General features: G+C 39.0%; 7 protein-coding genes, 1 long non-coding RNA gene and 2 pseudogenes across 8 annotated transcripts; 3 read left to right on the forward strand and 7 right to left on the reverse strand.

The window, feature by feature from the left end:
• Nucleotides 1-6368: 6368 nt before the first annotated feature.
• On the reverse strand, nt 6369-7310 carry LOC140699053 (olfactory receptor 5G9-like). Its single transcript, XM_072970830.1, has one exon. It carries the CDS (start codon nt 7308-7310, stop codon nt 6369-6371), a length of 942 nt encoding a protein of 313 aa, XP_072826931.1.
• A 10760-nt stretch (nt 7311-18070) lies between these two features.
• On the reverse strand, nt 18071-19015 carry LOC102530929 (olfactory receptor 5G9). The gene has a single exon (XM_006214153.3). It carries the CDS (start codon nt 19013-19015, stop codon nt 18071-18073), a length of 945 nt encoding a protein of 314 aa, XP_006214215.2.
• Nucleotides 19016-30489: 11474 nt separating this feature from the next.
• LOC102531175 (olfactory receptor 5G25-like) lies at nt 30490-31425 on the reverse strand (annotated as a pseudogene).
• Nucleotides 31426-34984: 3559 nt separating this feature from the next.
• LOC102531418 (olfactory receptor 5G3-like) lies at nt 34985-35926 on the reverse strand. The gene has a single exon (XM_031691087.2). The coding sequence runs from the start codon at nt 35924-35926 to the stop codon at nt 34985-34987; it is 942 nt and encodes a 313-aa protein (XP_031546947.1).
• A 5474-nt stretch (nt 35927-41400) lies between these two features.
• On the reverse strand, nt 41401-42333 carry LOC140698881 (olfactory receptor 5G3-like). Its single transcript, XM_072970724.1, has one exon. It carries the CDS (start codon nt 42331-42333, stop codon nt 41401-41403), a length of 933 nt encoding a protein of 310 aa, XP_072826825.1.
• A 4771-nt stretch (nt 42334-47104) lies between these two features.
• LOC102531661 (olfactory receptor 5G3-like) lies at nt 47105-48050 on the reverse strand (annotated as a pseudogene).
• A 12707-nt stretch (nt 48051-60757) lies between these two features.
• On the reverse strand, nt 60758-85180 carry LOC140699054 (uncharacterized). The gene is made up of 6 exons (XR_012077077.1): nt 84882-85180; nt 68004-68088; nt 67860-67914; nt 66077-66167; nt 65526-65677; nt 60758-61192 (listed from the first exon to the last, which is right to left on the reverse strand). It is a non-coding gene; the product is annotated as an uncharacterized lncRNA (long non-coding RNA).
• A 2307-nt stretch (nt 85181-87487) lies between these two features.
• On the forward strand, nt 87488-95956 carry LOC116277326 (putative olfactory receptor 5AK3). The gene is made up of 2 exons (XM_072970725.1): nt 87488-87510; nt 95014-95956. The coding sequence occupies exons 1-2, from the start codon at nt 87488-87490 to the stop codon at nt 95954-95956; spliced, it is 966 nt and encodes a 321-aa protein (XP_072826826.1).
• Nucleotides 95957-104817: 8861 nt separating this feature from the next.
• On the forward strand, nt 104818-105747 carry LOC102546114 (olfactory receptor 5AK2-like). Its single transcript, XM_006214050.2, has one exon. It carries the CDS (start codon nt 104818-104820, stop codon nt 105745-105747), a length of 930 nt encoding a protein of 309 aa, XP_006214112.1.
• A 12454-nt stretch (nt 105748-118201) lies between these two features.
• On the forward strand, nt 118202-119131 carry LOC102534085 (putative olfactory receptor 5AK3). The gene has a single exon (XM_072970831.1). The coding sequence runs from the start codon at nt 118202-118204 to the stop codon at nt 119129-119131; it is 930 nt and encodes a 309-aa protein (XP_072826932.1).
• The last annotated feature ends 8238 nt before the right edge of the window (nt 119132-127369 follow it).

The following is a 127369-nucleotide window of genomic DNA, read 5'->3' on the forward strand; positions in this document are numbered from 1 at the left end:
ACGCTGTACACACGCAGGTGGCAGGCTGGATTTGTCCCACCAGCCATAGTCCGCCAATCCCTGAATGGTTTTCAGCAGAGTTTTATATCTTGTCAAAGCAAAGAACATTAAACATGACAGGAGTACATTCCATCAAGATTTCAAAGAAGGCAGATCAGCTCATACACAGTGAATCAGTAAGGCCTTGGCGCCTGGGAAGGGAGTCTCATCATCGAAGGAGTACAGCACTGGCATCCCAGGATGGGAGGCATTTCATCTTTATGCTTAAAAACCAGGAGGTTTTTACTCCTGGTCACTGCACCCTTTTCTTTAATGTTTAACACAAATGTACAGCATATGTTTAACAGGCCACAAAGCAAGCTATTCTAATTAGCATAAAGTTTAAGTTAAATCACGTATGAGTCAGAACAAATTCTCCATACCTCAATATATGAGGATTTATTCCATCAGAATATAATCTATAAAAGTATGAAATTATTATGCTGTATATCTGGAACTAATATAATACTGTAAGTCAACTATACTCAATAAAAAATAATTTGAAAAAATTCCTTCCTCATGCCTTTCTCTTTTCTATTTCTAAGAAACATTAAAAAAACTAATAGACACAAGTGAAGAATATTGGCTAATCTTCTCTCTGTCACTCCTCAAAGTGCAATTAATTCTACCTCAAGGGGAAGGAAATATCTGTATCTCTACCACATCTTCCCTTTCCCTACGAGACAATGGTTTTCAAACTGTGACCTGGAACAGTATTTCCACTGAGTGCATGTTACTAAGAGTTCTTCACAAAAGCCTCTACTTCCAAACAAGTTTGTGAAACACTAACCTCATCAAATATAAACAAGTTTACTCAGTGTCAGATTTCTATAAACATTTTGTATGAGTCACCAAGGGGTGGGGTGGTGAAGCATATAAGATGCAGTCGTCCTCAATTTATTTCATTATGATCTTTTTCTATATCTATTAATTACTCACAGAATATGGGGGGCAGGCTACTTTGGGAAGATTCATTAGTCCACGTGGTATCTTCTGCTCCCTCCATCCCAGGCACACAAGAGGCCAAAGAATGAAGAAGACTAACATATGACAGGCATTCATTGATTATTGATTCTTGATTATCAGTGCCTATCATAGGCACTGACTACAGTGGAGACCTGCCTATGAATGAGGGTAGCCCCCACAGCTCACTGGTTTCCTTAGAAGACACAATCCCCATAACATTTAAGCAGTTACAAACTCACTTGGCAGGCTGAGTTTCATTAAAGTCTATTTGGAGTATGTGACAGTGTCTCAAGAAGCCATCTATGCCCTAAAATAAGTGAATAAATAAGAGGAACAGTAGACATGCAGATGTGGGTCTCTAGGTTGCAATGCCTGAGGGCAGCACGAGGCAGTAAGGAGATCAATATAAATCCATGTATTCAGTGATTCTTATGTTCCAGACGGTGTGTAAAGTGCTTAATAATGCATTGCCTTCTGCAGTGTTTCAGGGAATCTCATCCCAAATGTGGCTTTATCATGGTATGTTGTTCTTTGTTTCGAAAGAGTCTTTTATTGAACATCTTATTCTGAAACTCTGTCCCGTTATCCAAAAAGTAAATAAAATAAAATAAAAAATACTTCTCAGAAACACTACTATAGGATAAATATTGTCCTTGGTTTACATGCAGAAAAACCACTTAAAGTTAAAAGCACCAAGATGATTCATGAGGGGTCCCATATTCCTATTCTCATCCCCTCATCCAAGATACAGCTGAGAAGGGAGTTTCCATGCCTCTCTGGATCTCACTGCTTTCCCTACAAGCTGAGAGCACTATAAATTATAGGACACAAACAGTACTTAAAACCCAGAGCAGAGACAGAAAAGTATCATATTATATCTCTTACATTTGGAATCTAAAAAAAAGAAAAAAGACGAACTTGTTTACAAAATAGAAACAGACTCACAGACCCAGAAAATAAACTCATGTTACCAGAGGGGAAGGGGGTGGGAAGGGATAAATTAGGAGTTCGAGATTTGCAGATACTAACTAATATACAGAAAATAAACAAGAAGTTCATACTGTATAGCACAGGGGACCATATTCAATATCTTGTAGTAACTTATGGTGAAAAAGAATTTGAAAACGAATATACATATGTTCCTCTATGACTGAAATATCGTGCTGTGCACCAGAAATTGACACTACATGGTAAACTGACTCTACTTCAATAAAAATTTTAAAAAAAGAAACCCAGTGCAGAATTATGGGATAAATTAACTAAGCTATTATTTCTAACAGTTTCATTATTTATACAAAACAAACATAAAGATCTTTATTCTGAAACCATTACTACAGAAATACAAAAAATAACTCTCTGATTATGTACATTTTCTGTTAATGGAAATCTCACAGTATTGAAAAGTTGTAAGATATTCGTAAAGTACTGGTAATGAAGCATCAGGTAATAATACAGAAACCAATTTTTTTTTTTACATGCAGCAATGTTTAGGGACTGTCACAGGTGGGAAAAAAAATGCTTTAGTCAATGTCACCATGGTAAAATAGCCTCTATTTATTGAGAATTTATTATAACAAGACACAAAACTAGGTACCTGCTATTTATTACCTAATTTAAATTAAAACAGGATGCTCAGATGCTGTCTCGGAGTTTTTAGCAGAGGCCCCTGAATCATGGGCAAAATACTCTGTGGCTGAACTTGCTGAATTTTCACACAGAGCATGTGGACGCCCCTCCCTAAGGCTGTGGGAACGTCTCACCCTGGAGCCTCCAGGGTTGGCAGATCAGATCATTCACCTCTGATCTCTCTAACCCTGGGGAAGAGGAAGTTGTGGAGAGGACGCGAAGACAATTTGGGGAGGATTTCTTTGGAGAGAATTGTCAATAGGCTACTCTTTTCCCTTCACAAGTCAGGGGACAGAGCCTGCTCTTCCAGACTTTGGAAGGACCAGAAGTGCCTGCAGTCCCTGTGAGTCAGATACGGGCCTCATGGAAGAGGGAACATTCTGGGTCATCTTAAAAAGGGACTCCCTCAAGTCAACCTCCTGGAGGGATGGGATAATCACAGCCCAGAGTCGAGGTCAGAAGCCAGAGAGCTGCAGGACTGTCCAGCCAGAGGAGGACCTGATCTCACAAAGAACAAAAAGGCTGAATTCGGGGGTCACAGGCAGCTGGGGTGAGGGGAGCTCTGGCTCTGAGGAACCCACCAAAGCATCCTCCAAGAGAAAGAGCCAGTAATCGGGCATCCATCATTAAAGGATGCTGACACCAGACTCCAACTAGTCCGGTCAACTTCTCCTGCTCTCTGTCCCCTCTTCCTTCCACCCTGGCCTTTGATCCGGGACCGGCCACACACAGCAGTGAGCGTGGGAAAGGAGGTGCCGCGATGAAGTGAGAATTGGATTTGCCCCCTTTCACCACTCAGGCTCCAGAGCCCAGGATGAAGGAAGGAAGATGTTTTAATTTGGAAAGGGGTGTGTTGCTGGACATTACAGTGGACTTGACATTTTGATACTTGGAAAAGGAGAACATTTGTTTCTTCTGAGCGAAAGGAAAAACTCTTAGACCTGTCTGTGATGGCAGGGAGCGGCAGGAAAGGCTGGAATAACACAGCAGCATTTTGAAGGGGCAATAATGAAAGTGAGTAAGGCTGCCTCCTGCTTCTGTCCTGTGAACATCAGCTCCTTTACGAAACTGGTCACAAAGCTTCGGCAGGTTTGGCATTATTCTCCCTGGCTTATCGGTTGAGTTAAAAGACAGTCCTAAACAACCAGGGCCTACTGTCAGGCACAGGGAACTAGACCCAATTTCCTTTAAGAACCTGTAATGGAAAAGAACCTGAAATGTGTGTGTGTGTGTGTGCGTGTGTGTATGTGTGTGTGTGTCTGTGTGTGTGTGTGTGCATATATGTTAGTTTATATATAACTGAATCACTTTGCTGTACACTTGAAACTAACACTCTAAATCAACTACATGTCAATAAAAAATAAAATTAAAAAAACAGACAACCCTAAAATCACAAAACTCAAGTGAGCGATCTAGGATTCTTAATCCAGGATTAGAACGTGGGTGACTTCTCCACAACTCCAGCTCCTTCCTGCTCCATGCTGCCTCCACTCCCCTTCCCATTACCACATTGCAAAGTCCTGGAAAGGAAGAAATATTCGGGAATCTGAAACACTATACACTTACCCTGTAACACCTTGGTTTGAAAATGTTGCTGTCTCCACTAAGTGGTTTTTGCCTAAGTTGTTCTCTTTATTTTTATGTACCTGGTAGGTTGGTTACTTTTCCCAACTTTGGAGAAGTTGCCATTTGTAGGAGCTTGTCCCATGTGTGTGCCTGCAGAGCACACCCCTCTCATCCCCAGGGCTCTGTGCCCTAGGGGTACCCCCCACGAGGGCTGTGAGGGTCTGTCTGTTGTGGTGGGCTGACGGCCTGGGCAGCCTGGTGGGCTTGGTTGACCCCCAGTCCGGTTAGTTACCAAATCACTAGCAGATGGAACACGGTCAGGAGGTGGTTGACTGTGGAATCCTTGGGGGCCCCGGGGCTAGTGATGGGGTACTGGTGGGTGGAGTCAGGGTCCAGGAGACCCCAGGGCTGTTGCTCACCCACTGGTAGTCCTGGGCTCATGGCAGCCTACTGGGGGGCAGAGCTGGGTCTTGGGCTCTGGTTGCAGGGCCCAGAGGTCCCAGAGCTGGTTTTGGATCCCTGGCGGGTGGGGTCGGTTCCTTACACAGTTGTCTGCAGGGGTCCAAGTGTCTTGAAGCTTGTGTTAGCCTTCTAGTGGGTGGGATCAGGGCCCTGCTGGTCCCTGGGCAAGGTCTGGCTTGCTAATGGGTGGGCTGGGTCCAAAGGCTATGAAGCTACAGTTTTCTCACAGCTGATGTCTGCCCACTGGTGGGTGAAGCTGGGCCCTGGCTAGAGCAGGCTCACTGGTAAGTGGGGCCAGCCGAGCCAGTCCCAGGGTAGGGTCATTCACTGAACAGGTTTTATTAAGAGGCAGCAAGATACGTTTACAGTTTATGAAGTAATTCCACATGCCTTCTCTAGTTTAATCTTTACAGTGGTCTTATGATAAGGTAGCCACTATCACTGCTTCCATTTATCTTGTTATGGGCTTGACTGATACACCAAAAGGGTGGTGAACATTAGCACATCTTAGACCTGCTATCCTATAAACCCTGAGGGCATTTCTATTGCCATGACATTGTAATGCCATCTACAAATGCTGATCCATTTCCTCAGTGAAACACTCTTTTTTTTTTTTTTTTAGTCTCTTCATTCCAAAGGGAAAAGCCACAGCCAGACCAAGAGAGGTAAGATAGAAGTGGGCACCCTTCCTGGGTCTCTAAGAGGATGGGAAGACCCTGGCAGGGGTGACCGCTCTCCCCATTCAGTGGTGGTCCGTCACTGCACTCAGACCTGAAGGCTGCCCAGCACTCAACACGCACAGGAGTCAAAACCATCCAACTGAGCTGCATGGATGTACTTCCTCATGATGCTACAAATGTACTGACCTTACTAAAAACAGGTAGATCTAGACTGTGACCCACCTCCAACCACGGCATTTCCCTGTGCAGTCCTGACTGGGGAAGGACTTCATTGTCAGGGTTTAGAAGGCGCTGTCCTATGTACAACCAAGCCCCAAACCAGAGACGTTTAGTTAATCCTCTAAACGTCTACCAGAAAACTGAATCCTGAGAAAATATTGTCTTACCTCATTAGGTCAGAAGCTCTTTCAGGTGTGAAATGCATCAGAGATAAACCCTAGGACCTTTATTAGTGTAAACAGTGCCCATCTCTCAGAGTTGAACACAGGTCCATCACAGTCCCTGACACACACACAGTCCCTGTGTCAAGGCCATCCCCAGAACTGGTGTGCACAGCCAAGAGCTTCATTCCATTTAGGAGGTTAGACATAATCCCCACATCATTTTGTTGCCTATTGATGGGAGCTAGATGTGTGTGTAAAACCCAGCACAAAAATTTTTAACTTCCCATTTTTGGGAATTGGAATTTTTGCCAAGGAGTCAGCAGAAAAAGAAAATGTATTAGCAGAATGATTTAAACAATTAGTAACTGATATTAAATAATAACATCATTTGGAAAATAACTGGACTGTGAGGTGTCTGAGAGAAACAAAATTAAGTGGAGTGTGGGTTTGAACGGTAATAAAAGATCACATGCAGGGCTTAATGAATCCACATCGGTGACTAGATGAATGAGTAATTGGATGGATGAATGGTTAAAGGGGTGCCACCAAGCCCCCAAACACTCTCAGGTGGCCTGGAATCTTAGGAATCTACACAATTGGTCTGTTCTCTTTGATTCCTCCCCCAGTGTCCTTTGGAGATAGGAATCTAGGCCCTCCAGAACTTCCTCTTTGTGACCATCCTGTGGATGGCATCTTTGACCTCCTTGTTCCTCAAGCTGTAGATAAGTGGGTTCAACATGGGGATGACTGAGGTGTAAAACACCGACACCACTTTATTGAGATCCAGGGAGAAACTTGCACTAGGCCGCACATAAATGAAGAAGAGAGTACCATACAGGATGGAGACGGCCGTCAGGTGAGACGAGCAGGTGGAAAACGCTTTGTGTCTCCCCTCAGCAGAGCGGATCTTCAGGATGGCGATGAGGATGCAGATGTAGGAGACCAGGATGGTCAGGCCGCTGAAGACTCCCACAGCTCCCGCCACCACAAAGACGACTAACTTGTTGAGCCTGGTGTCAGTGCACACGAGGGAAAGCAGAGGGGACATATCACAGAAGAAATGGTTGATGACATTAGGGCCACAAAAAGGGAGGCGAAATGCATTTGTTGTGTGCGTCATGGTATTCACGAACCCGATGGCATAGGGACCAGCCACCAGCTGGATACAGAGTCTCCGGGACATGGCAACTGAATACAATAATGGGTTGCAGATGGCGACATAGCGGTCATAGGCCATGGATGCCAGGAGAAAACACTCTGCCGCCACAAAGAACCCAAAGAACCACTGCTGCAAAGCACAGCCCAGGAAGGAGATGGCTTTCCTCTTCGCAAAGAAGTCGGCGAGCATCTTGGGGCTCACGGCTGAGGAGAAGCAGATGTCCACAAAGGACAGGTGGCTGAGGAAAAAGTACATGGGAGTGTGAAGGCGGGCATCGATCTGTATCAGAGCAACCATCCCCAAGTTTCCGGTTAGGTTGATGACGTAGAAACTCAGAAGGAACAGGAAGAGAAGCACCTGCAGGCGAGGGTTGTAAGTCAAACCTCTGAAAATGAACTCAGTGACCCGCGTGTAGTTTTCACTGGCCATGTCCGATGCGGGTTTCCACCGCGGAGGGCAGAGGCATCACAACAGATTGGGTGGACGGATCTTCAAAAGGAGGACATAGGAGAGCATTGGAGAGGATATGACTTAGCTACACACTACGGCTAAGGAAATACAGGCAAGATAGAGGCAGCACAAAAGATCAGACCTGAAGCTACCATATTTTAAGACTCTACAGAACTCTGTCAATATATGGATGAGAAAACGTCAGCCTAGAAGCTCGAGTTCCTGTAACTAAACGATAGCAGAGGTGGTTCCAGAATAAACCCAGTAACTGCAGCTTCAGTGAGTTCACCAGGTGGACGCACACCTGGTGAAGGGACGCAGGAGAGTGGAAAGGAGGCAAGCTGGAGAAGAAGGAACAGCCACTCCGTTTCAGGCTGAATGCTGTGCGCTTGGTGATGGTACAACCCAAGGCTAAGTGTATGTTCTCCAGTGGCCCTGGAATCTACCCGTCTGGCCCTGGGACCCCTGACTTTTCTTCATCTGTGAGGCAGGATTAATAATAGTAACACCTATGTTGTAAATTGTTGTGAGGATTAAATGAGATAATGCACGCAAAGTAGCATCTTATTAAGAACCAAGATAAGTGCAGAATAATTGTTGGTATTTTTGCCTTATGTACTCCCTTTAATAAGCCTGAAAACTAAATATCTTTATTTCACCTTATTTTTTAATGCTATCTTTGATTTTTAATTATTATTTTTTATTTATTTTTCTTTGACAGGAGGGAGGTAGTTAAGTTAATTAATTAATTAATTAATTAACGAAGGTACTGAGGATTCAGCCCAGGACCTCGTGCATACTGAGCACACACTCTACCACTGAGCTTTACCCTCCCCCCATTATTTCACTTTACATAAGAGGAAGACTGAAGATCAAGGCGTGCTCATAATGCTAGCAAATGGCAGAAATGGGCTTAGAACATGTATCGGTCAAAACAGACTGTGCTCGTTCCTTCTTCACACTGTGGAAATGTTTCCTGTGTCTTCACAGTTCCTTTCACCTCAATGAACATCAAAATTCATTGCAATATGAGTACAGGATAATGCATTTTTGGCTTCCTACTCCTGGTGTTAGGTTCTAGCCACCGGTCATTGGTAGGAAGGCCACTGGATAATAGCGTGTCAAGCTTAATATCCCCTTTATGGAAACAGTATAGGGAAGAAGCTGGGAAAAGAGCCTAAATTATACCACTTCTGTACCATCCATATGTCCTTTTTCACCCACTATAAGGGTAACCTTGGTTACGTCAGCTGATCTCTTTGAACCTGAGTTGCTTCATTCATTCAGTGTGGCTAAAACCCTTGATCTCCCAGAATTCTCATCCACTTAGAATGAGAGGGTCGATGAGCGCTCAGAAAACTTCTTATACTTTACTTTTAACTTTTCTTTTTTACCAGACCATGAACACTGGAATTCAACAGCAGCCTTATGCTAGACAGTTTCCTTCACTTCTCTAACTTGAAATTGATCATTCGACTTTAGCAAGGCCTCCTCTGAGGGCAAATACTACAGCTAACGTGACACCCTTCACTACAGGGGAATTAAAGAAAAAGATGGATTAGCCAGTCAAGCTGTCCACCCATCACACGCACCTCTTGCTCAAGTCTCTTCAAGAGTCTAACAACTCCTCCAGGATCAGTCACTATTGTCAGTGCTAATTCTCAGTCTTCCACCTGACAATTGCCCAGAGGTCCTCAACGCTTCCTTGTCAGTCTCGGTTCCTAAGCCTGCCCAAGCCTTCTCTGCACATTTTAATGTCTCGGTTTTTCTTTGTGGCTTGGTGCTTAGGATAGAATGTAGTGCTCCATATGGGGTGGGGACACAACCAGACCTCAGGTTCAGAGCCCAAGGATAATATCAGCACAGCCCATGACAGCCTTGTCTGAGCAAGGACATCACCCCGGTGGTTTAGACCGGGTTGTGAGTTGAATTCAGTGCTACTTTTCCCCTGACCCTGCTGCTGCAGAGTGTCTGTCCCATTTTATACTTACTGATTATAGTTTGACCCAGTTGCAGAACCTAAACCTATCTCCCCATGTCACCCCTTCTGAGATCTTCCTCAGTCATCAAACAATGAGGAGGATCATGCTGATCTCGGCCAGGAACCACATATATCGCTTATTTTGACCCCACTTTCATTTATGTTCTCCTAACTTGCTAAAAGTCAGGTAGAAAGAAGAACAGATAATGATGCAGAAGGTCGCAACTTACGTTGTAAAGGGCTCCCTCTTCTTTAAAGATGACGTGAAGAACTAAAGCAAAACTGAGCCAAGTTTCCCAGGGTTCATCTCTTCCCTTAACGTGGCTACCTCCACAAACACAAAAACAGGTCAGAATTTTCAATCGTCATTTAATTTTATTCGGTATTTTCTTCCAAAAAGAAAACATGGAAGACTCCACTGTAACACATATTCAGCAGCTTCATCAATTAGCTAAAAGCTCCCTGGACCAATTGCATCATTTTGTCTTTCTTGTTGCTATGGAAGATGCTCGCTCCCCAAAGTGTACCATATCCTGGGAATGAGCTGCTAAGGGAAAGATCAATTGAAGTTTGCTTCATAGCATAAGGAAGCCCCATGAGATCTATCTTCTGGTGATTTTATGTTTGTTTCTAACTGAATATAGGCTGTCCATTTTCTCTAGTTCCAAGCTAAGCAAGGAGACTCTATGGAATCCTTTGTAAATGAAAGTAGCAGAGACGATGGTGCCACTGGAGGATGTAGCTTTCCCCGTCCTTCTTTCTTCTGCATTAATGTTTTGGGAACAAGGGCAAAGAATGTGGAAAATGGACTTTGCTCAAACACAGCATTCACCACACATTGCCAAAGAAGCTCATCCTCCTGAGACTTTGTCCAAAACACATAAAGAGTTTTAGATGCATCAGGTAGTCTGTCAATTTCATTTGCTTAAAGAAATGTCACCTGAAGCCCTCTGCTCTGTTTCCACATCTAGTGCACAGTTATCATCTTGGGATGTCCTTTAAACATAATTCTTCATGTGTGCATCATGGGTGAAAACACGCGTAAAAGAGATGGGTGTGCCTGTGCCTGAGCATGAGGAGTGCATGCTGTCAGTCAGCCTGAGCGCTTAGAGAACGTAAACCATCAGTAACCAATCACGAAATCGCCCCCTAAGCCAGGATATAAAAACAGGAAACACAAAGGATATAAAAACAGGAAACACAAAGGAGTGGCGCCATTTTTTTTCCCTCTCTTGGATTGGCCTGCTCCCAATTCTCAGGGTGTACTCTATTTCACCACCTTTTTACTTCACTAATAAAATCTTCTGTTTATATAACGCTATGTATCTCTTGTTAGAAATTCATTATTTTTTGGGGGGGGTGACTAAGAACCCAGGTAACTTTTATTCCCCTACTTTTACTAACAGAAGGTCCAGGGAAGGATTAAGTTAAATTCAAGGGAAACTCCGATGTTGCAGATCATTTAGAATGATTAACCACTTCGGTAGAAATGACACTTGGCAGCAGACAGTAGGGGAGTCATCTGTGGAAGGAAATCTGTTTAGTGAAGTTGATGCATTTAAACTGTTTAGTCTTTTATTATCTTAATACTGACCACTACTTCTCAAAATGTTTATCTGTATTTATGCAGGCACCATTCAGACGAAAATATAAGTATTTTTTTCTTGTACCATAGGAGAGAATTACAGTGGACACCCAGGGATTTATGGAAACATAGTTTAAGAAATAAGAACTTAACCAATAAAGTGCTATGAAGTATATTACTCAACTGGGAACTGTCAGAGTGAGGAATGTCAGGGAAAAGAAACCACAAATTGAATGAAGTGACTCCCGTTGGCAATTTATATAGAAAATTTCCATTGACAAATTACCAGATTCTTATAAGGATTTTTTTTCAAATTTACATTTCATTGAAAAAATAGATTATCAATGTATATAAAACATTTCATTAGTAAATATACCAAGAAAAATTCAAAAAGTGGTAAGCGGGACATAAAAGTCCAGGCGTACTGACCTACTAAGTAGAAGACACTGTAGAACAGTAAGAGTTAGAACCGGGTGATTCTGGGACCAAAGCAGAAGACTGAATAAAACAGATGTCAGTAAGACTTCATACATATGACAAGGGGTACAGTTGGATGAAGGGAAAAGAGAGCTTGAGAACAAAGAAGAATTTATCTGACATCTGCGTCTGCCATTTCCTGCGAGGCATCAGGAACGTCACTGCCCTCTTAGGACCCTCAGTTTTCCTTGTCTCTTGAATGAGGGCGATTCCTACCTTACACAGTTATCTTAAAATAATCTTTACAGGACTTACAACATCACTCGCTACTTAAGAATTTTACATCACCTCTTCTTAAAGAGTGTTTTAGTAGCTCAACAGACAGTAGCATTTTACAATTACCATTATTATTAATAGTCAAGTATTATTTCATGAAGAAAAAAATGATTACTCTTTAGGTATTTTTTAATTCCTGAATAATTAGATCAAAATACAAGTATACAAAACCATAAAACACAAAAACAAATATTTGCCAAACACTCCAATCTATGGTCAATATGTATCTAAAGATGAATATAGTAATAAAAAAGTTTTAAAAATACATAATTTTATTTTTTAAAGTTGCAAAGGATAGACTAGACAATATTTGCAGCTAACGTTAAAAAGTCTTTTATTATCATTATGGTGACGTAAGGAATTATAAGAATGTTGATGGAGTAAAAATCTCTGAACCATGTGTTTCCAGAACAAGAGTGCCATACTTCTGTTATGTATAATAAGAAAATCATTTTCCCCCTTTATGCTTTAGTTTCACAAAATAAGAAAATGAAAATAACAATGTTAGAAAAGATGAGAGATTTTAAATTTTTATGTGTCATGAACTTTAAAGAATCTGTAAGACATTTCTTTTCCTGTACGGAGGTCCAAAGACACAAAACTTGAATACAATTTCACAGCCTTTCAAAATTAGCTCTTAGACTTTCAAAAGCTTTTTCCAAGCCTACTATGTTCACAGTGCTTTTGATTATGAAAAGAAACGTTAGTGGACAATTTTATTGTGATTGACACGCTGATGCTGCCACCTAGTGGCCCAGTCTAACAGCATCTTAAAAAGGAACCACGTCAGTCATTGCACAAGAAATGGTGCCTACTCTTTATTTGAACAAGCCTATACTCACAGAGACCGTGTTAATAGGGGGTGAATAAAGAGCAGAAGGGAGGGGGGTTCATTAAGAATGTGAAATAGTGCATCTCATGGTGCTGAAAGTATAACAACTTTAACAAACTTTGATCCTTGTGTTCAAAAATAATACTAAATATTTAAAACTAAGTTTTTAAGAATTTAGAGAATAAGGTCATTTTGACGGTACCTTTATTAAAATGAAATCGGAGTAGGACTAATACCAGCCTTAAAAGTTAATGATTTTTTCATTCAAAAGTCTACAAACAATAAATGCTGGAGAGGTTGTAGAGAAAAAGGAACCCTCCTACACTGTTGGTGGGAATGTAAATTGGTGCAGCCACTACCGAGGACAGTATGGAGGTTCCTTGAAAAAATAAAAATAGACTTACTGTATGATCCAGCAATCCCACTCCTGGGCATATATGCAGAGAAAACTGTAATTCTACAAGACTCATGCGTCCCAATGTTCACAGCTATTTACAATAGTCAAGACATGGAAACAACCTATATGTCCATCGACAGATGAATGGATAAAGGTGTGGTATATATCTACAATGTAATATTACTCAGCCATAAAGAATAATGAAATAATGCATTTGCAGCAACATAGATGGCCTTAGAAATCACCATTCTAAGTGAAGTAAGTTAGACAGAGAAAGACAAATTTCATATGATGTCGCTTATATTTGGAAACTTAAAAAAAAAAGATACAAATCTTATTTACAAACCAAAAGAAGACTCATAGACATAGAAAATAAACTGGTTACTGGGGGGAAAAGCAAGGGGAGGGATAGATTAGGAGTTTGGGATTAACATATATACATTACTATATATGAAATAGATAAACAATAAGGACCTACTGTATTTATAGCACAGGGAACTATATTCAATTTCTCATAATAAGCCATAATAGAAAAGAAAATGAAAAAATATATATGTATGTATATATATATATATAAAACTGAATTGCTTTGCTGTATTCCTGAAACTAACATTGTAAACTGGCTACACTTTCATAAAATTAGAATAAAAAAAAAAGTGAGTGATGTTTTATCACATTCTCTCCAAAATGAACTCAGATAGATTTAACAAACTTCTAGTGAATAACCTCTTCAGTGTCACATATTGGCCCAGACTGCAAAGATAAAGAAGTAGTGTTTACCCGGGACATATGATAAGGGAGGATTCTTCTGTTTCTAGGCTACTAAAATTTTATCAAATTAATCAGGAGCAGACGATGTCTTATGTCTTCCTAAAATTTATAAAGATGATCATGTGGAATTTTTGTTAGCCTCAAGAATATCAGTAAGAAGAAGAATAGAAATATCAGTCACAATCTTCTGAGCATTCATCTACAAAATCTTATTTAATTTTATATTAATATAGTACCCTACATAATGTTGTCCCCATCTCATAAATGACTATAAGAAATTTTTTGTTTAAATTATCTGTAATATTAGATACTGATTATTTTGAATTTTGCAATACGTAGTCTTACTTGCATAACCTGAACATAATTGTGACATTTCCATTTAAATTAATTCTCCTTCTCTCTCTCTCCCTCTCTCTCACACACACCCCTAAGCATATTAAAAATAAATGTTTTCTTTTTCATGTAGGGTTTCTCACATTGGTAGAGGATAGGAAAGTATGAAAATGGTCTCTTTCTTGTTCAAAAACATCTTCTTTAAACTCTTCTCTCTATTTCCTCAAAGTTCCATTTCAATATGTTTATCTGTCTGACCAGATCTCCCATTTCCCTTCTTTGGCAACAGAACCACTCTTTATCATAGAAAACTTGTCCATCCCATACCCAGTGGGGCTATCAATCACGACACCCTGCCTCCCCCAAACCAGAGGTAAGCACTTGGTCTAGGAGAGGAAGTCAGTGACGGCCCCAACACTCTGGACACAGCCACCAGATCAGTAAGCAAGAACTGAGCCAAACTTACAGCATTGGTTTCTCTTGAAGGGTGTCAAATGGAGAGGGAGAAAATGAACAGAAACATTTTCTCCCCTATCTTTTGAATTTCATTATCTTTTAATGCACTAAACCTAACAATCAAGCCAAGAGTCAACCAAAGTGCAGTGAGGATGCTCCGTTCCCACCCTCTGTCTCCATTTGTGTCCGTTTGAGTTAGGATTTCCTATTTCTATGATAGTAAACTCAAAATAACAGTAACTGTCAAAAAACATTTAAAGGGATTTATCTTCTCTGTCATAAAATATATCTAGAGGTAGCCAACATAGGGCTGATACGGCTGATATACAACATCAGGAACACAAAAGTTCCCTCGTGGTCCAAGATGACTGCTTAAGGTCCAGCTATTAAAGCTGCATTCCAGGCCATGCAGTACAGCTTGTCCTAGTGGAGTCTCCAGACATTATGAGATGAATAAAATCTAAGACTCTGAGACCCACATTGTTGCTGTCATCAGTTCAGCTCCCCAGGGCTGCAAGAGTCAAGTATTATGCGAGGAGGATACTGGACTGTGCCTTGGATCAATTACGGAGCTGAGACTCAGAGTAGCCACTGGAAAACCATAAATGAATTCCCTAGCATTACCATTATGTAACTGTCCTTCTCCCAGATTACTTCAGAAGTGTCCAGAATCACTCACTCATCCCAGGGGTATATGGGGCTACAAAGCTCCCTGTGGGCCCCAGGCTCAACCAGATCTACCTGGATCCCAAAAACTCAGGTGTAGTAGGATTTTGGTCTTTTATTTTTAATGTCGCCTATTTTTCCTAGTCCAAAATCATAGATAAAAGAGATCAGAATTGTGACTGTATCTTATAGCATCAAAGTTAGATATTAGAAGTTCAACTGCCAAAAAAAATTCCCTGGGGGTTGAGGCAGGGAGAAACGAGGAAGTGCTCTAGAACTTCTCTTGGTGCAGAGATCCAATAACGAGGTTTTGAGGACATGTCTGGGGTTCAAAGTCAGGGTGAAGTGCAGTCTCCTGGAAGCAGAGTTTGACTTGCTGAGCATGAAGTTTGAACTTTGATTCTTTCCCTGGGAAAGGAGGGAACAAGCTGGCACCCAGATGACAGAAACAAATTCTGATCAGGCAGCCACGCCTCTGCCCAGCTACTGAGAAGCACAGCTAAGTGGCCTAGAAGCACACGAACATCCCCAATCCATTTCATTTGCATAGTTCTTTTTTTTTTCCATTTCCTGGATATGAATTTAGATCTTAGCAAAAAAAAAAACTTCTTTATAATTACTCCTTTTGGTGATAGGACTTCCGTTTTAGAGACCTCACTCTTTTAGAGAAAGCCAGGAAAAAGGGAAAGACTACGTCACAGATGTAGAAGTGATTCCCATGCGGCATAGAGATCATTTATGATAAAAACAAGAGTGGAGGGCTGTGCCCTCCAGCATCTCAGTGGAGTCTCACAACGGCAGCAAAGAAGTAGACAGAGACTATCCAGACGGTTAGACCACTGACGTATGTGAGGACTCCAGGACAATCAAAGAGCAACAATCTGGATGCTGGGAACCCTGGATGAATGGTTCATTGTACTACTTCATTATTCTATACGTGTAAAAATTCTATAATAAGAATGTTTTTAAGTAAAAATATGGTGCATGAGGTGTCAGAATATTTGATGGTGAATAGTCGGGAGGTGTTTCATAAATGACCATGGAGAGTAACTGGAAATCAACAGGGGTCATGACGTATGGTGGCGTTCACGAACGCAACAGCATAAACCCTGCCCACCACCCTGACACAGCATCTGTGTCACATGGCAAGGAAACAGAGCTCTGGCTCCTAGAAGATATGTATATACCACGGGTGATAAGAGGAACCCCTTACCAGCCACAAGAATCTAAAGAACCTCTGCTCTAAGGCACAGATCAAAACACTGATAATTAACCTTCCGGCAAGAGAAAGAGAAGTCACTTTATTTCACCACTAGCAGCAAACACATATACATGTGAAACTGTTCATCCTCCGTCTAATTAATTGCTTCCATGATAAATATTATAAATTAAATGGAGGAAAATTTTCAGTTAGCATCCGGATCCTTCTAATAGAATCCTATTGGCACTATTTCTGTCTCTCTGGTTATGTGGCAAGGGACTGATCCCTTCTGTCTGAGACAGTTGCTTCACTGAAACTGTGATTATCACAGCCTGGAAACCATTTCCACGTCTTGGTATCCAGTTCCCTGCATAGCCTGCTCACTTCCAGACTCAAGACACTCCATGCCCAGACCCTGTAGTGCACTTAGAATAACTGCAATATTCAAAGCAAGTTCAACTAACCCTGGAGTGAGGAAGACTGATTGTAATAGTCAACCCGTCAACACTGCCTAAGAGAGCACTTGCTTATCCAGAAACTCCATCAAGAAAATTATTTGAGCAGAAATCTACACCCTAGTTTTTCACTACTGTATCACTACTCAAGCTTTTCTCACTGTTTTTTTTTCCTACTCAGATGTAGCTCTTACTATTAAATAGTGATAAATTTTACATTTTTAGAACATGCACAGCTATCAAGGCAAAAATGCCTGCAGAATCTAGTTTGTACCAAAAAGATGCTTTTCAAGAATCACTTATCTTTCTTGAAAATTATAATAATTTCTCTTGAATTCTTCAAAATATCTTCAGAGTCAGGGCAGGGGAGAAACGTGTTAAACTTTTTTAACTTAATTCTATTGTACTGATTTTTTTTTTAATTTGGAAACAACAAAAAAGACTAACATGAAAATAAGATACACATTTTCTCCATTTTAGTTTACCTCTAACTTCTCAACACCTATTGTCTCTGATTTTTTAGGATTTTTCTCATTCACTTTTTTGCACCTTATTTCTAATTTCTATTGTAAGCTATCCCTGTTTGTTTTTATTTAAAAGAAGTAGGAAAACCTGAATATCAATTAGTGAAGTAATAATTCGAACAACTAAAGTCAAATACTCGGAGAGGCATCTGGAAATTATCACCAGGACTTGTCACTTGGTGGAACAATATGAGTTAAGATCTTTTTTTTGTTGTTGTTAATGTTGTTCTTCATTTGCTTGTCTACATTTTCTTTTTCTTTCCTGTAGTGTTCATGACATTGTATTTTTAGAAAGCAAGAATAAATCAAATAGGCATAAAAGATATGAAAAAGAATATGATATGGAGACTCACTTAGTTACAAAAATCATTTGTAAGCTAAGTAACTGCTCTGTTTACTCTTTTCAATTCTGTATTTAGGAATAGAGAACATATATGCTGTTCCAAAGACTCTCACCCAATGTGGACATTTACGCTGGTCCAACTAGAGCAACAATATTAGTAGCTAAGTGGTCCCAACATTTTTAGATTTTATCATAGTCCCAGTAATGAAGGTGTCTGAGGAAGCAGAAGTGCTCTGACTCCGTGGGTGACTGGGGAGTTTTATCATTGATGAAATGGAGCTTTTAAAAAGGTACCAAAATAAAAATCATACAGAAGAACGGAAGTATGACATCCCCCTAAATTCTTCAAATTCTTTGGCCTCTTTGGATGATGATAGGTAATCTAGCCATGCCTGAAAAGAAGCTTTTCTCTTTTTCTCTCTTCTGTATTTTAGATGGAACTCTATCTTCTGATGCAAAACTTCCTTCTGGTGATGGTCCTACACATGGCAGCTTTCACTTCTTTATTTCTCAAGCTGTAGATGAGAGGATTCAACATGGGGATGACTGCTGTGTAGAATATGGACACCACTTTATTGAGGTCCAGAGAGAAAACTGCCCCCGGCCTCACATAGATAAAGAAGAGAGTCCCGTACAAGATGGAAACGGCCGTGAGATGGGAAGAGCACGTGGAAAAGGCTTTGCGCCTCCCATCAGCAGAGCGGATCCTCAGGATGGCGAGGAGGATGTGAAAATAGGAGATGATAATGGTCAGGCTACTGACCACAAGGACAGCTCCAGCCACAACGAAAACTAACAACTTATTGACCCGGGTGTCCGCACACACGAGAGAAAGCAGCGGGGACATGTCACAGAAGAAATGATTGATTACGTTGGAGCGACAAAAGGGGAGTCGAAAAGCAGCTGTTGTGTGAGTCATGGTATTCAGAAACCCCGCAGTGTAGGGTCCGACCACCAGCTGGATGCAGAGCCTCTGGGACATGGCAACGGAATACAGCAGCGGGTTACAGATGGCCACGTAGCGGTCGTAGGCCATGGACACCAGGAGAAGGCACTTGATGGCCACAAAGAACCCAGAGAACCACTGTTGCAAGGCACAGCCCAGGAAGGAGATGGCTTTCCGCTCAGTGAAGAAGTCGGCGAGCATCTTGGGGCTCACCACTGACAAGAAGCAGATGTCCACAAAGGACAGGTGACTGAGAAAGAAGTACATCGGTGTGTGGAGGCGGGAATCGAGCCGGATGAGGATAATCATGCCCAAGTTTCCTGTCACAGTAACGAGGTAAAAAAGTAGGAAGAGCAAGAAAAGGAAGACTTGCAGCCGAGGATGGTACTTCAAGCCTAGGAAAATGAACTCTCTGATCTTCGTAGAGTTCTCATCAGCCATTGGTGGGTTTTGGTCTCTAGAGTGAGAAAAAGACAACTGGTAGCGCATACAACTTTAAATTTCTTGAAAGTATAACGTGATCCACAAGAAAAGAAATTACAGATTTTTGATTTAGGAACACTGGTGTTTAAAAAAAAAAAAGCCTAAATAAAGTGCTGGCAAGTCAAATACATGACAGTTCTAAACAGCAACATGGCTTAAATGATTTAAAGAGAAAGTTAAGGTTTAACTAAGAATTCAGTCTACATTAGAAAACCTATAAAACTATTCACCACATTTACATCTTAAAAAGAAAAGCACTAGTATTATTTCAATAGAACTTTTGTAAGAACTTGATTAAATGCGGCTGTCAAAAAAAAAAAACTTTTCAATGTGGACAAAAAAAGGGAACTATTTAACATAGTAAGAAAGAACCTTCCTGAAGCTTTCAGAAGAAGCATGTGTAGAGTAAAACATGAGAAACAGTCACATTATAACCAGAAACTATATAAAGATGCTCACAATTTATACTATTGAACAAATACTGGAGATTTCAGCCAAAACACTAAAATATAAATAAGAAAGATATAAGAATGTAGAAAAAAGATAAAATACAGTCACTGTTTGCAGGCAAAATAGTCATCCACGTAGAAAAGGACGAGTCAACTAATAAGATTTAAAAAAAAAATTGAAGAGTTCAACAAAGTAATAGTTTAGAAGATCAATGTAAAAAATTCAGCAACAATTGTTTATGAGTTATAATGAAAAAGTTCATCTTTATCAACTCAAATTGATCAAATAACCATAAAATAAGCGTAACAAGGAATCTTCAAGATTTGTATGAAGAGAAGTACAAACTGTGGAACTTTACTGAAGCAAAAGGAAGAAATGCCTAAGTCAGTGGAAAAATGCATTTTATGTATTTCTTATGTATAAAATGGAAACAGACTCAGTTATAAAGATTCATTTCCTCCTGAGAAAGTAAAAATTAACTCAGACTCGGGGAGTAAGGACTTCTGTGGCCATCCTTCGGGCGGGAATAGCAGACACAGGTAAGTCACTGTGAGAACAGGGAACGGTACTTCTCCCGCAGATAACCCCGCAGCTGTCAAGCGTCTAACAACCCTTTCTCTGAGTGACAACCGCCTTATCACTCCATGAGAAAATTTATTTTCTAAAAGTATAGGATAGCTAAAAACGTTCATTGTTAATTATACCAGCAAGATGAAACATGCCACTCTGACCAGGAAGCGCTAAGTCAGTCACTTTGACATGGCGAAGGAGCCTCAATTTCCCACACAGGCACAGAGCTCCACAGCAGGGACTTCCAGATACCACATTCCACATCCATCCTCACTTTGTAGTTTCCAGGGAAACAGGACCCTGTGTCTGCACTGTGGGCGTGTTGTGAGATTGCCCCCTTAACATACAGCCTGCTTTGTTTTGAGCTTATCAAAAGTTTTCTTGATTTAAATTTCATCTAAACTCCACCCTTTTAAAAAACCCCACAATAACTTTATTTCCTCTTTGCTCAGTGTGCTTCTGGTGTGTACTTCTGGTGTGTGATCGTCTCATTGGAATGGCTCAATAAAGCTTGCTTGCTCCAACTACAGACTTGTTCCTGATTGTTTTAGGCTGACCGAGCAAGGACACTCACCAAATTACGTGGCTAATTTAATGCAATTTCAACCAACATCTAAATATAAATTTTAATGAAACAATCTGCTTTAAAAATATGTGGAAGAAAAAATATGCAAAAATAGCCAACATAGTTTCAAAAAAGAAAAATACAGATATTCAATGCAGATTTAAAGCTATCATAATTAAAACAGTAAAGTGTTTTTACTAGAACAAAGAGATGAATACAAAAGGACAGGAAACCTTTAGAAAAACCACAGGCAGACCTAGGCACGTGTGTCAACTGACTATGAATAAATGTTTTATTCCAAGTCAGGAAAGCCAAGATTCAACAAGTCAACACTCGTAAAAAAAAGTGTTACAATAGTTGGATGGCAATTTGAGAAAATACTGTTAAAATTCTACCCCACATCACTTAAAATATAACAATCATAACTATAAATATATTACATGAAAATAGTGAAGAATAGTGTTATGCTCTATTTTAATGGTCTTCTTAAATAGAACATAAAAACCACATGAAGAACATGTTGTAGATTTTACTATATCACAATTTTAAATAAATATATGCCAACATGCATCCTAAGTAAAATTAAGACATAAAGATTGGGAAAAATATTGAAACATATATTACAAAGGATTAAAATAAGAACACACAAAGAACTACCACTAATCATCAATTAAAACAGCAAATACTCATTGTAATAATAGGCAAAAGATGTAATGCATGCCACAAGAGAGGACACCCAAAGTCCCAATAAGAATAAAAAAAATGCTTAATTTCACAAATAATCATGGAAGCCAAACTGAAAAAAATGACATACTATTTTCACCTGTCAAATTGACAAAATATTAAGAAAAGTAAGATTATAAAATACTGATGAGACAGAAGAAATGGCAATCACTCATACTGCAGGGTGGGGCCTCTGGATGGTAATTTTTCACTATTTTGACATTTTTTTGGAAAAGCAAATACCTAATGACTCACAAATTCCATTATGTAATATCTACCCCAAGGAAACACAGAATGGAAAAACAAGGATGTCTACTTCCTCATTGTTTGAAATGATGAAAAACTGGAATCTGCATAAATACTGTCCACAAGAGCAACAGCAAAATAAACCTTGGTACAGTCATTCTATGGAATACTGTGCAGAAGTTTAAAATTAGGTAATTCTGTATATACAAACATGGTTATTTTTCCAAGATATGTGAAGGAGAAGCAAGGTACAGAATGATCTCTGCAGTATGCTTTTAGGAACAAGTTTTAAACCTTAATATTTCCATTAATTATAATTATTTAAATGTGTGTAAGTAGAATAAAACAAAAAAAGTCTGTAAGGATATACACCAAATTTGCAATCATCATCTCTGAGAACAGAGGGGCTATGAACTGGTATGTGATGGGTAATCAAAGGTAACTCCATGTGCATGCAAATTTGATACAAGATTTTGGTACAAGGAGAAAGCATACACGCATTACCTTTATATTTTAAAATAATCTAAAACAAAACCAAAAAGTGTAGTAATCTAAAACAAGCCCACAAGGTATTCCATCAATTTTAAAGAGAGAGAGAAGAAAAGAAAACAGCTACAATCAATTTGGGATGAGAAATGTGTGAAGCCTAGGAGGTAGAAAGTGAGAAATAATTGCAAGTTATGCATCTGGAGTTCTTGATTTCTACAATTCTAACAAGCTGAGAGAACTCCAAATTCACCCTTTACAAATAAGAAAACTGAGTTCCCAAGATATCTGAGCCAAGACCACACAGACGGTGGCCAATACACCATCGCTTACCAGCGTGCTGTGCTAAAGCCCATGGCTGGCTTCATGCCACAACACAATTGAGGCTGCATGAGTATGCAACAAGGAACAAGCATTTATAGAATATTCATGTCTTACTAGACTCTGCCCCAAGTGCGTTGCCAACTTCAGCCCATTTGATTTCCACCCAAACCTGGATAAGAAACACTTTGTTATCCCCATTTTACAGAGCAGGCAGTAGAGGTTATAAGTGCAGAAGGTGGAGCCTAAAGTCTGAGAGCGAGGATCTGAGATTAAGACACTGCCCTGGCTGAATACAGAGTCTGTCCTTTCAACGTCACTCTCCCAAGAGGGAATCTTAGACCTCCCAACGTCCCAACCCAGTTCTGCATGTTCTTTGTGGGATACGGAATCATCAGTCACTGTCTAAGTGCAGATTTAATGCTGAAGGGTCTGTTGATTACAAAGAAAGCAATGATGTCTCAGAAAAATAGAGTCCAAGGTTACTCAAGCATAGGGGCTCTCAAACATCTGCAAACTGTGCTCTTGTTGATAGTTTTGCCATTAACCTTCCCATTCTGTGCTTTGAGCGTGATGCCCATAACCCAGTGCAATATTGCATCCAGATGGCACCACACCTCGGGGTTTGGGGGTGGGGGGAGCTGTGCCCAGCCTCTCTCTGATTCAGGGCACAGTCACTGGGTCCTTAAGAGGGATTTCACTTGACTATAACCTCATGTGCATTTTACAGGATTTCACATTACTTCTTCCTAGACTGGGTGCAACATTCTAACCAGATACATGTCTATGTACCAAATGAACATATTTTAAATGTCAGAAATTTTTATTTTCCCATCAATCTATTTAACTCATTTTGAACTTCTTGAAGATAAACAGAGAAGCAGAAACGATAATAATAATAAAAAAAACCGAAACTTACATTTCAACAAATTCTTTTCTTCTTTAGAATTAAAATTAAAATGGAGTACAAATTGCATTATTTTTCAGCGTGCATTTCATCTTTCCACCTCCCCTCGCCCCACCCCCCGCCCCACCCCGGTGCCTCTGCACAGAGAAGTCAGACTATCTAGGGTCACTTGGTTTTATTCTTAGTTTTCTTCCCAAGGAACTAGTATGATTCCACTCGGAAACAAATAATCTTCTTCTCGTGGTTTAAAGTTTCTAGAAGTAGTTACATCATTTTTTTGCCCTGGGAGAATTTGTGTCCCTAAAGTATGTCATACCTTGGGGATTTCATTGTTAAGAAGGATGTAAATTAAAATGTTCTTGCTTCCTTTAAACACTTTTAAAAATCCACTGGGATCACTGTCTTTGTTTAGATAAACGCTTTATTTCTTACCTCCTTCTTAAACTATTTAAAATGTAAACTTTAGTGCAATGATGTAATAATGTCTGCATTTCCCCCACAAGAAGTACCACAAAATTTCTGGAACTGCTCAACTAAAGCACATTATAATAGAGGATCCACCACAAGGATACCTTATTTAACATTATAATTGTTTATCTTTTTCCCAACACGGACAGGAAAATCACTGAGAATCAGAATGTGTGAAGAATTTCTATCGTATTCATACAGGTTTTTTTCCTGAGAAATTGAAAGAGGTTTCACTGACAAAGGCAAGCCTGATGCTACATTTTTAAGCTTCTACTGATGAATAACAGAGAGAAAAATGTACAAATCTTAAGTGTACTGCTCAGTGATTACTACAAAGTGAACACAAGCATGTAACCACCACCTACGTCAAGAAACGCACCATCTCCACCATCCACATCATGTCTGTGAAATTCACCCCTGGTTGAATAAATCTCTAGTTCGTATACTGCATTGCTATTAGTATTCTGATATGTTGATATTTCACAAATGATTTATCCATTCCTGTGTGGCTGGGCATTTGAGTTGCTCCCAGCTTTTACCTTTTGGGAATTTTTCTCCAAAGATCATCCAGTGAACATGTCCTTTGCTGTTCATGAGCACACATATCTCTTGGGAAGATACCTGATAGTAAAATTTCCTTGTTATAGGGCACATATATATTCATACTGACTGATAATTCAAGAAGTTTTCCAAAACCCATTATTTACACTCCCAGTAGTAGCGCATGAGAGTCAGTATTCGTCATTTTAGCCATCTCGGTGAGTGTGGAGTGGTATCTCATTGTGCCTTTAACCATCATTTCCCTGATTTCTAGGGAGACTGAGCAACCTACTGCAACATTTATACGACATTTACCTAACCACTTTTATGAACTGCCTGTTTAAGTGTCTTGCCCACATTTTTTGACTGGATTTGTCTGTCTTTTTTAAAAGTTCGTAGTTATTCATATATTCCAGGTATATCAACTATATGCATTGTAAATACATTTCCCTTGTGGTGGTTTACATGTTTATGCTCTTCAGGGTAAGCTTAAGTTCTCAATTTTAATGTGATTCAGAGAATCAATATTATCTTTCATGTTTAGTATTTTTGTAGCTTATTATTTTTTTAATTCTCAACCACATGTAACAGAGATATTCTCCAATATTATCTTCTGGATGCTTTAATTCCTTGCCTTTCACATCTTGATCTCCAAATCATCTGGAGATGATCTTAGTGTGTACTGTGAGATGGGGGTAAATTCCACTTGTTTTCCATGCAGACATCCAGTGGATCCAACATCATTTTTTAAAATCAAATACTGTCTTCCCAAAGTACACTGCACAGTAAAGCAGAAGTGATTATCTTTGACAGCTTTACACCAAACTCTTTTTTAATCACGTAATTTTACAAAATCTTATCTGAATTTTATTAAATAGTAACTTTCTAAAACATTTGTCCTCATTTTTGTTTGGAAGAATAAACATATGTGAATCCAGAGAAATTCTAGGGGAAGAAAAAGAATGATATCCTGTCACTGCTGAATGGCCTTATACTGGCTACATCAAAGGCCTGGGCTTTGGAGAACTCAGAGTGGGGTCACACACCACTTCTTCCATTATTAGATGCCTGATCTGAGGCATGGGGCTAAAGTTCCCTGAGTCCTCAGTCTCCCCAGCTACAAAATGGATCTAATGACTCATATCAGGTGGGAGCTAAAATATTAAATGAGCTTTTAATGAAACATTTAGTGCAGTATCTATGGTACAGTTGATCCTCAGCAAAGATATAATAGCATTTTATCAAAGAATAAATATTCTGTATTAATACGAGCTTTAAAAATTACATTAGCATGAAAGAAAACAGAAAAAAAAATCAAAACTACAGGTCCAGGAAAGAAAAACACACACACAAACACACACATCACACATTAGCAAGGATAAGCTCAAACGTCAACTCTTCCTCTTACTGATTACTTTTCTTTAAGAGAGTTACTTATTCTGCCTGTATCAGTGTGACTGGCAGAATTTCTAAAATGGTCCTGCAAGGATCCCTAATCTTTGTCTTTTTTTAATTGAAGTATAGTCAGTTTACAATGTTGTGCTAATTTCTGGTGCCTAATCTTTGTCTTAATCCCTGGAATCTGCGAATCTGATGAAATAGCACTCAATGTGATTCTGTTACAGTATATGGCACAGTTAACCTTAAAAGAGGAAGATTACCCTGGATTACCTGGGTGGGTCCAGAGCTTTCTCTAGCTGAGAGCCGAAGAGTCACAGAGGTTCAGAGAATGGGAGGCACTACATGTGTTACTGCTGTTCAGAGGACGGAGGGACCACATACGAACAAATGCAGGCAGCCAGCAAGGAACAGGCACAACAGTCTTACAACCACAAGGAACATAGTTTTGTCAAACACACAAATGAGCTTGGGAATGGGGTCTTCCTCAGAGCCCCTGGGAAGGAGCCAAGAACCACTGACATGTTGATTTCAGCCCTGTTAGATCCTGAGCAGAGAATCAGGCCATGCTGGACCCAGACTCCTGACCCATGGAAACTGCAAGCTATTAGTTTTGTGTGGTTTTAAGTTACTAGTTTCTATTTAATCTGTAATACAGCAATAGAAAATGACTACAAGAGTATATTCATCTTTAAAATGGAAATAGTAATATTTTACTTGTGTGCATGCATATAACAGTATAAAGGCTACAGATAATGAGACTGGAAAGCACATAACTTATGTCCTGTTACACCGTGGAAGTTCAATCAATGGCAGTTATTACCAGGATTATTCAACAAATGGAACTGTGCTGATTATCAAAACAGAATCACTTAAGAATGACTAAGATGCCCAACTAAATAGAAAGTTTTAAATAGAAGTAAAATCCCAGTCTAACCTAGTTCACTCTCCTGGGGTATGCTAAATAATCCATTTTCAGCTTAGTTTTATTAAAGAAAAAAACAATGAATATTGAATACTTTTGTAGGCAAAAAAAAAAATTGGACACTATATCCAAGTTCCTCATTTGCAAGCTACAGAAATAGGAAATTCGTCTGAAGTATATCAAGCAGCTCACAGCACCAATGGGAAGGTGAGAAAACAGACTGAAAACTAGACAAGAACCAGGACAGTTCTGGGTGTCTTTGTAGCACAGACGGCCTGTTGACTCAAGGGCCCTTGGCTAAGATGAATGTGATCCAATCACCTTTCTGTCCCTGTGTCATTCTCCTTACAACTTAACATTCAAGAAGAAATGGTTCACGCTTAGGTCATTTGACTGCACCTTGCAGTGGGAAAGCAAGGGAACTTGGTTAAAGTCCTTCTAAGACTGAAATCTGTAAGTGAGAAATAAATCTCCAAAAGGAAATCAGGGCACTATTGTAAACATAAGTAGAGTAAATCGGCCTCTGTAGCAAGAAACAACTGAATATCACAGGGGGAAAAAGTGCAAAATATGATGCTTTACCAAAAAAAAAAAAAGTCATATCACTAGAACTGCCTTATAGTGATAAATGGGATAAAATCATAAAGGAAAAAATCAATTCACTCCTTAAAAGTTATCGTTTTTTGTCATCTATTGCATACCAGACTCCATGTAAAGTCATACATATATTTATGTGTGTGTGTGTAGTTATTCATACTGTTCCTTTTTTTCCATTTTGTGCAGATAAGCCTTTCATCCAAGGAATCATAGCCACAGTTGATAACTGAACCTATGCCCATCAAACTAAAATGCCCATGAAATAAATAATATATTATTGAACACATATTTATTGTTCAATCAACAAATACACATTGAGCACCTATTATGTGCCAGACAGTGGAGTCAAGTACAAAGTAATGAACATGAAACAACCCTCTCTCATGACTCCAGTGGGGAGGAACACACAATAAGTAAGCAAGTAAATAAATAAAATTTGGGTGTTTTTAAGTACTCCAAAGTATAATAAATTTAAAAAGGTAAGTGGCTGAGAAATGGGAGGAGGAGAGAATTATTCCAGGTAAAGAGGTCCAGATGGCCTCTTGGATGATGTGATGTGAGGATTCGAGCAGAGACTTAGTGAGGTGAGATGTGAAATGAAGCACTGCTCCAGGTGGAGGAAACAGAAAATGCAAAGGCCAGGTAAGACCCCAAATACGACTGAAGAAATCCCACAGAGGAAGCCTCTAGATGGTGCACCAGCCATGTAGGGCAGTGTGTCCCAGCAGTGATTTACAAACAAATAAAGAAAAGGAATCAGACTGAATCAGAATGCACTGCTTAAGGCTACCAAGATAGCTGTCCAGCTTTTTGTTTTATTTTGTTCTCATGGTGCTTGAAGCTTGGAATGACTAGGAAATAATAGACCACAATTAATCCAGCACAATGTGCCTACAAAATCTTAATTTATGCAGCAAAGAGTCACCTGGTAAAAAAGGTAACAAGTATTTTAATCTCTTCTCAAAAGTAATTATTTTTATTAGCTTTCATATAGCTCATAGTAAATCCCCTCTACCAATGGACATAACATAATAACCTCCTACTTTCAAATTTCCATCCCCCAAACACCTGCCTCATAAAAAGGAATGAGAAAATTACTCTGAGGATAAGAATAAATCAGTTTCCCAACATTGCCCTCCATCCTAGAACACGCAGAGGTCCTGTTAATATTTTTCAGGGTACTTTCCCCTTTTATGATTCAAATAGTGGCATCGAACTCCAAGGAAAACCATATCATAAATAGAATTCCTTTATCCTTCCCAATCCATGCCTTCTTCAAAGAGGCTTTTCCTTACTACTCTTGCTAAAATATACTTCTTTACACTCTATCTTGGTTCCTCAATTATTTTTTGTCATAGAAATCAACATAGATGTGTAATCATTTTTTAAATCTCTTTGCTTGTTTACTTGACTTTCTACTCCACAAGCCTGTAATTTCCATGAGGACTTTTCTTCTTAATATGAGTAACACCCAAAAAAGTGTCAGGCACATGAGACATATGTAAAATCGGTTACATTACTCACTGACTGCAGCATTCTTTGATTCCCGTTTCTTCTTAACTGAATATCATTTGACCCAAGTCATCACCCAACAGAGACATCGAGACTGGCAGAAAGCATGGTGAAAAATAAGCAAAATGGGGGGCAGGGGTACAGCTCGGTGGTGAAGCACGTGCTTAGCATGCATAAGGTCCTGGGTGCAACCTCCAGTACCTCTATCAAAATTAAACAAACAAGCAAACAAACAGAAACAGAGAAAAGAAAAAGCAGAACAAGAAACGCGCGGGAGGATGGAGCTCAGTGGTAGAGTACTGCACTTAGCATTAGCATGCAGGAAGTCCCAGGCTCAATCCGCAGTCCCTCCATTAAAATAAATAAATAAACCTGATTATCCCCTCTTCCAAAAAAATAAATAAAAACAAAAGTAACTTTTAAAAAAAAACCAAGAGACTCTATGACATTACAGACTATTATAGCCTTCAAAGTTATTGAATTAAAATTAAATGTCTTTTAAAGGAAGCCTTCAGAGATGACAGTGTGAATCTCACTGAGTCTTAACTTACAATGGTACAAAAACATGGTTTATCCCCCTCATTTCTTGGATGTGTTACTATGTTCCAGGAAATAAAACACAGAATATGGTTGAAAGAATATTGTATGTCAAAAAAATTAAAATGTGAGACCAAACTATGAGGTCATGGGCAATCCATTGATTCTTCATGGCTGTTTGGCTCATTGTCTGTAAAAATAGAATTAATATCCTGCCTATGACATGAAAATCAATAAATAATAACAGTAAGTAACACTTTATTAAAGAACTGGAATGCATTCTACACTTCACATGCACAAATCATGGCAAAACCCCAGCAAGTTATTATTATGAGCAAACAGTTCAGGGGACGTATAATGCCTTGGTAAAACACCTACTTCAAGCATGCAAGTAGTAGTAGACAGTGCTATGGCTGCATAATTCCTGAATAATTCACTTTTTTTCAGTTTTATTGATATACAATTGACATACAATATTGTGTTAGCCCAAGGTGTATGACATGATGATTCAGTATTTTTATATATTGCAAAATGATTACCCTAATAAATTTATCAATTCCCTAACAGAGTTATAAATTTTATTTCTTGTGATGAGAACTATTAAGATCTACTCTCCCAGCAACTTGCAAATATACAATGCAGTATTGTTAACTATAGTCACCACTGTATGTTACAGCCCTAGATATATTTATCCTGTAAGTGGAAGTTTTTACCTTTTGACCATAGTATACTTTTTAACAGTTTGCATTTAATGAGTCAAGGCCAAGATCACAGACAATGAGTTCTCAACATATTATAAGCAAAACAGAAGTATTTTTAAGTCGCTGGTTATGATGATAACATTTATTCAGGATTTAACATAGAACCTCTCATATCCTAGTCATAAATTTTTTTGCGTATGTGAGTAACAACACTTTTTTAAAGTCTTGAGATTCAGTAATCTACTCATCTGAGTTTAAAGTTCTAAAATTCATTTCTGCTGAATAAGAAATGAGAAAAACAAAATGAGAAAATTGTAACCTAAAGACATTGTGTGACTTATCAATGACACAGAGTAATAAAGAGTGAATCTCAACAGAAAATTTGCAGTTTTTCCATTGTACATATATATTAGCTCTCAATCTCTAGTACAAGTGATGTTCTAATTTATTTACCTTCTTAATCTATAATACAAATGATGTCATTGTTCACTTACTCAAAAGAAATTTCTTCCTTTCAAATGTCCTTCTGAATGAATCCTTGATTTCTTTGTTTCTTAGGCTGTAGGTAAGTGGGTTTAACACGGGAATCACAGCTGTGTAGAACGCAGAAACCACTTTATCAATATTCAGGGAGAAACTAGAACTCCAACATACACAGATAAAGAAGAGTGTCCCCTAAAGGATGGAGACAGGTGTCAGGTGTGAAGAGCAGGTGGAAAAGGCTTTCCACCTCCCATTAGCAGAACAGATCCTCAGGATGGCGATGACAATGTAAACATAGGAGACCAAGATGATCACACCATTGAGTACTCCTAGAGCTCCAGCCAAGATGAAAAGTAAACATTTATTGACCTGTGTGTCTGCACATGCCAGGGAGAGAACAGGAAGGTCACAGAAGAAGTGACTGATGATATTTGGACCACAGCAAGGCAGGTGAAAGGTGAAAGTTATGTGGATCATGGTGCTTTTAAGACCTATGGCAGTATAAGGCCCTACCACCAGCTGCACACAGACACACATGAGTGTGCACAACAAGGGCTTACAGATGGCCATATACTGCTCATATGCCACGGAAGCCAGAAGGAAACACTCAGTCTCTACAAATGGACCAAAAAGCCAGATCTGGGCAACACAACGAAAGAAAGAGATGAATTTTTTCTCCACAAGGATGTCAGTCAACATTTTGGGACCAATGACAGCAGAGGAGCAGACATCTACAAAGGATAAGTGGTTGAGAAATAAGTACATCAGGGTGAGGAGTCGAGAATCCATCCAAATGAGAGTCATTATCCCCACACTTCCCAGAAGAGTGACAAGATAAACCAAGAGAAATATCACAAAAAGAAGAAGCTGGTGCTGGAAGCGATTTGTTAAGCCCACGAAAACAAACTCAGTCACCAAAGTGTGATTTCCATTATCCATTTCTCTGATCTAATCTTTAATGAGAAAGAGAAAGATTTTTCTTTTGAATCAATTCCTAATTGGGCTTCTTCTTTTTAAAAATGAATACAGCTTCTATATTTTTACATTTCGTACAGTAGACCGACAGATGACACACCTGCTTCCGACCTCTTGGTGGTCATCGTAACTGCCTACTATCTGTGTGATACTGAGCAAGTCGCTGAACCTCACTGGCTTTTCAATTTCTTCTTGATCAAAACAGAATTTTTGAAGGGAATCAGATTTTTTAGGTGTAGAATTTCCCTTTGGAGATTATCCAAGACAAGTCCTGTAACGGTGCCAGATTACATTTCTAAAAAGCCCTGCTTTTGAAAGGAGGATATTTTAAGACACATTTCATAGATAAGGTATTATGTGAATTTGATGAATTCAGGCTGATAGCTCTCACTCTCACTCTAGGTGACGGGTGTTAAGAATGTATCTTCCTTGCCAATTCCTTTAGATTCTAGAAAAATAGTGTTTTATCTAAAGGATAACTTCTGAAGTCTAAGAAGGCGTGCAAGCTCAGACAAAAGAAGCTGGGTTTTGAACAGAATTCAAAGTCCACAGCAGTGTCTACTCTGTGACATCTTCTCCAAAACACCTCCTGGTGTGTCCTTTTCATCCTTAAGATATTATTTTTCTTTCCCAGCTTCTGATAATACTCCACTGGTTGCAACACTGACTCCATATTTAAGAACCGGTCTCTTCTTATGGACTAAAAACTTCAATGGAGTTTGACGAGATTAATCAGTGTATATACTAACAATATGAGGAATGTAGGTGTTTTGGAGAATAATGATTGGGATTTCCTCAAATTAATGTTAGACACCAAACCATAGATCCAAGGAGGATAAATGCCAAAAACAAACAAACAACTATACCTAAGCATAAAATTTTCAAACTACATAAAATCAAAGATAAAGAAAAAATCCTGAAGGAAGACAGAAGCAAAAAAAAAAAAAAAAAAAAAACCACTCGAGAAACCATATCATTAAAATTGACGTCCTCCTCCGAGGCACCAATACTGTAAATTGGGATTTTAGTGTGTGGAGGCCTTAATTGACATAGAATTTCTCTGCTCCTCATATTGGGACCTACCCTTTCATTCCAAAATATGGAGAACCACCTACAGATCTATGAGATGAACAAAAAAAATGTACCTCCAAGTGAATTTCCATCATGCCTAATATGAAGAATCAGCTGGGAACATTTCTCACTAATAAAAACAAAGCAAAACCAAAAAAAAAAATCCTAATATGCACCATGTTACACTTATAAAGTCTGAAGGAAAAGAATATGATGCTGCAGTATTGACAGGGTAATTAATCCTCTGAATGGAACCACGCTTAAGCAGTATATGAAAAACAAGCAGAGTTATCCATGTAACCACAGTACAAAGAGTATTTTAGACAGAAAAAACATTAGGGCATCAGAACAGCAGTAACTAGAGCTTCAGAGGACAGTTGGTTTTGCATATATTTGCACATATTTGCATATATTTAGAGAAGGAACCCAGAGCCATTGAGGAAATTTATAACTACCTCTTGTTTCCTACTGTTCTTCTCCCAATCCCCTTTCAATGGATGTTAAATCATAAATGTTTAAGGAACAATTAAAAAGACAGAAAACACTTCGGGCATCATACCAGGAAATGACCATCTCAAAAGGTGACTTGTGGTTTGAGACATGTTGCACAGTGAAGACCCAGAATAGAGGCACTTTAAGGCAAAATTTGATGGGGAAAGAAACTGTTGCTCTTCTGCAGATGAAAATAGAAAAAAAATACATTTCCCTTTGTCACACTTTGGCCCAGGTTTTAACAATTCTTAGTAAAATGGTGTTAGAAAATTTTACAAGACTGACAGTTAGCAATGTTAGTATTATATGGATACATTTAAGGTAATATTTACTATACCTTTCAAGTTTCATCACACTTGCATTGTGTCATTTTTAGCATTCTGCTATCATTTCAGAGGTTTTAGCAGAGAGAAAGCATACCACTATGTATAGAAGTTATAGACTATGGGGGTGGAGGAAAATGCAGATCTTTGGCGGGAAAAAGTGAGAGACTGAAGCACAGAGTGGCTGAGAACCTCTCCATTTTACTTCGGTTTTGACCATTATTTCAGTCACCAATGTTCAGAAGAGTTTCATGAAGTCAGAGAATGTTAGAATGTAGCAGCAACCTTCAAAGAAGGCCTTGAACCCATCCTCCTCAACTTATTTATCTACTGATAAATTTATTCATTCAGTTTTGACACAGATTGCAGCTTTTCAAAAGTGAACCTTCATTAAAAAGGTAAATGTATTTGTTATAAAACAAGTTCAACAACCCGGATGAGGATGGACCACCACCCCACCCTCCTGCTTCCAATGGGCCATGCCACTGAAGTAACCGGTGTTCACAGTTCGGTCTGTAGCCTTCCACACTTCTCTCCATCATCTTGTATAATGCGCATACCAATATATTCTACACAGTAGGTAGACTCTGCCCCCACATTATGTTTACTAAGTGTAATCATTTCGGCAGATTTTACTTTGATTTGGGATTTTTTTTTCCATTCACCTACGATAGTATCAGGGAGTTTCTTTCAAACAAAAGCAAAAATACCTAAATCATTCTTTTTATAATTAGCTGCACAATGATTCATAGGAAGAAGATTTCCTTCTCCTAATGATACAAAATCAGACTGTTTCCTTTTATCCCCCCTACAAATGATGCTGCGACATTTGTGTCTGGTATTTATATGTCTACAGCATGAATTTCGAACGTAAGACAGCTAGGTCAAAGATCAAGTGCATTTTAATAGAAATCATCAAATTACTTTCTGAAAATGTACCCACTACAACTAAGTGTAGAATACCCAAATGGTGACCTTCCCAGAATTGCACTTAATCAGTTGACTGTTCCCCAATCTGACAGATGAAAAAAAAGAACAAGATTGCATTTTCATTTCATTTACTTAAGCAACTGAAAAGTTGAGTAAGTTTTATATATATTTATGCGTTGGGCCATTTGCATTTAGTTACATCATTGTCCATGCATTTGGTGGTTATTTCTCTACTGTGTTTCATACATACGTATACATATGTTCCAACGCTTTCCTGTTGGGACACTAACTCATTGTGAGTCACTTGCTCTACAGCTGTTCTCTCACTTTCCATAGTTCGGCTTTTATCAAGGCTTACGAAACCTTTATGGATGAACTATGTTGATCTTCTTCTTACAATGTTTGCTCTTCCAGGCTGGAACAAAACGTCTTCTCACATGTAAGAAGATATAAATGTTCTCCTAGACCCTCTTCTGGCAGCTCTTACATTTCTACTTGCAACCGGTATGTAAAATGTTTTATATTCCCCATCATTTTGCCAAGGAGAAGACTGAAGAACAAGAATATAAACAACATGTCTAGTACATGAACGACCTTGAGACTAGCAGAGCCAGGAACTAAGGGGAATGTCCCATTCTCAGAACTGTCTTCCCTTGAACACACGTAACTGAATTGACATGAGTGGTGTAACACAATTAGGATTCTTTTTATCTATGTAAATTTTTTTTCCTTTCAAACTTCCTACTGAATGCATCTTTCACCTCCTTGTTCCTCAAGCTGTAGATCAGGGGGTTCACCATGCGGGTTACCACAGCATAGAACAGAGAAATCACTTTGTTCCTATCTAGGGAGGAACTTGAGCTAGGTCGGACATAAGTGAAGAAAAGAGTCACACATAGGATGGAGACAACTGCCAGGTGAGAAGAACAAGTGGAGAAGGCTTTCCTCCTCCCATCAGCAGTCTGGATCCTCAGCACAGACACCAGGATGCAAACATAGGAGACCATGATGATCAGGCCACTGAGAACTCCCGTGGCTCCCGCTAAGATGAAAAGCACCAACTTATTGATCCAGGTGTCTGCACACGCTAGGGAAAGCAGTGGTGAAATATCACAGAAAAAGTGATTGATGATATTTGGACCACAGAAGGGTAAGCAAAAAGTGAAAACTGTATGAGTCATGGTGCTTAGAAGACCCACAGCATAAGGGCCCAGAACCAGTTGCACACAGACCCTCCGGGACATAATGAGGGTGTACAGCAAAGGCTTGCAGATGGCCACATACCAATCATATGCCATGGAAGCCAAGAGGAAACACTCAGTTGCCATAGAAAGACCAAAGAACCATATCTGTGCAGCACAACCCATGAAAGTGATGCCTTTTCTCTCTGTGAATATATCACACAGCATCTTGGGGGCAACGGAAGAAGAGGAAGATGTGTCTACAAAGGACAAGTGGCTGAGAAAACAGTACATAGGCGTGTGGAGTCTGGGATCGATCCATATGAGAGTGATCATGCCCAAGTTGCCCCCCAGGGTGACAAGATAGACAAAGAGAAAAATGACAAAGAAGACAATCTGCAGGTGGAGATGATCTGTGAGGCGCAAGAAAAGGAATTCAGCCACTGCTGTCTGATTCTTATCTTCCATTGATTATCTGTAATCTAAGAAAAACATTTATTTTGAAAAAACTATTTTTAAGAGTTACAAATATTATTTTAATCCAGTAACTGAGCATCTCATACAGGTCTGTAATAGACAATTACTGAAATAATGTTGAAATGGAAGATAATATTCCTAGATACTAGGTCAGGGCAATTTGTGAAAAGATCCTATGTTACCTGGATATTCACCCTTGACGTTTGCTCTCTCCCATCAAGAGTCTAACTCTTTTACCTAAAACTCCTTCAAGTTATAAGTTTGTGCATGAACTACTCCCCAGGTTCATCTTAACTGTATGGTATGTTTAAAAAAACCACACACACACACACACACACAGCTGGAGGACTTACTGGGAATACTGTAAAACCAATGAGATATTCAGATCCTAACATATGACATCTGGGAAAGACTAACCAGGGGAGTTCTTGATCTCACCAAATGACCAATACCACTGTAATATTATTAAGACACAATTCACAGGTGTGTTTTTCAGTCCATTCCCTACTCCCATCTGTAAAAAGCTGTGGAAAGGACAATATACACAAATGACAAACAGGTTACTCATGTAAAATGGTGTGATGCCACAGAGGGGATGGGGGGGCTGTGCCTGTAAGATCAAGTGACCTGGCAAATGCTGGACAGCAACCTGTCATGGAAATTGTGTACAAAGCTAAGCATCCTGTGCACCAAATAACATGAAATGACTTTATGTGATTGCCCATATTTCATATAAACCACTTTTTAGGGCACTTATCCTGAAATCTGTGAGGCATTATTGATTATAGTAATCGTATATGTAAAATGCATAATGCTTTACCCAGAGAACACATTCAAAATATGTTACTTTCTGATTCAGTCAAGGAAGAAAAAAAAATCAAGCTGTTTCAAATTCCTAAGAGAAGATCACTAGGTAGATAATTTATATACAAAAAAAATCTGATTTAAAAAATGCTTAATATCACTACAATAATGTCCTTTTTAAGTAAAACAGAAGCAATGACTACTTTGAATCATCTAGTAATTACACATGGAGCTCAATAAATGAATAAAATGGTGACTGCATCTGTTTGATTTATGATTATTTATCAGTATCATGATTACTTAATGCTTAATGCTATGTGGAGTATGTTTTCAGCAGTCACAAAGACAATTCTAGGCTTAGATTAGGAGCTATAATGCATGAGTGTTTTTGTCCATCCAAATATGCCAGTAAAAGTGTGTGAAAGTAGGGGGCTGAACAGACTGCTTCTGGTTTTGATCCAACTTCAATTAATTAAGTAAGTAATTAAGTAATTAATTAGAATGTGAGTCATTTAAGTCTTCCATAAAACAAAGAGGATGCCACTTTCATAGCTAACATCTATAACCCTAGAATTCCATACAGGCATTGCAATATCTCAATGTCAAAAAGAAATAAACAAGAAAATCAGTTCAGAGAAAGTCACAAAAAGCAGTTGCTTAGTCTCATAAGGATGTGAACAAAATGCCAGTCTGCTCGCTTTAGAGAACCAGGACTGGGGGATGGCTTGTATTCCCAAAATTCAAATTCATCCTAATGTTTCTCCACCATATTCCAAAAACTTCACAGTATCCAAAATGCAATGTACTCACTTCTTTAAGGATACCCTTCATGGAGCTCCTTGAAGTGCTTCAGGGGAAATAATCATTATCTAGAAATAAAGACAGAACTTTCAACTTCCCTCATGACGGCAGCCTTTTCTAAGAGGCATGGTTTTCTAGGTATTTGGTGAAGAAGACAAATCCCTCATCCTGAACATCCTGGAGTAAAGAGATACTCTTTGATCTGCACAGTGATTCACATGCTGCACAGAGTAAGGGACTTTTTCTTTGGAGTTTTCAATATTTAGATTCAGGTCCCCAAGGAACTAAAACCTCAAGAGCTTTCACCTACAGGGACAAAATTAACAAATTTACATGATCTCGGTGGCATTTGGACCATGTCTTATTTCCAAACTGTATATTTTTCAAAGAGAAGATTCTTAAGAAAACAATGTGGGTTTTTCCCCACATTGGAATCCTATTTGCCAGAAGAGAGCTCTCTTTTCTGTAAGTGGAGGGTGATGCATCGAGCACTCAGCACCAGCTGGGATGAAGTAGATTCCTGCCTGGATTCTGGAGCCACATTGCCTGGGTGTAAATCTAAATTTTATCACTTACTGGCTGTGTCACTTTGAGCAAGTTTTTAAATTCTCTGTGCCTCACTCTCTTAATCCCTTAAATCAAGAAAAATGCTTTCTAGCTCACAAAGATTTTACAAGGAATTAATGATGTAATAAATTTAAAGTATTAAAAAAAAAAGTGCCCAGCACAGAATCAGTGCTCATTAGTCACTTAGGATAAGAGATCTATTTACCACAGTTGAGGAGACAATGTCTAGAGATATATATATATTTAAAAAATCAGTTCAAAGTAGCATTTTCTTATCTCTAGGCAAAAATTTAAAAAGTCACTGAATTCATAAGGTATGAAAGATCACTGTCATCTTGAATATTTGGGGAAATTGTCCAACAAGAAATTGTTCTGATAAGATAAGTTTAATTTAGAGAAACTGAGGTTAAGGGGAAAGGCATTCCGAGCAGTGCCAAGGGGATGAACAGAAGCAAGGAAGCAGAAACTAAGTGAAGGCGGTTGTTTGGGAGAGAAGGGTCACATGAGAAAGAAGAAATGCAGAGTCTGATGACAGAGGGTGAACTATCTCAGTCCCCAGCTTCTGTGAGAACCTGTTTATCCCACCAAGAAGAGCTGATAACTCATTCTGTCAATCCCCAAAACACTTCATGGCCAGCCCATTTTTAACCTCTATTGAGCATCTCTCTCAAGTCTGTCCAGTACTTGGTGCCGTGCATGAATTTGCTGAATCAGTGGAAAACAAACACATAGGACTAGATATTAATATTGGTTTATGTTTAGCAGGTAAAATTATTCTCTGTGCATTTTGGATCAAGATGTCAGGGGAAAAGCATTTTCACCTGTTATTCTTCTTAAAAACTACTTAAAAGCAAAGAGAAAACAACATAAACAGATTGAAACAAACAAACAAACAAACAAATGACACTTCGTTAAATCTACCTAAAAGGAATATAAAAACTAACAGGGCAAAGTATTCTATTAACAAAAATAATTATGGGAAAATAATTCTTTATTACATTTTTAAAAATCAAAGCAGGCATTCTGTGAAAGAGCATGGTTGACAAAAGAAACAGCAAAATCACATCTGGGGATAGGAAATAAGCCGGCTGAGCCCAGGAAAGGCAACAATGTCGAAATTGTGAGTCACATGTAACAAAACACAGGAGTACAGACACTACTTTCAATTACGGAAGACATTAGAAAATTTTAAAAATAAAACTTAAACTGCAACTTCCAAATATTTAGAGAGAAAATGATTAATAAAGCAGAAGGGAAGATCTAACACACAATTGGTATCTCTGAAGAAGAGAGAAGTAATATTCATTTGCAGTTTTGCCAAAATTCTATGTTAACTCTCCTGCCCTTTTTAACATAGTCTGTGGATATCTGGTCCCCTATCCACTTACACTCAGAGGATACAATACTTAGCATCCACCACACTGACAGCATCATACTAACAGAGCAGGTTACACAAGCAGTTGCTTCAACATTGGAGGCCTTGATAAAACACATGTGCTCCAGAGAGTGGGAGAGAAACCCTACTGAGATTCAGGAACTGGACACATTGGGGAAGTTTTTACAGGCCCAGGAGTTAAGGACATGCTAACACCTCCTCCAAAGTAAAATTCATTAAGAAAGAACCAGAGTGTTCTGGGAGCCTTCCTGCGGTTTGGGGGGCTGCTGGGACTAGTTCTCCAGCCTGTATACCGAGTGGCAGAGAAGGCTGCCGGTGGTGCGTGGGATGCAGGGCAGCCACAGCTCTGCGGCAGGACCCAGATGCACCACAAGCAGTCTTGCCACGTGGGCCACAGGATCCAACAGACTTTGTGGTCAAAGCTGTATACTGGGAAAAGAAGCAGGTTGGAGCTTTACTGCATACAAGCTTCCAGGGGAGAAAAATGCAGGTCCTGGGGCCTTAAGAGCAATTCTATGCCATTTACAACAGAGAAAGTTATGGCTCTTGAGGAAGTGCTCCTGTCCTGGTCTGTTTCTGGGCCCTGAAGAAGAGGGAACATTTGCACAAGGGGCATCATGGGAGGATGCTTCCAGCCAGCCATCAGAAGCTGTGTCCTGCCAGATCCTCCAGTAATAAAGTCAGACAGGCAGAGCAGCACGCTATCGTACGATGAAAATGGTACATCTTGATCGAGCCCAAGCAGGACCAGCCACAATTCAAATATGTTTGAATAAAAGCTCTCTTTTCCTACTTCCAATGCAATTTCCACTGAAATAACCATTGTCGGCAGTCATTATATACCATTTACAGCTTTCCCAGTGCTCACTTACACCTGCAGATACACGTACATTTTAATCATTATACAGGTTTTGATCTTTTTCTTAACGATCAGAGCTACACCTCGATCTTCAACCTGATTTTTTTTCTTCAACTAACAGTAGACTGGATATACTAGTTCTCTCACCTCAGTCGATCCTAATTCAGGCTTCATTTGCTGCAGAATTTTTCACTGAAAAGAAGTGTACTTTTCTTCAATGACGGATATTCAAGTTAATTCTTCTATTTTTCTTTGCTACTACACATAAAACTGAAATACATGGAATCTGAGACATTGGCATTTATATTTCTGTAGTCCAGTTTCTCATGGAGGGATTTGTGGGTCAAATGCCATAGACTTATTTCAAATGGAAACTATCAAATTGCTCTGTGGAAATAGAGTGATTCTTCCTATCAGCAAGAAAAAAAAATGAGTGTGCATAGTCAACTAAGAACGTCACCATCAATGAAACCATTCAGGCACTGCACTGGCATTTTAATATTGTTTCATTTAACTGACCAATCATGGTATTGAACATTTTCTCCATTTGGCAATTTGCATTCCCACTTTTGTGAATTGCCTCTTCTTTGTTTGTTTATCTGTTGTTTTCCTTTTGATTATGAATTTTAGACTGTTCTTTGAATATTAGGAATATTATCTCATTGTTTGGCACATTTTCCCTTGTCTTATTACTGTCTTTTAATACTGATTGTGTTACTTTAAGTTTTCTATTAAAACTTTTAGTTTTCATGTCCAGATTAAAAGCTATTCATTCATTCACAATTGTACAAATATTCAGTGAAGTTTTCTTTTTATTATCATCTCATTTCTAAATTACTTAGAAATCTCCCTCATGTCACAGAGAACAAGATTGGAGCATAAAAATACTTGAGAACCACTCTATTCTTCAAGTCATCTTGGATAGGCAGAGTCAGGACTCACATACAGCTTCTAATTCCCCCCTAGTGTTCTTCTTACTATACATTCTGCACGAACAACTATAGTACTGCACAAATAGAGTTCTACTTTACCTACCTATTAGAGAACTTTCCTTTCAAACTTCCTACTGAATGCATCTTTCACCTCCTTGTTCCTCAAGCTGTAGATCAGGGGGTTCACCATGCGGGTTACCACAGCATAGAACAGAGAAATCACTTTGTTCCTATCTAGGGAGGAACTTGAGCTAGGTCGGACATAAGTGAAGAAAAGAGTCCCACAGAGGATGGAGACAACTGCCAGGTGAGAAGAACAAGTGGAGAAGGCTTTCCTCCTCCCATCAGCAGTCTGGATCCTCAGCACGGCCACCAGGATGCAAACATAGGAGACCGTGATGATCAGGCCACTGAGAACTCCCATGGCTCCCGCTAAGATGAAAAGCACCAACTTATTGATCCAGGTGTCTGCACACGCTAGGGAAAGCAGTGGTGAAATATCACAGAAAAAGTGATTGATGATATTTGGACCACAGAAGGGTAAGCAAAAAGTGAAAACTGTATGAGTCATGGTGCTTAGAAGACCCACAGCATAAGGGCCCAGTACCAGCTGCACACAGACCCTCCGGGACATAATGAGGGTGTACAGCAAGGGCTTGCAGATGGCCACATACCGATCATATGCCATGGAAGCCAAGAGCAAACACTCAGTTGCCACAAAAAGACCAAAGAACCACATCTGTGCAGCACAACCCATGAATGAGATGCCTTTTCTCTCTGTGAAGATATCACACAGCATCTTGGGGGCAACGGAAGAAGAGGAAAATGTGTCTACAAAGGACAAGTGGCTGAGAAAAAAGTACATAGGCGTGTGGAGTCTGGGATCGATCCATATGAGAGTGATCATGCCCAAGTTGCCCCCCAGGGTGACAAGATAGACAAAGAGAAAAATGACAAAGAGGACAATTTGCAAGTGGAGATGATCTGTGAGGCCCAAGAAAAGGAATTCAGTCACTGCTGTCTGATTCTGATTTTCCATTGATCATTTGCAATCTGTTACAAGAAGAAAAAAATTTATTTTGAAAAAACTATCATTAAGAGTTAAAAATATTATTTTCAGCCAATAAAAGATTGTCTTAAACACTCTCATAAGAGACAATTATTGAAGTACTGTGGGCTGTACTAAGTAATATTCCTAGAAACTAAGTCAGGCAGTTTGTGCAAAGATTCTGTGTAACTTGGGCAATTCACCCCTGATCTCTGCTCTTTCCCATAAACAGTCCAATTCTATTATCGAAAATTCCTTCAGGTTGTAAGTTTCTACGTAAACTGCTCCCCAAGTTTCATCTTACCGTATGATGAGATTTAAAAAAAAAACACAGCTGGAAGACCTTACTGGGAATACTGTAAAACCAATGAGATATTCAGATCCTAACATATGACATCTGGGAAAGACTAACCAGGGGAGTTCTTGATCTTACAGAATGATCTGTACCTTTCTAATGTTATTAGGACACAATTCAGATATGTGTTTTTCAGTCTGTTCCCTACTCCCAATTGTAAAAAGATGAGGAAAGGACAATATATACAAATGACAAAGAGGTTACTCATGTAAAATAATGTGATGCCACAGAGGGAACAGGGAGGCCATGCCTGTAAGATCTAGTGACCTGGCAAATGCTGGACAGCAACCCGTCATGGAAATTGTGTACAAAACTAAGCATCTTTTGCCCCCAAATCACGTGAAATTACTTTATGTGATTGCCCATATTTCATATAAACTACTTTTAGGGCACTTGTCCTGAAACCTGTCAGGCAATATCAATTGTAGTAATAATATGTAAAATACCAAATGCATAAAACTTTACCCAGGGAACACATTCAAAATACGTTATTTCTGATTCAGTCAAGGAAGAAAAGAAACAAGCTGTTTTAAATTCCTAAGAGAAGATCACTAGGTAGATAATTTATATGAAAAAAATCTGATTTAAATAACATTTATTATCACTACAATTAATGTCTTTTTAAGTACAACAAAAGCAATGTACTACTTTGAATCATCTAGTTATTATATGTGGAGCTCAAATCACAAAAATGGTGACTATATTTTTGATTTATGATTATTTATCAGTATCATGATTATTTTCTTAATGCTCTGTGGAGTACATTTTTATCAGTCAGCAGTCACAAAAACAATTCTAGGCTTAGGTTAGGAGCATTCTCCATTGCATGCATGTTTTTATGTTCATCCAAATATGTCAGTATACGTGTGTGGAGGTAGGGGGTTGAACAGACTCCTCATGTTGGTCCAACCACTATTTATTTATTGTCTATCAATTTATTTCTCTATCTACTTATTTACTTATGAATTTTTTTAGAATGTATGTCTTTTTGAGTCTTCTATACAGCAAGGTGGATGGTCCCTATGCCACTTTACAGCTAACATTCTGTGACCTTAGAATTCCATATGGGCATTGCATTATCTGTGTCATAAAAAAGTAAACAAATCAGTTCGGAAAAGACACAAAAAACAGTTGCTTAGTCTCATAAGGATGTGGACAAAATGCCAGGCTGCTCTCTTTAGAGAACCTGGGCTGTGGAGGACGATGTTCTATTCCCAAAGTTCAAACTCATCCTGATGTTTCTCCACCATATTTCAAAAACTTCACAGTATCCAAAATGCAACGTACTCACTACTGTAAGGATATCCTTCATGGAGCTCCTTGAAGTGCTTCAGGGGAAATAATCATCAGAATTATCTAGAATTAACGATGGAAATTTCAACTCCCCTCATGACGGCAGCCTTTTCTAAGGGGCATAGTTTTTTAGGCACTCGGTGAAGAAGACAAATTCCTCATCCTGAACATCCGGGAGTAAAGAGATACTCTTTGACCTGCACATTGATTCACATGCTGCACAGAATAAGGGACCTTTTCTTTGGCGTTTTCAATAATTTAGAGCCCAGTCCCCAAAGAACTAAAACCTCAAGGGTTTACACTTGAACGGGCAAAATTAACATGACCTCAGTGGCATCTGTACCAAGTGTTACTTCTTAACTGTATCTTTCCTAATGAGAAGATTCCTAAAAAACAACGTGGGTTTTCCCCACTTTGAGGTTCTCCGTTGCCAAAAGTGAGCTCTCTATCAGTGGAGAGTAATGTTTTGAACAGCCAGCACCAGCTGGGATGTACATTCTTGCCCAAATTCTGGAGCCTCATTTCCTGGGTGTAAATCTGAATTTCATCACTCACTGGCTATGTCACTTTGAGCAAGTTTTTAAATCCTCTATACCTCACTCTCCTAATCTCTTAAATCAAGAAAAATGATTACTAACTCACAAGTATGTCAGAAGGATCAAATGATGTAATGCATTTAAACTATTTTTTAAAAAGAGAGTGTCCAGCACAGAATCATTGTTCTTTAGTCACTTAGTATTATAAGGGACTATAGCACAGTTGCTGAGAAAGTATTATGATGTAAGAATAAAACATCAGTTCAAGGTAGCATTTTCTTATCTCTAGGCAAAAATAAAAAACAGTCACTTCCAAAGAATTCCAAAGGAAAGACAGGTCACTATAAGCTGAAACAGATGACAATGTCAAAGAAAGGATTGTTCTGAAAAGAGAAGTATATTTAGATAAACTACAGTTAAGTGGAAAGGCATTCCAGGCAGTGCTAATGAGATGAACAGAAGCAAGGAAGCAGAAACTAAGTCAGGCAGTTTTTTGGGAGAGAAGGGTCACAAGAGAGAGAAGAAAGTGTAGAGTCTTATGACAGAGGGTGAACTGTCTCAGTCACCGGCTTCTCTGGGAACCTAATTGTTTATCCCACCAAGAAGATCTGATAACTCATTCTGTCAACCCCCATAACACTTCATTGCTAGCTCATTTTTAACTCCTATTAAGTATCTACCTCAAAAGTCTATCAATAATTGGTGTTGTGTACGTATTTGCTGAATTAGTGGGAAACTAACCTATAAAACCTATAGATAGATAGATAGATATAATTCATAATGGTTCACACTCAGCAGTTAAAATTGTTCTGTATACATTCGGACTAAAGGTGTCAGGAAAAACTGTTTATACTTGTTATTCTCCTTAATCACTTAAAAGCAATTATACAACAATAAAAATAGATTTAAACAATAGAAAATTACACATCATTAAATATACCAAGAAAAAAGAATATTAAAAACAACAGGAAGAACTATTCTATTAATCAAAAAAGTTATCCAAAAATTTTTCTTTATTACATTTTCAAAAATTAAAACATGCGTTCTGTGAAATGGAAATGTTGAAAAAAGTAATAGCAGCGCTATACCAGGTGACAGGAAGTAAGCAACTGAGTCCAGTAAAGGAAACAATATCAGAATTCTCAGTTACATGGAACAGAACAAAAAAGAAGTAAATATGCCACTTAAAACGATCATGGAACACATCTGAGATATTAAAATATAAAATTTAAATATAAACTACAAGTTCTAAATGTTTAGAAAGAGAATAATTAATACACAAAAAGGAAGATCTAACATAGAAATAATTGGTATCTCTGAGGAAGAGAAATGCAATATTCATTTACAGTTTCATCAACAGTCTATGTTAACTCTCCTACCCTCCATAATATATTCTGTAGATGAATAAAAGCTCTCCTTTCCTACCCCCAGTGCCATTCCCAGTGAAATAATCACTGTCACAGCCGCTGTATATACTTTGCAGTTCTCCCGATGATTGTTTACACCTATATGAACATATGTACATCTTATTCACGATGTAGCTTTTGCCCTTTTTCATTACGATCAGTGCTACACACTGAACTTCAATCTGATTTTTTTTCCTCACCTAACACTAGAGTGGATACAATAGTTCTCTTCAATTCAATCCATAAATATTTATTCAGCCTTTATTTTCTGCAGAACATGTCACTGAAAAAAAAAGTATACTTTTCTCCAATGACGGTTATTCAAGTTACTTCTTTTATTTTTCTTTGCCACTGAAATATAGGAAATCTTAGGCTTAGGCATTTGTATTTCTGTAGTTTAGATTTCTAATGGAGGGATTTTCAGGTCAAATGCCATACAAATTTATCATTTTAAATGGAAACTACCAAATTGCTCTGTGGAAATAGAGCAGTTCTTCCCATCAGCAGGAAATAATGAGTGTGTATAGCCAAATAAGAACCTCACCATCATTGAAACTATAGATGTTTCATCTGCATTGAAAGGCACTGCAATTGCATTTTAATTTTATTTCATTAACCTGATCAGTCATGATGTCGAACTTTTACTGCACATCCGTTTGGCAATTTCCATTCCCATTTTTGTGAACTGCCTCTTCCTTTGTTTGCTTCTTTATTGACTGTTTCCCTTTTTGATTGTGAATTTTAGACTGATTGTTGAATATTAGGGATATTATCTCATTGTTTGGCACATATGCATACATATTTCCTTTTGTTTTATTACTTGCCTTTAATATTGTCTGTGGTACTTTAAATTTTCTATTATAACTTTTAGTTTTCATGTCTGATTAAACAGTATTTACACATCCATGACTGGACAAATATTCAGCTAAGTTTTCTTCTAGTCTATTTTCACTTTTATATTCTCAATCCATCACTACATTATTTGGAAACCCCTTTCATTCACAGAGAACAAGACTGGAGCAGAAAAATATTTAAAAACTACTCCATTTTTCAAGTCATTGTGAATTGGGAGAGCCAGGACTCACATGCAGCCTCTAATCCTGTCTAGTGTTTTTTTTTTACCTACACATTCAGTACCAACAGGTATGGTAAAGCACAAATAGAGTTCTACTTTACCTACCTATTAGAGAACTCTTCCTCTCAAACTTCCTACTGAATGCATTTTTCACCTCCTTGTTCCTCAAGCTGTAGATCAGGGGGTTCAACATGGGGGTTACCACAGTATAAAACAGAGAAATCACTTTGTTCATATCTAGGGAGGAACTTGAGCTAGGTCGGACATAAGTGAAGAAAAGAGTCACACATAGGATGGAGACAACTGCCAGGTGAGAAGAACAAGTAAAGAAGGCTTTCCTCCTCCCATCAGCAATCTGGATCCTCAGCACGGCCACCAGGGTGCAAACATAGGAGACCATGATGATCAGGCCACTAAGAACTCCTATGGCTCCCGCTAAGATGAAAAGCACCAACTTATTGATCCAGGTGTCTGCACACGCTAGGGAAAGCAGTGGTGAAATATCACAGAAAAAAGTGATTGATGATATTTGGACCACAGAAGGGTAAGCAAAAAGTGAAAACTGTATGAGTCATGGTGCTTAGAAGACCCACAGCATAAGGGCCCAGTACCAGTTGCACACAGAACCTCCCGGACATAATGAGGGTGTACAACAAGGGCTTGCAGATGGCCACATACCGATCATATGCCATGGAAGCCAAGAGCAAACACTCAGTTGCCACAAAAAGACCAAAGAACCACATCTGTGCAGCACAAACCATGAAAGAGATGACTTTTTTTTCTACAAAGATATCACATAGCATCTTGGGGGCAATGGAAGAAGAGGAAAACGTGTCTACAAAGGACAAGTGGCTGAGAAAAAAGTACATAGGCGTGTGGAGTCTGGGATCGATCCATATGAGAGTGATCATCCCCAAATTACTCCCCAGGGTGACAAGATAGACAAAGAGAAAAATGACAAAGAGGACAATCTGCAGGTGGAGATGATCTGTGAGGCCCAAGAAAAGGAATTCAGTCACTGCTGTCTGATTCTGATTTTCCATTGATCATCTGTAATTTGTTAATAAGAAAGAGAAACATTTTATTATTTAAAAATATATCACTAAGAGTAATAAATAACATTTTAATTCAATAACAATATTTTAAACAGGCTTGTTATAGAAAAGTAGTGAAATAATGTCAAGCTCGAAGATAATATTCCTAGATACTAGGTCAGGACAGTTGATGCAAAGATCCTGTGTCAACTTGGATATTCACCCTTGACGTTTGCTCTCTCCCATCAAGAGTCCAGCTCTATTATCTAAAACTTTTTCAAGTGATGAGTTTGTACATGAACTACTCCCCAAGTTTCATCTTACTGTATGATGGGATTAAAAAAAAAAAAAGAAACAGCTGGAAGACCTTACTGGGAATACTGTAAAACCAACGAGATATTCAGATCCTAACATATGACATCTGGGAAAGACTAACCAGGGGAGTTCTTGATCTTACAGAATGACCAATACCATTGTAATATTATTAAGACACAATTCACATGTGTGTTTTTCAGTCTGTTCCCTACTCTCAGTTGTAAAAAGATGTGGAAATGATAACACACACAAATGACAGACGTTACTCATATAAAATGATAGGATGCCACAGAGGGAATGAGGAGGCCATGCCTGTAAGATGAACTGATCTGGTAAATGTTGGACAGCAACACGTCATGGAAATTGTGTACAAAATTGTGCACCAAAATAACGTGGAATTACTTTATGTGATTGCCCATATTTCACATAAACTACTTTCAGGGCACTTATCCTGAAATCTGTCAGGCAATATCAATTATAGTAATAATATATGTAAAATGTCAAATGCATAACATTTTATGCAGAGAACATATTCAAGAATATGTTATTTCTGATTCACTAGCAAGGAGGAAAAAAGTCAACTGTTTTAAATTCCTAAGGGAAGATCACTATGTAGGATATTTTTTGTGAAAAAATACTTTCAAGCAACATTTATTATCACTGAATGTCTTCTTTCAGTAAAATGGAAGCAATATATTACTCTTAAGTCAGACAAAGACAAATATCTTATGGTATCCCTTATATCTGGAGTCTGAAAAAATGATACAAGTTAACTTATTTATAAAACAGAAATAAACTCACAGATACAGAAAACAAACTGATAGTTACCAAAGGGGGAAATGGGAGGAGGAATTAAATTAGGAATTTGGGATCAACAGATACACACTACTATATATAAAAGAGACAAAACACAAGGATCTGCTGTACAGCACAGGGCACTATATTCAATACTTGTAATTACCTATAATAGAAAGGATCTATAAAAGGAGGTCATATATGTAACTGAATCACATTGCTGTACACCTGAAACACTGTAAATAACTATACTTCAATTTAAAAAATTTGAAAGCAATATACCACTCTTGAATTATATAGTAATTACGTGTGGAGCTTAATCTATAAAAAATAGTGAATATATCCATTTTATTTATGATATTTATCATTATCATGATCATTTGCTTAATGCTACATGGAGTATATTTTCAGCACAAAGAAAATTCTAGGCTTAGATATGAAGCCTTATCCATTGCATGAATATTTTCATTTTTGTCCATCCAAATATGCCAGTATAGTTGTGTGGAGGTAGGGGGTTGTACAGACTGCTTCTGGTCTTTGGTCAAGCCACTATTAATTTATTTAAATGAAAGTCACTTTCAGCAGGATTATCTCTATGCCACTTTCATAGCTAACATTCTATGACTTTAGAATTCCTTAAGGACATCACAGTATCTCTATGTCAAAAAGAAATAAATAAGAAAATCAGTTCAGAAAAAATCACCAAAAAGACCAGTTACTTACTCTCATAAGGATGTGAACAAAATGCCAGTCTGCTCTCTTTAGAGAACCTGGGCTGAGGAGGGGGATGTTACCTTCCCAAAGTGCAAACTCATCCTGCTGCTTCTCCACCATATTTCAAAAACTTCATAGTATCCAAAATGCAATGTCCTCACTTCTCTAAGGATATCCTTTGTGTATCTCCATTAACTGCTTCAAGGGAAATAACCATTTTCTAGGAACAAGGATGGAATTTTCAACTTCCCTCATGGTGGCAAATATTTTTATGGAGATTTCTTGGATTTTCTAGGTAATTGGTGAAGAAGGCAAATCCTTCATCTTGAACATCTTGGGAGTAAAGAGATACTCTTTTACCTGCACATTGATTCACATGTTGCACAGAATAAGGGACTTTTTCTTTTGGGGTTTTTAATGATTTAGAGCCAGGTCCCTAAAGAACTAAAACCTCAAGAGCTTACACCTGGAGGGACAAAGTTAACATGATCTCAGTTGCATTTGGACCAAGTGTTATTTATCAACTGTATCTTTTCTCAAAGAGAAGACTGCTAAAAAACAGTGGTTTTTCCCACTTTAGGACCCTCCATCATCAAAAGAGGGCTCTCTTTTCTATGAGTGGGGAGTGATGCGTTGAGAACCCAGCACCAACTGGGAGGATGTCGTCTGCTGCCTAGTTTCTGGATCCACGTTGCCTACAAACCTTAACTTCATCACTTACTGGCTGTGTCACTTTGAGAGAATTTTTAAATCTCTCTGTGCCTCATTCTCTTAATCTCCAAAATTAGACAGTATCTGACAAAAAAAAAAGAAAACATCAATTCAAAGCAGCATTTTCTTATCTCGAGGCAAAAATGAAAAAACTGTCACCGGACACCTGAAGTACGACAGATGATTGTCAGCTTGAATATATGAGGAAATGTTAAAAGAAGAAAAGGTCTGAAAAGATAAGCTTAATTTAGATAAACTGAAATTAAGGGGAAAGGCATTCTAGGCAGTGCTAATAAGATGAACAGAAGCAAGGAAGCTAAGTCAACGCAGTTGTCTGGGAGAGAAGGGTCACAAGAGAGAGAAGAAATGCAGAGTCTGATGACAGAAGGTGAACCGTCTCAGTCACCGGCTTCTCTGAGAACCTAATTGTTTATCCCATCATTCTATCAACCCCCATAACATTTCACTGCTAGCTCGTTTTTAACCCCTATTAAGTATCTGTCTCAAAAGTTCATCAATAATTGGCGTTGTGTCCATATTTGTTGAATTAGTGGAAAACAAGTCCATAAAACCCACATAATTCATAATGGTTCATATTTAGCAGATAAAATTACGTTATCTACTTTTGATTAAAGATGCCAGGAAAAAAGTGTTTATACCTGTTATTTGTCTTAAAACCACTTAAAAGCAATGAGAAAACAACAAAAGCAGATTCTTAAAAATGGCACATCATTAAACCTACAAGAAAAGAAATGGAAAACAACAGGAAGAAGCATTCCATTAACAAAACTACGTGCAGGTGACGTGTTACTACGCACAGAAAACACGAAAGACTCCGCATGAAAAATAAATACTTAGGAATAAACCTGACCAGGGAGGCAAAAGACATACGCAGAGAACTATAAAATATTAAGAAAATTAAAGATGATTTAAAGAAATGGGAAGATATCCCATGCTCTTGACTGGAAGAATTAATATTGTTAAAATGGCCATACTACCCAAGGCAATATGCAGATTCAGTGCAATCCCTGTAAAATTACCATTGACATTTTTCACAGAACAGGAAGAAAAAAAATTAAAATTTGTATGGAAACACAAAAGACCCCAAAACAATCTTGAGAAAGAAGACCAGAGCTGGAGGAATCACACTCCTTGACTTCAAACTATACCACAAATCTACAGTAATCAAAACCGTATCTAACTGGCACAAAAACAGACAATATAGCTCGATGGAACAGAAGTCCAGTAATAAAACTACACACTTACAGTCAACTTATCCACAACAAAGGAAACAAGAATATACGATGGAGAAAAGACAGTCTCTTCAATAAGTGGTGCTGGGAAAACTGGACAGCTACACGTAAAAGAACAAAATTAGAACATTCCCTAACACCATATACAAAAACTCAGAATGGATTAAAGACCGAAATGTAAGAAAGACCAGATACTATAAAACTGCTAAGGGAAAACATAGCAGAACAGCTACACGTAAATCAATAAAACTAGAACACTCTCTCACACCATACACAAAAAACTAAACTCAAAATGGGTTAATGACTAAACAAGACACAAGACTATAAATTTATAAGATTTGCACAGCAAAGGAGACCATAAACAAAATGAAAATACAACTTACAGAATGGAAGAAAATGTTTACGAATGATGTGACTGGCAAGGCCTTAATTTCCAGAATATACAAAGAGCTCATACAACTCAATAACGAAAAGACAAACAACCCAATCAGAATTCGGCAGGAGCTCTAAATAGACGTTTCTGCAATGGAGACACACAAATGGTCAACAGGCACATGAGAAAAAGGCTCAATATCACTAATTATCAGAGAAATGCAAATCAAATCTACCGTGAGGTATCACCTCACACAGGTCAGAGTGGTCATCATTAACAAAATCCACAAATCATAAATGCTGGAGAGGGTGTGGAGAAAGGGGGACCCTCCTACCCTGTTGGTGGGAATGTAGTTTGATGCAGCTGTTATGGAAAACAGTATGGAGATTCCTTAAAAAACTGAAAATAGATTTATCCTATGTCCAGCAATCCCACTCCTGGGCATATATCTCAGGGAACTCTAATTTGAAAAGATACATGCACCCCAATGTTCATAGCAGCACTATTTACAATAGCCAAGACATGGAGGCAACCTAAATGTCCATCAACCGATAACTAGATAAAAAGTTGTGTGTATATGTACACACACACACACACACACACACATCAGAATCCAATCAGTCGTTAAAAAAGAAAAAATAATGGCATTTGCACCAATAGGAATGGAACTAGAGATCGTCATACTAAGTGAAGTAAGCTAGAAAGAGAAAGAAAAATACCATATGATACCATTTTTATTTGGAATCTTCTTTAAAAGTACACCAAATGAAGTTATTTACAAGACAGAGGCAGACTCACAGACATAGAAAACAAATTTATGGTCCCCAGGGTGGAAAAAATGGGGGAGGATGGAGAGATAAATGGGGAGTTCAGGGTTTGCAGAGACCACTATTATACAAATTAGATCAGCAACAAGGTCCTACTGTATAGCACAGGAAACTCTACACAACATCTTATAACAGCCCATAATGAAAACGACTATGAAAAGGAATATATATATATTTATATATATATATATGCGTAACTGGATCACTATTGTACACAAGAAATGAACACACATTATAAACTGTACTTCAATTTATAAGATGTTTTAAATATCTTCATTAAGAATCTGTTTGGAGTAGATGGGAAACTTAACATTTATTTACATTTGGTGTTATACAATTTAAATTTTGTGCTACGTGCAATTATTCTTTATAAGTGGAGAAAAACACTGAAAATTATGTTGAAAGGAATATATTTAATCAGATGAAGAGATAGATATTCATATATTTATTAATTGAAAAAACAGAATAAAAAATAATATGCATAGTATTATGATCTAAGAAATTACTTCCAAATCTAATACTTACTCATGTCTTCACCTCTAAACCTCAAAATTTTACTTTCTTCCTATAGTTTTATCAAAAATAAATGGAACATGTAAGCCACCAGACACTAAGCAAGACATTTACTTTTCTGGAAAATGCAGATGCATTTCAACACGTATACTGCAGGTGTCAGTAGACTCAGAGGTGCTAGCTTGCAGACCTTCTAATTCTTGATGTCCCATGTCACATCACCATCTTTAATTCTTTACTATGTAATCCCTTTTGTGTCCAGTATCTACTCCCTGGTATGCAGCCAAGTAGCAGTTATAAAGCTGGTGCCACCAACATGATAAATGAAACTAGACTATATCCTAATATTCCCAGCTGTTTATTTGAGACATATTTGTAGTTTCTCCTAAACTGGGACAAAATTTAAAATGGGCCTTTATGACTTACTGGGCGCTCCTGCCACACTTTGAGAATGCTTCTCCACTTTTTAGCCAGCAAGAAGGTTTTAAAGTCGCATCTGAGATAAATTTCAGGCACTACAGAAAGTGTAGGACACGCCCTGCTTCCCACGCTCACGCTGGTCAGCACGGCTGACTCCGTTTGAGCCTCACCCTTATCATTTCCGTACACACCAGCCAAATTTCACTGCCACCACCTGCATTTATTTCAGGATTTGTCTTTCCTCTACTTCTCCACCACCACCAAGCCAGATGTGCCCCCAAAAATGAACATTCCCCGGGGGCAGATTTCAACCAAAGACTGATGCAAGGAAATAAGGAAAATGAGGCAAAAATTAACAAGGAACAGACAAAAAGGAAACAAAAAGCAAGATAAGAGATTTAAGCCCAAGCATACCAGTTATCACTCTAATATATAAATGCTCTAAATAGCCAATTAAAAGGTAAAATTTTTGTTGTTGTGAATAAAGCAAGATCAACAATATGACTCCCAAGAGAATCCTACTTTAAATATGAATGTAATAAGCCAAACAGAGAAAGACAAATACTGCAAGATTTCACTTACATACTGAACCTAAAAACAAACAAACAACCATAACATACCAAAACAGGAACAGACTCACAGATACAGAGCACAAACTAATGATTACCAGAAAAGAGGAGGGTGGTCGGTTGGGTGAAATAGGTGAAGGGTATTAAGAGGAACATGCTTCTGGTTATAAAATAAGTAAATGATGGGGCTGAATGCACAGCATTGGGAATACAGTCACTATAATATTGTAACTAGGTATGGTAACTTGACTTAGTGTGGTCATCACCTAATAATGTATTTAAGTGTCAAATCACTATGTCGTCTCCCTGAAACTCGTGTAGTATTGTAGGTTAATTATCCTTCAACAACGACAAAAAAGAATCCAGAGTCAGCCTTCAAAACCTGGTCAATGTCAAGAGATGACCAACAGGTGGCAGTACATCCACATACAAAGAGGTCAGCAGAACAGATTTCCAGTCTCTTCAAACGTTTATCCTCTCCCCGTTCAAAAACACAACAGAACATCCAAACTCGACCATCAGTACCCTGACCACACCACAGTGTCTCCTGTGCCTGTGTAAGCTTCAGAGATCCCTAGTTAGGAACTCTGCTACCAACTCAAAACAGAATTTCTCAAAATAGTTTGTTCCTGAAATCCTTACTGTTAATTGATTTGCCAAAAGCAAAAACCACTTTTTAAGAAATTAAGGAGCATCACTGCATCTGAGATTTAGCTATTACTAATTTAATAATTCTTATTCAGTTAATGGAGTAATTAAATTAAGAATTTAATCCTAGTATTTATCAAGTGAAAAAAATATTACCTTATGTCCACAGCTCTTCCTCTCCAAAAATTATTTTTTTTAATAAAAAGAATTGTCCATTATGAGAGTAAAACTGTGAATGGAAAATAATTGAGAACAATAACCAAAAAAAAAATCCAAAGTCACTTTTGAAAGATCTATCCTGTTTCATTGGAAAAAAATAAGATTAAATTATTGCCTTTCTAAAGACAGAGTACATCCATTAGAAGAGGAATTTGCCAGTAATGTAACCACCAAAAAAAAAAAAAAAAAAAAGAAAGAAAGAAAGAGAGACTAAGGGTGAAAGTTCCTATCCACATGTATTATATGGGGTAAGAAACTGGAATATCATTCTTATGACAGCTTAACCAGATGTCACTAAATATTCAAATTTTAGCCACAACTCCCTTACTCATTTCCATACCCACCAAGCAAGTTTCAAAGTGGCATATGGCACCCCACACACACATATGTAGATATTCTCCAGGGAATCTGAATGAATGAAGCCGTGTGAGCTCTGCTGTTCGTGGAAACCACACACCGAGTGCTACAATCATAAGAATTCTGCTTTAGTCTTGTAGAGGCTTTCAGGTATCATTCGTTGGTTCAAGAACCCATCAATCCAATTACCCTTGAAATCAAGATTCTGAACTTGAGAACCTAACTAGATCCTGGACTAGAATTGTCCAAAGGAAATAGTTTTGTAAGATCTTTGGACAATCGCGCAGCTTCCTCTCATGACACTTCACATCCATCGACAACACTCAAACACGCACGAATCCACTTTGGTGAATGTTCAGCTTACTTACACACGCACACTCACATTTGTCCTGCAGAGATGGAAAGAAATGGTCACCTGACTTCATCCTAGACTTAATGATGGCCAATAACCTGCCATGCAGTCTCTTTCCCAGTCGTATAGGCAATCAGACAATTGGATGATATCAACCAGTGAAGCTGATTCGAACGAGAAGCAAATCTGGTGTAATATGGTTTTAGGCCAAACAAACTGACCACCAAAAATCTGTTAAACCACACTTTTTCTCCAGTTCAAAGGTGACTTGTTAATCCTCCATGCCACACCTTCTTTCTTTCATTTGTCAAGACAGTGAAAGGTGATTACTTCACTGATTTCACACAAAGCGCTTGCCCTTCTAGTCAAGTGTGTTTGGGTAATTGATTTATCCATGGCCACATGAAATATTTAGCTGAAGGGCACTCCAGAGATTATTTCTTACTTTACAAATAAGGAAATGCAGGTCTCACACAAGCAATGTGGCTCGTGATCATGTAACCATTGGGTGGCAAGGTTCCAGGCTGACCATAAGGGACACTGGTGTCATGTTAAATGACCTCAATAAAAATAATATTGATATTTTATTGGGGGTAGAATTGACCCCAGCTTAAAATAGATGAACGTTCACTGACCTTTCCAGGTTCCAAAGTGGATCCATCATCACAATAATCTACATGGCATCATTTTAAGTCTCTGTGAAAGTCCCGGGTGTCCCCACTTAGGAATATATACAAACACCTGTTCACCTGACTCACCTACCGTCAGGCAATGTCTGATATGCATGATTTCAACAGCATTACTTTGTAAGCTAAAGGCTTTGTCACCTGTAAGATTTGGAATGCAAACACACCTGGGAGATACGTTACCAGCCAGTCAACACTCAGTAACTCTTCAAAATGAAAGAACTCTTTTCTTCTAAAGAGCTATTTCTTAATTCATCGATTTCTCTGATCATGCATTTAATGAGTACCTATTTCTGTAAGAGACTTGCCAGGAGTTGGTGGAATTCATGCAAATGAAAAAGAAAGGACTGTTATCTTCACAGATTTCACAGTCTAGCCGGGGAAAGGGGGATTTAATAGTATGTGATGTGTCATAGAATCTAGGTTTATAACCTTCTCTCCTCAGCTCCACAGCCCAGGCAAAGCATTTAACCATAGCCTATTTGCAAATATATAATTAAGGTCAGAAGTGGTATGAATATAACCTTGGAGGGTAAAAAACATAGTGGAGGATGAACTCCCCTTTCCAGGGAGCTGGGCCCAGAGATTAGATGTCCTGTGAGCAGCTCATCACGAAGAAGGCAGAGACCAGACAGAAGAAGCACAGGGGAAAGAGGTCAGTGATGGGATGGGAGAAATGAAACGGAAAATTCTTCTAAAGTAGAAAACTGAGTGGCTCCTGGAAGTTGTAAGTGCTAGAAAATGAGAGGACAGAGGAGAATATGCACTTTGAATTTGAATTTGATAGGCTGTCACTAAATGTGAAAAAGCCAGCTCCTTTCTTTGAAGAACCGGAAAAAATTTTTTCAAAAGCAAGATGTTCACAAAAGATGTACGAATGCCTATTAACATATGAGAAAGATGTTAAAAACAAAACTGCATTAAAATAAAAAGGTACCATTGATCTATTAAAGTGCCAAACGTAGCAGGAGACGCATAAAGGAGCCACCGCCCCCACCCCAGTTCCAGCCCTAAGAGGTTCATTACTCCAACTAAAATCTTCTGCTGCATGAATTTGTGGTTAACCTGCAGCCTCCACCGTCCCAGTTAAAAATGACCTGCCAGGGATGCTCCTGGTACAAGTATAGACCCCAAGCGCTTAACATGAAGTTCACCTTTACATCATCAGTACGACAATGATGGAGGTTTATAGAACTAAAAGACCCGTTGCGATTTGGGGGTTTGTGAGGATGAACGCAGCATATTTTAAGGTTTGTGGCCTGCAGACAAATTCTCCCCCCACCAGAGGTGTCGAGATCCTCAGGAAATCGTGTCAGCCTCACCGCACACAGCCCACCTGCTACAGTCTTACATCATGCCGCCTGCATGAGGGTCCTCTTGAGAGAGCCTAGCCATCTGCTCGTAATTGGCAGCTTTGTTGTTTTGTGTTCATTGTGAACACTGTAACTCATGTAAAGGGATGAACCTTATTTTGGGGGGAGGTCAGTGTGATTTTTGTTAAATGTCCCTATTACAGCCATTATGGAAAACAGTGTGGACAGTCCTTAAAGAAACTAAAAATAGACTTAACATATGATCCAGCCATCCCACTCTTGGGTGTATATCTGGAGGAGACTATTTTAAAAAGATGTATTCACCCCAACGTTCATAGGAGCACTATTTACAATAGCCAAGACATGGAAGCAACATAAGTGTCCATTGACAAATGATTGGATAAAGAAGATGTGGTATATAGATACAATGGAATACTACTCAGCCATAAAAAATAATAAATAATGCCATTTGCAGCAACATAGATGGACCTGGAGATTGTCATACTAAATGGAGTAAGCCAGGAAGAGAAAAATATCACATCACTTATATGTGGAATCTAAAAAGATGACACAAATGAACTTATTTACAAAACAGAACTAGACTCACATACATAGAAAACAAACTTATGGTTACTGGTGGGGGCTGGAAGGATAAATCGGGAGTTCAGGATTTGTAGATATAAACTACTATATATAAAATAGACAAACAACAAGGTCCTACTCTATAGCATAAGGAATTCTATTCAATACCTTGTAATAGCTTATAATGAAAAATAATATGAAAATGAATATATATGTAGAACTGAACCACTCTGCTGTACACCAGAAACTAACACAACATTATAAAATGACTATACTTCAATTTTTAAAAATTTAAAAATTAAAAGATAAATGAAGAATTTGAAATGTCCCTATAAAGAAAGCCAACTTCTAATATTGGAGATAGAAGTAAAGACTCCGAGAAAGTAATAGTTCCCAGACTGAAAGCAAAAGGTTTGCTTGAACGTGGAAGTGGACTATCAAGTTTGGTAATAGCTTACGTCTCCAAGGTGAACAAGTCCAAGTACGCCCTACACAGAAATAGAAGAATTTAACCGAACTATTTAGTACGTGTTCTCACTCGTGAAAAACATTACTCACCAAGTGAGAGAGACAACGGTAGTGAAAGCTGAGCCGGTGGCTGACTTGTCATGAGAAGATAAACACGGAAACAAAAGCCTCTTGGTAGGAATGCACTTCAGGGCAAAGCCAGGAACGGCGAATACACATTCTTAAATTGTAAGCGGTAAAGCTGCTGTGCACCTGGCCAAACGAGGCTTACCATCAAATAAAGGCTGGTGGAAGAATTTTAAGAATTGTTTTTCCCTTGTTTAATGTAAATTTACTTGAAGAAAGAACATTGATTTTGAGGTTTTTCTGTTTTGTTTTTTTTTTTCTTAAATTGAAAAGCTGAAAAGGCTGTGGAGAAGGGATGGACCAGGATAAATGCTCAACACACAAAACATACCTGTATTAGATGAAAATGCTTTGGCACACGAAGATATCCAAGTTAAAATGAGCTTTTGGGTTTAGCAGGTTAACGCTGACTGACTGACTCATTTTTTGGGGTGGAGGGGATGATGCTGCAGGCTTTATTACTAAGCTGGATTTGTTCCACCATCAAGAAAACCCCTGGCACTGAGAGAGAACAATGAGAACTTACCACAGGCTTGTTGGCTGTACCAAAAAAAAAGAAAAAAAAAAGAAAAAGCAGCTTGGATAATGCCATGTAGAATAATTTTTAGAAATATATTTTTAGTAACTTTATAGATTATTTTAGTCACATAATGTCCAAAGGAACCAAACCCCAAATGAAAAAGGAAGAACACCACTGTTCTCAGAAAATGAAATATAAATGCAGCCCTAACACATATGAAAGGTACTTATCCCTTTCATAAAAGGAAAAATGCAGATTAAGACTGTACAGAAATATTTCTCACTTATGTGACTGGCAAAAATTCAGAAGTCTAACACTATGCCAGCTGCTGGGGATGCTGCAGAGAAGCAGGTACTGACTTACATTGCTGGCGAGTATACAGGATGTTTGAGGATCTAGGGAGTGCAACTTTGTAATAGCTACCCAATTTATAAATGCATTTACTCTTTGACTCTGGTTCTCTACTTCTGGAACTTTATCTGATAGATACTCCTGCATGTGCATAAAATTACTTTGGTCGGTTATTTGCCAAAGTACTGTTTGTGATAGAAAATATTAGAAACTACCCAAGTGTCCATCAGTGTGGGACTAATGGAATATATTGCAATAAAAAATGAATGAAGAAGCTCTCTGTGTATTGATCTGGAAAGATGCCCAGTATGTATCAATTAAAGCGAAATGAAGATCTAATGGCAAACTATGTTACCTTTATATAAGAAAGATGGGTCAGGGACCAGCAAATACATTCATGGTTATTTTCATATTAAAGAGACTCTGCGTAGAGACTCAAGAAAGTAACAGAAGTTGTTACAAACATGAGGCATTAGCAGATTCAAGAAGGAGTAGATAGGACTAGAGGTAGGAATGAGGTCTGGACTAAGGTGCATGGTGTTGATTTATGACCTATATGAATATATATCCTATAAAATAAATAAAACAAAGTCTAAGAGTCCCATAAATTTTTCAGTAAGCATTTATTCCACTTTATAAGGAAACATGTGAGGGACATAATGCAGAAACTCTTCTGTCGAGATCTTTGATCTTTAAGTGGTAATGGTCCCTGGATGGATTTTAAGGTGCCCATGAAACCTTGAAATGAACATAAAATGTTGGCTCTCTTTGCCTATGTGCATATTTCCAGGGAAACTGTTCATAGCTTGTATCATATTATTCAAAGGACCCCAGGACCCAAGACATTGTGGTAAGTCATGAATTTGAAGATCCATAAAAGTCTGGACATTCTTCCTGAATATTAGGATATTGTGTGACTTGATGGTTATGAATATAAGTTCTGGATTCAAGAGAGCTAGGCTCTCCATCAAACGTCCCCACCTGCTTGCTGTGTATCCTTGGACACTTTATCCAAACTTTCAACCCTCAATTTTCTTATCTGCAATAGAAAGAAAACAGCATAGATACTCCAGATGATATGGTGAGGATTAAATTAAATAATGCACGTGAAGGACTCAGCAAAATGCCAGACACATAAAAAGAGCTCGAGAACATCGCCTTTTAAAAATCACTGAACTAAATGCTAGCACTGTGATTCCTTAGGAAGCTCTGGAAGGGCTCAGAATATGCGTGGAGTTTTGGACACATTGAGCCTGAGGTGCCTGCAGGATACTGGGTGGAGACACCAGCAGAAAGTTGGATTGAAAGGTTTGGGGTGCTGGGGAAGGGCTCTGCTGTGTTACCGAGTTTTTGTTTCTGTCCACACTCACTCCCGTGGTGCTCTCATCTCGTCTCACCATTGTATGTGGGTGACTCCCAAATGTGTATGTCCAGGGGACCTCCTCCCTAACACAGACTCCAAATACCTACTCAACAAACATTCTAGGATATTGTATAGGCATCTCAAAATTAACATGTCCCAAAACAGACCCTTGATCCTCCCCTCTTAACCCAATCCACCTACAGCCTTTGACACATTAATTAACAGTATTTCCATTTTTCTGGTTACTCAAGTCAAAACTTTTGAAGTCAACCCCATTTTCCTTCTTCTCTTCCACCCCACCTCAAATCCATTCATCAGCACTACTGGTTCTTCTCCAAAAGACTACATCCACATTCAGTTATTTCTTACTCTTTCCTTTGCCACCACTCTGGTCCAAGCTGCTAATAACTCTCTCACTGGGATTATTGTGACCAGTCCTAACTGGTTTTTCCTGCTGCCACCTCTCCCCCTAGAGCAGTGGGGCAGAATCTCGGCACAGCGACCCAGTGATTCTCTAAGGAATCAGACCACGTCACTCTCCTCAAGATCCCAGCGGCTTCCATCTCACCTGACATACAACCAGAAGCCCTTTCCACGTTCACGGCCCTAACCCTTCATCTCTCTAACCTCATTTTCCATTTGTATTCTCCTGACTCATTACTTTCCAGCTCCACGGACCTCCTCCTGTCCCTCCACTGTATACCTGAAACAGCCCTACCTTCTACCTGAAATTCTCTTCCAGATGTCCGTGAGGCTCCCTTTTCCACCTCCTTCAAGTTTTCACTCAAACGTCGTCTCCTCAGTGGGATGTCTTCCGACCAAACCAACTTAAATCGCAACTCCCCGACATCCTCCTTTACTGCTTTATTTTTTCCAGTTGGCATAGTTATTTCATTTCACTTAGTTATTTTATTATCTGACACCCATAATGAATATAAGTGTCATGAAGTTGGATATTTTTATTTTTTTTCCCTCCTAACTCCCAATTCCCACCCCACTGATTTTTTCCCAGTGCCTAGAATAGTGTCAGCACATCAGAGACACTCAATATATATTCACTTTTATTTAAATTACTCTAGCTCCTCATAGTGCATTCACTCTACCTCTGAATTTGCAAAGCATTTCCCTCGGGTAGGTCAAGAGACATTGAGATTTGTGTAACTCTGGGTCAAAACCAGATGCTCCTTCCCAGTCAATGTCCAGCCACTACCCAGGAGCCAAAGGCCCTCACTGCTTGCCTAACTCAGAGACATCCCCTCACCGATACAGGGGACGTTCTGAGAAGCTGTGTGGTGGGCAGAGAGGTCTTACAATCCTTTTTGCAGAAGTTTGAGTCCACTGACCCTGAGGCCTCCTTCAGACGACGTCTTAGGATGCTAATCGAATTCTCCTTCAAGGAGAACTGGCTGCTCCCCCTGAATCCCCTGACTAAGCAGAAGAACTTTCATCATTTCTCCTTCGGCGCAAGCTAGTCTGGGAAGAGACATGATACGGTGGGATGGTGAGTAGAGGGTGTGCTCTTAGGCCTGACACTCAAAACAGTCTGAGGTCCATTTTGCTTTGAACATTTAGGGATACGGACCCTATCTATGGACTGAATCGGTCAGTACCAAGTGCCTTACAGGCTCTCTGCACTTCTCCTCATAACTCAGGCCATCATCAACAACGAGACCAGATTTAAGCCCTGAAAGCAGAGATCACAGCACCCTGCCTGGGCTGAGAGAGAATGAGCCAGGAGATCGCCAGCTGAGGAAGGTGGCAGGGTGAGAAACAGCGAGGTTAGGAAGGTTCCCATGGAGACCAGGGAAGCCAGAAGACCGTACAACTTCCCAGACATGAAGCCGAGAGACTCCTCCCATTTCATTCTCCAGAAAGTCTTCTAAAGCTTCTCCCCCATCCCTCCAGAGGCTGACCTGGAAAGGAGCAGGGAGAAGAGGCACCTGAAAGACAGGACTCCTACAGGTGATCATTCAACTGCATTCAACAGTTGGAACTCAGCACCATGGCTCCTGCTACTGAGCAGCATGTGGACCCATAAGGGGAAATGACTTATAGAAAAAAATGTTGCAATACAGATAATTTGCACATCTGAGCGCAATATAAGTGGGTTTCCCCCTGCTACATTTGTCATGGGCAATCCAACCCCACAGCCTGGATTTGCCAAGGGCATCCTGATGAATCCTCTGTCTGGGCCTTCTTGCCAGGCTAGCCTCTTCAGTCCCGTGCACAGCACATTACTCCAGCCATCATTCATTCATTCATTCACTTGTATTTCTTTTGAACACCACAAAAAATGAGGGCAGGTGAGGCAGAGCAAGAAGAGTCAGTTGAGACAGAAGAGCTGGTACCAGCGGATACCTGCTCTGTGACTTGGAGCGATCTTTTCACTTCTCTGAGTACAGGTTCCCAATCTATAAAATAAGCATCATAGGCCCAACCTTGAACTACTGTCATTTGTATTAAATGAAATAATAAAAACAAAAGACATTGGTGCATTTCAAAGTGTTCTGTAAACCGAAGGCGTTGGTATTTATGGATACTGAAAAATAACCATCAGTTGATTGCCCACTCTATGCTACTAGAGGGTGCAGTTTTGAACAAGACACATTCCCTGTCTTGAGCTTTTACCAACATAAGGCAGTAAAGCTGCAGGTTCGCCTGGTTTACGCTCTGGATCCTGCTCTAACTTATCAGACATCAGTTTACTTCACGCTGGGAAAGAAGGTTCACACTGAGGAAAATCACAAGGTTTGATTCCAGTCTCTGACCTTGAAATGAGTCACTTGATCATCTACAATTCCCTGAGCCAGGGAAGCAGCACCTGCACAAAACTCTTATTTCCTCGCACCCCAGGTAGACAAGAAATGTAACAGACACTCACGCACACTCACGCGGGGGGACTGAAATGGATCTCACAGAAAGTGTGTGCCTCTCCAAACTCACATCATGCACATCTCTGTTAAGCTCTTCCATGCAAAGCAAATCTTTCAAGATTCCTTTGCATAATGTTTGTAATTTTATATATGACTCTCCCAGCTTGCGCACCTCATTAATTCAGTCTCTATACATGTAGTGGGAAATTGAAGTCATCGACCAAATAATGAACACCCGAAAATTTGCTACTGAAGGGCCTGGAATTAGTCAGATAAGCTGGTGACATTAGGCAAAGTGATTGGAAAATAACGCATCTCTCCACCTCAGTTTGCTAAAACTATACACCCACAGGTATATATGTGCGTATAATATTATAGAAGATGACATTATAACTGACATTTTAAATTAAGCATGAAGGTACCTCTCACAGGTCCCACTGCACTTGGACGTGGGGAAAGGGAGTCCAGAGGAAGAAGCACGTGGATTGGAGAGAACTTAATTTATACCACTGCACACGTGCTGTGTTTAGGGCCTTACTCCCTGACGCCACTCTGAATATTTCTCTAGAAAACCAGAAAACCAGGGTTTTAAAAAAAAAAAACTATTTGCATGAAGAAAATAAAAATATATATAATTTTTTCCTCTTCTGCTTCCCCAAGGTGAAATCAAGTTCAAAGATATTACTTTTCCGAAGGAGAAGAAAAAAAAAGGAAGAAAACAGACACTGAACTTTGTCTCCAGAGACTTTGCAGCGGGAGAAGATAATTAGGCTCCATCTCTGATAAGATATGCAAACGAATTACGAGCAATTATCTGACACCAAGGTACACGCAGCTGCAGGGCGGCCTCCACTCTGAGCTTGGTCTTTGGTTTCCGTCTGCAGTGGAGCAAAACCGGGGGAGATTGTAACGAGGCTGGAAGGGCGTCAGAAGTCTAATTAAATGTGAAAGGTCGACCTAGGGAGCAGAAGAGTGGCTTGTGTTTTCTAAAGGCTTTTCATTTTATTTAATTCTTACTCCAAATCCTACCTCCGTGAGGTAAGTCTCCCCGTTAAGGTTAAACAAATACATACGTGCTTCTGGACTAGAATTCGGGTCATTAACGTGAGGAGATAATGCCCATGATAAATACATACCCCATGATAAAAGAGCTAAAACCAGCTGAGCCTCTTCTATGCATCTCTCCTCGGGTACACTCATTCATTCGAAAACTGTGTCGCAGATGTGAGGCACGGTCCCTGGGTCCTTGAGATTCAGCTGTGATAGAAGCAGGCAATGCCCTCTTCCCCTGGTGTTTATAATGAAGGGGACACAAAATGCCACATAAACAAGGAAGTTTTAAAAAGAATTAGAGAAAGTTCAGCTAATGATAAGAAGTTATAAGGGAAACAAATAGAGAAGTAGGCTTGATATGTTATAAAGCAATCTTTCTTCAATTTCTGACCCCTCCTCTATGGGCTGGCTCAAAATTGGAGGAGCAGTACACAACACAGTGATCTGACACTTCTGTACATTTCGAAATGATCACCATGGTACGTCTAGTTACCTTCTGTCGCCACCCAAAGAATCACATTATTATTGACTCTATTTCCCACACTGTGCAAGTCATGTCACAGCTCATTTGTTTTGTAACTGGAAGTCTGTACCTCAGTCTCCCTCCCCCACCCTCCTCCCCTCGGGCAATGACCTGTCTGTGTCCTGTATCCATGACTCTGTGTCTGTTTAGTTGTTTGTTCATCTGCTTTGTTCTTTAGGTTACTATCTATTCTGAATCTCACCTGCAAAATGAGGCAAAAGGTCAAGTTAAGACTGCTTGAGAAATTGCAATGAACATTCTGGAAGCCAGTAGTTCTGCAGTAAAAAGTAAAAACAGCGACAAGAATCAGAAAATCACCTGCCGTGCTGAACGCACAGGCACGAGATTGCCTCTTGCGGCAGCAAACACTTCTTAGAAAACCAGGGTTTGGGTCTTTCTCTTGTCACCTGAAGAGTTTGTTAGGCCTTCAGAAAGCACCTTTTGCCCTTCACAAGAATGTTTTTTTAGCAGACTCTGCAATTATCATCAGCTTTAAAGATGATGCAAATGATACAAGAATGTAAACAGCACATCAAAAAAAAAAAGCGTACCTGGAATTAAAGACCTAAGGACATTTCTAATTAGGGTGAGAAAGAACAATCAGGGATGATGCTGAAGTGAGTCACAAGGCCTGGCGCTGTTAAGATGAGACGGGAGCTGGGGGGTTATTGTAAGGGGGCCTTGCACCCACCCACCACCCTGCCCCTCCGTCACAGAGAACCTATGACAGAGCAGACACTGAACATCTCGGGGTCTTAGTTATCCACTGAGCCATTCGTTCACTCTGTAATCAAACACTGAGCACTAGTCGGTGCCTGGTTGAAAACTGCCTCAGTGAAAAAAGGAATGATCCCTGGCTCCAAACAACTGATGGTCTAGTGGAAGAAAGAGACAACAATGGTGACAACAGCACAAACACGATGTGACAAGAGCCACAGTCACACCGTGCCTGAGGGACGGTGGGAACACGAAGAAGGAGTTTCAGCTTTATCAAGGCGAAGCATGATGAAATCAAAGTGCTGCTTAAAAAACTGAGTTTTGAAGAATGAACAGGAGCCCCCTCGAAAGACAGGGTGGTGTGTACAAGCGAAGGCACAGAGTCCTCTCTGTGACTCCACACACAGTCTGGTGCAGGAGTGTGGAACATGCAAAAGGGGAGGAGATGGTAAACCATGATAAGCAGCAATCACACACTCTCCCTTTCCTGTGTCTTGTTTAAGAATGCCTAGTAGGATGTTTGGCACATGTGTGCTCAGGTTTATTATGAAACCTCATGTTATCTGTAGACTTAATCTCCACAAGTGATGGAGCAGAATGAAGTCCACTTTGTCTATGGTCAGGGAAGAAGACTGAAAATTTCTCAGAGCAAGGAAATCAGACATGGCTTCTTTTTATCCAAGAGCTGGAAGGAACCTCAGATACTATCCAATGCAGTGATTCTTAACTAAGCTATGAAAAATTCTGTTCATATTCAAATGTTTTCAATATTATTATATATACATAAGGATGACCACCTTATTGTCTAGTTCTACCACGCAATTGTGGCACTCAAGTTTTGTACTTGTGGTTTTGAACACCTTGACTCCAAACGATTGGGCAAAGCCATAACTTCTGACTTCTAATTCATACTCTGTGGGATTCTAGAGGCCTCGAGTTTGAGGACAACTTTGATGCCATCTCTCAGTGGGACATGAGGATTACCCAGAAGAGGGAAATGGCTTTGCAATGCGTCCAGCTAGTCAGTAATGGGGACTAGAACCCCAAACGCCTGGATCAACGCTTTGCTTTATGACCGTTTAGCCACCATCCCTCTGAACAGGCAGCCACTGGTCCCACGACTTCCAGCATCTCTAAGCACAGACCCAAATTCATAATTCACAGTGATGCAGTTTACCTCTAAGGTCAGAGTTTCAGCTTCCTGTTTGCCTCGAACTAAGTCCGTGCCCTATCTGACTGAAAAGCAAGCAGAAAGGGTTAGGGCAAATGACTCCAACTTGGGATGTTAAAAATAGCTTTTCATGAACCCACATTCTCTGACCTTGTATATTACAGATTCGTGACTTCACACGTAGTGGAGGGACTTGTCTTACATTCTGATGAGATGGTATCATGAAACTTCTGACCTGAAAGTTAAGTGTCACTTTTTTGTTCCTTGAAGGGAGGTGGTAACTGCTTTCCTACTAGGAAATGTTAAAAGCAGAGCAAGCAGTTGTTCTATGCTTTATATACATTTGATACTTAATCACCGAATGGCAAATTGATGCTACCTAAAACACACAATTAATGCAATAAAAAGTCTAACTAGAACTGGGAGACGAGTGAACCACAAGGTATGGGAATTCACGAATTCCTAAAAACCTGGTTGTTCAGCAAAATCGCCTGGGGAATTTTTGGAAAATGCACAATCTAGAACCCCAACTCAGACTAACTGACTCATAATTTCCACAGGCTGATACCCGGAACTCAATGTTTACAAAAGCTCTCCAGATAACTCACGATTACCTAATCCACCCAAATGAACTTCTGCAATATTTTTCAAAGCAAAAGGTTCTAAGTCAAAATGATGCAGTCGGCTATGGCAGTCAATTACAACACTACATGAGATACAAGAACTTCCAGGATCAAGGTAATTGGGACCTGCTGTCCTTTCTCTGCCTCGAGGTGTTCCACCTTCTCAGCACCCTGCTTATTTATTCATTGAACAAATAATAATTAAAAGCCCACTCTGCTAGACCTGAAGATGTAACAGTGAACACAATATAAATGGCCATTTTCTCATGGAATCATTGATCTCAGTCACTCTGGTACTACTACAAGAGTTCCATCCAGGAAATCTTCCTGAATTTGACTCTTTTTTTCCTGGTATGTCCTTACTTTTTCCACTGGCTACAGACAAGCCTTTGGGCTTCCCAGTCCAAATGGCAGAAAGCTACCATTGTCAACAGCTCTTAAATTTACGTGTCCTCTATTCAAGATAATAGCCAATTCCAAAAGAAGTCCACTGGCTCAGCTAGGGCTGAGTAGCTGTCCTGAATCAGCCACTGTGGCTTAGAGGCGAGGGATCACGTTACAGAGACACGGGTGCTCCAGTGGGACTGCATCATCAGAGGTTGGGGCCATTAGAAAGAGATGATGGACAGATAATTTGATACACTTCAACAACACTTCTCTGAGGGCACTGCATACACTTGAGCTCATGAGTGCTGAGCCATTCATTTGGGCTGCTTACTGCTTGAATTCTGGCTCTGTTCAGATAATTAAGTTATTATAGTCATTCTTTCATTATTCACTCATAAAACATTTATTAGGCATTGACCTAGTCCTGGTCCCAAAGAAAAGAAGAAGAAAAAAGCATAGTGTTGTTCCTCTTGGAGCTCACAATTTAATAATGGGAGGCAAACATTTAGACACATAATAATAACTTAGTGTGATAGCAAAATGTACCAAGTCCCAAGAAAACACAAAAAAGTTAGAGAAATCATCCCATATTTCCTTAAATGGGTCTTAATGCATACCCGGGAATTTTCCAGGCTAGGTAAAGTGAGGAGGCTCTCAAACAAAGCATATGACAAAAACAAAGTTAAGATCTGAGCAGGAGAAGTAAGTTCATGGTAGTGCAGTGAAGTGTAGCTACGGCTAGAAGATTAGTCACGGTGTAAGTGATTTTCTCAGCCCTACTACTTATGAGCTGTGCAAATACGGGCAAGTTAGGAAAGCGCTCAGTACTTGTCTCATAGGATTGTTGTGAGGATTAACTTTTCTAATGCATGAGAAGTGTCTGGAAGAGGGCTGGCACATCTTGGGTAATTAATAAATGTTTTATTATTGTTACCATCATTATCATCACCATTATCATTCATACTTCAAACAAATGTGCTGCTCCTGGGTGTGTTTATTTCACTTGTCAGAGGAGAGCCCATTTTGTTTATTGTCACACTACAGAGGTCGTGATTTGGACTTGGGCCAGGGTGCGAAGGATTAAGTTCAAAGATCACATGCATTAGGTCGCTGACAAGGTCATGGTGGCTCTCCCGGGATCAGCAGAGGAAATCCCACCCACCACAAAGCCACATGCTGCTTCTGCAGAGCTGTATACTCCCATCCTGAGGTTCTAAGCCTACTCTGTTTCATAAAAGACTTTCACTGGCTATCCCTGTCATTCAACTAGACTTCAACCCCATTCTTTCAGAATAAGATTCTAAAGCATAAGCCAATCTTGGAGACCACAGCGCCACACCACAGGGTCAGCTAAATTTCAACTTTAGAAGTAAAAAAGTAAAAAATTCGAAGGACTTTAGCTAAAGGGACGAGACCAATGTCCCCTTAGGTTTGGGTAAGAATTATAGAATTCTCTCTATTCTTCCCACTTCTCTCTGTGTCTGCAATCATTTACCAACCATAAGGATAGTGAGATTTTGAACCAGAAAATCCATCCAAGAGTCACTATCTTTGCTGATTCTATTCACATTTTCTCCTGACTTGGCCAAGGACTCCAACCTTTTCAGGTTTGCTTCTTCTGTACAGATAATCTCTTCTTGCTGAAATCTGCCAGTCACTGTACAGGTGATTGGAAATGCAGATATACAAGTTGTGGTCTCTGCCTTTTAGTAACTGTCCTTGTATGACAGCAAAGACAGATGATTAAAATAGACACAATACAACATAGTAGGAACCAGCACAAGGCTGGCACAAAACAGACGTCAAAAAAGCATGTGTTCAACTGAATTAAGTTTATTTATCCTAAGCCATATGAAACTTATGATATTTGACAGACTTGACATCCAAAAAAATGGCAATTATATATGATTCAACTTAATGTGGGTTCTGATGAGATTAAGCATTGGGTACTGTAGGAGTACAGGGAAATGGTTACAAGGACCAAGGACATGCCTTTTTAAAATTGAACTTTTTTGTAGATCAAAGAAGAATCTTGAAGAATAAATTCAGTTGCACAATCTCTCCATTTCCACTGCCACTTCTGTAACACTAACCATCATCACCTCTTACCTGGATTACTAGAAGAGCTTCTAACTGGTTTCTCTTCTTTCATTCTTCTCTAATTTCTTTCTACATGGTCTCCAGATGAATAATCTCTGAAAATCTCAAATCAGATCATGTTCCTCAGCTACTTAAACTTTTCATTGGTGACCAGTTGTACCCTAAATAAAATCCAAATTCCATCAAGGTAGCATGATCTTGTGTGGGTTCATCACCAGTTGTGGCTTCTGGCCAGCGGAAGTCCCACTGAGACAGAATGAATTACTCAAGACCTTGGAAAAAGTCAAGAGAGCAAGAGAGAGTCGGGAGCCAACTCCATGAACCTCTCAAATGTTCCCATATTTATTGAATACAGTCAAAGGAGGAATGCAGGAATTTAGGGAAGGGCAGGGTGGGATCACAATGAGTACAAAGGCTTTGTTTATTGTTGGCGTTTGGCTCAAGGTCAGAAGACCCTTTTTGGTGAATCATGTTCGTGTTGAGCCTTTCAGCTTATCAGGGCGGAACATATGGGAATCAGCTGCTTGACAACTTGGACTAGGCAGCTGTGCCTGTCTTAGGTGGCCCCCCTCAGGGGATCTTACCCGTCATTGGCTAACCAGCCTTCTCACCTCGGAGTCTGCAGCTTTTTCTAACTTGTTTTCCATTCTAGCCCAAGGCTGTTTTGGGGATAGAAGACTATCTAACAGCAGGCACATCCAGCGTTTATAGCCGGGGGCCTGGGTCGTTGCTAAAACCTCAACTATGCAAGCAAGGCGTTACTAAGCACATCTTCTTTAAGGAGATAAGCTGCTGGGGTCTGTTACAATTTCTTAACCCAATCATTGGCTCCCACAGTCTTGTATCTGTTATCTCTTTTACTCTGTGACTCTCTGACCACTATCTGACCCTCACTCAAAGACTAGGCACATTAGCCTTCATTTTCAGTTCCTCTAAAAAGCTTACTATTATATCTAGTGGCTCTGTCCACAGAAGATTTTTCATTTAAAGAATAATGAAAAGTTATATAAGAGAGCAGAACAACATGGCAGAGTAGGAAGATCCTGGCCTCACCTTCTGCCACGGACACACCAAAGGTACAACTGCACATGGAGAAACTATCCTGAGAATGACTTGAAGACTAGAAGAAAAGGTTTTCCACAACTAAAGGTAAAAAGAAAAGGCCACACTGAGATGGGTAGGGGTGGAGATGCAGTCTGGCTGGGACCCACAGTCCTGGGGCTGTGGCCCACAGGCAGGAGTGATGTCAGAGCCTCAGAGTTCCTCTGTGGGGAGCAAGGGTGCCAAACCCCACACCGGGCACTCCAGCCTGGGAAACCTGCACCAGGAAGATAAGCCTTCATAATGCCTGGCTTTGAAAACCAGTGGGGCTTACATCTGGGGAAAATGGAGGACTGAAGGGAACCGAGAATCTGCTTTTAAAGGGTGCACGCAAAAACTCACTCACTTCAAGTCCCAGTGCAGAGGCAGCAATTTGAAAAGCAACCGGGTCATATGTAAAAAAACTAATTTTAGGGCATGTGTCTGAAGAGCAGAGATCTGTTGGAACTTCTTCTGTGTACAGAGTAACTGCCAGGCACAAGTTTGGGTTTTGGTTGTTCGTTTTTGGCTCACCCTCTACCTAACTGGCCTCGTGCTGGCAGCACCATTTCTCACTCTTCCCATCTAACTTACTAGCGTGCTTGCCCCACCCTGGGTTCACCTAAGGACCCAACCCAGATGGCACTCATACAAAGCAGCCCTCCCACCCCACAAAGCTTGGTGGGCACCCTTGGCTGACACTGGAGCCCCCCAAAGCAGCCCCTTCTGTCCCACCAGTCCTGGTGGATGCCCTTAACCAGCACTGGAACCCCTCTAAAGCAGGCTCCTGAGCCCCACCAGTGCTGGCAGGCACCCTTGGCTGGCACCAGTGCACCCCTAAAGTGGCACTAGCATTGGGGGCTGGCCACACACACAAAACCAGTCAAGAGTTACTGCCAGGCCTTACAATCAGCCACACACCAGTGTGCCTATAGCTCCAACAAAAAGACACAGTGGAGCTGAATAGATAAAAAATAAGACCCAAGTATATGCTACCTTCAAGAGACTCGTTTTAGGTCTAAAGACACACATAGACTGAAAGTGAGGGGTGGGAAAAGACATTACATGCAAATGCAAATGAAATCCAGGGTAGAACTACTTATACCAGACAAATACCTTTAAAATAAAGCCTGTAGCAGGAGATAATAAAGAGCACTACATAATGAAAAGGGGATCAATCCAACAAAAAATATAACACTTGTAAATATGTATGCACCCAACATTGGAGCAGCTAAACACATAAAGCAAACATTAACAGACATAAAGGGAGAAATTGACTGTAATACAGCGATAATAGGGGATTTTAACACCCCACTTACATCAATGAACAGATCATGCAGACAGGAAATCAATTTAAAAAAAATCACTGGCCTTAAATGACACATTAGATCAGATGGACTATACAGATATATAAAGATATAGCTGTATATATAAAGACTATTATATTCAAAAACAGCAAAATACATGTACTTTTCAAGCACGTATGGAACATTCTCCAGGATAGATCACATGTTAGGCCACAAAATAAGCTTCAGTGAATTTAAGAAAACCAAAATCATATCAAGCATCTTTTCTGACCAAAATCATATCAAGCATCTTTTCTGACCAAGCATCTTCTCTGATCCTATGAGACTAGAAATCAACTACAAGGGAAAAAAAAACCTGCAAAAAAACACAAACACATGGAGGCTAAACAATATGCTACTAAACAACCAATTACTAAAGAAATCAAAGAAAAGCTCAAAAAATACCTTGAGACAAATAAAAATGGAAACAAAAAGTTCCAAAATCTATGGCTGCCGCAAAGGCAGTTCCAAAAGGGAAGTTTATAGCAATACAAGCCTACCTAAGGGAACAGGAGAAATCTTCAGTGAACAACCTAACCTTACACCTAAAGACCGAACAAAACCAAAGTCAGTAGAAGGAGGGAAATAATAAAGATCAGAGTGGAAATAAATGAAACAGACATTTAAGAAGTAGAAAAGATCAAGGAAACTAATAGCTGGATATTTGAAAAATAAGCAAAATTGACAAACCTTTAGCAAGACTCATCAAGGAAAGAAAAAGAGAGAGAGAGAGAGAGGAGCCAAATGAATAAAATCAGAAAGGAAAGAGGAAAAGTTACAACCGACACCACAGAAATATAAAGGATCAGAAGAGATTAATACAAACAATTTTACAATGATAAATGGATGACCTAGAAGAAACTGATAAGTTCCTAGAAACATACAATCTTCCAAGAGTGAATCAGGAAGAAACAGAAAATCTGAACAGACTGTTTACCAGTAATTAAATTGAGTTAGTAATCAAAAAACTCCCCAAAAACAAAAGTACAGGACCAGATGACTTCACAGATAAATTCTACCAAACATTTAAAGAAGAGTTAATACCTATCTTTAAAATATTCCAAAAAATTCTACCGACTGACACTTACCACTGTACTAGATGATGAAGAGCAGAGACCACAACTTATTACATGAGAATAAGAACATATGGATTCTGCCAGAAATGACAACTAGCAACTGGCAGGCAGCTGGGCCCTTGATAAATCCTTGTTGAATGAAGCACAGATCTCCGAAGGTGGCCTTCTATGAACATAACACTGTGTTGTGGACATGAAGGGAAATGCACCTAGTCCCTGCCCTTGGGAGATAGGTCATCTTGTGAGGGAGATGGTCATTCAAATATCTAAACATACTACAGATAGAAAGGAAAGAAACAAGCATGTGCAGTTGGAGCAGAAAGAGGCATTTAACTCTAACAACTGGGGAAGGTTTTATCGAGAATTAACGTCAACGTTAATTCCAAGATTTTATACGTTCTTTTCTTTATTCTCTTGAAAAGCCAACGTGCTCTATTCCTTGAAAATTGACTTTTGGAAACAAGAAAGGAGACAAATATTTGTTTGGTTGCTTAGCATAAGCAGGAATTTCACATGTATTTCAGTTGTACAACAGCCCAGTGAGCAAGGTATTATAATCCTTATCAGATGAAGAACTGGGGTTCAGAGCTATTGAGTAACTTGCCAAGAGTCATGCAACTCATAAGTGGTGAAGAACGTTTTAGAACCCAAATCTGCCTTACTCCAAAGGCATCCTCTCTCTACTCCACACTGGAAGATGTTGACAGTGACAAGAAGAGCATCCTAAACTGAGAGAAGCACCATCCCAAAGTCACGGAGGTGGGAAAGAACATGTGTGGGAAATGGAACATCAACTGGCCTTGAGGTCAGACAAGGTCACCCACTGTTCCCTCAAATGGGCTCCTGAATCTACCTGCAGGTTCATTTATTAATTTCTTCTTCATTTTTTTGGTCATTTTTTTAAACTGAAATATAGTCAGTTACAATGTGTCAATTTCTGGTGTACAGCACAATGCCCCAGTCATGTATATGTGTATATATGTATATGTATATATATATATATATATATATATATATATACACACACACACACACATTCATTTTCATTAAACATTATTACAAGATATTGAATATAGTTCCTTGTGCTATACTGAAGAAATTTGTTTTTTTATCTATTTTTATATATAGTGGTTAACATTTGGGAGCTTGAGATTTGCAAAGATTAATTTCTTCTTTTGTGTGTGTGTGTGTATTTCTTAATTTTATTTATTTTTTTTCTTTTGTATATTTGTAAAATTTTTTTTAACATTTTTTATTGATTTATAATCATTTTACAATGTTGTGTCAAATTCCAGTGTTCAGCACAATTTTTCAGTCATTCATGGACATATACACACTCATTGTCACATTTTTTTCTCTGTGAGTTATCATAACATTTTGTGTATATTTCCCTGTGCTATACAGTGTAATCTTGTTTATCTATTCTACAATTTTAAAATCCCAGTCTATCCCTTCCCACCCTCCACCCCTCTGGTAACGACAAGTCTGTATTCTCTGTCTGTGAGTCTATTTCTGTCCTGTATTTATGCTTTGTTTTTGTTTGTTTGTTTGTTTTTGTTTTTGTTTTTTAGATTCCACATATGAGCGATCTCATATGGTATTTTTCTTTCTCTTTCTGGCTTCCTTCACTTAGAATGACATTCTCCAGGAGCATCCATGTTGCTGCAAATGGCATTATGTTGTCGGTTTTTATGGCTGAATAGAATTCCATTGTATAAATACACCACATCTTTATCCAGTCACCTGTTGATGGACATTTAGGCTGTTTCCATGTTTTGGCTATTGTAAATAGTGCTGCTATGAACATTGGGGTGTAGGTGTCATCCTGAAGTAGATTTCCTTCTGGATTAAAGACTTAAACATAAGACAAGATACAATAAACCTCCTAGAGGAAAACATAGGCAAAACATTATCTGACATACATTTCAAAAATTTTCTCCTAGAAGAAATAAAAGCAAGAATAAACAAATGGGACCTAATGAAACTTACAAGCTTCTGCACAGCAAAGGAAACCAGAAATAAAACAAGAAGAAAACCTACGGAATGGGAGAAAATTTTTGCAAGTGAAACCGACAAAGGCTTGATCTCCAGAATATATAAGCAGCTCATACAACTCAATAAGAAAAAAATAAACAACCCAATCCAAAAATGGGCAGAAGACCTAAACCAGCAATTCTCCAAGGAAGACATACAAATGATCAAAAAGCACATGAAAAAATGCTCAATATCACTAATTATCAGAGAAATGCAAATCAAAACTACAATGAGGTATCACCTCACACCAGTCAGAATGGCCGTCATTCAATAATTTCTTCTTGACTTGCCAACTTTTCTAAAAACAACTCTGTCTCTTCCAGGCTCAGAGTTCACTTCTGCAGCATGACATGGGACACCTTTCCATATTCAAGAAGTCCAAGTGGAACTGCCTGCTACACAGATTCATGATATATCATCTCAAGGTACAGAATGTAACAGGGGGTATGATGGGATTCTGGAAAGTCATGTCATTAAGCGGTGGTTTCCAAGTGTGTCTGATTGTGTAAAATAATGTTTGTTCACACCCCACAAACAAATATAAATATACTAACAATACAGATACTAGTTACATACACACTAATATGTAATATAACATTATATTATATATATGCTAAAATTAGAATTTTAAATTTTTAAGAGGAAAAGGTTTATTTTTATTTAAGAAGCTCTAATTTTTTTTCTTACCCAATAAACTATTTAGCGCAATCCCTGGTACCCCATTAAGGAATCACGTCTCAGGAGATGTACCCTGTAAAGTTGTGAGTAGGAATATTCTTAGGAGGGCTCTGGACATTTATTGCTGGGAAGCTACGGGAATTCAGCAGGCCTGATTAGTCCTAGAAGGGTGGGGCTATGATGAAATAAAGGAAAGGAGGCAGAAGAATACATAAAAGTAAAGAGGAAGAGAAAGAGTGGGCAAGGAAGGTCAAATGGCTCTGTTTAAGAGTTGAGAGTTCCTATACTGTTGGTGGGAAAGTAGTTTGGTATAGCCATCATAGAAAACAGTATGGAGATTCCTTAAAAAATTGAAAATAGACTTATCCTATGATCCAGCAATCCAACTCCCATGTATATATCTGGAGGAAAAAAAGAAACATGCACCCCAATGTTCATAGCTGTATTGTTGGTAATAGCCAAGACATAGAAGCAACCTAAGTGTCCATCATTAGATGACTGGATAAAGAAGTTGTGAGATACACACACACACACACACACACACACACACACAAAATGGAATACTACTCAGCCATAAAAACAAATGAAATAATGCTATTTGCAGCAACATGGATGGACCTAGAGATCATCATACTAAGTGAAGTAAGCCAGAAAGAGAAAGAAAAATACCATATGATATCACTTATATGTGGAATCTCAAAAAAAAAAAAGGGATACAAATGAACTTATAACAGAAACAGACTCAAAGACATAGAAAACAAGCTATGGTTACCGGGGCTGGGGGGGGATAAATTGGGAGTTTAGGATTTGCAGATACTAACTACTACATATAAAATAGATAAACAATAAGGTCTTACTGTATAGCAAGGGAACTATATTCAATACCTTGTAATAGCCTATAATGATAAAGAATATGGAAATGAATATATAACTGAATCACTCTGCTGTACACCAGAAATTAACACATGTAAATCAACTATGCTTCAATAAAAAATAGTAAAAAGAAATTAAAGTTAAAATTAAAAATAGTTAAAAAATAAAATTAAAAATAAAGCAGGCTAGACTAAGCAATCCAGGTGTATTAAATGTATTTTCTACTTAACTGATATTTTCAATTAAAGATGGTTTGATCAGGATGTAACCCCATCATAAGTCAGGGAAGAGCTGTACAATGCTGTGTCTCATAAAGAGTTCTGCTACAAAGCTTTAGAACCATTTGAAGAGTTTCTCATGTTGGCTGTTGATTGATGGCTTAGAAATTTTGGAGTCTTAATGTCATCTTTGTTTGCCAGTTGAACATTTTTCAACTTTGATTCAGAGATTATGTGATAAATACTTATTTTTCACCCTTTATATGGGCTTTATATTCATGTGTACGTGTATCTATGCAAATAAAATTATATTTCCTTAAAACTGATCTATCATCAATGTTTCCATCTTTCAGCGTAAATTGCTCTTGTGGTTTTCACGTGATTACTGAGTCAAATATTCATTAACTAAAAGTGTGTAAAAAGGAGGAAAAAAAGAGAGTTGAGGGTTGCAAAACCCAGACTGCTGCAAAAAGCAGGTGGCGATGACGCCAGCTTGTCCCATCCCCCGGGACGTGTGCTCGAGGAGGGCAGGCACACTGTCCTGGGCATACTGCAGTGCGATGCCTCACAGAGAGCCCAGCACACAGCAGACCTTCAGTAAGCATATGCTGAATGGATGAATGAATGAATGAGTGAATGAACCAACAAACACACCCAGGTAACAGTGCAGGACTGCTGAGAGTAGCTGTTAGCCCGAGCTCTGGTGATGCTCACTGGGTGAGTAGGTCACATTCCATCTCCGGCTCTCAGTGTTCTCATCTCTAATATTAGGAGTCAGACCAGATCTCTGCTCTTCTATGACAGGCTAGGCTTGGGTGACTATGTACCCTGGCCCGGAAGCGGGGAAAATGCCTCTGAGCCTTGCACTAAGCCAAATCCCTGCATTCAAGCCAGGTCATTTTAGAAAAACTCATAAGCCCTGACTCAGAGCCGCTTTCCCTTAACAAAGTGGCTTTATATTGAATTGGAAGATACTTAAATCACTGGCTTATCTACCCTATTTCCAGTTGAGCAAATGAGGTTTAAATAGATTAAGTCATACAGAACTGGATCTGGATTCATAGTTAGAATGAATAACACACTAACATTTTACGTGACATGGGTCATTTAACCCGAAAATACATATATATATAACATATATATAATACATATATATATATTCCTGGTTATCTGGTCCCCCAGCCTACAGTGACTTGGAAGTGGCCAAAAAATAAGAGAGCAAGGGGTACGCTGCAGCCAGGCCCGCAGAGAGCAGTGAGCAGAAACCCCGGGCAGCAGAGGATGACGGAGGCAGATAGGAACGCTCACTAGATGAGAGCCTGTGAGTGCCAGGCTCAGGAGTGACCCCGTTAGGCAACTGTCTCATGTAATTCTCACACGGTGGGGATGACAGAACCTCTATTTTCCAGCCAAGACGGCTGATCCAAGGGGTTAATTAACTCTTCAAACCAATGTCCAGAAGCCAGTAAGTGAGAGAAATCACAGCACAGTATTAAATGGTGTGGGCTCCATTATGACTGTCATTTAGAGTCATCTGAGGGCTTTTAGAAAACACTGCCCACTCAGACTTTTCTGATTTAGGTCATTTATGGCAGAGGTCTGGGCGTCAGTATGGTTTTCAAGGCCCCCCCAGGCAAGTCTAACCTGGAGCCGGGATTAACAACAGCCACCCTAACGACAGCCCTTCCTTCTGCGCGAGCTCAGCCACTCGTCAGCTGAGTCACTTTGAAGAAGTTACTGTCTATGAACCTCAATTTCTTCAGCTGTAAAATGGAGACTGATGATGGCTTCAACCTGTGCTTAGCATTACAGGTACTACTTAGCGCTCAACACAGTGCCAGCCGTAAGGAAAATGCTCAGTGATCATTACCTGTTACTAATATTAGGAACAGTCTTTCCATAATCAAAATGAGCACCCAGCATCATTAAGAAAAATGTTTAACTGTGATGTTATTAAGAAGCTGGGGAAGGAGGCCATGAGTCACTGCATCATTAAACTGGAAGATACTTGGAATCACCAAGTCTTCTCATCTACTCTCTTTCCAGTTGGAAAAAAAAAAAACAACTAAGGCTTAAATAGATTAAAACAAAAAAAAAACAGAATTGGGTCTGGATTCACATTAGAGTTATGTCTTTTACTCAAAATGGTTAAAATGAATAAGATTTTGCCATTTTATGTGACGTGTTTCGTTTAACCGGAAAATTCTTTTAGACACACTGCTCTGCCCTCTACCCACCAGTGTTCGATGGGTGAAACACTAGCGTTTCTGGGTTCACGCAGAAATCTTTACCATGGAAGAAAAGCAGAGACGGTTTCTCACGTCGTTGTGAGATTCAGGCAGTGGACTCTCCTGGCCTCCCTCCCCTGCTCCGAGGGACCAGAGGGGAGGTGAGACTTCTCTCCCCTGGACGGAACTAGCAGCTCATCTGATGCCAGTGGATGCAGTATTTCCAATCAGTTCCACCTTTGCTGGTGTGCTTTTTTTCAAACAAGTCACTGCTTTCCCACTGGTTCAAATGTGTGCACAGAGCTCTATAAACCGTGTCTCCACAAATGTGCACTAGTTGAGATGAATATAACCTTGATGACTCACGAACAGAGTCAGTCAGTGAGAAATGGCTCTAAAAGCAAATCAAGCGTACCCTACCTTTTTGCAAGCAAGCCCAGTGATTTATGGGCAAAAAAATGAACATAGGCTTCAACTTTGCACGGGAGAGAAAATTACCTGTGGGCAGGAGGGAGGTAACAAAGAAAATCATAACATAAACAACAACATCCTTGCTTCCTACATGTATCACAGTTTCAAATTTCAAACTTGACTTACATCAACGTACCCTCCCCCTGGAAAACACACAGATATGAGATTCTTTGGAATTTTCATTCACTAGCTGTGCAAAAATATATATGTTCTGGTCTTTGCAGTGTTTGCAGAATTAAAGAGGCTTTCTGAAAATAAACCACGAAATGTCAGCATACATTTTGGATTTTTGTGCAATGCTGAAATCAAAACCAACTCCCTGTTAGCATATTTTTCAACCCTCCCCCAGTATGCATATTTTGAAAACTATGAGTAAGTTATTATTATAGGGATAAAGAGGCAGAATATTTGACGTTAAGACCTTCCTTGAAAACCTGGTCCTATACTGTTTCCATGACTAAGTCCTAAAATATTTTTCAGAGAGAGAAGTGTCAAGCATGTTATTTCCCACAATCCTTTCAGCGACCTTGTCCATTTCACAGATGAAAAAAGTGTCCAAGGCCACACACCTAGTAGCAGGAATTTAAATTCAGGATGGTTTCTTTATACTGCACCAAGAAAAGACATAGCTTGGACATGAGGAATGCTTTAGGATGGTACCTGTATGAAACATGGTGCAGCGGAAGCCTATTTTGCAGGCAGCTGATAATCCTCACTTCCCCCTCGATCACCCTCTCTCTCGTCTTCAATAATTGTGACTTCCAGACAGACGGGGCCAGCATGGAGCCAGTGGCTTTAGATCACAACCATCATGACCCTCACCACTGTTCTAAGCCCCAGGACCTTGCACTGTCAAGCTCTGCTCCCTGATTTATCATGAATCAAAACCTGTCTCTCCTATGACAAATTTCCAAAGAGTTGTTGATGAAAAGCATACAGTTAGCTAGTGGGGGAGGCCAAAATGTTGGCTCTTGGAGGATTTAACTGCAAAAGAGTATCATTGCTGATCACAGTGTCCCTGTGTAAATGTCTACTGCTCCCATTAGACTGTATGTTTCATCAGTGTGGGAACGAACCCCATTTTATCATATGTATCTTTCTATTCCAAACGCCTAGCTCAGTATCAGACACATGGGACATACTTTAAAATAAATAATGAATGGGTGAATAAATGAGCGAATAACCGATTGGAAGCATGAGTGGGTGGTATGCGATCTGATGAGACGTATGGAGAGAGCAGTGCAGCCCCAGAACATGGTGGTGGGTTCACGAGGAACCTGAGGCTGCCCTTTCAAGTGTGAGAGTCAAGAGAGAGATGTGGGGTGGAGAGAGCGATTCCACTGCAAGGGTGTTAACGAGTATTAGAGGTAAGAATATCGTTATGATGGATGGGGTCAGAGGGGTTTGCTAAGAGAGGACGCTGCAACAAAGACTATGGAGAGGCACTGCTGACATCCACAGATTTTCAAACATACTCATCCCCCTCTACCAGAGATGTACAGTATCTCGACCAACGTAGTCCAACCAAAATAAAATACAAGCCATGTTAAAATGACCTGAATCATTTTAAATTTTCTAATAGCCACATTTTAAAAAGCCACTTTATTATCAACTTCTATATTCAAAATACTATCATTTCAACATGTAATAAACATAAAAATTATTAATATGATGTTTTACAGCCCTTTTTTTATTCTGAAGCTTCAAATCCAGTATGTATTATACACTTACACATCTTAATATGACTGTCACATTTCAAGTGCTCAATAGTCACTTGTGGCTAAAGGCTACTGTATTGGACAGTGCAGACCTAAAACACGTACAGACCCGTTATTGAGAGACATTAAATATGCAAAACTACTTACTCTTCTATAAATGATTAATGTAACAAGGAAGGGGAGAGAAAATAAATATCTCAACATTCTACGTACAGCATTTCATGTCCCCTTGAACAATCCACAAAGGTCAATGTCATTATATTATATTTACTGAAGACGGAATTGAGCCTCAAAGAGATTGAGTAATTTGCCCAAACTACACAGCAACATTTATACATCTAGTACATGAAACTAGCTTGATGTGCTTTCAAATCCTTTGCTCTACCAAAACCTTCAGATTTTTACTGAGGGAGGAAAAAATCCCAAACAACCTAATCAGAGATGATATGAGCTTGGCATCAACTAAAATATCTTTATTCTCATTTATCTTTAATGAGAGCATTGAAATTTGAACATGCAATCATCTGAGCCAAGCTCCCCCTAGGAGATTACTTCAGATCCACAACTCTTTAAAATATTCATTGAATGGAACAGAATAGAGAGCCCAGAAATAAACTCACACAGCTACCATCAATTAATCTTCAACAAAGGAGGCAAGGATATGCAATGGAGAAAAGACATCCTCTTCGGCAAATGATGTTGGAAAAGCTGGACAGACGCATATAAATCAATAAAATTAGAACACTCCCTCACACCATGCACAAAAATAAACTCAAAATGGCTTAAAGACTTAAACATAAGACAAGCCACAATAAATCTCCTAGAAGAAAACATCGGCAAAATATTATCTCACATACATCTCAGCAATGTTCTCCTAGAGCAGTCTAGTACAAGCACAGTTTTCCCTGGGAAATCTTCCCAGATTTAACAGACCAGATTAATCCCCCCTTTACAAGCTCTTGTGCCCTTGTGTACAACTTATTTCTGCCTTTATACCCACTTAACTGACAATGCCATGAGGATAGTGACCCTGCGTGCTCCTACTCACTACTTTGTCACCAGCCCCAGTCCACTGTTTGGCATTGCCTGGGTGTTCAATAAATGTTTTAATAAATAATTAACTAGATTAACTAGTTACTCTTTCTTCTCATGACAAGTATTCCAAAAATTCCTGGTAATTGCTGCCTAGAATCCAGCTGTCATTCTGACGCTCTCTGTTCCATATGGATGGAGATAAAAAACATAATCAAATAAAACTCACCTAAGTGGATGGAACTGTTAAAGCCCGTAAGTAGGAGCCCGTTGCTCAGTCCATTGGAAAAGGTTACGCAAGAGTGACTTGGGTCTCCCTCTCATTGGGACAAACCCAAACATTAACCCACACCAAAAGAATGTGCATTCCGACAGAAGATTTTTTGGAGAGGACTAGGCAGCGCTGAAGAGATGAGACAGCGAGGCTGCCCTAAACCACAATGGGGAGTTTCCAGCCATGGGGGTGCAGTGCCCAGAGCCCTAAATTTGGGTTGTCTTAATAGTTAACACATCTACTCCTAACTCTCTGATTATGAGCTTGCTCTTTCCTTTTAGAAATTACCTCCTTTGTTCATAGATAAGGAATGAAATACAAGGAATTATTGGGGGTTTTAAACATGCAACGTATGTTAAAGTGTCACCACCTTGTCTGGCACTGGTCTGCTGTCGTGGGCACTGCATTAGCTTCCTAAACTGTTCTCATTACTTCTCCTCTTCATCCCTCATCAGCAACTTTGAACTCAATGTCCTAGCTACCTGGACTCTCCCAGACACTTGCAATGAGTGGTACCTATTTATTACGCTAATCACCTACAACCCGTCCAATGTAGGCACAGAATCCCTGTGCCCTCTTCTCCCCACCACGATTGCCTATCATTCCCTAAGCATTAACCTGTTTTACTTTCTTCACAATTTTTTAACACTGTTCAAAATTATCGTGTTTATAGTTATCTAACCTCACCTCACCAGAATATAAGTTTTAACACAGAAATGCGGAAGCATGCCTGGCAAATGAATGAATGAACGTTATGACACACTTGTCGTTTATAAAGCGTATGGAGAATGGGCACATTACATCAGCTCGATTAGAGCAGAGGTTTGGGGCTGGTTTGTTTATGATTTCTCCAGCACCAAAGCTGCCCAGAGTGCGTGTTCAGTGAATACCTGCTTTCCGAGGATTGCTTTTTTCCTTCAATCCAGCAAACATCCCAGAGTGGTCCTGCAGAGGGTGCACGGTGCAGGCCTGGCTGGGACTTCCGAGGGCAAAGCCGGCAGCACAGCCCAGCGGCGGAAGACTGGGAGGGCGGCCGAGGCCCGGCTTCAGAGATCCTCGTATTGCGGCTAAGATGCTCTGCCGGCACGTGGATTATGGACACGCCTCAGGTCCGCCCTCAAGGAGCTGACAAGTTTATTAGAAGACAAGACAAATAAATATTTTAAAGAAAGGTAAGACGGCCGGGGCTGTCTCCGAAAGACCCCGGGGTGGGCGGGCGGGCCGGCCGCTGCGCGCCTGCGCAGTAGCTGCGGGCTTCCCGCGCGCGGGAAAGCAGCGCCACAGGAAGCTTCCCGCTGCCGGGCTGCTTCCCGCTGGCCCCGGAGAGGCCGATGGCGAGCCACGCCCCGGCCCGCTGCGCGCGGTGCGCCCGGATAAGGAAACGGGGAAGGGAAAGCGGGAGAAAGGCCAGGCCGCGGCAGCCAGCACCGTGGCCGTCTCGGCCTCCCTCGGGCCGCCCGTCTGGGACGAGGCCTTCTGGATGACGGCGAGTCTTTCCACCTGGAGTGCGCGGACCCGGCCGGCTTCCTGGCGGAGGAGGCATCCCCGCCGGCCCCACCCACTGGCCCAGACCCTGCCGCTGTCCGTGGCCCACCTACAAGGGACGGAGTCGTCTTGCAAGGCGTCCCCGCTGCTGCTCCTCCGTCGCCGTCTTCAGCCCTCGGAGCCCGCGTCCAGCCCAGGTTGGTGCGCGGCCTGTGGGCAGGTCCACCTGCCCCATCCGAGGAAGTCCACTGCCCGCCGAGGGCTGCCGGTGGCCACACTCCCAGAGAGCTCCGTCTCCCGGGGAGGTCCTGGTGGGCCCGCAGTGGGGACAAACCCTCAGCACAGCACCCCCACCCCCGAGACGTCAGCCCGTGCCACAGCAGCAGCAGTCGGAGCCTCTGTGCCGGTGGCTGTGCTGCAGGTGGTCAGGACAGTGGAGTGAGCCCTTACAGCCTGGGGCTGTGCAGGATAGAAACCCACTCTGCAGTTCCTCAGTGCTGCTTTTTACCCCAGTGTGCACTTTGCCACAGATCATTGGGAAACTCAGGTGATAATAATAATAATACCACCAGCCAACATTTATTTAGCGTTACTCTGTGCCAGACATGAAGACATAATTCTCGCCAAAAAGTTGGTAATCTTATCCCTGTTTTATAGGTGAGAGCACTGAGGGACAGAGAAGTTAAGTCACTTGCCCAAGGTCACACAGCTGGTAGGTAATGGAGGCACCACTGGAACCAGGATTTCCATCTCCGTAGCCAAGTACTGCTGAGACACTGGTAGGAAGAAGGCATTCTCACTGCCCACCATAGACAAACTTCATCTTTGGGATTCCTCCTTCATCCACTGGTCCTTTTTTATGTTTTACCTCTGAGGGTTTGTTTATTTGTTTTTATGCCTCTGGACGTGAACCCACCAGAGGAGGCATGGCCTTTTTTTCAGGGAGGTCCGCAAAGCCTTCTGCTGGCAGGCTCAGAGGCATACAGGCTGATGGCTCCTGGGAGGGACCCCAGGAGCTGGAATAGAACCCGAGGAACCTGCACACAAGGAATTCTCATGCTCTATTTTTTAAATTGTTATTACGGAAAATTTACCTAATGCAAAACTAAGAGGCTACTATAATGAACCTCCATGTAGCCATCACTCAGCTTCCATAATTCTTAACTCATAACCAATCTTGTTTTCAGTAACCTCTTCCATTCCCCTCACCTGATTATTTGCAGTCAATTCCTAGATGTTATATCATTTCATCCACAAATACTTCAATCTGTATGTAAAATATAAAGGTTCTTTTTAAAAACATAGCAAAATACCAATTTTACATCTGAAATTGACAATAAATCCATCAGCATTCAAATTAAAAAAAATACTCGTAGCAACCATTAAGACTTTATGAAAGAGTCAATGTGGTATTCCAGAATAAAAAAACATTGGCAACAATGCCTTCTGGGCTTTGGCGTCTGGGCCTTGGATTTCTCATATCCTAAATAGACAAGGGAGTTAAACAAGATGATAGTTAAGTTTTCATCTACCTCTGATATTCTAGCAGTTTTTATAGCTAGATGGGTTATCGTGTAACTATAGGTCTGGGTACCGTTTAACATGCTGTCAAAATTTTTATTAGTAATTTCAATAATATTTCATCTATCTCTCCTACCAGAATGTAAACTTCTTGACAGTTGAGAACTTATCTGTCATTCACTGCCAGATTCTTAGTGCCTAGAATTGTGACAGGTTCATAGCAGGTCCTCAGTGAGTATCGGTTAAATGATTGGATGATTGAGCCTCTTCCATCTTCAATAACAAAATTCCTTGACCTTGTAGAAATTGTGAGGCATCAGTCATTTGGACTATAAAGAAAAAATCCAGTAAAATGGTATCACTGTAAATTTCACCTTTCCCTATTCATAGACCTTCTTAAATTGTCTTGGTGATATTATTAGCTTAGGAAATGCCCCCCTCGAAAGATATCTTAGGAATTTTGAGCCCAAGCCCAAAGAGGGTGACCAAAATGCACCAGAGCCAGGTGTTCAGGTAGAGTCTCTGTGTGGAGGATGGAGCGGTACCAGTCAGGTGAAAAGGATCAATACGCCTTATAACAGACGATAGACCGTCAGAAAGGGAGGGACTCGGAGACCACCTACGCCTGCTCTTGCAAAGCTGTTGGACTCGTTGTGGTACCTGTTCCTGTCTGTGGGAGACTGGTGAGGGCTCAGCTGACCTGCCCTCCGAAAGTCTGAGCAGCTAAGGGGCTGGCTGCAGTGGGAGCTCTGGTTGCTTGGTTTCTATTTGCCTTCGCAGTAAGCTGCCTGGCTCCCCACCTGCCCCAAGCTGCTGAGGGGGGCTCCACAGGATGGCTTCCTCTGCAGCCCAGCTACTAGGAAATTCTGTAAAGGGGCCAAGGAAAGTCTTTGTCTCCTTGGACCGTCTGGACCCTTCTGGACCCCTGTTAGCAGCTTTTCATCATTTTCAGTTTGGACAAAGTCTCTTACAATGCCTCCATTTTACTTGGTCAATATTCAGGCAACAGATTCAAATCTGTTGAGTGCTCCAGTAAACATGGATTAAGTAATTAATTGTATGATACAGTTCTTAAACCCATGGAACCTAAAGTCTGAAGTCTCCAAGAGGTCCAGTAACTTGCCCGTATTCACTAGGCTAACGGGCGATAGCGCCAGGCTTTGGACACAGGCAGGATGACTCTGAGAGTTGGTGCTTTAAAAACCCCTGTGCCATGCAGCCTGCCACCTTGCCCATCCTCCTAGGAAAAAGATCAAGGAGACAGCCACTCAATACTTCATGATAACCACTGGGAGGTCACCATATATATGAGGAGGAGGCAATAAAAACATGAATTTATAACAGCCTTTTGTTGTCCAGCCAGAGTCCCTACCAGGGCATCTACTGCCTAGAGGAGAAGGGATTTGAATTCTGTAGAATCACTCAGCGATTCAACTCAGGGAGGACACATGAAGAGCTCTCTAAAATGATGGTCTAGACCTATAGGGAAATAACCTGGGAACTTTCTTCTACTGATCACCCCAGGGTTAACAAGTGAGGCATGGAGTTCATCGTGTTGATAAAATGAGACATGGGAATGCCTTTGCTGATGCCAGACAGAGCTTCAGTGGAGGATGCTGGCTGTGTAAGGCCCCAAGAGTCCGTTAGGTATATGGCAGTGAGGACAGCTGCGGCAGTGAAAGAAGAAAGAGAGCCACTCAGATTTGGAGATGCCTTCTGACAGTAATGATCCTGATGATCCCTTCCGTGGCAGTGCGCTTCACAGGCGTACAGGATCGGGAGGTGCAGGCACGTGCATTCCCCACGTGTGGTTCCAGCACCACGAAGGCAGCCATGTCTGGTGTCATTAAGCTTTTTTTTTTTTTTAATAAAGGAGAAACTGAGACTTAGAAAATTTGAGGTAGAAAATTCAGGATACAAAATCAGATTTTCAAGATCTAAAATCAGCTTCAGGTTGAAACAGATGATCCCCAAACTCATGAAAATAAACAAGAGGCCAAGTCCCTACAGGACAGAAGCTTGAAAAAAAAATTTTTTTTAATTGTCTCAACTGGGAAACTCAGTACGGTGCACTGAGCTCAGCCCCAGTGTCTGAGATTCTCACGGGGCTAGGTCTTAATCCCACAGCCCTCAAAAATAAACCCCTCATTGGTAGCAAAAGCAAAATATCACCTTGTCAGCAAATACAGAAAGGGATAGTCTAACATAAATGGGAGTTTATTAAAAAGTAACTCTTGTGCTTTTCTAAGCAGACACTTGCTATAGTGTCTGGAAGGAAAATCTAAGCCTAGAAGTCAGAAATACACCAGGAATTTTATCTCTGGTTCTTTGCAGGCTCCAGGAAATCTTCCTCCAGAAAATCCGAAGTAGAGACAGAGCAGAGAATCTACTGATGGGGTGAGTCGGGAGCACTTCGGACATTGAGTATTTTTTTTTAAATGCCTCAAATATTGTCAATGCTCAGTAAAAGTTTGGGGACTGAATTGATTCATCCTAGTTACCAGTTCACACTTTGGGAAGGGGAGAAGTCAGGTCTAGACTCAAAATTAACTTTACTTAAGAATTTCTTTGAGTTGAACAGTGGTTGCCCGGGGCCAGAAGGTAGGGAAAATGAAATGTTGGTCCAAGGGCACAAACTTCCAGTTATGAGAAGAATGTGTTTGGGGGACCTAATGTACAGCACGGTGACTACAGTTAACAGTTCTGTATTGTATACTTGAAAGTTGCTGTAGGAGTAGATTTTAAACGTTCTCATCATAACAACATCAACAACATGGTAGTTATGTGACATGAAGGATGTGCTAACTGATGTTACTGCGGCAACATTTAGCAATATGTGTATCAAATCATGACATTATGCACCTTAAACTTACACAACATTGTATTTCCATTTTACCTCAATAAAGCTAGCAGGGGTGGGGAAGAATGTCACTGAAAGAGATACAGGAAAAGTCTGCTGTGATTTAATGTAGAAACTGATGCTAATCAGAGCAGCATTCCTGGAATCGTGTCCACTGTGAGTCCCTCTTGCCACTTGTGCCCTTAGCTTGTGAGGCAGTATCACTGCGCTTTGGTCAAAGAACTTCCTCTGCTTGGAGTTTCCTTCCTGGTTGCACAAATCTCCACCTGAAATAATCCCAAACATATTTCTAGTACACTTTTAAAGCTGCTTATCTCAGAAAAGTCTTCTAGATCCTGTGACAAGAGGGCACCATTCCCTGAACTAAGGTCAAATAGTATGTGGTTTGTATCTCCTCTTGGGCACTGTTATCTCTGACTTTTGTCACAGAGAATCACTGTGACAGTTGAACTTGAGGACTGTGGACGTGACTGATTCACCATTTTTGACCCTAAGTCTCAGAACATTGTTTTCAGCAACTGAGCTGCTCTGTTTTTCCTTTGGATTGAATTCACCTCTTTTAACTTTTAACATGGTAAGTCCCATGTTTCTCTATTGCGTATTGCATATTGCATAATATCGCACTATTGCATAATATTCTATTCTTTATACCATGTTTACTTAATTATTAGTTATTTAGTTTGTTTTTCATTTTTTGTCTACTATATCACATGGCTTGATTTATATTTTGAAAATCCAATTTGATAATCTTTGAATTTTAATGCTGAGTTTAGTCCACTTATATTTATTTTCCTTACTAATTCATTTGGATTTATTTATTGCCTCCTCAGATGATTTGCTTATCTTGATTTTTCCTATTATCCTTTTTGTCTCCTTTGTTATCTTTATTTAGATTGATTGATTTTAAAATTCCATTTGTTCCCCTAAACTTCAAAAAAAAAAAACTTCCTTTTTGTCTTTTGTAATTATTGAAAATATATACATCTAAGTAAAATTCTAAAGCACAAGAATTTTAGAGTACCCCAAATGTAATGAATTCTCCAATCTATTAATGTAAACTGATATTTTTAATTTATCACCTCCCCGTAGACAATATCATTAATATTTAATACTGCCTCTTTTTATTCCAGTATGTTCTTTCCCACATGTTTACCGGTTTCTAAGCTTAGCATTTCTTCTTGCTCCTGAGACTTTTTTCAGAGATCACATTCTTCAGACAACAATCTTCAGTAGCATCTTTAGTGCACAGCTGTTGATGGCAAACTCTCTCCATTTGATCCTGCATGAAAGTGTTTTATTTTATCCATATTTTTCATTAGCTTCTTATTTTTAAATGTAAGACTATTATAACAAGATAAATAATAGACTGACATTTAAAATGATAGTACAAGAAACACTGATACACATTTCACTTAGATTAACCGGTTCTTTTTCTTTCCATCTAGTTTCGTCGGTGCATAGACAAATAGGTAAGAAATACTCAACATCTATCTCCTACAAAGGAAGTCTGTTATAACCAAGCTTTCACTCCAAAGGAATTTAACATTGATAAAATAACATTTTCTATTATTTATTTAAATTCTACTTGTCCCAACAATATTCTTTATAGACATTTTGTTTTCAGATTTAGGATCCAATCAAGGATCGTGCTTTAAATTTAGTTGTAATGTCTTTCTAGTGTTTTCTTTCTAATATTTTTTTGTGGGGTGAAGTAATTAGGTTTTTTTTAATAAAGGTACTGGGGATTGAACCCAGGACCTCGTGCAGGCTAAGCACGTGCTCTACCACTGAGCTATACCCTCCCCTCTCTAGTCTTTTCAAATCTTAAACAGTTCTCAGTTTTGTTTTTTGTTTCTCTGTCTCTTATGAAATTGACATTTATTTAGGTGTCCAAGCCAGTTGTTGTGTAGAATTTCCCATCAGCTGGATTTTTTCAGGTAGCTTCGTCTTAGTTAGATTCAGGATAAACATTTCTGGCATTAAAACAACGGGAGGTGCTGCTTTTGACCCTCCCACTGCACCCACCTTGTGTAACTGGGATGTGGGTGCACAGTTCTAGGCTGTGACTGTTTTCTCTCCGCGCTCTGAGGATCTCATTCTGCTCTATTCTGGCTTATTGTCATATTGGGAAGTCTGTTTTTTTCAGACTCTGTCATTCCCTTTTCTCAGACTACTTTTATGATCTTCTGTTTCCTTTCGTTGTTCAACCTTTTTTCACAGTGGTATTTCTAGGTGTGGACAGTTGTTATTTATTCAGCTTGAAAGGCTTCGTACTCTCCAAATTTTGTTAACTTTTGGCAGTTCTCAGCCATCATTTCCTAAAACATTCTCTTTCCTTCTAATTTTGTGCATTCTATTCTAACTTCCACATTTCTTAACCTGTCTTTCGCGGTTTCCATCTCCTTGTCACTGTGTACCATTTCTAGGAAATTTCTTCATATGTGTCTTCCTGCTCACCAATTCTCTTTGCAGATTTAACTCACCAACTGAGTCTTTTCAGTGATTTTTTAAGGAAATCTAATACTCTTTTATAAATCCTTTTGGTAGTCTTTTTTTTCCTTGCTTTTATTTTCATTTTTAATTTCTTTAAATAATAAAGGTCTATTACTCTGTATTTTATACTTGGTAACTAGAATATCCTAAATCCTGTGTTATTCAATCCCGCTATTTGTTGTTTCTGCAAAGTTTTCTTCAAGATGGCTTTTTTCTTTGTATTTTTTAAGTTTATTGAGTTATAATATCACTGTTACTGATTTTACCTGCAGGAATCTTAAAGTGATCTGGATTATTGGTATATTCCCCTTCAGGATTTTACTTTGTTTCTGCCAGGTAGCTAAGGTATTCACAGCCCAGCACAGTTTTCTGTTAATTTCTTACCTAGTATTGCAAATTTAAACCCCAAACCCATGTGAATTCAAGGTGATAGTTATAAATATTCAGGTGGGACTTCTCCTTCTCCTGCTTCTTTTTTTGCCAAAGCAGAAGCTCTTTCTCCATCAAAGTGATTTTGTTCTAAGCCATTATTTACCGAAATTGTGTATTTGGCTCCATCTACACTCTGCAAGTCTGAGACATAGTTTCCCATCCCCCACTCACATCTCTAAACCAAAAAGCTTTGTTTCATGTAACAACAGAAATCCTTGTGGCAGCCTGAGCATCATCTCATCTGATTTGCAGGTTCCTTCTAGATCTTCAGGGCTGGGCACTCTTCTTACCTGCTTCTGAGCTCAGTGTGACTTTGCAGTGATCTTTGTTATGTGTTGTCCAGCATTTTCAGGTGTTGGGTACAATCCGGTTTTCTCACTATCTTTAATATTATGTGGCTTGGAGCAGAAGAATGAACGGGATTTTCAAAAATAATTCTCCCCACCTTCTCACTTGTTTTGAATCACCCCTCAAGGAACAAACATTTCCACTATTGATTTATATTCAGGAAGATGGATTTCAGATTCTGAAAGCAATTATCAGAGGAGAATTTTCAAAACCTATTTTGTTACAGGCATTATCACTGGTATTAAATATTCAGTGTCTGAAGCACATTGAATATGACAATAGTCATTGAAATGTGAGAGTTTGGTAAAATGTTAATCTTAATATTTTGCTGGGTGATTGCATATAAATTAGTCCTGTGATTTTTGCCACACTCCCACATGCAGTTGTCATTTGATATTCATAATGGTTAGGTTTAGAGAATTTTGAACACTTAATATCTTTTAATGCCCAAAAGACAAAGTACAGAGAACAAAAAAAAATGACATTGAAATGTATCAATTATGCTTTCTTTTTTGGAAAATAATGCATTCTAAACCATACAGACTCTCACAACTCACAAGACTCAGTCTTACCGTAGCAGTACTCCAAATTACTGTGCACCAGACGATTAAAGGTCACTCATGAATACTCAGAAGCATGACTGCAGTTAGAGCTGATTAGAATAACACTAGCTGTGAGAATAAACAGATCTCAAAATCTCAGTGACTTCTCACAACCGAAGTTCTCAATCACATACAGTCCAGTGGAGGAAACAGGTTGCTGGCAGAGGGTCTCTGCTCCACATAGTCATTCAAGATCAGAGACTGAACGAGGCTGCAATAGTGACATAGGTGGGGTTGCCAGACTTAGCAAATAAAAATGCAAATCTCAGTTAACTGTGAATTTCCAATGAACAGTAATTTTTCATAGATTTTCCATGCAATATTTAAATTATACTTATACTAATAAATTATGTGGTTTATCTGCATCTCTGATTTAACTGAGTGTCCTGTATTTTATCTTAACACGTGGCTTTGAAAGTTTCCCTGAATGTCACTATCCAGTCAAAAGATGAGGGATAATGGGAGTAGAAAGTCATATGGTTTCAGTTGGAGGGGAGCAGGGAAAAGCTGGTTCAGACCTAGAAGCAGCATTCTTTCCTTTTTCCCATGTTCCATTGGCCAAACAGTGTGTCCTGGTCAAGCTTAAGAAAGTTTGGTTGGAAGTGATGTCTAACTGTGTGCTTAGAAGAGAAGGCAGATCTACTGATGAGGCCATTTCTGCCTCAGCAAAGGCCCAAGACATATTACTCCACACTGAGTAAGTGTGTGTGTGTGTATAAATATATCTATACATATATATATATGTATATATATATATACACACACACATACAGTTGCATGCTAAGGGTACTACTATAAAGATGCTCTGAAGTTTCCCATACATATGTGGATCATAAACAGATCTTAGAAAATTACCCTAGTGGATGCTGCTAACTTCAGGAACTAGACCAGGATTCAAATGGTACAGGGCTGAGAAAAGCTGTAAGTTGTTGAAAGATACAAAATCGTATTTGAATATTGGTTTAAGCAAATATGAATACCTATTTAATATAATGGAAACGTGTTAATCTATGTTTCCTAGATTAACACACATTAGAAATCAGTCTTCTTCTATGAAATCGTACTTATTTTGGGAATGAATCCATGGCTCACATATCACTGTTTTTGTGGTGGGTTCTTACCAAGAAAATAGAAAAAAAAATTGGTAAGAAATAAACCCTGTTGTGAGTGTTTGCCATGAAAATCTAAGTCAAAAAAAGGTGACTGGAATATTTCCCTTTCTGTTTAAGAAGCCACAAAGATTTCCTTTCCTTTCTTGGTCCTCCTCTTGGTCCTTTCTAGACTTTTGATAGTCGTGACACAAAGAAATAGCACTGAAGTGACTGAATTCTTTCTTCGGGGATTTGGTGCCCAACACAAGTTTCGGTATGTCCTCTTCACTGTATTTTTGGTCATCTATGTGACCACCATGTTGGGTAATAGTGGAATGATCCTACTCATCAAGACAGATTCCAGACTTCAGACACCCATGTACTTTTTCCTACAACATTTGGCTTTTGTTCATATCTGTTACAGTTCTGCTATCACTCCCAAGACAATGCAAAACTTCATAGTAGAAAACAAATCAATATCATTCAAGGGCTGTCTCATGCAATTATTGGTTTATGCAACATTTGCAACGAGTGACTGTTACCTCCTGGCAGCTATGGCAGTGGACCGTTACGTGGCCATCTGTAACCCACTTCGCTATCCCACGGTCATGTCCCGAAGAGTCTGCATCCAGTTGGTAGCTGGTTCATATGTCATGGGCACAATAAATGCTTCTGTGCACACAGGGTTTACATTTTCAGTGTTCTTCTGCAAGGGCAACACCATCAATCACTTCTTCTGCGATGTTCCTCCAATCCTCGCCCTCTCATGCTCCAACATTGACATCAACATCATGCTACTCCTTGTCTTTGTGGGATTTAACTTAATGTTCACCGTGTCGGTCGTCATCTGGTCCTACACATATATCCTGGCTGCCATCCTCAAGATGTCTTCCACTGCAGGGAGGAAAAAAGCCTTCTCCACGTGTGCCTCCCACATGACAGCAGTCACCATTTTCTATGGGACCCTCTCTTACATGTACTTACAGCCTCGTACTAAAAATTCCCAGGCGAACATGAAAGTAGCCTCTGTATTTTACAGCATTGTGATTCCGATGTTGAACCCCCTGATCTATAGTCTGAGAAATAAGGAGGTAAAAGAAGCTCTAAAAGTGATGGGGAAGAAATTCTTCTAGATTGAATCCCAAGGGTTAGAATTCAGCACACCAAAGTATGCAGTAGAGATGTTTGACCATATTTAATGTTTCTGAAATAGGGAACCTGTTCACCTCTTAAACCAGTGATACCTCCTTCAGTAGACAGCTTAGTAGAATACAGGAAGTATAGCATTCAAGTGGAGAGTGTTTCTCTGATATTTGCTGATACTACATTGGCCATAGCAAGTCACATGGACAACCCAGATTCAAAGACTTGGAGTAACTGATCTACCACTTAATGGAAGGAGCTGAAACATCACATTGAAATGCTGTGGCTCCATTGAAAGAAAGGACTTGTGGCCATTTTTATAATCTACCACACCCTGTGCCTGCCCGGAAAAAAAATGGTTTTTTTTAGCTGGCACCTTGATTAGGATATGATTTATATTGCCATAGCTGTATAGATCAGAAACAATTCAAATTTGATCTCTGTAAACACAGTGTAATTTGTATTTTCCTCACTATTGTAACCCCAGTGTCTATTAGTTCTGGAATATAATAAGTACTTATGAAATGCTTACTGAGACAGTGAACAGTGAATGCACCCAAAAAACCAACCATGTCCACTACAATGAGGAAAAATACCAGCACTGCATAGCTAACTGTTTTGTAACATCCCATATTATGAGAGCTTTGGGGGCGCACCAGCTGTCTATAAGCCATTATGATAGAGGCTCAATTCTTCAACCAAAATTTGAGATCAAGGACTAGCAAAGATGGCTAACACTATAGAAAAATATTAGTCTATACCACGATGAAAAAAAAATATATAGTATCACCCATAAAAGTTTTGAACAAGAATGACCTGGGGAAGAGGATACTTACAAAAGCTGAAAGCTGAACAATCCACTCACCTGTGCCTGTGTGTACTCACTAGCTGTGGCAAAATATGCTTGTTTTTCTGTCCATTTCCATTCTCTCCTTATTTCTTCCTAAAAAGAACCCAGTGCTATGTGGAAGGAGATGCAGCCAGGTAAATAGATACTTCTCAGCTTTCACTAGAGTGGTACATGTCTTAATTTATGTTCCTGAGACATGGCCTTGAGTAAAGGGAATGTATGTGAGGTGTGTAGTGAAGAATTAACCTTACCTGAAGAAAGGTCGCTCTGTGCCTTCAGCTACTGGGAGGTGACCTCAAAGCCCCTGGAATGTCGTCCCTAATAGGAGTGCGTTTGTTTGCCTGGAGGCTTTGGCCACTGGAAAGTCTAACAGCGTGATACATGGGATGTGCCCTGTCTGTTCAAACCTCCAGAGGAACTGGGGACTAAGGGCATTGCCCTGAACCTCCAGGAGGGGTTGAGAACTAAAGATCATCCACATGAACAATGACAGAGAGCCCCAAAAGGAACAAACCAAAGGCTCAGGTGAGCCTCCTGAGGTGGCCCCACTCCGTGCGCATCACAGACACCCCGGCGGGTGATGCATCCCTGAGGGAGGTGGGGCTTCAAGTTTGGAACCTCACAGACATTTCCCTCTGTGTATCTTTGTTTAGATGGGTATGATTTGTGTCTATTTGCTGTAATAAAATTGTAATTGTATGTGTAGTGCCTTCCAGATGTGTTAGTTCAAGTTGTGTTGCAAGTTACATAGACTGAGTGGCTTCTGAACAACAGAAATTTATTTCTCACATTTCTGGAGATCAGGGTGCCAGCACAGTTGAGGTGTGGTGAGAGCCGCATTCTGGGTAGCAGACTGCCAGCCTCTCATTATGTCCTCACATGATGGAGAAGAGCTGGAGAACTCTCTGGGGACTCTTTTCAGGGCATTAGTCCATTCTTGAGGCCTGAACCATCATGACTTAAATACTTTCCAAAGACCCCTCCTCTAATACCATCACACAGGGAGTTAGGATTTCAGTAGATGAATTGGGGGGGGGGGGTGGAGATGCAAGCATTGTCAATAATAAAGAGTGGATTCCAGTAAATTATCAAACCTGAGGGTGATTGTGGAGACCCCTAATTTGCAGCCAGGTACAAATGAGAGCAGCTCTGATGACCCTTGGCTTTTGACTACTAGTGTCTGAACTGACATCAGCCCTATGGGAACTGTTCCCACAGACTGTACAGTTTGTTAATCTCTCTGAAGGGGGCTATTCTAAGTGGCTCAGAGAGGAGCAGGAAGAGTGAGGTACAGAAGGACAGACGCAAGGAAAGGGTGAATAACGTAGCTGGCTTACACCCTGGGACCTGGACCTCAATCCCACAGGGGACTTTGGTAAACTATGTAGAATGTCCCCACAGCTGTCCCTCAGAAGGACAACAGCTGAAGACAGTAATTTGCTTCCCCTCCCCCATTGCTTGGTGGTCACCCAGCATCTTCCACAGCTTCTGAGATACTCCTGAGAAGCAGAGAAGCAGGGGTGCCACAGGAAACCTGCCCCTGGCAGCACAGACACAGCCACACACACAGATGCACTGAAACCCAGTAGCTGAGGGTCTGTGGTGCGGGACCGAGATTTCTGCTGCTCCGTGTAACACAGTTCACGCCAACGTAATGGAAGTAGAAGTCCGCTAGATGTGGGCAAAGCTTTTCTCTTCCTGGTCAAGAGTGTGCATGTGGTTGTCACTCTGTCCTGGATCTTTACCTCCAGGACTCCTCTCACCTGCTTTGAAAGGGTGTGTGATGTCTGGCACCGTAGTAGACATGATAGACAGTGAGGCAACCAGCATGTGGGAGAGACCAAGCACATCACAGAAGTGCGAGTCATGACTTCCAGGCTGTTGCTATAAGTCCTTGTTTTTATAAAAGTAGCAGTCAAAGTAAGTTGGATTTTTATCTACTCACAGTGGAACACATTCCTAACTGAGACGCTAATCCTGCAATAAGGAATACTGCATGTCAGTTCCCCAGACTTTGGCAGTAAGTCTCCTAGAGACAAGAAGCTACAGGCTCATTGAATCTAGCTTTCACCTTTCATTGAATAAAGCTCTAACTCTAGCAGCAATATAGCCAAACACTCCTCAAACTCTTGTATTCCATAGATTGTTATCTGAAATGTTCTGAAGTTACGAAGTGTCACAGGACGAATGGGTGTCTTTATCCAGCGCTGATTTTTTTTTAATATAAACATTATTAGACAAAAAAAAGGAATTGAGAGTAAAATTTTACTTCAAATTTAAAAAATGATCAAAGTAGTAATATAAATAATTATTAAAGTAGTAGTAACTCAGTTTGTTATGTTAGGGACATAGGGGCTTAAATTTAGATTAGCTTTGGATTTCTTTTTTCCAGATAGCTATGTTTGTTGCTGAACATCATGACAAGGACAGTTTTCTAGACTTGAAGACAATTTTTTAAACATCGTAAAAATTGCTCAACTTGATTCATGGCAAGAAAAAAATTGTAAAGGAGTTGTTCTATCAACAAAGCAACACACAAAAAAGTCCCTGATGACAGTAACATGATTAAATGTATTTCTCTAGAGAAAACTTAAATGTTCTTCAGCTGAAAATAACTACTGAACATTGTTTATTCCAATTCCATTACAGCCCCTGGAAGACCAGGTTCTCAAGGGAGCAAGTATTGATCCCTCAGGCTCCAGCTGTAAGCTCCCCAGTTAGAAGGAAGCACGCAGAGAGCCTGGTGGCCATCAGCCTGTACCAGTTGCAGAAAGAAAATCTGGATGCAGCCCTGGTGTAAGTAAAACAAAGCACAGCCCATTTTTCAAAATGAGCCGTGTGTCCTCCCAGTGTGTGCCGGAAACGGTGGGGCAAAGGGGTCAGAGACAAAGTTCTAGTAAGTTTCAGCCAAGGCCAGGGGTAATCACTTCTCCCTGGTGACACAATGGAAATGGAGTGAGGGACCTGAATTGGGTTGAGTGTTGCCTGAGAAGGATGTGAATGAACAAATGATTGAAAGATTAGACAAACAAATGAATGAATGAACAGTATATGGCTTTAGTGTGTTATTTGCATATGTTATGACCAGTTTTGAGTCCCATTCGAAGCATGACCGTCAGCTGGGAAATTTACATAAATCACGTCAGTGACTTGAGGTCACATCATTAAGAAGCAGATTTTACTTCTTTCCCTTTTTCTTCCTTCTTAAAACAATAAAGCTATTTCAAAATGAAAAGCTGATGAAGTTTACAAGTTTGAAGACCCTCTCTCCATTCCTGTGACAAAGGATAGCCATTAAAAGTTTGGTGTGAATCCTTCTAGAGCTTTTTAATTTATAAATAAAGAAAAGGAAAAAAGAGAGAATGGAGATTTTTTTTTAAGTTTATTTTAAGAGGGCCCACACTGCATATAATTCTGCAACTTGCTCTGTTATCTGGCAATACGGTATGAGCACCTTTCCCTAAGAGTGTATATTCCTCATGTGTATTGATTGATAATACGAATCTACTCCGACTTATTTAACTATATTTCCAAACTTCTGCCATTGCAATCAGTGTCGCAATGAGCACTATTACCTTCTAAGTGATTCTGTGTAGAACTGAGGCTGAGGGGGTGACGTCATTCGTCTCTATGAAGTAGTGGGGTCAGAATTCAAACCCAGGTGCTTTCTGCTGCACAATGCTGAATGTAAGTGAAGCTTTGGAGTCCCAGGATTCAATACAGATTCAAAATACTTGGGTTCTTGTCTTGTGTGTGTGTGTCTGTGTGTGTGTGTTGTGTTGTGTCCTTTGTACTGGTTTTTGCATAACTCTTGAAAAATGCCGTGTCTTACATTTTACTCTAATTCAAAAGGATTAAATTAATATGGTAAATGTCATTATCTCATCAAGATTCTAATTTAAGTGGACACACGACCAATGCTAGCCTCTTCTGACAAGTGCTTCCAAACACTGCGTGGAAGCCTCCTTGAAAGGGTTGCAGTTAATCTGTTTTACAATAAATTTACCTCAAGAGGCAGCTCACACATACTTACTGGCCTTTAGCTGTCACTAAATGTTGAAAGAGGAGAATTGTTTCTTGTTCCGGCACCGCAGAGTTACCCCGCTCTGTTTATTTCTCAAGATGTTTGAGAGAACCGATTGCCCACATCCCCACAGGTGTGTTTGCCGTACTTCCCACCTCTAAAGGCACCTTCTTATCCCAAACTGACCCTCCCGTCCATGGAGCTACAGCCCTGCCCGGAGTTACCCACATCAGAGTGAGGAGCCTTCTACTGAGGTGTGGGGGTGGAGTTTGTCTTTGTGACAAAATATTTAAGATGCATAAAAATATATTTAAAATAAGGTAGCAACCATTGATGTACCAACATGTAAGTTCCCCACTTCCTTTTCAGTACCCAGCATTCCGTGTGAGAAATGTGTCCACATGGATGTTGTGGCACCAGTTCACTGAATCTCATTGATTTATTAATAGTTCTTATTTTTTTCTATGTTCGAGCACACTGCTAGGAGCATTCTTCTGTGTATATATTTATATGTACTCGTCTTCATAGATACCCTTACATGTGTGTGTGTCTGTGTAGCCTGTAAATTTATCTAGAATATGTACCTATAGCAGAAATTCTGGATCAAAAGAAGGTATATATTTAATTTTACTAATATTTCCAAGTATGTCTCCAACATGACTATTCTAATTTACCTTCTGGCCAGAAATACGTGAGTGTACATTCTAACCTAAACTTTGCATTTTAGACTGAGGACTATAGAATTGTATTTCAATGTGATATTAGTATAATTAATAATAATTATCTGATAACTGATGAGTTGTGCATATATCCATATTTCTATTGGCCATTTAAGTCTCTCCTATAATGATCCTGATTATACCTTTTGTGAATTTTTCATGTGGGGCAGTTTACAGAAATTACTTAAATGTACTGGATACTAATTCTTTGACCTTTATATGTGTTTCAAATAAATTTACCTGAGTAAAATTTTAGTCATTACCAGGTCTCTTCTCTTTCATAATATTGGTGTTTTTAAGTTAGATATTGTTGAATTTTCTGTGTTTTATGTTTTAGGCACTCAGGTCTTATTTAGATTTTTTACTGCGTAGCTAGTGGCAAGGTAGTCTGCTGTGTTTCACTCTCACAGCTTCACAACTTAAGTCATTAATCCATTTGGAATTGATACAATGAGAAGTAGAAACACAGTGTAAGTCATTCATGTGTATAAGCACTTTAGTGCCACGGTTTATGGGGCCATTTGCATTGTTGCCCGTGCTGCTGTTCTCATGCTTCAAGCTTCAGTGCCTTGTGGGCCTGTTTCTGGTCTTCTTCACAGTTCCATTGACCTGCTTGTCTCTCCCCACACCAGTGCCACACTGGCTCTATTATTGTAGCTTTATATTAAGTTCTGATTTCTGATAGGGCAAATCCCTCCCTTTTATCCATTGAAATTCTCTTAGCTATGTTCAGCTCTTTTCTCTTCCGTATAAGTTTTATAAGCTTGTGAAGGTGACCATGAAATTCTCTCAAGCATTTCGCTGAAATTGCATTGAACTTGTCAACTAGTATGAGGGGAAACATCACGTTGGTACAACTTGGTCATGACTGCTGCTAGAGAATACTTTGTCCCTGTTCCTGATATTTCTCTCCTGCAAAAGGAGCTCAATCTGTGTAATCACGGCTACCCTGTTGCCATTTTATTCACTTGGTTCCTAGAAAGGTGGAGGGGCCTATCTGGTTCGTAAATCTGAGAACAACTTAGCACGCCCTACTCTGCCCTCACCCTCAGGAGCAGCCAGGCTCCTGAAGCCCATGGGCCCCTGCATTTCAGAGGTGCTTCCCCACAGTGTGCAATAGGGCTGCCCGCGTCACTGCCACCAAGACTGAGTGGATAAGCCTGTCTGCTTACGGTGTTCATTGGGGGCAAGCAACTTGACTAATAAGCTTGAAATCTTCCCACAGGTGTCTGAAGGTGATATAATGGTCTCCATATATATACACTATCTTTTATTTCTCAACTTGTTCAAACCCTCGAAAAAGAAAAAAATAGCCATTCACTTAGAGCCTCTTTGAGATCCTAGCAATTGTTTGTTTATGCATGGATGGATTTGATTGTTGAATATGTATTTATTAAACACTGTTTGCATCTATTTTTACAAGTGAAATGGTTCTAATATTCTTTTCTCAAACTTTAATTAGGTATCAAGGTTACATTAGCTTCATGAAATGTGGAATGTTTTCTTTTGTGACTTACAGGAAAAGATTGTTTGATATTAGAATTATTTGTTCCAAGAACGTTTGGTAAAAAGTTCCTATACCATAATTGTGTCTAGAGTGTGTGTGTAAATTTTTAAATAAAAAGCCAAGTCAGTTGATGGTTTAAAAATCTTTATTTTGCACATATACACACAGAGACACACACAGTGACTACTATCACTCTCCTGTTGCCTGCTTTTTTAAATAAATATTGAGAAAATGCAAGTAAAATTTATCAAATTATACATATGATATAAATGCCATGATGCCACAGATACCATGTGCCAGTAACCTAAAATGAAAAAAAAAACCTTTTATTATTGCTTTTTACTATCTTGGGGAAATGAACTAGGGAATGAAATTTATTTCTCAAAAGAACAAAACATAAATCAAAAAAATGACAGTTATTTTAATTTAAGGATTACTGTTCTATGAAGGATGTTGTAGGCAAAATTAAAAGGTGATAAAATGTGAGGGAAATTCGTTAAGTCAAAACTGACAAGGAATTCAAATCTTGGATAAACAAAGAATGTCTAAAATCAACTCAATACAAACATCTACAAAAAATATAAACAGGCAGTTTACCCAAAAAAAAATTAGAATCCCAAAATTCTAAGGACATTAGACAGTGATCCAATTTACTTGTCATTAAATGGAAAGAAAACAAATAGAAAGTATATAACACTTTACACCTGTTTTTCCTGGCAAAAAAAGATAAGGAAAATACCAGTGTTCACTGGAAAGTGACAGCATGGGAACCCCCGTGCACAAATTGTAGGGATGTAGGTGGTGTATTCATTATGAAGAGTGATCTGGAAAAAAACATGGTCAAGTTAAATGTGTGCTCACCTCCAGACTCAAAAATGTTCTCCCAGGAATATACCCTAGAAAAATTTCACACTGAGTTCTTTGTAGTGGGAAAAAGTTGTAGGCAATCTGCTACCCATCACTAGGGAAGCTCATAGGTACTTATGTTGGATGGACACGTAGAGCAGCTCTACTCAATGTGTGGTCCATGGACCAGCACCTGTGCTTAGACTCTGCTTCTGCTTTATGATGAGATAACCACTGAAAGTGAGATCAAGCATTTAAACTATCACAGAATTTTGACAATACTGAGACCTTTTTATTGCATTTTATAAAAATACAGGGCCTCAACAGATTGGAAATTTTACAAAGAAAATTATCCTTTACCATAAATACCTTGATAAACACTTCCATAAAGGATTCTACGACTCCATGAGACCATCATGGCAGAGAAGAGTTACTAAGGAAGGGGAAAGGATAAAATGAAAATATGGAGATAAGTGTGAGCAAGATCATATAGAAATTTATGGGTATATGAAGATTTAAAATATAATAATTAGTGTTTAAGCAAGTTGGGTTTCTAATTAAAATATAGTGAGCATAAAAGAAAGCATACTTAAATGTCTATGTATATTTCATTTGTTGCTGAGTTGATAGATTTATGAAATACCAATCACTCTGCACCCTGAAAAACATAGGCACCAATCCATGACAACTTCCCTAAACTGTAAATGAAAATGTCTGAGTCAGGTGTCAAGGTTCAGTCTTTAAAATCTGAGTTAATTATGTCACGGAAAATATTCTCTGACCCCACTATGAAATTAAATATTATTCCATTTTGAATTCCAGAATTAGGTAGATGATCATGATGGTCTTAGCTTTCTCTGCTCTTCTTTCTTTGTGCCTTTTCAGCTATTTCATCTTTGCCAACCATGGAACAAAACAATGGCACCAAAGTCACTGAATTCATTCTCCTGGGATTTGCTGGTCAACACAAGTCTTGGCATGTCCTCTTCATAGTATTTCTAGTGATCTATGTGCTCACTCTAGTGGGTAACATTGGCATGCTCCTACTCATCAAGATTGAGTCTTCCCTTCACACCCCTATGTACTTTTTCCTCCAAAACTTGGCTTTTGTTGATCTCTGTTATGCATCTTCTATCACTCCCAAGATGTTGTGGAATTTGATGAGCAAAATAGATTCCATCTCATTCGTAGGATGTATAGTGCAACTCCTTGTCTATGGTACTTTTGTAACAAGTGACTGCTTCATCCTGGCTGCTATGGCGGTGGACCGTTACGTGGCCATCTGTAACCCCCTCCACTATGCAACAGTCATGTCCCAGAGAGTCTGTGTTCAGCTCTTAGTTGTCTCATACTTCATGGGTTTCCTAAATGCTTCTGTAAACACAAGTTTTACTTTCTCACTGAACTTTTGCAAGTCCAATAAAATTAACCACTTTTTCTGTGATGCACCCCCAATTCTTGCCCTCTCCTGCTCCAGTGTTTCCTTCAATGCCATTTTACTAGCAGCCTTTGTGGGGTTTAACTTGACATTCACTGTGCTGGTCGTCATCTTTTCCTACTTATTTATCCTGGCTGCCATCCTGAAGATCTCTTCAGCTGCAGGGAAGAAAAAAGCCTTCTCCACGTGTGCCTCCCATCTGACAGCGGTCAGCATTTTCTATGGGACGCTCTCTTACATGTATCTGCACCATAGTACCGTAGAGTCTCAAGAGCAAGAAAAAATGGCTTCTGTGTTTTATGGTGTTATGATCCCCATGTTAAACCCCCTCATCTACAGCCTGAGAAACCAAGACGTGAGAGAAGCCCTAAAAGGGGTTGGAAAGAAGTGCTTCTAGTTTGAACAACAGTTACTAAGTCAGCGCAGTTCAACAAGCAAACCAACAGTTTTCTCCTATTTCCCAACAGCAGAAGGGATGGCAAATATCTATGGGTTACAAAGGCATTCCTTGATTATATCAATAGATCTGAAATGTAATGAAAACATCTTAAATGAGTGAATAAGTTTCTAATTCATGTGTTTCTTAAGGAGAAAGCATATGAAAAGGTCTTTGATGTTGCTTTTGTACATTTTGAGGGGCCCTTTTCTTCAAATACCTGCCTTTAAACAAGAAAAGAAAAATACAGAGAAGTGTGGAAAAACTGTTGTAAAGTACCCATAACAAGTATAACACGAATGCTCACCAGGACAAAAACCTTTTCTGATTTCCCTTGACAGGTGCTGTTACTCTTACTGTGACTCTGTAGCTACATTATTTTAATTTTATAAAGAATAAGTCAAAGAGCCAGTTTTTGGAGCAAATATGCAGAAAGAGGGAAAAAACACTAGAGCAAATTGCTGTACATAGACATTATGAAGCAATATCCCTCCTTTCTATACGTGGTCTGTAACCAACTAGGAAATTGACACAGGAATTAGGCAAATATGGATCATAGCAACTTACTTCGGTAAAATTTTATTTACATAAAAGTTGAATCTCCAGCCATACCCTGTTGCAGACCTAATGCAGGGTTTGGTGCTGCAGAACAGACTCATTTACCCAGAATTGGCATCTTATTTCCCTCAGTCTCCAAGGATGTGGAGAGATGGAGGAATCCATGTGAAACCTGAGAAGTCATACTTAGGCTTGGGCATGAGTGTTCCATCCACTTGGGAAAAGACAGAATCAAGCACACGCCCATCCTATTGCCAGGCGTCTGAACAAAAAGATACCACGTGCTGTAGTTCTCTCAATCTCATTAATCAGGTAAACCAGAGTATGTTGCTACTGACAGGTTGACGGGATGAGAGTTTACTGCCTTTTTCAGCATTTCCAGAAGTTCCAAATTGTGGGTGGAATTACGAGCACGGAAGCGCTGTGAAATGGATCCAATCATAACACGAACAATATCAAAAGAAACCAGACGGTACCAGCCCATGCAGCAGAGTGCACTTTTCTGCACTCTGGAAGAGACTCGCAACATTCGGAAGCTCTGATCCCACTCTAGGTTGCCTGGGACCTGCCCAGGTTTTCCTTTGCAGAGAGAAACTGTACTTTCACTTAGAATGTAAGCAGATCCTCTTCAGAGAAGGAAGGAAAGGTCTTAATCTTCACTACCCAAAACCGTCTCTGGAGAGAGACAACTCTAACTTTTTCTATTCTGATGTGTATCCTTTTACAAACATTCGTAAATGTATTGGCTATAAATGCTTTGTATAGAGGAATTGGACTGTGCAGACATATTCTTGGAAAAATCTGTAAATTAAATAATATTGCCTTGATATTCATAAAGTAAAAAACAGGAAATACACTGATGAAAGAGACATGTTACTGTAATAGTAAATGTTAATTTACCTCTTGCAGTTCATGATAGATCAAACTGAGAAAAAAAAATTTAATAAAATGACAGAAGAGTTATTTGACATAATTAATGAGAGTAAATACCATATACAGAAACTCTATATTGGTGAAGCCTACCAATGAAACTCACTTGGAGTCAAAATTTAGACTTATTTTGCTTCTGCAACTCACTCCCCAGAAGCCGTAGATGTATCAGTAAGAGGAAGGGGAGAGGGCTTTTCGCAGTGTATGGGGCTTTGCTGATGTTTCTAAGTATGGATTAGGGAAGCGGATACTCTCTCTAGATTTGGAAACTGTCAAAAAGCAGGAGAAGAACAGCAACTGGGTGTCTCCGCAAGCATTGCTCAAGAGGCAGAAGGAGGAAAGTAGTAACAGTTATGTCACTGGTGAGAAGGCAGCAGGCACTTAGAAGCGGGAGTTGTTAGTCTTTTCACAGTTGCCTTGTGGACTTGGGAGGTCCAGTTAGACACGCAGCTTCTGGTCGGCTTTCTGTGACTCCTGGCACTGTGTGAGACACATCACTGTCTGATTACTGGCAGAACTGATTTTCATCTTCATAGTAGCTTGAAACCAGGAAAACATCTTTCTTTGTTCCTTCTACTCTCTTTTCTTTTTCTCTTTCTTTCCTTCCTTCCTCGTTCCATCCCTTCGTTCCTTTTTTCCTTCCTTCTTTCCTTTTTATGTGCCCATAGAAGAATTGCAGCAATACAGTAAACTCCAAAAATCAGAAATATATGGAAAATATTCTGTGATCCACTGACCGAGAACTAGAATTTAACAGTAAAACTTCAAGGTAGAAAACAACTAAAATTCTACCACTTTAAACTGAAACTCTCATTTAAACAACCCTCTGGTTGAAGATGAAATAAAAATAAAATTGACAAATACATATAATATAATATTTTATCAACTATCACGTAAAATTCTATAAACTACAGGGATGTTCAAATAAAATTTTATAACTCCATAAGTAATTGTGTTAATAAATGGGAAACAATAATAAATTAAATAATACATTTCAAGGCATAAGAAAATAAGATTAAGGAAAGAAGAAAAGTAATAATTATTTTAACTGATATTAAAAACCACACAAGTGTTAGAAATAATAAATCTAAGGATTCATTCTCTGAAGTTAAAAGTAACAATAAAGTGGATAAATGATATGCTAATTTATCAAAAAATAATACTGAGGAACAAAGAAAACCTTTAAAAATAAGAGAAGAATACTTAGCTGAGCAATATCTAAATGTATTAGAGAACCTGATGGAAAGGATGTCTTTTTACTAAGAGAATACTGATTACAAAAAGTTATTACAGAAGAGATCAAAGAACAGTTAACATGGAAAGAATAAGTAATGAAAGGGCAGCCTTCTCCCCCAAAACAGCACGAAGCCCTTTTGGAGGAGCAAAAAAACTAGAACGGTCAAACATTGTTTAAATGAAGACCACAGCTGGAGGGCCTATGCTGCCTCTTTTCAAGTCTAGCTTAAAGATGTGGTACATAGACCAGCCTTATAGTAACGTAAGAAAGACACATTGAACAATGGAACGGAGTTTAAAAAAAAAAAGCTCAACAAATATATGATAAACTGATTTTCAACAAAAGTACTAACCAATTACATGATGAAATTACTGTCTTTTCAAAAACAATGGTCTTGAAAATAACTGTATGGTCTTCCTACCATTTCTGCAGCTTCTGAATCAGTCGATTCAACCAACCACGGATCAAAAATATTGCACCCATATGGTGGCTCCCTGGAAGACCCCACTGTCATTATTTGACCTAACTCAAAACTCTCATGCAATGCAAAGAGATTTTTCCCCAAGCAAACTTGCTTAAATATATATATATGAGGTCATGCTGTAACATTGCAGCTGCCTAAAGATATAGATAAGTGTTGAGCCAAACAATAGGCAAACCAGAAGCTTAAAAATAAAAGCTGGAGAATGAAACTTTCACAAGGATATTGAAAACTTCCAATATATTCCTAAGAACTACAAGACTATGACCATCTGTAGTACTGTGAGCTTGTGCCAGGCTGTGTTCATGTTCATGAAAAGACCTAAGAAGATCTTAAACACTCAGTCTGGCTAACCCTGAGGCTGACACTCAAGCAGCAAGTGAAGGCAAATGTGGCATTATAAACTACCTTTACTGAGAATTAAATGCATAACCCAACATACACTCAGAGCTCATTGGCAAAGACTGGGAGATTTAAGCGTTTCAGGCATTTAAATAAATCTCCTTCCAGTCACTAGCTGACCACAAAGTAATTAAGCAGACACTTCAATGACCACACGTGAAAAGGAATACAATCTTTACGGGATTCATTCAGACAAGTCACTAAACACAAACATTAACAAGAAAAATAAACAACAAAAATAAATTCTGGGGAGAAAGATAATCTGATTTCCAGAGTTTCTACATTGTTTATCATTATAAAATACTTATTTTTCAAAAAAAATAGTGAGAAAAGAGAAGAATGAAGAAAATAAGACTCTCACACAGGGCAAAATGGCCAATGAATAGAAACTGTCCCAGAGAAACCTCATATTTTAGATTTACTGGACAAAGATTTTAAATCAGCCATTTTAAATATGTTCAAACAACTGAAAAAAAAACCACTTATAAAGAACTAAAGAGAAATATGAGAATAATGTTTCATAAAAAAGAATATCATTAAAATATATAAAATTTTTAAATAACTATTCTGGAATTAACAAGTAAAATTATTGAACTGAAAAATTTACTAGAGTGGCTCACCAGCAGATCTGAACAGGCAGAGGAAATAATCATTTTACCTGAAGCTAGGTTAATTGAGATTATCCAGTCTGAAAATGGAAATGAAAAAGAATGAAGAAAAATAAGCAGATTCTGAAACATCTGTAGAACACCATTGAGAATACCAATATGCAGTAATGGAAGTCCCAGAAGGAGAGGTAAGAAAGAGACATAAAATCTACTTTAAGATTTATTGGCTGAAAACTTCCCAAATATGAAAAATATTCATCTACACAGCCAAGAAGCTCAATGGACTCCAAGTAGAATAAGAGAAAAGAGATACATACCCAGATGATAGTTATTCTGTCAAAATTCAAAGATAGAATCTTGAAAGCAGTGAGAACTGATTGATCATATAAAAGGATTCTCAGTAAGATTACTAGCTAGTTTCTCTTCAGAAAGCATGGAGGCATATGGATGGACCTTCAGAAGGGTACGATGCTGAATATATAAGCCAGACAGAAAAGACAAATATAGTATGTTCTCACTTATATGTGGATCTGAAACAAAAACAAAACAAAAAACAACCAAAAAAACACCAAGCTCTTAGGTACAGAGAACAGAACAGGTTGGTGGTTGCCAGAGGCAGGGGGTGGAGAGTGAATGAAATGGGTGAAGGGGGACAAAAGTACAAACTTACAGTTATAAAATAAATAAATAATGGGAATATAGTTTATAGCACCATGACTATAGTTAATACTGTATTGCATAGTCAAAAGTTGTTACAAGAGTAAATCTTAAAAGTACTCATCACAAGAAAAAAAATCTATAACTATGTATGGTAATGATAACTAGATTTATTATGGTGATCATTTTGCCTTGTAAACAAATCATTGTGCTGTACACCGGAAACTAATATAAAGTTATATGTCATTTATAATTTATTAAAACCATCAATAGGACATTTTGGCTAACACAAATTATATGGTTGTGTTAAGATAATAACAGTAACTTTATATATATTCAATGTAATTATAATGAAAATTCTAGTCAAAATACCTTGAAATTTAAGATTGAGCTTTTCAGATGTAGGTAAAAATACCTATTAGAAATATTATCTTTTTCAGGGCTAAAGATATGAATAGTTCAGACTTGGTTAGAAATACACATGTTACATATTTAAGACTAATGAGTAAAATAATATAACTTTAGATTGTAAATCAATTAGTCAATCAATCAATCAATACTTAACCGAAAGAGCAGTTTTAAAGTGTATTTTAAAAACTTTAAAGTGAATAAGGCCTTAATAAATATAACAAAAAAGTAGAAAATAACTTTGCTGCATAAAAATCAAAGTTTTTTGCATGTAAAATATAAAATTAGCAATGTAAAATGATTAATATTAAGAAATACATGTTTGCAAATTTTATAAGGAAGGAAGGGTTCTTGACTCAAAATACCAGTATAAAAGCAAAATATTTTTAAGAGGGCAACATATATAAACATAATTCACGGAAAATGAAATACTAATGGTTCTCGGACATGGAAAAAGATATTCAATCTGGTTTACAGGAGAAAACAGCAAGTAAGACTAAAATATACTGTTTTTATGTATGAGACTTTTATCAGCATTGTATCAGAGAATATTTGCAGAAATAGTCACTCTAGATTTGCTAGAAATGATTTAAATTGACAGAGCCTACTTCTGAAGGACAGTTGGGGAATATCTATCAAAATGTACAGTGTTTTATACTCTGACCTGGAGTTTCTTCTTCTAAATACCCTTTAATCCCACACTTATGCTCGTTAATATATTTATTATAACTTTTTTTAGTGAAAATTGGAAGCCATCTAAATATGTACCAATAGAGAAGAGAGTTTAATTAAACATATTAAGCAATGCAGCTGTTCAATAAAATACTATACAGCCAATAAAGAGTGAGATTTCTTTTTCCATGTAGATCACCTAAGAATATTAAGTGAAATGCAAGTTGCAGAAATATGTGGGTGATACACTGTCATTTTTATTGATGAGGAAGAAAGAATATAATGTTAGTATGTTTTCAAAAGCAATGCAAGGCTAATATAGAAGAATACAGAAATTGTAACAATGACGATATCCAGGGAGGGAAACTAAAGATTGAGAATCAAGGGATAAACGGGTTGTTTCTCACTCTGTGCACTTTGGTACGTCTGGATTTTTAACCATGTGGATGATTGGCTATACACCTCCCCACAAAAAGGAAGGCAAGAAGACAGAAAAGAGGAAGGGAGAAAGGGAGGAAGGAAGGAAGGGGAGAGGTAAGAAAGAAGGAAGACAAGGAGAAAGGAAAACACAGAGGGAGAAAGGAAGGGAGAGAAGGAAGGTAACTTGTCAATAGTAGGGCAACTCTTAACAATGAAACCAGGAAGTCCCTAAAGGCAATAACACAAAAATATATTTTGTCCCCTCTGGCAGTCTGAACTCTTATACAGCAGAGAATAACTAATGAATGTTGTTTTTTCCAATTCCATTGCAGGCCCTGGAAGCTCGGGTTCTCAAGGGATCCAATATTGATCCCTTAGGTCCCAGCTATAAACTCCCAACTGGAAGGAACCATGCAGAGAGACTTGGTGAGCAATCAGCCTCCATCATTTGCAGAAAGAGAATCTGGAGGCAGCTTTGGTGTAAGTAAAACAAAGTAAATCCTATTTTTCAACATGAGATGTGTATCACTGCAGTGTGTGCAGGAAGCAGCAGAGTGAAAGGGTCAGGGTCAGTGTTCCACCATGCCTTGCCCCAAGACCAGGAGCAATCACTTCATCACTGGTGATGTAATGGAAATGCAGTGAGGGCACTCAGTTGGGCTGAGCATTGCCTAGCAAAGGACATAATCGAGCAAATAATTGAGTGAATTAATTGATCAATCAATCAATATTGTATGCCCTTAAATAAACATTTGCATGGGTTACTATGGCCATTCTTTGAGCACGTAATACAATATCTAGCCTTCTGCAGGCAAGTTTACCTAAGTTTGCTCACTTGAACCTTACAACATTACAAAGCAGATTTTACATTTTCCTCTTCTTCATTTTTTAGCTTCTTATTTTGAAATAAATATACATTCATGAGAAGTTGCAAAGATAATACACATGGAGCTCCCATATTTGATATCATCATGATCAGGGAAGATACACTATGATTTCAATTCTTCTTAATTTATGAAGGATTTTTTATGGCTTAGGACATGATCTACTCTGGTATATATACTTCTAGCACTGGGAAAAAATGTATATTCTTCTCTTTTAGGTGGAGTGTTCGATAAATGTCTGTTAGATCCTGTTGGTTGATGATGATGTTGGGTTTTCTATATCCTTGTAATTTTCAGTCTGGTTTCTCTATCAAGTGTTGAGAGAGGAGTATTGAAGTATCTGATTATAATTAGGTATTTCTCCCTTCAGTTTTGTCAGTTTTTGCATCATATTTAAATAGCAGTTCTAGTCTTTGGTGCCCACACCCTAAGATTCCTATTTCTTCTCGGTAGGTTAACCCTTTTATCATTACATGTCGTCTCTCACTTGTCCTTGGTAGTTTTCTATGCTGTGAAGTCTACTTTCTCTGATATTAATGTAGCCACTCTTTCATTTTTGATTAATGTTTGCACAAATATATATTTTTCTCTTCCTCGAAACGTATATGTATCACTACATTTGAAGTAGGTTTCTGGTACACAGCAATTAAATGCTTTTGAATTGCTGTGTACCAGAAACCTGCTTTTCTTTCCACCTGGTCAAATTCTTCCTTTTAATTGGTATTTAAAAAGTGAATCTTGGAACATAAAGAAAGAAGAGAGAGCAAAGAAGGAATAAAAATATGAGTAAAAACAGCAGACCTTCTTTCTCTTCAAGTTTCTAAATTATGTTTGACAATAAGGCAAAAACTTTAACCTTGACTAATATGATTCCCAGTGTACTCCACATTTCACTCAAACTGCTAAATGTAACACCAGCTATGTACATATAATGTAAACTTTGAGTGGCAACTATTAAAAAAAAAACTATACAAAGATTTGCAGTAAAACCACTATAGATAAATCAAAATGAAATTCTTAAAAATGATCAAGTGACACACACAAATGCAAACAAATAAAACCAGAAACAAAAAAGAAAACAAAATATGTGATACACTTAAGACTTAGCAAATCAATGAATCCATAAAATGTAAATGGTCATCTTTATTTTTAAAACAAGAAACATTATCAATTACCACTTTTAAAAGAAAGCAAATGTGCAGAAGTTTATAAATTTAAAAATTGAAGTTTTCTCTCATCCAATCCCACACCTATGAATAATTTAAGAATTTGATTACTTAATCCCTAAAGACTCCACACAAAAACCAGTAGAGCTGATGAGCAAATTCAACAAAGTAGCAGGATAGAAGATTAACATACAGAAATCTGTTGCATTTCTTTGCACTAACAATGAAATATCAGAAAAGGAAAGGAAAAAAAATCCCTTTTAAAGACACATCAAAAAAGTTAAATACTTTGGAATAAACTTAACCAATGAGGTGAAAGACTTACACGCTGAGAACTATAAAACAGTCATAAAGGAAATTAAAGATGATTTAAAGAAATGGAAAGGTATCCCATGCTCTTGGGTTGGAAGAATAAGTATTGTTAACATGGCCATACTACCCAAAGCAATCTACAGAATTACTGTGACCCTATCAAACTACCCAGGACATTTTTCACAGAAATAGAATAAATAATGCTAAAATTTATGTGGAGTTCCAAAAGACTCAAAATTGCCAAAGCAATACTGAAGAAAAAGAATGAAGCTGGAGGAATAACTCTCCCAAACTTCAGACAATACTACAAAACTACAGTAATCAGAGCACCATGGTATTAACACAAAAACAGACATATGGATCAATGGAACAGAATGGAGAGCCCAGAAATAAACCCCTACACCTACAGTCAATATATCTTCGATGAAGGGGGCAAAATAAACAATGGAGAAAAGACGGTCTCTTCAGCAAGTGGTGTTGGGAAAGCTGGACGGCCACATGTAAATCAATAGTTAGAACACTTCCTCACACCATACGCAAAAATATACCCAAAATGGCTCAAAGACTTAAGCATAAGGCAAGATACTGTAAACCTCCTAGAAGAAAACATAAGCAAAACAGTCTCTGACATAAATTCTAGCAATGATCTCCTAGGGCAGTCTACCCCGGCAACAGAAATAAAAGAAAACAAAAAGACCACCTACGGAATGGAAAAAAATTATTTGCAAATGATGCAACTGAAAGGGCTTAACTTCCAGGATATACAAACAGCTCATACAGCTCAATAACAAGAAAACAAACAACACAATCAAAAAATGGGCAGAGGGCCTAAACAGACATTTCTCCAAAGAAGACATTCAGATGGCCAATAGACACATAAAAAGATGCTCAATAGCACTAATTATCAGAGAAATGCAAATCAAAACTACAATGAGGTATCACCTCACACTGGTCAGAATGGCCATCATTAAAATATCCACAAATGATAAATACTGGAGAGGCTGTGGAGAGAGAGGAACCCTCCTACAATGCTGTTAGGATTGTAATATGGTACAGCCACTATGGAAAACAGTGTTGAGATTCCTCAAAAAAGTAAAAATGCACTTACTATCTGATCCAGCAATCCCACTCCTGGGCATATATCTGGAGAAAATTCTAATTTGAAAAGGTGCTTGCACCCTAATGTTCACAGCAGCACTATTTACAATAGCCAAGACATGGAGGCAACCTAAATGTCTATCAACAGATGATTGGATAAAGAAGTTGTGAGATATATATATATACACACACACACACATATACACAATGGAATATTACTAGCCATAAAAAGAATAATATAGTGTAATTTGCAGCAACATGGATGGACCTAGAGATTATCATATGAAGTGAAGTGAGTCAGACATAGAAAGACAAATATCGTGTGATATCACTTATGTGTGGAAGCTAAAGGAATAGCACAATTAACTTATTTACAAAGCAGAAACAGGCTCAACAGACATAGAAAACCATCTTATGGTTACCAAAAGGGAAGGAGGGGAGGGGTAAATTAGGAGTCTGGGATTTGTAGATACTAACTACTATGTATAAAACAGATAAACAAGGTCCTACTGTATAACACTGGGAACTATATTCAGTACTTTGTAATAGCCTATAATGAAAAAGAATATGAAAAATACATGTATGTATGTGTGTGTGTGTGTGTGTATGAATTCATATATATATATAATATATATATATATATGAATCATTATGCTGTACATCAGAAACTAATAGAATATTGTAAATAGACTATACTTCAATTTTGAAAAAAAGAGTTTGGTTACTTAAGTAAGAGTTCTCACTTAAGAGTTTGGTGCGTTTTTTTCCTGACCTTCATTCATAAATAAATAAAAAGAATGAAATCAAAAGAGAGAATGGGAGTGAAAGAAAATTTGGTTTTTAGAAGGGTCCATGCTCTACCTATTATTCTACAACTTTTATCATTTGATAATAATACATAGGCACTTTTTGGTAAAAGTATATATTTATCTCACCTTTTGGGACTATGTATTGATCCATAATAAGAATGTGCTGTACCTATTTAACCCTATTTCCAAACTTTTGATTATAAACGGTGTTTTGATGAATATCATTAAATTCTAAGCAGTTCTGGGATCTCGATGTTACAGAGGAAGGAACTGAGGCTGAAAGAGGTTACACCCTTTGTCTCTACTAACTGGTAGGACAAGAGTTCACCCCAGGTCTGCTGGTTTCCTTTCCGCTGCCCAATGCTGAATATAACTGGAGCCTCAGAAAGACTGAGACTCAGCCTATGTTAAGCACAGTCAAACTGCTCAGGTAGTTGGCCATTTTCTACATATCATTCATTTGATTAGCAAATACCTTCACCTTCAATGGAACAAAGAAGGTGAGGGTGTAGCTCAGTGGTAGAGTGCATGCTTAGCTTGCACAGTGTCCTGGGTTCAATCCCCAGTGCTGCCTCTAAAAATTAATAGGTAAACCTAATTACTTTCCCTTCCAAAAAAAAAAAAAAAGAGAGAGAGAAATTCAATGGAAGAAAGAATTTCACACTGAGACAGCCCACCTTTAACGTATACATTGTGTGCCATATATGGGTGGTGGGGCTTCTACTAGTTTCATTAGCTCTTGAGAAGAGGCTGATCAAACTCAAGTTGATATGGTAAATGTAACAATAATTACCCTATCAAGATTCTCCATTAAGTGGACCCCTGATCTATTCTAGCTTCATCCTGTAAGTGCTTACACCCAATGGATGGACGCCTCCTTGAAAGGGCTGCATTTCAGCTATTTTACAGCAGATTAACCTGAGGAAGGAACTTGCACTAACTTGTTTCTCCTCAGCCCTCACTAAATGTTGAACTAAAGAGAATGGCTTCTTGTCTCAGACAACAAAGTTATCCAACTGTGCTTGCTCCAAAATATTTTGAAGAACCAGAGAAGCCCATATCAACAACAGGCTTAGTTTGCTGCATTTCTACCACAAAAGACACATTTTTAGCATCTTATATATGCAGATACGTAGCTTGGCTTACAGTTACTGACATCAGGGTAAAGGAAACTCATTTAATAAACTTTCCTTTACCCTGATTTATATATATATATATAAAATGAGAGGAGTCCTTGGTTTGCAAAGAACATCATCTAAAGGGAGGTGCATGGTAAACAGCAGTACAGACTTTCTGAAGCCTTCAGACATATAATAAATCTCAAAAATTTCTCTAATTGAAAAGCTATTAATTTCAGCACCTTGAACTAGGATTAAAATGATAAATGGCTGAGAAAAACTATAGGTTACTAAAAAAGGACATGATTATGTTTAACTATTACTCTATGAAACTATAAATACCTGTTTAATATAGTGGAAATATATGTTGTTCTATATTAGAATCGCAGATATTAGACATGAGCCTACTACTTCTGTGAAAACTTCTTTATTTTGAAAATGGATCCATGGCTCACACATCACTGTTTCTATGGTGGGTTCTTATCAAGAAAATAGAAAAAAAATGGAAAGAAATAAATGCTGTTGTGAGTGCTCACCATGAAAATCTAATTTTTAAAAAGTGACATAAAATAAGAGCCTTTCTACTCAACAGCTCACAAAGATTTCCTTTCCTTTCTTTATCCTCCTCTTGGTCCTTTCTAGACTTTTGATAGTCATGACACAAGGAAATAGCACTGAAGTGACTGAATTCTTTCTTCAGGGATTTGGTGCCCAACACAAGTTTCGGTATGTCCTCTTCACTGTATTTTTGGTCATCTATGTGACCACCATGGTGGGTAATAGTGGAATGATCCTACTCATCAAGACAGATTCCAGACTTCAGACACCCATGTACTTTTTCCTACAACATTTGGCTTTTGTTGATATCTGTTACAGTTCTGCTATCACTCCCAAGATGATGCAAAACTTCATAGTAGAAAACAAATCAATATCATTCAAGGGCTGTCTCATGCAATTATTGGTTTATGCAACATTTGCAACGAGTGACTGTTACCTCCTGGCAGCTATGGCAGTGGACCGTTACGTGGCCATCGGTAACCCACTTCGCTATCCCACGGTCATGTCCCGAAGAGTCTGCATCCAGTTGGTAGCTGGTTCATATGTCATGGGCACAATAAATGCTTCTGTGCACACAGGGTTTACATTTTCAGTGTTCTTCTGCAAGGGCAACACCATCAATCACTTCTTCTGCGATGTTCCTCCAATCCTCGCCCTCTCATGCTCCAACATTGACATCAACATCATGCTACTCCTTGTCTTTGTGGGATTTAACTTGATGTTCACCGTGTCGGTCGTCATCTGGTCCTACACATATATCCTGGCTGCCATCCTCAAGATGTCTTCCACTGCAGGGAGGAAAAAAGCCTTCTCCACGTGTGCCTCCCACATGACAGCAGTCACCATTTTCTATGGGACCCTCTCTTACATGTACTTACAGCCTCGTACTAAAAATTCCCAGGCGAACATGAAAGTAGCCTCTGTATTTTACAGCATTGTGATTCCGATGTTGAACCCCCTGATCTATAGTCTGAGAAATAAGGAGGTAAAAGAAGCTCTAAATGTGATGGGGAAGAAATTCTTCTAGATTGAATCCCAAGGGTTAGAATTCAGCACACCAAAGTATGCAGTAGAGATGTTTGACCATATTTAATGTTTCTGAAATAGGGAACTTGTTCACGTCTTAAACCAATGCTACCTCCTTCAGTGGATAATTTCTTAGAATGTAATAAATATAGTGACATCTCATGGGACTAATTTTTCAGTTATATATTTTGAGAAACATCACATACTACCCATGAAGAACTGTTTTAAGCTTATTTAAAATATTAGGGAATATGTGTAGACTTTACAAAGTATAGAGTTATTACAAATATATTGTAGATATGTTCTTAAAGACTATATTTTGCATATAATCAATGTTAAATTTGAAGTTCACTATTTCCTATTCATCTAAACAAGTTTCCTAAATTATCTACGAAGAGGCTCTTCATATGTTCTGTTCCAATTGTTGTGTAAACCAGAGTGCAAAATAAACGTACTGCTTTGAAAAGTACCTTATGGCTCAGGCCATTGTACTTCCTACTTACAGCACTTGAAAACACTTACTTTTTATGTGACATTGTGACTTGTTTTGTCATTAGTTACCCTCTTTATTCTGAATCCTTCCTTTTCTTGTGGAAGTTAAGGAAATTTCTAGAAATAGTTTCTATCTCTCCAATAGAGATAGAAAAACCTAGAATGTAAATGGACCTAAAATGGCAGTGGTCATTCATTTATGAAAGGTATACCAGTCATTTTAGACCAGACAGAAAACTTTAAACTTAGAAATGAAGCGAGAAGTTCAAGAGTCCAAGAGTGCTTTGAATCAGGAAGACAAACTGTTGACAGAAAAATCTTTAGCAGATGGATTGTGGGTAAGTGATGGAAATCTTCACATAAATCTAAAGCTGCCATGCTAGCTAGATGAAAGAGCAAGTTTCATATGAAAATAATGGCAGCCAATCTAATGAAGTGGCCAGAGAATGTACTGTAAGCAACAACACAGGGAGAATTGGGCAAGAAAAGAATATATTTTTTTCAAGTACATTATCCTACATAAATTCTAAGAGATGAGTTAAAATTAACCTGAAGTCAATGCAGCATGACCAGAATCTGCCCAGCAAAACTCTACCTTTAGAAAGAAAGAGATCTTGTATCCAGGGCAGATCCATGTGTCTTCAAAGATCAGGACCAGGGACAATAGCTGGAGATTCATGGAAAGTACAGAGGATTTCCTGAGACCCTGGAGGGGAAAACTGGAGACTAATGTGCAGCATGGTGACTGTAGTTAAAACGGAGTGCTATATACTTGAAATTTGCTTAGAGAGTAGATTTTAAGCATTGTCACCGCAGGAAGGAGAGAAGGAAGAAAGGAAGGATAGGAGGGGAGGAGGGGGGAAGGAAGGAAGGAGGAAGGAAGGATAGGAAGGGAGGAAGGGGAAAGGAAGGAAAGGATAGGGAGGGAGGAGGGTGGAAGGAAAAGGAAGGAAGGAAAGGAAAGAAAGAAAAGTTTAAATATGTGAGGTGATGGATATTTTGAACTTAATTGTTATGATCATTTTACTATGTATATCTATATCAAAATACCAAGTATATACCTTAAGTATATACAAATGCTATCAGTTATACCTCAAGTAAATTTGGGAGGGAGGTGATCAAGCAAAGAAGAACTTAGGGCACATTGTTAAGCCTAAGTGGCCAAATTGGAAATAGGGCACAAAATGGAGGGTTGTGTAGTACTAGGCATTGAATACCTAAGTGAAAGAAACCCCAAAAGGAAATAAACTGAATGGTAAATGGACAAAAGTAGCAAAAATCCCAGAGGCTTATGTAAGGACGAAACAGTTGATGTGGGTTCTGACATGGGAACAATTAGCAATTGTTAGCGCTTGTCCAAGAGAGAGACATCCCTTCTGGCATTGTGTAGAGTAGCAGTGGTCTGATGTTACACAATCACATATGTTTCATAAATCATCAGCTGCCTTTAAGCTGTTTGGGGCCCGTCAAGACTGAGGGGAGCAGGAAATATAAACCCCCATCTTGAGTGAACCAGTATTCTGTGCATCCATTCAGGTTTTTTGTTTCTTTTTTTTTTTTTTTTTGGTTTTTGTTTTGTTTTGTTTTTTTTTTTGCAATTTCAAACATTTGCTGAGGGTAGTGTAGAATCACAGGGCACCCACAATTGAATCAGGTACTAGCAAGAGATTTAGGAAGCACCTAAATCACTAAAGAAATAATAATAATAACTTGTTTACCTAATTCCAAGGAATCGCAAGGATAGAAGTAGGGCTCGTTCCCAGCCTAGAATAGCAGCCCAGGAGCCCGGGAGAACCAACTGGAAGAGTAGCTAGAGGCTGAGACAGGATGAACGCTAAGCAAATATCCATGAAGCAAAAGCCCAAAGCTCAACCGTTAAGAGGACACCCTCCTAAAAAGTGAAATTAGTAAAGAGTAAAATGAATAAAATTTTGATACACACAACAACTTGGATGAATTTCCAGGGAATTAAGCTCAGTTAAAAAAAAAAAGCCAAACCCCAAAGTTGTACACTGTGTAGTTTTAGTTATAGGACATGTTTGAAATGACAAAATTATAGAAGTTGAGGACAAATGAATGGGTACCAGGGTTAGAGATGGAGTGAAGTAAGGGCTGGGTGTGGTGTAGGGTGTGTTCTAAAAGAACAATATGTGGGATCCTTGTTTGCAACTGTTCAGTATCTTGACGGGGGTGATGACTATAGAAATCAGCATGGATCATAAAAATTTTTAGCAGGGGAGGGATGTAGCTCAGTGAAATCCATGCACAAGGTCTTAGGTTCAATCCCCAGTACCTCCATTAAAAAATAAAGAAAGAAAAGAAAAATTTATAGAACTTATTACAAACACACACCACACAAATGAGTTTGGAGGAAACTGGAGAAATCTAAATAAAATCAGTGCAATGCATCAATACCAATATCCTGGTTGTGATATTATACTATAGTTCTGCAAAATGTTACTATTAGTGGTATATTAGTTTTCTATTGCTGCTGTAACAAATTACCAAAAAGTTTAGTGGCTTAAAACAACACAGATTTATTATCTTAGAGTTCTAGAAGTCAGAAGTTCCAAATGGGTCTCTAGATCAAGTGTTAGCAGGGCTGTATTTCTTTCTGAGTAAACTAGAGGAGAATCCATTTTCCTGATTTCTTTTCAGCTTTTAGAAGCCACCTGTATTCCCTGACTTATAGCTTATTTTCTCCATCTTCAAAGCCAACATCATAGCATCTTCAGATCTCCCTCTGACTCTCACTCTTCTACCCTCCTCTTCCAATTTTAGGGACTCTTAGAAAACTCCAAGTAGTCTCTTGATCTCAAGATCAGCTAATTCGCACTCTTCATTCTATCTGCAACCTTAGTTGCTCTTTGCCACGCAGTCTAATGGGTTTACAGATTCCAGGTGTTCATAGATGAAGATTCTTTGGGAACTGTTACTCTGCCTATCATAGGAGGAATCTGGGCAAACTGTACAATGGATCTCCATCTGTTATTTCTTACAACTGCACATAAATCTATAATCATCTCAATAATTCAATTGTAGAATATTTCATGAAAATATTTTTTAATCTATCCTGTGATTAACTTCTTTTTGAACTATGTTGCTCATTATTTTCTCATACACACACACATCATCTACCATCCTGAGCTTGCCCTCGGCAATAGGGGAAGTAAAGGACTTCTGTCACAGATGTCTTGCTCCTCACAGCTCTCATCTTTTCTTTAGGGCTCCCTCTTGCATGTACTTACAGTCTATATCTACCAACCCTCAAGAGTAGGGAAAACATCCTTATTGTGTGGCATTACGATTCCATGTTAAATCTCCTCATCTACTGACTATGAAATGAGGAAGTAAAAGAAGCTCTAAAATCAATAAGGATTAAGTCCTTCTTGCTTGGGCATAAATCTGACACTGAGTGCCAGAGGAATCCAAGTGGGGTGTTCTTCTGCATTAGCTGATGTCACATTGGCCATAGCAAGGCACATGGCCAACCCAGATTCAAAGAATTGGAGTCACTGACTCTACCACTTAATGGAAGGACCTGCAACATCACATTGAAATGATGTGCCTGCCTTGAAGGAAATAATTTGTGACCTGATTTATAATCTACCAGAACATGTTCCTGCCTGGAATAAATGTTTTTTAGCTGACACCCTGATCAGGATATGATTTATACTGCCATAGGTGTGTGCATGACAAAGACTCAAATTTAATCTCTGTAAACATAATGATAATTTGTCTTTTGCTCATTATTATGTCCCTAGCATCCATTAATTCAGGAATACATTATGTGCTCATTAAGTGCTTACTAAAAGAATGAGCAAAGAATACACACAAAAATTTGACTATGGCCCCACAATGATAAAAAAATACTAGCTACAGCCCAGTACAGCTAACTGTTCTTATAACATCTCACATTTCATCCCAGGTTGCTGTGTCCACCAACTGTCTCTAAGACATTATGATAAAGGCTCAGTTCTTCAACCAAAATTTGAGATCAAGGAATAGCAAAGATGGCTAACTTTGTTAGTCTAGACCAAAATGGAAGACAAGATGGTATCACACGTAAAAGTTTTGAACAAGAATGACGTGGAGAAGAGAACACTTTAAAAAACTGAAAGAAAAAATCTCTTCACCATCACTAGTCATGGCAAAATATACTGGTTTTTCTACCCACTCTCCATTCTCCTCTCATTCCACCCTTAAAAACCCAGTGTTATGTGGAAGGTGATGCAGCCAGATAAACAGGTACTTATTCCTAGCTTCCACTATAGCTAGAGTGGTACGTGTCATAGTTTACGTCTCTGAGATGTGGCCTTGGGTAAAGGTAATGTATGTAGGGGTGTGTAGTGAAGAATTAACCTTATCTGAAGAAAGGTCCCAACTTTGTCTTCACCCACTGGGAAGTGACCTCAAAGACCCTGAAATGCCATCCTTAAGAGGAGTGGCTTTGTTTGCCTGGAGGCTTTGGCCACTGGACAGTCCAACAGTGTGATTTATGATCAGGGCTTTGGGATGTGCCCTATCAGTTCCAAACTCCAGGGGAAATGGGGACTAAAGGTATAACCATGAACCTGATTGAGAACTAAAGATCAGCCTCATGAGCAATGACAGAGAGCCCCAAAAGGAACTGTGGACACTGAAGGTTCAAGTGAGCTTCCTGACTTGGCCACAGTCCACGTGTACAGCCACATGTTGACACTCCAGCAGATAATGTGTCCCCGAGGACAATGAAAGCTTCAAGTTTGGAACCTCACAGAATTTACCGTCTATATATGTTTATTGAGGTGGTCATAATTTGTGTCTATTTGCTGTAATAAAATTGGAATGTACATGTAGTGGTTTCCAGTTATGTTCGTTCAGGCTCTATTATAAATTACATAGACTGAGTGGCCTCTAAAGTACAGAAATTCTTGGCCATCTGAATTTCCTCTTTGGAAAACGTGTGTTCAGTTTTTCTACCCATTTTTTAATCAGATTGTTTGGGCATTTTTTTTTTTGATGTTGAGTTGCATGAGCTGTTTATATATGCTAGCTATTCACCCCTTATTGGTCGTGTCATTTGCAAATACCTTACCCATTCAGTAGATGGTCTTTTCGGCATCCTTTGCTATGCAAAAGCTTTTATGTTCAATCACGTTCCACTTGTTTATTTTCCCTTTTGCTTCCTTTGCTAGGAAATAGATCCAAAAAAATTATAATCTTAAATTTAGATTAGCTTTGGATTTCTTTTCTCCAAATTGCCATGTCTTTTGCTGATTTGGGGGACAAGATCAATTTTCTAGATCTGAATACAACTTTATAGACATAGCAAGAATTGCTCAACCTGACTCACAACAAGAAAAAATTTTAAAGCCTTGCTCTGTAACAAGGCAACACACACACAAAGTCCCTGATGACAGTAACATGATTAATTTTATTTCTCTAGAGGAAACTTAAATGTTCTTCAGCTGAAAATAACTACTAAACATTGTTTACTCCAATTCCATTACAGCCCCTGGAAGCTCAGTTTCTCAAGGGAGCAAGTATCAGTCCCTTAGTCTCCAGCTTTAAACTCTCCAGTTAGAAAGAAACATACAGGGACATTGGTGGCCATCAGCCTGTACCAGCTGCAGAAGGAAAATCTGGATGCAGCCCCGGTGTAAGTAAAAAAAAAGGCAAATGCTATTTTTCAAAACCAGCCACATGCCCTCCCTGTGTGTGCTGGAAACAGCAGAGCAAAGGGGTCAGAGACAAAGTTCTAGTAAGTTTCAGCCAAGACCAGGAGTAATCACTTCATCCCTGGTGACACAATGGAAATGGAGTGAGGGACCTGAATTGGGCTGAGTGTTGCCTGAGAAGGATGTGGATGAACAAATGATTGAAAGATTGAATGAATGGATGGATGAATGAATGGATGATACTATATACCGTTAGTGTATTATTTGACTGTGTTATGATCAGTTTTGAGCTCCCATTCAGCGCCTGGCCCTGTGCTGGGAATTTTACACAAACCACCTTGCCTTAAGTCACATCACTCCAAACTAGACTTCACTCTTACTCTTCCTTTTCTGTTTCAAAATACTTAAGGCTATTTTTAAAAGGAAAGTTGATGAAGTTTATAAATTTAAAGACTTTCTCTCCCCACTCCCATTCCCAAGGATAACCACTTGTATGTTTGGTGTGAGTTCTTTCTGAGCTTTTTCGTGTGAGGAAAATGAGAAAAACAGAGTTGGGAGTGAAAGGAATTTTTATTTTGAAAGGGTTCACACTCTGTATATTATTCTGCAGCTTCTTCTGCTCATTTGAAAACACAACATGAGCATCATTCATAAAACATATATGAAAGTATATATATTCCTCATACTTTTTGGACTCTGTATTGATCCATAGTATGAATCTGCTCTGACTTATTTAACCCTATCCAAACTTCTGCTATTGTACACATTGTTACGATGAACATTATCAACTTCTCAGTAATTCTGTGATCCACGTTTTGTAGAGGGTGGATTTGAGAAGAAGGGAATCTAAATCCTTTTCCTCTAAGAGATGGTGCAACCAGAATTTGAACCCAGCCATGCATGTCTCCCTTCTACTGCACAGTGCTGGGTTTAAATGAAGCTTGAGAACCTCCAGGGTTCAGTACAGGTTAAGAGGTTCAAAATGCTCGGTACTTGGCTTGACAGTGTGTGTGTGTGTCCCTTGTACTGGTTTTCCAGAGCTCTTGAAAATTGTCTCCATATGTCATACATTTTATTTTAATTCAAAAGGAATAAATTAATAATGGTAAATGTCATTATCTCATAAAGATTCTAGTTTAAGTGGACGCATGGCCAGTGCTAGCTTCCTCTGGCCAGTGCTTCCACACACTGCATGAAAGCCTCCTCGAAAGGGTTGCAGTTAATCTGTTTGACAATAAATTTAACCTGAGGAGGCAGCTCACACATACTTACTGGCCTGTGACCATCACTAAATGTTGAAAGAGGAGAATTGTTTCTTGTTCCGGCACCGCAGAGTTACCCCGCTCTGTTTATTTCTCAAGATGTTTGAGAGAACCGATTGCCCACATCCCCACAGGTGTGTTTGCCGTACTTCCCACCTCTAAAGGCACCTTCTTATCCCAAACTGACCCTCCCGTCCATGGAGCTACAGCCCTGCCCGGAGTTACCCACATCAGAGTGAGGAGCCCTCTACTGAGGTGTTGGGTGGGGTTTTGTCTTTGTGAGCAACTTCTGTCCTTCTGTCCTTGCACAATATTTAAGATGTACAAAAGTATACTTAAAAGAATTCAACCATTCATGTAGTCACCATCTAACTTCTGCATCTTACTTTTTATTACTGATTTATTTGATAGTTTATATTTTACTATATTCAAAGATGCTGCTATGGATTTTCTTATATGTGTATAAGTATATTTACACGTACACATATTCATACATATATTTACATGTGTATGTGAATGTGTGTACATATCCTTGTTTACATGGTCAAAAATTAATCTAGATTATATCCCTACAGTAAACATTCTGGACCCGGGGACATAAATGTTTAATTTTACTAATATTTCCAAATTTGTGTCCAACATGACTATGCAAATTTACTTCTCCAAAAAAAAAAAAAGTGAGTCCACATTCTCCCGTAAAGTTTGCATTTTAGAGGCTGAGGCCTATAAAATTATATTTCCATGCAATATTAATACATTGCCTTACCAGTGAGCTATGTATATATATCCAGGCATATCCATATTTCTATTGACTATTCAAGATTT

Source organism: Vicugna pacos, chromosome 10 (assembly GCF_048564905.1).
Source record: "Vicugna pacos chromosome 10, VicPac4, whole genome shotgun sequence".
NCBI classification, from domain to species: domain Eukaryota; kingdom Metazoa; phylum Chordata; class Mammalia; order Artiodactyla; family Camelidae; genus Vicugna; species Vicugna pacos.

What these genes read in the sequence shown, in the direction of transcription:
- LOC140699053 (XM_072970830.1), bottom strand. Translation starts at nt 7,310, where the DNA reads ATGGCCAGTGAAAACTACACGCGGGTCACTGAGTTCATTTTCAGAGGT.
- LOC102530929 (XM_006214153.3), bottom strand. Translation starts at nt 19,015, where the DNA reads ATGGCTGATGAGAACTCTACGAAGATCAGAGAGTTCATTTTCCTAGGC.
- LOC102531418 (XM_031691087.2), bottom strand. Translation starts at nt 35,926, where the DNA reads ATGGAAGATAAGAATCAGACAGCAGTGGCTGAATTCCTTTTCTTGCGC.
- LOC140698881 (XM_072970724.1), bottom strand. Translation starts at nt 42,333, where the DNA reads ATGGAAAATCAGAATCAGACAGCAGTGACTGAATTCCTTTTCTTGGGC.
- LOC116277326 (XM_072970725.1), top strand. Translation starts at nt 87,488, where the DNA reads ATGCACCAGAGCCAGGTGTTCAG. An exon ending in CACCAGAGCCAGGTGTTCAG is followed by an intron (nt 87,511 to 95,013) that starts GTAGAGTCTCTG and finishes GGTCCTTTCTAG; the next exon opens with ACTTTTGATAGTCGTGACAC.
- LOC102546114 (XM_006214050.2), top strand. Translation starts at nt 104,818, where the DNA reads ATGGAACAAAACAATGGCACCAAAGTCACTGAATTCATTCTCCTGGGA.
- LOC102534085 (XM_072970831.1), top strand. Translation starts at nt 118,202, where the DNA reads ATGACACAAGGAAATAGCACTGAAGTGACTGAATTCTTTCTTCAGGGA.